At 50.4% G+C, this 143,403-nt stretch overlaps 1 pseudogene; it reads left to right on the forward strand.

Annotated features, from left to right (window-relative positions):
• Window positions 1–460: 460 nt before the first annotated feature.
• Window positions 461–100,058, forward strand: LOC129151114 (transmembrane protein 41A-like; annotated as a pseudogene).
• Window positions 100,059–143,403: the final 43,345 nt, after the last annotated feature.

Raw genomic sequence — 143,403 nt, forward strand, 5'->3', positions numbered from 1 at the left:
CCCGGCAGCCTCCGCCCAGGGCTCAGTCCTCTGATAATCTGGCCTTCAAGGTTCGCTTCCCCAACTCCGTGGGCTACGTGACCGCTGGGCTTATCCCCCAGTTAGCTCCTGAGAGCAAAGTCCTACAGCCTCCCCCCCACACGCACTCACACACATGCACATGCACATGCTCGTGTGAGCACACACACAGCTGGCCTCACACACAGGGCTCAAACCAGGCCCGTCACAGCTCCCATCTGACTGGCTGAGGCGCCTCAATTTCTAAGTGTGAAATGAAGACACAGGCTCCTGTGACTGTCCGTTTCCACAGCGAGCTACACGGCCACCCCAGGGATGGTTAGGGCTCCTGCCTGGTCGGGTCTGGGTGGGGGGAGGCTGGGCAGGCAGGGAGACGGGCAGCCCTGGACCTGCGGCTGGTGGGGAGCCTGCTCTGGGCCCATCAGCTGCTCACCTGGGAGCGATGCGGCACCTGGAGCCCTTCGAGCAGCTGTCGGTGGAGCTCCTTGTGGGACACAGTGTGAGCAGAGTGCCCAGATAGCTGCTCTCTCCCACTACGACACTTGTCGCCGCTCTCTTCACTCTGGCAGAGCTAAGGGTTTGATGGCCTGTGTGCGGCCGGGGCGGGGGGCGGGGGGGGGCTCTCCATACCAACTGGGCAGAGGAGGTAGTCAGCTTCTTAGTGACGTGGGCTGGGAGTCCCTTCCCACAGCCCAGCACCGGGCCGGGCCAGGTGGGGTGGCCACTCCCGTAGAATCGCCCCTGCCTCTCCCACCCAGGCCGCAGGACAGCGAGGACACCGCTCCTTATCCCTGAGAGCAAGGGGTGCCACCGCACTGCCGCCCAGACAGACAGACAGACAGGGGCAGTGCCTCACGGGCTCACGGAGTGCGGAGGAGGGCCGGCCTGCTCGTCCTCGGGAGGCTTGTGTCCATGGACAGGCCTCTGAGAGGGGCTGCGGCCGTCTGCGGCCTGGAGGGCCTCAGTTAGAGCAGCAAGGGCCAGGCCTCCCTCAGATCCAGAGCCTGGGCCCCACCCAGCGTGTAAGTCCCTTCTCTGGGAGCCGGCGCGGAAATCTGTGTCTTACCAATTGCACAGGGGACTTTGACACATAGCCAGCACTGGGGACTGCTGACCTAGCTTGTCCCTGTCCCCGTATTACAGATGTGGAAGTGGAGGCCAGAGCAGTCAGGTGACTTTCCTGACCTGTGGTGGAGTGGTCTGTCCCGAGTGCCAGGAGGTCCTCCAGCACAGACTCTGGGAAGGTGACAGCTGAGCAGGGTGTTGCTGACGCCCCAGAGAGCACTGGCCGGTGTGTGTGGGGTGGTCACGGGGACTCAGAAATGCGACCCAGACGCCCCCAAGCAGAAGGGCTGAGGGGCTGGTTGGGGGTGTGGAGGATGCTGGGGGCGCACAGGATGCAGGAGGATGGGAGCTGGGCGTTGGGAACACAGTCCCGGAGCAGTAACAGCTGACAAGATGCCCGTCTTGGCTTTGCTGAGAGCTCATGTGAGGCTTGCTCTGCGGGCCCAGGAGAGAGGCTCCTAAGACAGAGCAGGAACCACAGCCACAGAGGAGTTGAGGTTTTGAACAGAAGCCAGCGCAGGAGAGGAAGAAGGTGGCGGACAGGAGGGGTCCACCTGAGATGGATGGGGGTGTGGCAGAGTGAAGAGAAGGGAAAGAAGCCAGGAGCAAACGAGCAGGCACTTCTGGGTGACACAGCAAATTGATCCTGCCCCCCGAAACCCTGGGCCTCACAGTCTCTGGGGGACACTAGAGATAAGTGGGTGCTCACCCATGTCAGGGACTGTGCCCCTTGAATTGAAAGAAACACACACTCCCCCATGAGGGCCTTACAGAGCCCTCATTGCCTTATCCTAAGCCAATTCCTCTCTGTCTAACATCCTGTGTGGGGCAGGCAGTATCCTAAGAATGACCCCCCGGGCCCCCGCCCCACCCCACCCGCTCACCTGGGAGTACGATGCACTCCTGTGCTTACGATGGGCACCACTGACTTAAGATAGGGAGGTATTGAAGTGACTAATCTAATCACACAAGCCCTTTAAAAGCAGTGTTTTCTCTGGCCGGTGGCAGAGGGGAAGCATGATAAGCCTTGTGTGGGTCATGCTGGGTGGAGATGGGGGGCTGGAGGGGAGGGATGTGGGGGGCGGGGCTGGAGAGGAGGGAGGTGGGCAGCCTGTAGGAGTGAGAGCAGTTCCTGGCTGGAGGCCAGCAAGGTTGCTGGGACCTCAGTCCTACAGCCACAGGAACTGAAGTTAGCCAACAACCTGAAGGATGTTGGAAGGGAAATCTTCCCCAGACCCTTCTGAAGGGACCAGGCTAGACAACACCTTTATTTTGATTTACTGAGACTCTGTCCAGAGACCTCAACTGAGCCTGCCCAGCCTGCTGACCTACGGACTGTGAGATAATGCATGCGTGCTGTTTTAAGCCACACACTTTTTGGCAGTTAGATATATGCATCAGTAGGAAATAATACACTAAGGCTACCATTGAGCCACCTGGCCTGGCATCCATCCCCCTGATTTCTGGCCTCATGGGTTGATAGAACCTGGTTCCTGTTGGTGGGGAAGGGTCAACGGGGTGTCCATCCTTTTGTTCAAATGTTTCAACTCCCAGAGACGTCCTATGCCCAAGGGAGTTCTGCCCTGTGGGTGGAGGTCAGGCACCTCTGGTCTCATCGTAAGAGCAGCGTGACCGATGGGTCTCTAACCTCAGGAGTGACAGGCACTAGTGGGCTCTGCCTTCCCCCACTGCCAGTGAGAGCAGTAAGTGATTGTGACAAGGGCTGATGTTTGATGCAGCTTCCTACGCGCCAGACAAAGGACTAAGCGCATGTCTGTATTACCCCCTTTAATACTCGTAATAACCCTGGGATGGATATTATTATGGTTCCCATTTTGCAGACAAAGAAACTGAGGCTTAGAGAGCTCAGACTTGTTAGTGGGCGGTTGAACCAGGATTTGAGGTTGAGTGTCAGCTCCAGAGCCCTGTTCCTAATAGTCCCGTCACCGCTCCCTCCCTGCACCAGGCACCGTATTTAAAAGGATCTTGTCTACCAAACAAACTGAAGTTTTCAAGTCATAATTTGTTTTCTCATTTTTTATTAATCAAAGCTGTGTATGGCTGCCAATCAGGGGCTCAGATCCGCATGAGATTAGCAGTGTTATCACACTGAGTTGATATAACTCCAGCCAAAAGCACAGCAGTGATGTCTCAGTCAGCAGTCGGGAGCCTTATCTCTGGGTAAGCTGTTGCTTCATAGGTGCACAGAAGTATTTATCAACAGTAGCTCTGAGCCATGGTACCCCTGTGGGACCTTAGGGTCTGAGGACTGCAGGTGGGGACCTGGTCCAGTGCTTCCAGACCCGCCCATCTGCTCTGCTCAGCCTCGAGCCTCTGAGACCTGCGCAAGGACCTCGTTCACAGAGGGGGCTGCAGATGCCTGTCTGCCTCCAAACGCCACTGCCAGGGACAGAGTGAACAGTCTGATGCCCTCCCCCAATGCACACACGCACACATACATGCACATGTGCACACACGCGTGGATGCACACATGCTCACGGCAACCAGTGCATCACCACTACCGTCAGGAATGTGGGCTTTTCAAATAGTATTTTTCCCCAAGTTCATGTTCCCTACTCACTGCTGTGCATGTGCGGACACACACACACACACACACACATACACAAGTGCACACCCCACTCTTCTCTCCTCCAGCAGAAGGTAGTTCAGTCTTAGTATAAAACACGAAACTTTCCCATCTCACATTACTATGACTGACAGAGCATGAACATCTGTAAGTGAGGAGGGTCGTTCTTTCCATCTTGACTATGGAGTCTGAACTCTGTTTTTCATATCATGAATCTAGTACAGTGAGCTCCTAAGTGTCATTCATTCACTCAAAATCTTTTTCTTCCTAGCATGTGCCAGGCCAGGTAGGTAGCACTGGGGATTTATCAAATAAGAACCAGGCCAGCGCAGGCTGAAAGGCTGCCCCCAGGTAGCCCCAAAGCCAAGCTCAGTGCCGGGAGCCTTTGGCTGAGGGCAGGAGAGCATGGGGTCTCCCGGGAAAGTAGGAGGGACCACTGGCGCTCTCGGTGAGTGTCAGCGTCAGCAGAGGCAGGGGGAGAGGACCTTAGAAAAGACCTTCCAGGCTGTGGCCTGGCTTCCTTCCCTCTGTCCCTTCTGAGCCTCCCAGTTAGCCGGCATTCCAGTGGTCTCCTGGTGATAGTTCTCACCTGGGATTACAACTGACCACAGTTGTCTGTGTCCTGGGCCACGGCTCCCTGGGGCCACGGAGGAGGGCCGTGCTAGGAATTCCAACAGGAGAGCGCAGGCCAGAGGCTGGAGCCAGGGCCCGGCTTGGGTGGGAGAAGTTCTCCCCTGCTCTTCCTGGTGAGTGGGGCTCTGACCTACAGTCGTGAGGGACATGGGAACACAGTTCTTCTGTGTTGTCACAATGAAAGCAAACACTGGGGCCTGCACCCGCAGCCTGCTTTAGGGATGAAAAACTACTGCAGAGACAGGATCAAGTGCAAACCTCCCAACAAGCTTGCAAAGCATGTTGGGCAGGCATCATGGCTGTGGCTCAGCGAGGGTAAGCGATTCCCTTTGGGCAGTGGTCGGCAAACTCATTAGTCAACAGAGCCAAATATCAACAGTACAATGATTGAAATTTCTTTTGAGAGCCAAATTTTTTAAACTTAAACTTCTTCTAATGCCACTTCTTCAAAATAGACTCGCCCAGGCCGTGGTATTTTGTGGAAGAGCCACACTCAAGGGGCCAAAGAGCCGCATGTGGCTCGCGAGCCGTGGTTTGCCGACCACTGCCTTTGGGGAACAGCCAGTGAGTGCAGAGAGGAAACGGGAACCCAGCTCGGCTCTTTGTCCAGTACAACCAGTCATGTCAGCTAACTGGAGACAGAGCTGTTCCCATGGCAGAGGGGACACGAGCCAGAAAATGAGCTGGAGTCACAGGGCATGCATTCGTTCCCTAAGGCTGCTGCGACAAACACCACAAACCAGGTGGCTTCAACAACAGAAATGCATTCACTCGGCTCTGAGGCCGGCGTCGGACCTCTGGGTTTCATAGGGGGTCCTTCCGAGGCTCCGAGGAGACTGCTCCTGCCCGTCTCCACAGCTCCTGGGGCTGCGGTCGCTCCTTGTTCCTGGGCTTGTGGCAGCATCACTCCCGTCTTCACCTCCATCGACGCACAGCATTCTCCCTGCATGTCTGTGTCCACAGTGGGTGAGGGATGGTCAACTCTAACCCAGCACGACCTCATCTTAATCTGCAAAGACCCTATTTCTACATCAGGTTATAGTCATAGAGTGGGCATGAATTTTGGGGAGATATGATTTAACCCAGTAAGAAGGGGAATTTGGTCTGTTAGGAGCAGGGTGATGGGAAGCCAGAGAGCTGGGCCGCGGGGCTCCAGTTTGATTTGACCACCGGGGCTCCTGCTGCCTTGTCTCGTGAGGACAGGACAAGAGAAGTAATTGCCTCCCCTCACCCTGAACACCTCGCCCATCTGTCCTCTTACCCCTCGCTGCCCTCGCCACAATCCTGACTTCTAGCCACAAACAAGGATGTGCTAAGATGACTGGTAAAGTAATTGCTACAGAACAACTATGATTTATTGAGCACTTACCATGCACCAGGTGCTGTACAAGAGCTTTATATACATGATTTTATTTAATCCTCACAATGACTCTATGAAACAAAATTCATTTTAATTTTCATTTGACACTGGAGGAAACAAAGGCTTTGGAAGGCCGAGACGTGTCTGAGGTCACAATGTAATAGGCGGTGTGAACAGGACTCTAGCCCAGCTCACACTAGAACTCCTGACCCCCTCTAGGTACTCCTGACCCCCTCTGTCCACCCCAGTTTATTCCCTGGGGAGTAGCGTGCAACCTGGGACACCTGTGAGGATCCCAGAATGGAGGGCTGTGGGACAGGATAGTTCTCAGGGACACAGAAAGGGAATGGGCAGAGGGGGTTTCCAGTCAAACGGCTTTGAGCTATTTCCAGTGAACTGGCCTGGCCACCTCTGCTGGGGCACAGAGGGAGGAGGAAATCAGGGGTCTACCTCCCTGTTTGTACGGTGCCTGGAGGTTCCCCATCCTATTTGCAAGGCCATAAATAATCGAGACATATTACTCAGGGATTGCCATGGTAACATCTTCAGGTTACCAGGGAGGCGAGATCCAAACAAAAGTATCTGATTAAATATTTCTGGCCACTAGAGGAATCTATGCAATACTGGGATGTGGGAAGGGAGGGGCAAGGAGGCTCACTGCTTCTTTGTTCTGTCCATACAGATCTTCCTCCTCAGAGTCACAGCTCTGGGGTGGGGGGCTCCTCTCCCCTTCGCTTTTTCCTGGGCTCTTCCCAACCTGTAAGCCATTTCTCTAACATTCAAGCAGCATCCTGCAATTAGCTCGAAAAGATATGCCCTTGGCTTTCTCAATAAACACACCCTCTTCTAATTGGTTTACGATTGAGTTGGTTATCCAACTAAACATGGTCCCCACATATATCATCCTTTTAAATGGAATCAGTAAGCCTGCAAGCCGGCTTTCCCCAGATGCCAGGAGCATGGCATAGGCATGGAACAAGGCCTCGAAGGAGAAGAACCAGGGAGGGGTTAGTCTGGGCTGGGGCGCTCCTGTCCTTGGGCCATGAGAGCTGCTCATGGGGGCTCCTCCCTGGAGGCCCAGACTGGGAAAGAATCGGTCTCCATTCCCGACTTCACAACCACAACAAATATGTTTCCAACCCAAGTGGTTGTTTCACATAAGCTTGCTCTGCCCTCCACAGCAGCCAGAGATGGTGGCCAGGTTAGGGAGCTAGGAGGTGTACAGGGGTGGGCAAATGTAAGTTTACAATGGTGAGACACAGAGTTTATTCTGCATTGTTATTTAGTAACTAGAGGCCCGGTGCACAAAATTCGTGCATGGGGGAAGGGGGTCCTCTCAATTCAGCCTGAACCCTCTTCAATCTGGGACCCCTCGGGGGATGTCTAACTGCTGGTTTAGGTCGGATCCCCAAGATTGGGCCTAAACCAGCAGTCAGACATCCCTTTCAAAATCCTGGACCTCTCGCTCCTAATAATTCACCTGCCTGCCTGCCTGGTTGCCCCTAACTGCCCCCCATGCTGGCCTGGTCGCCCCCAACTGCCCCCTCCCTGCTGGCCTGGTTGCTCCTAACTGCCCCTCTGCTGGCTTGGTCACCCCTTACTGCCCCCTCTGCCAGCCTGGTCACCCCCAACTGCCCCCCTCTGCTGGCTTGGTCACCCCTTACTGCCCCCTCTGCCAGCCTGGTCACCCCCAACTGCCCCCCTCTGCTGGCCTGTTCACCCCTAACTGCCCCCCCTGCAGGCCTGGTTGCCCCATGCAGCCTGCTTGTTCAGTTGTTTGGTCATCCCTTTCTAACGCCCCTGATGGCCTGGTGGTAGGAAGCCATTTTGTGAGGGTGTGACGGTTAATTTGCATTTGCATATTACCTCTTTATTATATAAGATTATAGAATTTATTTGAATTACACCTGTAAAGCTGCTTTGTCCACTTGTACTTTCCAGTTGTAGACAGGCCCACGGGGGGAAGCAGGGAGGAGGATATCTTCATGTCTCCACTTTGATGAGGTCAGAGCTGGACCAGATTTCAGACTCTGTAGTCAACACCTTCATTTAGGGATGGGAACTGGAGGCTACTTAGTCCAGGTCCCTGGGCTAGTAAGTGGCTTCACTGTTTCTAAAACCTATTTTCTAACCCAACCCCTTATCCAGGGCCCCCAGCCCTGGTGGGGTCACTGGGTCTACACAGAGCCTGAGTATAAAGAGGGAGGTGGGGAGTAGGGACATGCAGGTGGTCTCCAGGATGCTTGGGGGTGCCCTTAGCCCACCTATATGGGGCTGCCTGAGCCTCCGCCCAGCCCAGCTGTCTTGTACACACAGCCCTCTCTCGAGGCTCCAGCCGTCAGTGTGTGTTCCTAGAGCAACCTGCGCCCAGCCGTCCCTTTCACAGAGCACCTCTCTCTCCTCGGGGGCCATGCCCCACTCAAGTACTGGCAGCTTTGCAACAGGTGGGGGGAGGGGAGGGAGGGAGGGAGGGGAGCCTGGGGCCCCAGGAAGGCCTCCCCTGCAACCACCTGCGCCCACCCAACGAGTTAGCATCTCATACATTGTTGATGAGGCCTTTCCCGGGCTTGCGCTGAGCTGGGGACTTGATGAGACAAAGAAATAAATAATACTAAGTAGCACAGAGTGCAGGGGTCAGGCGGGGGGGTCAGGAACGGTGTTAGCCTTGGGGCTTGCATATTTTATCACGGCTCACTCTCCTGCCCCTCTTCCCTCCTCTCCTCTCTCCTGATGTTGCTGTGGTGAGAGTTTATACCACCCAGCACACTGGTCTGTACATCTATTTGCAACCCAGGCATCTTTGGTTTGTGTGTGAGAGAGATGGCCCATCCCCAGATGAGTCAAACTGAAAATCCATTGGTTGTTAAATAAAAGCCCTCCCACTGTGGGACATGACAGTGATGGGTGAGAGGAGGAGGGGTGGCTTCTGGATTGAGACAGTTGAGCTGAATTGCTGGGAAAGCTTGGGTGGGAGCCTGGGAGGGTGGGGGTGGAGGACAGAGCAGGGCTGAGCAGAGATGAGTGCAAGTGGGAGTGGGTGCTGGGGTGCATCCATGGGGGGCAACTGAGGGTGGAGGACCTGAGCGCCCTCTAGAATTGTGTTTTATTTTCTGATGCCGTACAAAGCACTTGTATATATGCTATGTCTTTGACTTTACAATTTGGGACGTATTTTTGATACTTGAGAGATGTAGAAACTCTGGTGAAATGACTTGCCCATGACCATCTATAATAATAAAAGCGTAATATTCAAATCGGCCAAACGGCCGGACAGTGGAACTACCGTCCGGACGACCTTCCGGACAAAGCCAGGGCTGCGAGGGCCGAGGCAGCTGGGGCTGCGAGGGCCTACTCTTGCACAAATTTCATGCATCAGGCCTCTACTTGTAAAATAAAAACAAATGAAAAACTGACCAGACCTGGCAAGGAGAGATTTCACTCAAAGAGATTATTGTGAGGCAGAGAAAAGGGCTGTTGTAATAGAGAGGAGGATTTGCCCAGGAGAGCTGCTAGCAGCCAGGAGTTGGGCAGAAAGGGCTTTTACGTTACAGTTACAGCGTTACAATGAGGTGTGAACAAGCCAGGAAGAGCAGGTGTGTGTTTTCTGAAGTCCAGGGAAGGGCAGCTTTCTGCAGGAAGTGGGTTTCTGGGACAGAAAGCAGAGAGGTTTCTTAACCCTCACAGTCCTCCAGGCTCCCGGGCGCAGGTAAACCCAGCGCTGTCCTCACGCAGCTGCACGTGGCAGTGCTGGGACTGGAATCCGGGGCTCGGCGCTCCCAGACTGCGATGGCCCTCCTTTCTCCATCCTCTTACCTCTTTCACATCTGAGCAGTCTTTTTTTTTTTTAAATAAATCTTTATTGTTCAGATTATTACAATTGTTTCTCCTTTTTTCCCTCCATATCTCCCCATTACCCGGTTCCCTCTCCCCCGTTGTCCTTATTCATAGGTGTATGATTTTTGTCCAGTCTCTTCCCATACCCCCCACACGGACACCCCTTTCCCCCTGAGAATTATCAATCCACTCCCATTCTATGCCTCTGATTCTATTATGTTCACCAGTTTATTCTGTTCCTCAGATTTTTAATTCACTTGATTTTTAGAATCACTTGTTGATAGTTATGTATTTGTTGTTCATAATTTTTATCTTTACTTTTTTCTTCTTTTTAAAGAATACCTTTCAGCATTTCATATAATACTGGTTTGGTGGTGATGAACTCCTTTAGCTTTTTCTTATCTGTGAAGCTCTTTATCTGCCCTTCAATTCTGAATGATAACTTTGCTGGGTAGAGTAGTCTTGGTTGTAGGTTCTTGCTATTCATCACTTTGAATATTTCTTGCCATTCCCGTCTGGCCTGCATAGTTTCTGTTGATAAATCAGCTGACAGTCGTATGGGTGCTCCCTTGTAGGTAACTAACTGTTTTTCTCTTGCTGCTTGTAAGATTCTCTCTTTGTCTTTTGCCCTTGGCATTTTAATTATGATGTGTCTTGGTGTGGTCCTCTTTGGATTCCTCTTGTTTGGAGTTCTGTGCGCTTCCTGAACTTGTAAGTCCATTTCTTTCACCAGGTGGGGGAAGTTTTCTGTCATTATTTCTTCAAATAGGTTTTCAGTATCTTGCTCTCTCTCTTCTGGCACCCCAAAAATTCGGATATTGGTATGCTTAAAGCCATCCTGGAGGCTCCTTATGCTATCCTCACACTTTTGGATTCTTCTTTCTTTCTGCCTCTCTGGTTGGGTGTTTTTTTCTTCCTCATATTCCAGATCTTTGGTTTGACTCTTCGGGTGCGGTGGTCTACTCTGTATATTCTTTATTTCAGACAGTGTATGCATAATTTCTGACTGGTCCTTTTCCATTTGTTTGGTATTCTCATTAAGGTCCTTGAAGGTCTCTTCAAGTTTCTCAGCGGTTTTTAGAAGATTCTTGAGTAACCTTATAAATTTGGTTCTGAACACTGTGTCGTCCATTAGTTTGCTTTCATCTATTTCTCCTACTTGTGACATACTTCGATGTCTCCACATTTTGGCTGCCTCCCTGTGTTGATGGAGTGGCTTTGTGTGGTCGGTAACCTATAGGGGCCAGTAGCTCAGCTTCCCCAATCACCCTAGGTGGTCGCTCTTGGTACTCCCCTTTGTGGGCTGAGTGGAAAGTCTTGGTGTAGTTAAAAGCCCTGATTGCTGTTGGTACACTGGGAGGAATTGACCTCCGGTCCAATTGGCTGTGAGGGCCTGCTGTATCTATAATGGAAGAATTGCTGTGCTGGAGACACAGTAGGGCTTTGGTGCTCACTGAGTCTGCCTCTTGAATGTGTCCCTTATGAGAGTGGTTGAAATCTGGTGTCGTCCACACCGACAGAAAAGTCACTCTCACACTCCGACCGGCCGAGAGTCCCTCCCGTAGGCGTCTGGGTCCCCCGCGTGTCCCCAGAAACTGGAGTTCAGAGTGGTTGGGATTGTTGGTATCACTGGCGGGAATTGATCTCCAAGCCAGTTGGCTGTGAGGATCAGCAGTGTCTCTGCTGGGAGAGCTTCTGTGCTCAGCTTGGATGGGGCGGAGTCTCAGGGTGGCGCAGACAAGCTTTGGTTTCCCGTCTGCTCTGCCCTAAGAGGGGCAGTTTCTCTGTGCCGGAATTAATGGCTGCGCACCTCTGAGAGAAGGCAGCTTTCGAGCCTCTCCCGCTGCCTAACAGACCAGTTTCTCCCCAGCTGGGGCTTTGTTTTTCTCCCGAATGAGAAATCCAGTCACTGGGAGGGCTGTGCTCAACTTGGATGGGGTGGAGTCTCAGAATGGCGCAGACAAACTTGGTTTCAGTCCGCGCCGCCCTAAGAGGGCCTGTTCCTCCGTGCCCGAATTAATGGCTGCGCGCCTCTGAGATAAGGCCTCTCTCAAGCCTCGTCTGCTGCCAAACAGCCCAGTTTCTCCCCGACCGCAGCTGGACCTCAGTGCAGTCGGGCGGCCCTGCTTTTCTCCCAAACGAGAAAGCTAGCCACTCAGCGTCTGCTGCCCTCCCTCTCCGGGCGCGCTGCGAGCAAGCCTGCCGCGTATTCAGCTGCCCGCCCTTTCCGCGCTCACGGATCTCTGCACCTCCACAGCTCCTGAGGCTCAGCGTCTCCCTTTCTGTTTTTCTCTAGTTGTAGGTTTTACACTCTGCCAGCTTTCCGGTGGTTCTGGATGGTGTGCGCTCTGTTTTCCAGTTGTAGTTTCAAAATTGTTGTGGTAGGCAACAGTTAGGTGTTTACCTTATGCCGCCATCTTGGTTTCCTCCCTGAGCAGTCTTATATTTTTCTCTCCGTCCACCTCCTCTTAGAACCTGCTGTGAAGACTAAAGAAGCTGGTGACGGCTTAACCGGTAACCCAGGCCAGGAATGTTTGTGTTTGACGCGGGACAGAGCTCTGATTGGGCTCTCAAGAGGAGCGTCCTCTCCAGGATCAACCACCCTGCCTTCTCTTTCCTCTCATAAAAACCACTCGGATGCGGGAGGACAGCAGAGCAGAAGACAGAGATGGTTGATAACAGGCATTGAGTCAGACTCTCGGAGCTGGAAGGGACCTAGAACACCTGGCGCGATCCCCATTGTGCAGATGGGAAAAGTGAGGACCACGTAGGAGGAGGGGCAGTGGCCAGATCGATAGTGAGTGAGGATGCCCCTGACTGTTCATGTTGTGCAGAATGAGGGCACACAGCTCCTCCTGAGCTCTCTCCCATCGGGTCAGGTTCTCTTCTCCCCGACAGCCGCCTCAGTCGGCGTTAGGGGTAGACCAGTGGTTATGGCCTTCCATTTGAATAACTATCTCAGGGTGGTGCTAACTACGCAAGCCTGCAACTCCCCTCCTTCCTGGATTACTGAGGCTTGAACCCTGGGCATCTGCACTGAATCAGAGTTGGGTGGACCTGGAACCATGCCTCTGGGAAGGACTGGGAGGGCCGCGGCAGGGGTCTAGAAGGAGGTGGACAGAGCGACTGCCACGAGCCATCAGCGAGTCACGGGGGCAGTCAGGCCCTTTGGAGGAGGCGGTGGGGGGAGGGACCTTCACTCTCAGCTGTCGGTCGGAGGGTGGATGGGAAAGGCAGCCTCTCCCCTCCCCGTATTCCCTCTCCGCCTGAGAGAGATGGCGCCTGGGAGGGCGAGGTGTTCTTCAGGGGGAGTAAGATGCTTCCTTGAAAGGTAACAAATTCCTCACTAATTACACAATTATTTCATTATGCAGTCTTAATGAAAAACAATACACACGCCACTCAAAGCCTAACAAGAGGCCTGTAGCCAGGACTTATCCAATTTAATAAATCCCCTCCATCCCATAATTATTTCGCCGATTCTTTGTAATACAGTCTGCAGAGGGTGCGGGGACAGACAGTCTTCGCTTGGCTGTGGCGGAGAGCGGGGAGACAGGCCTCTCCCTGCCCACCCCGGCCCTCCCAGCTGCCCTCTCACAGTGGGTGCCAGGGCATGTACCCCAGTTGTTTAGACCCAGCTCTCATCCTCCCTCCTGTCTTATCAAAGGGGCGTGAGAGGGAGAGGTCAGGCCAGACCGGCTAGATTATGACTCCCTTAGTTGAATTTTGACTTTGGTGCTTCCCCGTGCAATGCTCCATCTCCTGCCTGAGAACCTGCCCTGCCCCAACTCCTATTCCTTTTCCTCAGCCTTCCTCTCCACCAGAAGTCATAAAACGCGGATGTGCTACCCTTCAGAACTGCAGGTTTTTAATCCAAGTTTGGCTTAACTAAGCACTAGCTTGTACTTAACCTCTCTGAGTCTCAGTTTCTCTGTCTGTAAGATGGGAATATTGATACCTTCCTCACTGGGACGTGCAGAGCAAAGGAGGTTGGGGACGTCAAGAATGTAGCACAGTGTTGATGGGCACAAGCTCATGTCCATCAGCAAGAGTTTCCGTTCATGCTCCCACCTCCCCCGCCTCCTGGGAGCCTTGCAATGAATATCGGAGGTGGCATTCACAATGCGGGGAGCATTGAGGCAGTGGCTCTCCTTCATTTCTCTCACTCTGTGCCTTCCATAGTCTTGTGATGGTGTTGCTATAAGGAAGGCTTAAATTCTGGGTGTGGGGGCGGGGAGAGTGGATTGAAGTTTGGGGGTCAGGAAGACCTGGGGAGTCTTGTTTTTTTGTCCTAGCAGAAGAGCTGGGCTAGGAGGAGCTCACTGCTTGATGCACTTCTCCATCACCATTGCCATGGCGACTGCCTGCAGCCTTCATTCCTCAGCATCCTAACTGAGGCAAAATCATGCAGGATGCTGGTCACACCTGGGTCCTTCTGTAACCTGACAATCAAGGGGTCTGGGCTGCCTGTCACTACTTGAGCCAATTAAGCAGGGACAGGGTTGAATCATTATGAGTGTTTATTCCAGTCCTGCTGGCAGGAATAGAGAGCAGCAGGTCATCCACCAAAATCTGCTCTTCCCCCACCATAAGCCAGCTGCTTCTATGGGGTAGAAGGACAAAGATTACAAGGGAAAGGGTATGCCAAATGGGCAGGTTACAGGTAATGGGGACTGGAGATCTTCAAAGGGCTTAGTGGTATGCAAAAGGGCTGGGGTCTTCAAAGGGCGATTCTGGTTTCTGCAACAAAGTTGTTAATCTTTCCATGATAATAGGCAGCTCCAAATGGGGAGGATGGGCTGCATTTCCAGGTGCACTCCTAGGTCCCACAGGCAACTGCCCAGCAGGTTAGAATGTGCCCTCTGTAATCAGAATAAAACAATGGTAGGAAATGGACCTCTGTGCCCCATCTCCAGCACGGTGGGCTTTTGATGGAATTTACTGAATTCCCCCAGGACAAACAGCATGTAGGGCAGAGGGAAGAGGAACAAAGAGCTGTGCATGTGGGCCAACATGGTGGAAACCCCCGAGGCGTCTGCCTCACTAGACAGGAGGTGGAGGCAGCTAGAAAGGCCTCAGCCCAATATTTTAAATGGCCCAAGAGGAGACAGCAAGACCTAGGTGACAGGAAGCAGGTGACCTCAGAGTGCTCAGCCAATGAGGAACCGGAGGAGGGACTAAATAAATGGGCTGTGATCAATACTCCTCGTGTGCCTGTACAATGGGATGGACGCCTGCTCTCAAGAGTGTATTAAAGGTCTCATTTTCGCCTTACTTCTGTCTCTGAGTCCGTCATCTGAAAATCGGACAGGTGAGTATTTCTCACACAATCACGGTGTGAGAAATTGTCCCCACCTCGTTGGAGCACCACCAACACCCCTGGACTGTTGCAGAAGACCAAAGAAAACCAAGGATGCTTCAAAGAAAAGGAGGGACACTGTTTAATACACCAGCGGACTCAGGGAACAGCCTTCCAAATCTAAGTGAAGGAACATGCATGGGGCCCTCCCTTATATCTCCCTGTGGTCCTTGTCCCACAAGCATGGATCATGCTTCCGGTCCTTTTCACGGGCCTTGCAAGAAGGCCCCCAGGTGTTGGGGGTCTCCAGGCCATATCTGATGGTCTGGCCTGGCGCCAGCATTAATAACCCTCCCTCCGGAGCAGTGCACTGTTCACAGTAACAGGTTCTGCAAGACCAGTATCTGGGAAGGAGAGAGGGACTTAATTATAGGTTATCAGGATTGTACACTGAGCTTGCTGGCTTGGATTCAGATCACTAGCCCCAAATATCAGGGTTACATTGGAATTAGCCCTTTTTTGCCTTCTCAGGACCTCTGGCTGCCCCCCTGTATTAATTCTTTCACTGCCCTAACCTGAGACCACACCCTAACAGGCACCACCTCCCGGGACTTCCCCAGGGGGTCCCAGCAAGGCAGCCTGGACTTTGACATCAGGTGGACCCCAAAGGCTGTTTCTAGAATTCACTGGTGTCACCTTGGGCTAGAGTTACATACACTCCCAGACCTCAGTTTCTTCACCTGTCAAATAGGCATACAAATAGAACATCTCATGGGGTTGTCCCGAGGCTCACGTAAGGTGATGCATACAAAGGAGTTTCCTTAAGGTAAAAGCACTGAACAAACATGAGTGGGGTGGGGATCAGGCCAGCACTGTTTGAGCATCTTGCCCATTAATGTGCTAAACCGTGAGCACACATTATTTCATTGAATTCAAAACGCCATAAAGTAGGGCTCAATCTCTTCATTGTGCCCATGAGGATGGAAGCTTAGAGAAGCCAAATCAGTTACCTGACCTCACAGAGCAGAAAAGACCTCATTTCCTCTCTGTAAGAATCTGTAAGAGGTCCCTGTGCTTATTGATACTGATTAATAAAGAAGGTTTCCACCATTTGTCCACCATCCAGAGCTGAGGGGTCAGTGCTGACATGTACACATAAGGAACTACTGGACATCGAAATTGGGTCTCAAAAGAACTGTTGGTCCAGGGGGAAGCTCGCTACAGATTGATTCATTTGCCTGTCAGCATAAATATTATTGCTCGTCTCACATTCAGTTCTTATTAGTATATATCTAGTGACATTTGATCTCATTCATCTAGAGGAAATGATGAACAACATAGACTGAGGAACAAGAACAGAACCAGAATCAAGGAGGCATCGATCGGACTATCGGGCCTCAGAGGGAGGATAGGGGAGGGTAGGAGAGGGTGGGGGCAGGGGGAGAGTTCAACCAAAGGACCGGTATGCATGCATATAAGCCTATCCAACGGTTAAGTTCAACAGGGGATTGGGGCATGCGTGGGGAGAGGGGTGGGATGGGAATGGGGGGATGAGGACAAATATGTGACACCTTAATCAATAAAGAAATTTAAAAAAAAAAAAAAAAAAAAAAAAAAAATAAAGAAGGTTTCATTGCTGTTTACTTACTGGGCTGTGGGGAGACCAGACCAGTACAGGACAGGGTCTTTCTGTCAATGCCAGGAGCTGTGTCTCCATTTGCCATAATAATCCATGAAGAGGGACCCAGTCTGCAGGAGGGGAGCCCACGACAGAAGCCTTGAATGGAGACAGGAAACATGAGTTAAGTCTGAGGGGGGCTCCTCCTGGGCTGGGGCCCCCCGAGAAGGCTTCACGGGGAGGGAGAGCTTGGGAGTAGGCTTTAGAGAATGGATAGAGTTTGAAGAGGCAGAGAGGGTGGGTGGGCAATCCTGGTGGGGACTGAAGCCATCTGGAGAGAGCCCTAGGAATGGGCTGAATGGTGGGGCAGGGGAGGAACTGTGAACAATCGGCTGTAGATTCTTTTACACACGGATCTGCAGACAGTAGCAGATACATATATGAACCCCAGTGGGTACTCAGGTATGTGCCTCTGTGGTCCCAGGTTTCCTCAGGGCTGCCTTCTTTTCTCCGGGAGCCTGCAGCAGAGTGGGCACTAAATGGCTCCCCATGCCTGCTTCTTCCCTTTGAAGCAGCCTATTCAAGGGTTTCCGGCCTGACCCCCTCCCTTGTTAAATGCCAGTCTCAGCCAGATCACACTGTACAGCCTTCAATGCTTGGGTCAGAGGAGGTGGCGCATGTGCTGTTGGGTCTTGGCCCAGCTATGTGGGTCCAGAGAGCTCTCAGAGCAGGCTGTAGGCCTGGCCTCTTTTCTGTTGTCCGAAGCCCATGTGGGAAGGAGCGGAGTCAGGCGTGGTTGTGGGTGCAATAAGAGTAGATTTGGATAATTTCAGGATGAGAATGGCGGTGAGGGCTGAGGTAATATGGACTCGCCGTGGGTGGTTGGGAGGGTGGTGGGTGCCTGCCTGCTGGAGAAGACTGGAGGTCGGAAAGTTGGTTCTTTCTTTGCACCCAATTCTGTGCCACTTTGGGTGTTGAGACAAGCCAAGGATCCCCACAGGGAAACTTCTGCCTCCTCATGTTGATCACTCTGCCTCCTCGCCTAGAGGGCATCCGTGATCCCTGGTGAGGCCCCTCTGTGTGTGGGAGGAAGTCCTGGGCATCGAATACGTACTGGTTGGCAAGTTTCGTAATCACAACCTGGGCACTCCATGTGGTGTGGCTCAGACGCCACATTAACAGGCTGGCTGACTCATTCCTCAGGCCTGGAACTTTGGGCTAGTCATGTTCCATGCCCATTTGGGCTCCTGGATAATGTCCTTTCACAGCCTGGCCTTTTCCTGGGGTTTATCCCTAAGGCCTTGGTTCCCACTTCTGTTCCAGGCTCTCTGGTCAAGTGGCCTGCTGTGGCCACTGCGCTCATACACACTGCAGTGTTACTGCCTCCACTCCCTCTCCCACTCCTGCACTGGGAGCCTCTGTCTTGGGTAAGGGTTTCCCTCTTTCCCTTCCCTTAACCACCTTCTTGAGCTCATCGCCATTTCTTTTCTCCCACTGGCCCTTTGTCTAGGCTGTCTCCTTCCTCATTGTGGAGGTCTAGCTGGGCCTACCTCCCTCCTCTAGATTCTTAAACTTCTAGGTTAGCTCACCCCCCATTTCATTAAGTTTTCTTTATCTGGAGTCTTCTTCCATCAAGGTACTCCTCTTGGAGATAGTGATAGTGATAAGCCAGAAAGTGAATACCTTATGCCAATGGTAACGTACTTGTAATTTGATGTGGCTCTTTTGAAGTTGTGTCTTAAGCCCATGAAATGGTGAGGATTCCAGGCAAAACTTTAAAGCCATCGACTGAGATTCTTGGGTAGGACATCTGAAACGCCTCATATTTCAGGTGGTTTTCATCTCCCAGAGGGTCCCAGGTTAGGGCTCTCATCTGGTCACTCTCTGTCTCTTTTTTGATCTGCTTTTGCCTCCCATTTGCCCTTGAGCTTTGGACCAGCATCTAGGAAGGGGCTTGGGACAACAGGAACAACAAGGGGTGTGGCCCACACTGCTCACGCCTGCTTCCCACAGGGCAGCATGATGGGAGCAGTGAGCACTCCTGTTCTACTTCCTTTGTCTTTAACAATCACTTTCTTGGATGGTCCTAGCAGAGAGGAGAAGGGCTGTTTACTCTTTGGATCATCCAGCCATCTAGGGTTGGATTCACATGGATTCCCTCTGGACCTCCATGGTTACAGTGGTTCTCAACCTTTCCTGTCTATTTTCTCATCCACCTGTCATTCTGTGGGCCCCACCGTGATAGAAGCCAAGCCCCCCTTTTTCTGAGAAGGCCATTTGTATGTTTACAGGCATTCTGCTATTTTAGTTAAGTAACTTCCCGTAAAATGTCAAGACAAAAACAGCAAGAATATTGGTAGGGGCCTATTTTATTGCTATGGCTTTAAAATAAACAAAAATAGTAATCCCATTAGCAGTTGAAAATCATAGGAGTACTGTATTGTTGAGTATAAATTTTGCTGCTACAGTGGCTATGTGCCACAGAGATAATTCACACACAATTGAAGAGTGGTTCTTGGCAGGCCGGGTAGACAGCAGACAGCATGTCACATCTGCGGGGCCACTGGGAATTGAGATGGAGGATGGTGCAGTGTTCTGAGAACTGCATGTGCCTCCTTGGGCCTGAGAGGAGGTGGGAGGTGGAGAGCGCACGGAGGGCAGACAGATGTGGGAAGAAAGCCCTGCTCCGTCCACTTCCCTCAGGTCACACAGCCTCACCAATAAAATGGGAATAGGTTCTGCAGGTTACAAAGGTGAAGTGTGTCACCAAACGTAAAGGTTCTTGTAAATTGCTCAACTGTAAATTTCATAAAGGCAGGCCCTGTCCAGCTGTTTTCTCCACTTTATCCCTCATGCTACTTCTGTGCCAACTTGTAATGGGTTTATTAATGTTGCTAAAATAGTGTTTTAATATTTTTGTTGTTGTTATAATTCTTTAAAAATTATTTTTTTTGCATCACCAGTAGGTAATTAAAACCCTTTGGTCTGGTAATCCTCCTGTCTCCTCTCCTACGTCAACCAACAGTCCGTCCCTCCCAACCTAGTACCTTAGGTCTGCAGGGTAACCAGTTGCAAAATTGAAAGAAGGCTTGAGTAAGAGAGAAAATCCCAAAGGCCTTTTCCACCAACACATGAGATTGACGAGCTACGAGAATGTATATTTTAACCTTTTGGCAAAACATTTCTGAAGCAAATTACAATACCTGATTTAATAGCGAGACTCTAAGACACAAGCGTGTCTCCGCTAGGCCAGGGATTTGTGGCTTGATTTATAGGAAATAGTTTTGGCGTAAATGTTTATTGCAGGCAAGTTCACTTTAAAGGTGATATATGACATTACTACATTAGCATGAAAAGTGGTGACTTCGGATCTCCCAGAGTGCACCAGGGCAGAGCTTCACCTCTCCCATGGCCAGGACGATTGCTTTCCACATCTCACCCAGCAGCACTTACGGTTCTTTATCAACTTTATGTCTCAAGTGTCACACTTGCACAGCTCCTGCCAAGCATGAAAAGTTCTGTTTGGACCTTTTGGCATGTAGATGATCTTCGGCTTTTGGGAATGTTAATTCCATTTCTTGGAGAGAGCTGAGCAGATGGAGCGGCCGGGAACCTCAGTCTCCCCACCTGTAAAATGAGGAGTGAAGACAGCACGCTCCCCACCAGTGCTTGGCCTCCCTGTTCTACTTCCCCTTCTGCCTCCAGCGCTCCACATAACACCTGACCAGCAATGCTCACTCACCAGCTTGTCTGGAATGAGTGAGTGAAGGATACCATCTACGGGAGATCTGGGGTAATGAGACCCACAGAACTTGTTTTCTAGACATTCAGAGAAGAGGACCCTATCAAATCTCAGCGACACGTCCTTCTCCCTCTTCCCCGTACTTAATCCTTTGCCTTCGGATATGCCCAACTGATTTATCTTCCAAACCCGGATGCTGCTGTGAGTTTCAAGCTCCCGCCGCACATCTCCTCAGGCTGCACCTCATTGTCTGCCTTTGAACCCCGTCTCCTGTGGACGGAGCTGGCGAACATTATATAATTACATTGGAAATCACAGGTTCCAGACACTGAGGAATAATTATGCTTAATAGGATTAAATGAATTCCCAGTTGCCCTCTTTGGGGTGGATGACAGTCCGACCCTATATTTACCTTGTAATGATATGGCAATTACTATCTAATCATTAGCCTACTGGCTGGCACCTGCACAGCCATTAATTGGTTAATGGCCATCATGCCATGTGGGGAATTGAGGAATATGCATGCTCCTTAATTTCCATAACTTAAAAATCTTCAGCGGATTGGGGGAGGCTCTTAGGAGACAGTCATGTGAGCAGCTGGAAGGAATAGTGCCACCTGCAAAAGGATTGGGGTTCTTGGCCAAGGTCTGTTCCCTAGTAAGGCAAATCTAGCCCTCCTGGGAGTGGCAGCAGGTGGAGAATACACAGGGAGGAGTCCACTGAGGTTAGAATGACTCTCCTCATTCCCATCTTTATAGCATTGAAGGGACTACATATGTTGGGCGAGTCATAATTAAAGACCAAATTAAATTCCACCCCTCCCCTTCAACAGTAATGAAATCATGTGTTCACCCAGTGTGTCTGCTGAGCACACACACGGTACGGTGCATTCCCGCCTCCACAGTGCACAGTGATCTCGCTCTCCTATGAACCTGCCTGCCCGCCGCCCCCCCCCCCCCCCCACCTTGAGACTTGACTACCTGTGTGGCTCCCTCATGCTTCCCAGCATCTTATTCTTGCCTTGAAAAGGGGTTCGGGAGCTTTCTGAGGGCAACGTTTGTATAACAAACCTTTATCTTCTCTTTATGACAAGTCCAGAGAAGGCGGTTATGATAATGTTAAATGAATCATATTTAGCAAGACAGCAGTGTGGAGAAAGAGTTCATGAGCATTGGGGTCAGCTACACCTGAGTTCCTATTTCAGCTTTGTTACTAATTAGTTATGGGAACTTGAATGAATCCTTTTCCTTTTTTAAAAAACAAGGTATTTTTATTGATTCCAGAGAGGAAGGGAGAGGGAGAAATAGAAACATCAACGATGAGAGAGAATCATTGATCCACTGCCTCCTTTACATCCCAGAGAGGGGATCGAGCCTGCAAGCCAGGCATGTGCCCTGACTGGGAATCAAACGGTAACCTCCTGGTACACAGAGCAATACTCAACCACTGAGCCAGGCTGGCTAGGCATCCTCTCCCTCCTTTAAGACTGTTTCTTCACACCAACAATGGGAATAATAATAATTACTACATGTATCATAGTATTAATAACATATGTATATAGTATTATTAGTATATAGCATATACTAATTAAATAGTATTATTATTATACTATAGGCCCAATGCATGAAATTTATGCAAGAGTAGGCCTTCCTTCCCCCAGCTACCGGCAACGGCTTCCCTCTGGCACCCAGGACCCAGGCTTCCCTTGCGGCCCCTTCTTCATCTGGAAGGTCGTCCAGACGGACGTCCAGAGGACATCTGGTCTAATTAGCATATTATGCTTTTATCATTATAGATAGTATACTAATACATATGTGATGTTATTGCATAATAAAAATTAATCATGCAATACATAGTTGTCACAAAATTGTTCCTAATATTATAATATGTACTATGTATTATATTTGCATATTAATTCATATTATTGTACATACATGGAAAATAAATATGTGGAAATATATATACGCATGGGTATATACATATAGACATATATGGAAATAACACAAACAAGGTAGGCATTTTTCTTCCCACTTTTCTTGGGATCAGAGGTACTGGGGAGGTTGGAGCTCTGAGTAACTGTGATTATTTTGTGGTTACATTTTCTCGGACCAATATTCTGGCTCAATCTAGATAATCATTGGAGATTATTCAAGTCTCACTGGGGATAAATTACATTAGAGGTGGCCTGGTAGGGTAGCTAGTTGATTAGAGCATCATCCCGATACGTCAAGGTTGTGGGTTCGATCCCCAGGCAGGGCACATACAAGAATCAATCAATGAATGCACAAATAAGTGGAACAACAAATCGATCTTTCTCTCTCAAATCAATAAAACTTACATTAGAGATGCGGTGCAATACAACTTTCAAAAGTTATTCCATTTAATCCTCACATTAGCTCCACAAGGGGAAAAATATTGAGAAAGACAGGATGTACCAGGCAATTAAGGAGATGCTTTATTATGGCTCATTTGAGGAGTAAGCAGATGCTACCAAGGCAGCGTGAGTAATGGGGAGAAGGGTAGGGAAGCATCAGATCAGAAAGGAGCTTGTAGGTCCTCATGAAGGGTTTGAATTTTACTCCAAGTACAATCAAGGAAGCCACCAGCAAAACAACAGAAACCTTTAGATGGTGTTAGGAGAATGCTCAGGTTGTGAGCATTTGTGAAAGGTGTGGGGGGGTCCAGAACAAGTCACCCCAAGATGTGCCTCTGTCGTGCGCAGATTGTTTTGAGCTAAAGGCAACTTCAGCCGCAGGCTCAAGAGAAACTTCTGCATCTCTCCCTCTTAGCTACCTTGAAGACTTTGAATTAGAGGCCTGCCCATAGAGACTGTCAGAGATTACTGCTTCTGACCGATCTACAGGCAGGACAAACTTCTCTTCATTAAGAACCTGCTCTTCTCATCATCTGCAGTGATCTTTTGAAGCACCTTTGACATCCCTAGCTCAGGGTGTCTTGTACACCCCTGCTATATCTCTGAGAGGAAGGACTTGGACTTGTTGTGGAGCGGATGCGAGTGAACAACCACTGGAGCCCAGACCAAATTAAAATTTAGGGAGCCTTTATTAGTCGGGCGGCCGGACAACCCTGCGACTGCTCTGCCATTCTCCACGCAGGGAGACCAGAGAGCAGCAGCGACCCTTTGTGTAGGACCGCTTTTAAGCACATTAACCACATCCGGTTTTTACAGAACAAGTAACCCAAGACAAAACAGTTTTTCCCAAGCAACGTCAAGATCATGCCAATGACGACCATGTTATTCACAGGGTCATCCTGTTCTTCAGAAAGCTGACAGTGTTCTGTGAAAGAAGGCCTACGTGCTGGGAAGGGGTCATGAGACCATATCTCAAGGCTTGGCCTGGTGTCAGCACTGACAACTCTATCTGGGGCATAGTCCACGGCCTCAGTAGTGCTCAAAAATTCCCACTCTCCAACAGACTTCATGAAAGTTACAGTTGAACAACTGTCACTGTCCATCTCTGAGCCTCTCCTGCATGTGGGGTCTCTGGGCTCTCTCAGGCATGCGGAGTTCCCATACATATGTATGAATTAAATTAGGTTCTTGTCTTCTGTCTCTCTTGTCTCAGGGCCATTTGGTTATGAGACCAGCTAGTAGAACTTGGAGGCAGGAAAAAGCCCAGGACAGAGGACCTCTGGCTACCTGCGGCTTGGCTGCCTGCCCACCACGTGTTGTCTGTGTCCCTGACATGCAACCTATTGACTGTGAGGATAGAAGACACAGGTATTCTATTGCCCACACACTGGACCTCCTGCAGCTGGGCCTTCGCCAGCTTTGCTGACCGTCCTCTGACTTCCGCATCACTGAAATGCCAAAGTGCTTACCTCTGTCATTCATCCTCACTTTGACCTCTGCAAGTGAAGAGAGCAGGAACGTGACCCATCTCCTCCCCGAGCGAGGAGGAATCATAGCAGTTGTGTGGTGGGCCCAACATCCTGAAGCTAATGAAGGAGCTTAAACTGGAAACCAGGTTTTGTGACGACTGGGCTGACTAGTCCCCATCCCAGCCCGACCCCTCCTGGGGTTACAGAGACTTCAGGACAGGCTTACACAAAGGTGTCCAGGTGATCCCTACAGCCATTTCGAATAACAGGTGGAACTAGGAGATGCTCGGTATTTAGGGGTCTTTCAGGCCGCCACCTGTGAGCTACCAGCTGTGATCTACAGCCAGCCACCCTTATCTGCCAGTAGCACTCCCTCTGTTAGCAACTTTATCCCTTACCAATTACTAGCACCATTAGCTGCTATTAGCACCTCGCTCCTATTATCCATTATTAGCTACTCTTATCTACTATTATTTACTATCAGCTTCTATTATAGTCAACCATTATCCAGTATCTTCCCTGTGTTATCAGTGATCTACTATCAGCTACTATCTATTATCTGCCAAGTGCTGCGCTCTATCAGCTACTTTTTATTCTCTACTATTTATAGTTACCTACCATCTACCACTACTATCTATTACTTCACATCTATCCACTGTCATCAGCTGTCATCCTCTGTCCGCCCTCTCTACCTGAATTCACATGCAGCAATTAACAGCCATTACAAATCTTAAGCCAGAACTTTGCCCCCCAATGTCCTTGGGGTGAGATGTCCTACAGGGTTTCAGTGGCACTATCCATGGCGGTTCCTGTGTTTCAGCAGCCAGGAGGCCACAGCCCACCCTGTCCTTCCAGCATCACTAGCCCCTGCGCCCGGGAGACGCCTGGCTACTGCATCCCAGGTCCTGGGGGTCTTTCACAGGAGGAGGCAAGCTTCACCCGGGGCCCTGGAAGAGGGCTGGCTTTAAGGACACACATTTGGTCAGACCAAGTACAGCCGGCGAATGTCTGCTCCTGTGGGACCAGGGATTCAGAAAGACAGATCAACATGGACGGACTTACCTGCCCCATCCCCAGACACATACATGACCCAGGTGTACCCAATCCATCTGTGCAAGGAGCATGCGCAGACATGCAGCACAGAGGCAGGAGTGCTAGATGCCGAAAGGCAAGGACAGCTCTGCTCTGTCAGGGTGGCCAATGGCCTGCGGGCAGGTGGGTGGAGCTGCCCACAGGCCATCGGCCTGAGCACAGGGTGCCCGTCTCAGGAGGCAGAGGGGCAGGGACCCTGGGCGTGCAGTCCTGTTCCAGCTGCCATGGGGCGTACTGCAGTGAGTCCTCTCTCCTGGGGACTTCACGAAGGTGACCCGCACACACAGGAAACATTCCCGGGATGGGAAGGCCAGAGGAGGGCGGGGCAGCAGGAGCGCAGGCTCCGAAGGACCCCCTGAAGGAGGAACAGGCTGGTAAAGACACATCAAGTCGGTCACAGCCGGGGTGCTCATTACAGAGCAGCTAGAAGGGAATCTTCCAAATTGTGGGTCATGACCCATTAGGGGAGTGAAATCAAGTCGATTAATGGGCTGTGACCAGCATTAAAAAAGAAGAAGGAAGAGGATAAAACAGATAAATAGCAGAGTACATCACATACTGGTAGAGCATGGATAAGCTTTGTTTTTTGGAAAAAGAGATTTACATGTGAACTGGATTGTAAGAAAATATACTTCTTACTGAGTAGTGGTGAAATAAGTTTGAAAATCATCAAACTGTTCCAATTTTCCAATTTGGAGATCAAGGCTCAGAGAGGTTAAGTGCTGCGTCAGGGCAAGAATATGCCATCTCTCAAAAATGATGGTGGCTAACCCAGGGACAGGAGCCCCTCCCCTCCTCTCCAGGGGGAGGGGCCATTGGAGAGGGTGGAGTCAGGAAGCCCTCTCTGAAAGGGGAAGAAGAAGTGAAGGGATGTATAAGCCATCATGTCAATCAGAGGTGCTGGGGCGCCTTGGGGAGACAGGAGGTGTTCCTGCGAGGTGCTTTCCCTGTGACTTGGCTCAGGATTCCCAGTGCCCTGGCCCTGGGGGACTCCCAGTCTAGCAGCGTCATGGCCAGCCTTTGGGACCAGCTGTGGATTTTAAGTCAGGCCGACCTGGAGTTCAAATCCCGCACCGACACTTACAGACTGGGTCAGACAGGACACATAAAATGTGCCAGCCTCAGCTTCTCCACATGAAGTGGAAATGGCCTCATGAGTTTTTTAAGGAAGTGGACCCAGGGACTGAAAGTGCTTGCCACTGAATGGATGAGTCAATGCCTGCCCCCGCCACCTGCCCCTCACTAACACCGCCCCCCGCCCCCCTACACCCCGTTCTCCTCACTTCCACAGCCTTCACGTTCATTATCTCACTGTTCAGCTGGCAGAGTTCCTACACAGATAGGTCAGTAATGTAAACACTCCGTACTGCAAGCATTCGGTTGGCAGGTTGGACAACGTTTAGTATTTACATTGATGCAGGCACAGAGGCACGGGCCCTCATCCGACAGCAATGACGTAGCGATCCCAGCAGGCGCAGGCTCAGAAGCCACGCGTCTTCCTAAGTGGCGTGGGCCTGAGGTGGCGGCAGTGTATGTCCCTGGGCCACCCTCCCGAGCCAGGAGGCGGGGTCACATGGAAGCTGGAGGTGTCCCTCTTCCCTCTCCCCAGCTTGGCTTAGAGTCAAGCCACTGCGCAGGCAGACAGGCTTCCTTTCGGGTCCCGGGCCCTAAGCTGGATCTGCCCGGGGGCCCATCAGTGGGAAGCACCACCTACACCTGGAAGGGCCTGAGTGCTCTGGGGAAAAATATTGTTTTTTTCCACATTTAAAAAAAGTGCTTCTATTATCTCCCTCAAGATGGATTCCAGCCATTTACTCCCAGTTTCCTCTATGAAAAAAGCATCTCCATCCCCTGGGGGCGTCTTTGCCGCTTGATAACCTCATAACCAGGTCGTAGGCGCGCATACATCACCGTGCGGTGCTGCGCCTTGTCTCTCTTGGGGTGAGGATGGATGGATGGGGGAGCTGCACGTGTTTAGAAGGCAGCAGCCCATCCTGGCTTTCCAACAGGCTGATTCCGCACGCGCTCCCTGCCTGTGTGCACCGTGACGGCAGCCCCGCCTCGGCCCTGGAGGAGCCCTTCAGGACCAGGCGGCCGCAGCCCGGGGTGGCCCTCCCTCAAACAGGGGCAGACGCGGGCAGAGGCTGACAGGCTGTACCAGAGGCTGGGGCCGTCTGTCTGGGTGGGCCTGGCTTTGTACAATTGGCCTTGTGGCCTCTGAATCAGCATGCGCCCTGTTTTCTGATTGGAAGTCGTGGGCACTACAGCCATCCTTTCCTCTTTCCAGTCTCACTCCTCCATCTCACCCGTCTCAGAGAGCTCCCCAACAGAGCCCCCCTCGCTCTCTGGGACGCTCTGACAGAGCTTGTCCAATGCTATAAGCTACCGACGTAAATCAGACTCGATATTTAATCAGCACAACGGGGAGCCCAGCTGGTTTTCTTCGGGTGTGAGTTCTCAGAGCGCAGGCTCCGAGGTTGAGGACCCACCCGCCTGCAGGACGGCTGCTCTGGCAGGGCTGCCAGCTCCACGGCAGCTCTGCTCCTTCCAATCCTCCTCCTTTGCTTTATTGAGGTATAAGTCACATGCCATTAAATTCACTCGTTTTGAGTGTACAAGTCAATGGTTTTTAGTATATTTACAGAGTTGTGCTATCATCACAATTTAATTTCAGAACATTTTTATTGCCCCATAAAAGACACCCTCTACTCTGATTAGCCATCTCACTCCCAACCAACCCCCTCCCAGCTCTAAGCAACCACTGATGTACTTTCTGTTGTTATGGGTCTGCCTCCTCTGAACATGGCGTTAAACAGAATCATACACTTACTAGAGGCCCGGTGCACGAATCGTGCACAGGTGAGGTCCCTCTGCCTGGCTGGCAATCAGGGCAATGGGGGGTGGGGGGGAGGAGGCCGACCAGCTGGCCAGCTGGATGGCTGGCGGGGGGTGGGGGGGTAGGCATTGCGGGAGGTTGGCTGTGAGAGTGCACTGACCACCAAGGGGCAAGGGGGAAGCTCCTGCGTTGAGCGTCTGTGCCCTGGTGGTCAGTGTGTGTCACAGCAACCAGCTGTTTGGTCGCTTATGCTTTTATATACTAGTACAGTGGTCGGCAAACTGCAGCTCGCGAGCCACATGCGGCTCTTTGGCCCCTTGAGTGTGGCTCTTCCACAAAATACCACGGCCTGGGTGAGTCTATTTTAAAGAAGTGGCATTAGAAGAAGTTTAAGTTTAAAAAAATTTGGCTCTCAAAAGAAATTTCAATCGTACTGTTGATATTTGGCTCTGTTGACTAATGAGTTTGCCAACCACTGTACTAGTATACACACTGAGTGGCCAGATTATTATGATCTCTGAATGCACAATAATCTGGCCACTCAGTGTAGATAACCTATGGTGACAGACTCCTTTGACAGTATACTTTTGAGGTCTATCCATGTTGTAGCAGATATTAGTATTTTATTCCTTATTATTTATTATTATTTTCCTTATTTATGTTGTTTATCAATCACCAGTTGATAAAAAACATGGGTTATTTCCACTTTTTGGCTATTAAATGAATACTACTGTAAATACTCAGAAAAATCTTTTTGTGGGCAGACACGTTCATTTTTCAGGGGAGAAATGGAATTCCCCAGAGTGAAATAACTGGGTTATATGCTTATATACTCTATATTTATACTTATTCTATATTCTATATTAAATAATTCCAGAAAGTGTCAAGTATTTCGAAAGTGGCTGCACTGATTTTCATTCCCACCAGCAACGGGTGAGCTCCCACTTTCCCCCATCCTCGCCAACACTTGTTACCATGTGTCCTTTTGACATTATCCTTTGTGGTGGGTATAAAGTAGTCGGCCATTAGGCTATTAACTGGCATTTCCATAATTGCGTTGAGCATCTTTTCCCATCCTTATTGATTATTTTTGCATCTTCTTTGGTGAAATGTCTATCCCACCCCCCCTTTTTTATATTGGATATTTGTCTTACTGAGTTGAAATAGTTCTTATACACTGAGTGGCCAGATTATTATGATCTCTGAATGCATAATAATCTGGCCACTCAGTATATATATTAGAGGCCTGGTGCATGAATTTGTGCATGAGTGGGGTCCGGCCAGCCTGGCCAGGGGGAGGGGACATGGGCGGTTGGCCAGCCTGCCTGCTGGTTGAACTCCTGGTTGAGGGGACAATTTGCATATTAGCCTTTTATTATATAGGATATACACCAAGTGGCCAGATTATTATGCATTCAGAGATCATAATAATCTGGCCACTCAGTGTATATTTTGGTATATTAGTTTTATATTGTGTGAACTCTGAGAAAGAAGATATATACCATGAAGGGCCCCTGGTAGCTAACTGGGCTCAAATTAAAAAAGAAAAGAAAACAGCCTAGCAGCTGTTTCTACACAGGGGCCCCCACACATGCTGCACTTCAGGGAGAAGCCAGCATCTGCACTGGCCTGCCTGCCCCGCACATCAGAGCCACGCCTCAGAAAGGAGTTCCTGAAATCCCATTTCAACCAATAGGACCAAGGCTTTTCCCATCCAATCAGAGCTGTGCAGCTATGGCCTCATCAGCATCTTCATCAACCAATCAGAGCAGCTTCACTCTAACAGATCAAGACAGTGATTTTTGGATCAAACTTAGAAAATTTGGAGTTCTCATCTGCATGAGAACAGACCAATCATGGACTCTATAAGAGCTCTCCGCTTGTTGAGTGAACTTTCCCTTTCCACTGAAGACTGTCCCTTCCTGGAAGAGGGCCACCTCACCCCAGGGCAGCCTGGGCCATCTCACAGCTGTTCTGTTCCATGAGGCGCTCTTTCACAACTGAGCTGAGCTGGATCACAGCTGTGCTGTTCTCATGGCTGTGCTGTATCACATGTGAGGTCTTTGCATTGAAGAAGCTGCTTTCTCCATTCTTCACTGCACCCCAAAATGGGGATTCCTGTTGCTGTTGAATTGGCATCAGTGACCATTACTATTGTAACAAATTACCACAAACTCAGTGGCTTAAAACAACACAAATGTATCATCTTATACTCCTGTAGGTCAAAACTTGGACTCAGGTTTCATTGAGTTTAAATCAAAGTGTTGGCAGGCTCTAGGGAAGAATCTGTTTCCTTGTCTTCCAGCTTCTAGATCTCAGCTGCCTTCCTTGGCTTGTGGCCCCGTCCCCATCTTCCAAGCCAGCAATGTGGCATCGCTCTGACCCTTCTTCCACGGTCACATCTTTTCCTGACCACAGTCTAGAAGCATTCTCTGATTTAAAGGATTAATGTAATTACATTGAGGTCACCTGGATAATGCAGGGTACTCTCCCCATCTCAGATCCTTCATCTTTTTTTTTTTTTTTTTATCTTTACCCGAGGATATTTTCCCATTGCCTTTTAGAGAAAGTGAAAGGGAGGGGGGAGGGCGAGGGAGAGGGAGAGGAAAAGGAAGAAGGAGAGGGAGAGAGAGAGAGAGAGAGAGAGAGAGGAGAGAAACATTGATGTGACAGAGACACATTGATTGGTTGCCTCCCACACACACCCTGACCAGGCTGGGGATTGAACCTGCAACCCAGAAAAGTGCCCTTGACCAGGAATAAACTCCAGACACTTTGGTGCTCTAACCACTGAGCTACCAGCCAGGGCAAGGTCCTTAATCTTAATGGCATCTACAAAGTTTCTTTTGCCATGTAAGGTAATATATACACAGGTTCTAGGGATTAGGACTTGGACATCTTTGTGGGGGGGCAGTCATAATTCTGCCTACCGTGTATAGACAAATGATTTGTCAGATACATGATTTGTGAAATTATTTATGTATTTTTTCCCAATCTGTGGCTTGTCTCTTCATTTTATTGATGTCTTTTGAAGAGAAGTTTTTAATTTTGAAGTCTGATTTATCAATTTTTTCTTTTATCAGTTGTGTTTTTGGTGTCATATCTAAGAAATCATTGCCTAACTCAAGGTCATAAAGATTACTTCTATGATTTCTTCTAAGAGTTTTATAGTTTTAGTTCTTACATTTAGATATATGATTGATTATGAGTTAATTTTTGGGTTATGGTATGAGTTAAAGGTACAGATTCATTTTTTTTCATCTGAGTATCCAGTTGTCTCAGAACCATTTGTTGAGTAGACTATTTGCCCCACTGAATTGTCTTGGCGCCTTTGCCAAAATCAATTGGCCACAAGTGTAGCGGGTGTATTTCTGGACTATCCATTCTATCCTGTAGCTTTACCTGCCTCTCTCTATGCCTCTACCACTGTCTTTATTATTAGCCATGTAGTAAGTTTTGAAATTGGTAACTGTAAATCCTCCCACTTTGTTCTTTATTTCAAGATGGGTCTGGCTATCTGGGTCCTTTGGATTTCTGTGTGAATTTGGTACATTGTGTCCCCGTTCCTTTGTGTGTCACCTACAGTGAACAATTTTGAATATATACATCTCTTTTCTCTCACCCAACACACTGAAATTCCCAGGGAACGGGGCTCTATTCTGGTCTTCATTGTGGACCCCAGGGAAGCCCCTGCAAAGCCCCAGCAGCGGTGTTTGTTGCCTGGCAACGTAGGGATCCATCTGAGAAACAAAGAGGCAGCTCAGGTCTCAGGGGCTAAGGCTCAAATCTCTCACCCTGGGCCCCTCTTCCCCCACCCAAACTGAGCCACTGATCTCACCCTCTGTCACTGCGCTTTGTTTTGAGCTGTGAATCCTGCATTTCATCGGTCGTGCTTTCAGATGTTTGCTCAATGTCTGGGATGTATCTTTAAAAAGTAAAACCATATTTTGGTGAAGCCAATACAGTCAGTCTGCTGTAGAGGTAACCAAACTCAACCCTAATCATCCCAATGGCTCATGAGTCTATTTGCTTCAGGCCACAGACTATTAAACAAGGATAGAGAAGTTGTCTTTGAGGCGAGAGTGGGGTCTGTAAACCGTCTCCAAGCAGCTGGCCCTGGCCTCAATGCTCTATTTTTCCGTAGTACTCCGTGGGCTACACCGTAGGGCAATTGGAAATCTCAGACTGCACCTCTCAGAAATCTCCGAAAGCAGCTCTGTCTTCGGGCTTACAGCTGCATGTTAGCCAGGGGAGTGATAAATCCCTTTCTAGGCAGACAATACTTAACAGGTGTACTTGAAAGACACCTGGGGGATTAGGCTGCTCCTGGGTCCTAATCTGTCTTTTGCCGCATTTCTTACTTCCTGTCTCCACTCGCAGGAAATTGAGTGTGAGGTACAGATGTGGTTTTTCCACCTCTTCAGGGCTAATTATTAATTTCGAGACCCCAGGGAGTGTAATTGCAGACCACAAGCTAAAAAGAGCCTCTCTTAGCAAATCCATATTTTCTTCGCAAGCCATTTTCAGGTGGGCCTGCGTTAAACCTTAACTGAAGGGTTCAGAAAGTGGTCTGTGCCCTATAATATCTTAAACTGTTGCTAACAAATTCTGGGGTGCTGAAACCTTGGGAAACACATGACTTGAGTCTTAAGATAAAAGGAGGCTATAGTTTAATCAACTGGTTTGCTACTTCAGAACAAAGATTATTAACCTCCTGGCTCTTCTCCTCCTCCTCCTCCTCCTCCTCCTCCTCCTCCTCCTCCTTCTCCTTCCCTTCTCCTTCTCCTTCCCTTCCCTTCTCCTTCTCCTTCTCCTTCCCTTCTCCTTCCCTTCTCCTCCTCCTCCTTTTTCTCCTCCTCCTCCTCCTCCTCCTCCTCTTCCTCCTCCTCCTCCTCCTCCTCCTCCTCCTCCTCCTCCTCCTCCTCCTCCTCCTCCTCTTCCTCCTCTTTTTGTTATTAATCCTCACCCAAAAATATTTTTCCATTGATTTTTACAGAGAGTGGAAGGGAGGGGGAGAGACAAAGAGAAACATCGATGTGAGAGAGACCCATCAATGATTGGTTGCCTCCTGCATGCACCTTGACCAAGGCTGGGGAACCTGCAACCAAGGTAAGTGCCATTGACCAGAATCAAACCTGGGATCCTTCAGTCCTCGGGCTGACGCTCTATCCACTGAGCCAAACCTGCTAAGGCTGGCCCTTCTTTTTGATGATCCCTCATTGTCCTCCCTTTTACCTCCTCAGCTCAGTCAATTGTGTATTACACAGCTCTACTGGTACCTCATTCTGTGTGTGTTGAGAGTAACAAAGAACGCAAATCGAGCCTGCCGAAACAATTCAGAAGATTGAATGTTTACAAAACAGTGAAGTCCAGAGGCAGTGAGTTTCAGGCACGGCTGAATCCAGGAGCTCAGCGCTATCTATTCCTAAAACCTTTCTACTTCGATGACCCACAGCCATGCGGTTGGCCTCCCCACAGCCTGCATTCCTATAGGGTTAACCCCAGGTGTCATAGGCCTGGTGCCAGAGAGCATGAAGAGTCAATGATGCCTAAATCCTGTCCCCAGAGATCCCGTTTCAGTTGGTCTGGGGTGTGCAGCCAAAGTTGAGAATGAAGACTAATCTGAGAAGTGGGCATTACCTGTAAAATAACTGTACTGAAAGGTAAACTCACAACACTGGGAGAATCCCTGTATTTCTCGAATTCAAGATGCCATTGTTGGAAGGATGCACCGTTGTTCTATGTACCACTTAGAAAGAACAAATTCTGCATTTACACTATGACCCCCACCCATGTCATCTGTACCCTGAGGTCCGAGTGAACACGTGGGAGTGTCTCTGAAAGTGTGGCACATGCGTGGGTGCCCATGAGAACTGCCCTTTGAGTCGTCACCAGGAAAAGGTAGTTTTATGCAGATTCCTTTGAGTTACTTTATTCCAAACACCTGTGGAATATTTTTCTTTGCTTTCAGAATCCATTTTCTATTTATACAAGAAAATCATAGCATGTTGGAGCTGGAGGCAATATTAGAAGCCATTCATATCAGCCCCTAGATCAATTTAATTATAGTTACACCTCGCCTTAGACTAAAAGCGGTGTTTCCCAGCCTAATCTCTCATTCGTTCGCCGTTCTTGGCTTTGAATAGCTCTGGGCTGTTTCCAACAGGCGAACCCACCCTCCTAGGATGAAGATTTGCCACCCATGAGCCATTCAAAGTCACATGCAACAGGTTCCTGTGGCGACTCCCAGAATGGGAGCTGAGGAATGGAGGGAGTAACGGAATCACGTTTGGAACGGCCCCTGCTCGCCCTTTGATGCTTCTGTTATGTTATGTCCAGATGGGTCACATGGCCTAGCTTCCTTCCACAGACTGAAGACGCTGGACATGAGATCCCAGACATGATGTCCCCCATAATCACGGTCTTCTTCAAATAGAGAAAAGCCAGTTGTGACTGGAGGGGAGCATCCCAAACAAAGGGCAACCTAGTGTAAGCGAGATGCTTGCAACCTCATCTGAGGGAAGCCAGCAAGGATTCCTTTTCCTATTTTGCAGAGAGAGAGAAATTAAGGCCCCAAGAGGGTAGGAGGCTGGGCCAGTGTCACAGTAATTTGATGTTGAGCCCAAGCAGCACCAGGTCTGCTGCCTCCCAGGCCAGGAACTCCCAACTGGCCGGGCTACCTCCTCTCTCCTCGATGACTCACTGCAGGTGTGCAGCTCAGGGCCTGCGGAGCTGTGGCTACAGACCAGGCAGCAGGAAGGGCTGAGCGTCCAGCCTGTCCGTGCTTATGGGGACAGCGCTGGCGTAGAGCAGACCCAGAATCAAAGGTGAATTATGCCTTGCCCGTGGTCTCCAGGTAGCCATTCAAGTCCCATGTTCTTTTCCATTGGTAACACAGGTGAGGCGATGACATTGAACATGATGGCTATGCGGGCTGAGCCAGTGATGAATACAAATCTCCCACCTGTGGAAAGTGGGCAGGGGGGCTCCACGGAACCTTTCCACGTGGAAGTCGAGGGAGGAGAGGGGGCCCAGAGGGCAGCAGTGCTTGGGCTTGACGCCTCCTCCTCGCCTCTCTCCACCCAACACCGGCCACTCCCTCCTGCCAGCATCCCTGCTCCCTCCGCCCTCCTCCTCACTGCCCTGCAGTTCCTCTCTCAGCACATGGTCCTTTCTCCATCATCTATGGGCACATTATGCTAATGTTTGAAAGAAGGCACCTTCTTTTGAATTTTCAGAGGCTTCCTGGTGATGCTGGTGCTGCCACTCTGGGGACCCCGCTTTGAGTGGCTCTGGTCCAGGGCACTGTTTCTCTAAGTGTGGTCCCCAGGGCAGCAGCAGCAGCAGCAGCATCCTCTGGGAACTAGTTAGAAATGCAATCTCTCAGGCCCCCTAACCGACCGAATGAGGCACTCTCCAGGCCAGGCCCCGGAAGCTGTGTTTAATAAGCCCTCTGGCAGGTCCGATACAAGCTAAGTGGTGCTAGTTTTCTCAGGCCTGGCTAAACCAGAATCACCTGGAGTTTTAAAAACTACTGGCAACTCCCCTCCCCAATTAATCCCAGATCTCTGGGCTTGCTTTGGCAAATATATTTTTAAAATGTTTTCCAAGTGATTTTAATGCGCAATGAAGGTCGAAGCTCAGGGAACTAGACTGACAGCTTACAGATTAGAGACAGAATCAGAGAGGAAAAGGGGCTGGTCAGGTCACACAGTGGTGCAAACCGCCCCCCCCTGCCCCGCTCCCTCCCCTTGAAGTCCTCCTTGTCTCCAGGCCTGTGTGGGGCCAGCAGCTCCTAGAACGCACTCTCCCCTGTGTTTACACCCTGTGAGCCGGGGCCAATGGGACGTTCCCCTGGAGCCGGGAGGCACCTCTGTGTCCTGTCAGGACCTGCCCTTGCTACCCTCACGGACCTGCTTTCTCCGGACTATGTGCTCTTCGGCCTGCCTGCTGGGTGTGGCAAACACCTTGAAGAGGGGCTGTTGCTGGAGGGACTCACTGCTTCCTGGTGTCCCCGAGCTGCCAGGACATGTGTCAGCAGTTCATTTCTAAGCTCCCAGTCTTCCTCTTTGGGTCAAGCGGAGTATCCTCCCCGTCTCTCCGCTGGCGGCTTGGAGGCTGGGAGAGGCCACGCTGCCTGCACGGCTCTCCTGCCCTCACCTGCCCCTGGATGCCCCATGACTCAGAGCTTTGCTCTTGCCCAGGGCCACCTGTCGCAGCAGACAGCCCGAGTGACTGAACCAGGACGGCAGAGAGCAGGGGCACAGTCAGGCGGGACATCTGGATTCCTGGAGAACACTCTCAGTGAGCTGACATTAGTCCCCGAAGCCCAGGGCTCCCAAATTGCCTCTGTTCAGATTTAAAATGAGTTATGGTGTTGCTCACTTTACCCCCAAACAATAGCTGATTACACTTCTTAATTATGTTGAATTTAGTAATATTAAAATGGGTTCCCTGAGCGTATGCAGGGAACAGAGGTGGTGGCTTGGGGGCCTGGAGAGTGACAGGAAGAAGCCAACACAGGACTCAACGTTTGCCATGCGTCATGCAGCAAATGAGGTACTTACGGCCACCCGGTCAATTCTGGGTGTGCGGATGTGTGTGTGCATGTGTGTGCCTGTGTGTGCCTGTATGTGTGCATGTGTGTCTATGTGTGCATGTGCATGTGTGTGTGCCTGTGTGCCTGTATGTGTGCCTGTGTGCCTGTGCATGTGCATGTGTGTGCCTGTATGTGTGTGCATGTGTGTGTCCCTGTGTACCTGTGTGCATGTAGCAGGCTGGGCACCAGGGGGCAGTTACTTGGTCTGTCCATCTGCCCCTCACTAATGATTGGTGCCCGTGCTACGAAGACAGCTGGTTTCCTGGCACCTGCTGCCTGGCAGATGGGCCTTGACCTTTGAGCAACTAGCACAGTGTTAGGTAAACAAGGCCCCCTGCCCCTTCCACTCTCCTGCTCCTGCTGCCAGTGCGTCCTATTTTTGACAGGCTTGGGCCGGGGGGACCGGGAGAGTAGATGGCAGGCGCAGAAGAGAGGGCACCGCTGACTGGGGGCGGGAGGCAGATGGTGGCTGAACATGGCCTCGCCCAGCCGGGTTTGGTCCGTCCACAGGAAGCAAGGCGCCCCCTCTGCACCCCCAGCCAAGCAGCTCTGAGGATGCGGTGGGCTGGCTGAGGCGAGCAGGAGAAGGGCAGACAGGCAGTCAGTTCTGCAGCCACATCCTTGATCTTTTGACTGAGAAGTGGGAGCCAGACGTCTCCTGAGAGCAGGGCCCGCTCGTGCCGGGTGGCCAGGCCCCACCCCAGGCCCCTATTCGTCTGATAAATGGCTCCAGGGCTGCTAATGTGGTCGGGGCAGGAGGGGCCTGGGGCTGGGCTCTGTGGCCGGCCAATACAGGCCCTGCTGTAACCGCATTTGCCTGGACACGAGAGGCCCAGATCACCCACCTCGAGCCCAGAGGACATTACGTCATTTGGAAATACTGTTTGTACCAGCTCTCTCACTTTGTTATTGTGATTTTAAACAGCCAGCTTACTGCCCAGGGCACACCGAGGAGCAGCTCTAAGAATGGACTGCAGAAGAATGGCCAAGGCAGGCTTACTCCCCGGAGCGAGGGTGGGCTCAGCTCTACGGGGGGAGGGGTGGCACCCTAGGCTTTCTGGCCTCTTTCTTCCATTTCCCAGGCCTGAATGGTCACTCTTTTTTTAAAAAAATAAGCTTTTTACTTTATATAGTTTTAGTCATTATACAAATGATGAAGGTAGCACAGTTTCCATGTAACCCCACACCCAAGTTCCCCTATTATTAACCCTCTTTGTTAGTAAGGAACACCATCACAGTTAGTGAGCCAATGTTAATACATTGCTATAATGAAAGTTCGTATTTTGTTGTGATTTCCTTAATTTTTACCCAGTGTCCCTTTTCTGCCCAGGCTCTTCCTCCTCCGGCCCCGGCAAGCACTAATCTACTATGGACTCGCCTAATCTGGACATTTCAGATAAAAGGGACTGGCACGACGTGATGTCTGTGTCTGGCTGAGCTGGCTACTCTGACACATGCTTAAATCTTCATTCTCATCCTGAGACCGAACACAGGATTCTAGACAAACAAATGCAAGGAACGTGGGCGAGGCTTAACGTGGAATTCTGAGCCTGAAATCCAGTTGTTTTGACTCCCAAAACATTTTCTGACTCCCATCTATGTAAGCTGCCCTCATTCAGCACTGACTCAGCACCTCCAGGTGCCGGGCGCAGGCTCAGAGGAGCAGAACCCCTGGGCCAGCCTGCCATCACAGTCTCATATTGTTGTCACATCCTTCTAACTGATCTGCGCCTGCCCCTGGCGGCCCCCAGTCTAACCCCTGCTCCGCTCAAAATGAGCCGATTGTTTTTATTTTACTCAGAGAACCAAGGTCCTCAAATGGCTGCATGTCTCCCTGTGCCCCCTCTGATTTCACCTCCACTGTCCTCTTTCTTGTTCATTTTGATGTAGGCACTCTGGCCTCCACACCTCTCCATGGCCTGTCCACACGCTCTCCACTCAGGACCCCCACCCACTCCTCTCTGCCCAGCTCTTCTCACTGCAAACACCTGCGCAGCTCCCTCCCTCCCCAGCTTCAGACCTTTGTGCAAATAGCTTCTCAAAAAGGCCTTCCCTGACCATCCCATTTAAGGCAGCGGCCTTCTTTATTCTCCATTCCCTGCGTTACTTCCTCCATTGCATTTATCACCGTCTGACACACTTGGTGCTGTACTCGTTTATTTGTTTATTATCTCTCTCCTCCCATTAGAGAATAAACAATATGAGGGAAGGGATTTATTTTGGTCTCTTATTCTTACTGTTGTATCCCCAATACCCACAAATGAGTCTGACATATAACATATACTCAATAAATGTGTTATATGAGTTATAAATTCTTCACTCTCCATCCTTTGTCTCCTAATCAGAAATCTCTCAGGAGTCAGCTCTCAACTCCTGTGAAGTGTGAGCGGCTGATACAGAAAGGAGGCTTGTTCTGTTGGACCCTCAAGTGATAGAATTAATACCAGTTGGCAGCAAGGATGTTCCAGAAGATGCACCATCCTCTGTTCATTTATTCACTCATTTATTCATTCATTATTGAGGCAATCTCCATTAAGTAACTATTATAAGAGATTGTTAAATAATATTAAAAACAATTTGTTCGTTTATTTAGTCTGGATGCCTATGAATTTACTGTTATCATGCTAGGTACTAAAGAGTTGGAAGGGCAGTGTGGGAGACAGACATTGAACATTATCACACAAACAGCTTTTATGTTGTGCTCTGCAATACAAGCCCTGAAAGGAAACTGTGGATGCCGTGAGAAGCTTATAACTAGGAAACTGTCCTCATCTGGGGGTTAGGGGAGATAGGGAACAGCTTTCTTACAATCAGAGCTGTCTAAAGTGGAGATAGTGCCCCTGGTGGGGGGTTGGTGGAGGCTGGAGACTGATGGGTGTGTGGCAAAGTGCATTCAGCATTGGATATGCTAGGGTAGAATCAGAGCTTCTGATTCCCAAAATTGAGGAATTCAGTTGAATTTTCTGGTCAAACATGAAGGAGACAGTTCTAAGTTCCAGCTTGGAAGATAATTTTACCAGTACTTTTGTGGACCAAATACTCACTCTTAGCTCTCTGGTGTCCCATTTCAACTGAGTACATAGGACTAGAGACGGTGGGTGTACAGGGTGTTGGAGGATTATGGATACCAGCCCCTAATAATCATTCTCCTTTATCTCTGTGCTGCTGGCTAACTCACTGCTGTGGTCTCCTACCCTTATGCCAGTTGAAACTAACCACGACCTTTGTGAGATATAGAAGGTAGCCAGACATTTTTATCTAGACCAGTGATGGGCAACCTTTTGAGCTTGATGTGTCAAACTTCGCCAAAAAACTGAGCATAACTCGGGTAGTGTGTCACTTTGAGGAAAAAACATTATTTCGCAATTGTTTCATCCTCAGGAGCAGCAAATGTTTCATCCTCGGCATGCGGCCGCCTCAGCAGCCGTGTGTCATCAGAAATGGCTACGCGTGTCAGTGCTGACACGCGTGTCATAGGTTCGCCATCACTGATCTAGACTTTATAGAAGAGGACTTAAGGCTCAGAGGAGGTGAGATGCTGAACTTCATAAACCATGAAGATGATAAAAAATATCCATTGTGTGTTTTCCTCAATGTGTTGGTGAGCTATTGTCCACATAATGCCATGTAACAAATCCACTCTCAGGCTTAGTGGCTTAAAACAATAATTACCTATTATCACTCATGCTCCTCAGGTTAGCTGGGGTGTGGCTCCTCTAGAAAGGGCTCGGCTGCCGGTGTCACTGCTGCTCTTCAGATCTGTGGGGCCTCTGCTGCAGGTTGTGGCAGCTCTGGTGGCCCTGCTCCCCGTGGCTTTGACACTTCTCACATGGCTGTCCAGGGCATGCTCTTTTAAATAATAAAAATCAGAAGTGCAAGGCCTCTTAGGCTCAGGCTTAGAACTGGCTCACTGTCACTTCTGCTTCATTATGTGCCCCCACAAGCCTCAAGTGTGCAAACCCAAAGTTAAGTTATCCCTCCTTCAATTATGAAGTCACCCCTTTTCCAATGATGAAGAATTGGAAAAACCAATGTGGATGCAGAGAGGGTGAAAGATTGGAACAAAAAAAAAATGAATCCACCACATTCCATTTGTTCTTTTGATTATTTGTTTATTAATTTATTTCGTTGTTTGGACCTGAAAAATGGGGCTGGCATGCTGCAAGATGGGGATGCAAAGGGGTACAGCATTATTGTCTTCATAAGCAGACAGTTTCAGCAGATTGCGGGCTGTGCTCAGAGAGGCAAGCACAGAGATTCTTGGGAACCCAAACGTCCAAGTTAAAAAAAAAAAGGCTCATGGGTTTGGTTCTTGTTCCCTAACGAGGAGCCAAGAGATGAATTAATGAAGGGATATAATCAAAGCGGAAAAATTCCGGAGTGAGCTCTGCTCATATTTCAACCAGTGAAACCAGTTAGTTGTTTTGTTAACTCCTCTTTCTCTTTCACTGTCAGAGCAAAACATGTTGGAAAACTTGTGTTCATGCTACAGGGAAGTGTGGGAAGGATGATGAGGGTGGCATCACTTACCCAAATACTGTTTAGCAATGGATTTGGGGTGGAAGAATATGTCTGGGAAGTGGCAGTGAATAGATAGGAGGTGTGGGCCTGGAGAATAGCAGCATAATTATTATAAACTAGAGGCCCAGTGCATGAATTCATGCACAGGTGAGGTCCGGCCAGCTCGACCCCAATCAGGGTGGATTAGGGCCGGACCTGTCAGGAGGAGGAGACCGCAGGAGGTTGGCTGGCTGGCCCCACCCCCATCAGGGCCGGGTGGCTGTGGTGAGGGGCTGTGGATAGTGGGCCACTGGCCCTGCCCCTGGATGGTGTGTGGGGGGCTGATTGGGGTTGGAGCTGGCTGGGGGAGGGGCCGTGGGCCGATCGGGGTAGTGGGGGCTAATTGGGAGTGGGATGGCTGGGGGAAGGGACTGTGGGCTGATCCGGGTGGTGGAGGCCCATCGGGGGCTGGGTCAACTGGGGGGAGGGGCCGTGGGTGGTTGGCTGGCTGGCCCTCCCCGCCCCCCATCAGGCCAGTTCGCTGGCCACAGTGGGCGTCATAGCGACTGGTCGTTCCAGTCGTTATGGCGTTCCAGTAGTTGGCTATATATATATATATCTTACCTTATAATAGACAAATATGCAAATTGACCGCACCTTCGCTACGCCCAAGCCACGCCCACCAACCAAGCCACGCCCATCAACCACGCCCACCAGGAAACCGTTACAGGGACGCTGGGGCCGGTGGCTTTCCGGGCGCCTGCTCCGATCGCAGGGACCCGGCTGGGGTGCGGTGCGGCGGAGCCCAAGGACCGGAAAGCCGCCCGGGGCTTTCCGGGCCTTGGGCGCCAGCCGGGTGCCTGCTGCGATTGGAGCAGGGACCCGGCTGGGGTGCGGTGCGGCCGAGCCCAAGGACCGGAAAGCCGCCCGGGGCTTTCGGGGCCTTGGGCGCCAGCCGGGTGCCTGCTGGGACCCGGCTGGGGTGCGGTGCGGCCGAGCCCATGGACCGGAAAGCCGCCCGGGGCTTTCCGGGCCTTGGGCGCCAGCCGGGTGCGTGCTGCGATCGGAGCAGGGACCCGGCTGGGGTGCGGTGCGGCGGAGCCCAAGGACCGGAAAGCCTCCCGGGGCTTTCCGGGGCCTTGGGCGCCAGCCGGGTGCCTGCTGCGATGGGAGCAGGGACCCGGCTGGGGTGTGGTGCGGTCGAGCCCAAGGACCGGAAAGCCGCCCGGGGCTTTCCGGGCCTTGGGCGCCAGCCGGGTGGCTGCTGCGATCGGAGCAGGGACCCGGCTGGGGTGCGGTGCGGCCGAGCCCTGGGGGTCTGCTCCTGCAATCGGGTCGCAGGGACGCTGGGTGCAGCTGAGCCCAAGGCCACCGCCCAGGGCCAAGCCCGGACCCTGAAAGAAGGTAGAGGGCAGTGGCCACAGCCAAGGCCTGGGTCCCCGGTGCCGGCAGAAAACTGGTGCAGGCAGCCAGGTGAATGAAGGTCTATTGCACGAATCTTCGTGCAAACGGGCTACTAGTATATATATATATATATATATATATATATATATATATATTATCATTTACTGAACTCTTTGTGCCAGGGAAGTACCATTAATAATTCCTTTTTGTTGATGAGTGGCAGGAGGCTCAGAGCAGAGTACGGTGATCATTTCCCTGGCTGAATGGTGAGTAGAAAAAGGATGACCAGCCCCAGCCTCCCAGGTCAGCACCACGGACAGCAGACTCGCTTGCAGGCAAGGCCGGGATTAGATGCTGTTTGGAAGCGCAGAAGCAGGCTGTGAGACACGCTTTGGGGTGGGTGCTTGTAGCACACCCATCCCTCTAGCGGGCAGGCTGGTAGCGCCCCCGGGGGCACTTTCTGCTAAGGACCTGTGTGTGCGTTGGGAGGAAGGGGGCTTCTGGAATGTAAACGTTTGAAGACAGGATCTGGGAAAGTGCCGTGTTCTTTGTGATAAAAAAGCAGCAGTGAGGGACTTGGGAACTAAATTGGATTAAGGAGTGAGGAAGTATGTGGGCAGTCAAAGAGGAGAGGTCACAGGAGGGGCAGGGAGGAGAGGGATTTGGGGTAGAGAGAGAACTGGGGAGTGTGAGCCCCTATTCCCAGGGCAAAACTGCTTTTCTATCCGGACTCAGAGTCCTTGGGGAGCAGCCGAGAGAACTCCCACACTGGCAGAGGCGGTTCTTAGCTCAGGCCTGGAGGACAGCAGACCTGTGGGTGTGTGATGGTGAGAGGGTGTGGTCTCAGAGTCAGTTTTGGAGCTTCCATCCTTGCTCCACAGAAACTGCTGTGGACAATGGCTGAGGGCGGTTGAAAAATGCATGGGGTATTTTGTTGATAAAGTAGATTTTTTGTGTGGCTGGACTAGGAACCTGACCATCAATTGTAGTGGGCAGCATGGAAAATTCCTGACTTTAAAGTCTGACATACCTCACTTTGAATCTTGGCGTCATGGGCATGTGACATGGGCATGTAACACTTCTTCTGAGCATCGATTTCTCCCCTGGAAAGGGAACTGTTGACATGTAATGGTATGTACTGAACTAGTTAGGGTGGGTGAGCTTCAGTAACAAAACCCACCACATATCATGGCTTAACACAATGACGTTTTATTTTCCACTCATGCCATGTTTCAACAGAGGCCAGTAGTGGGGTTTGGCTCCAGGCAGTCATTCAGGGACCCTGGATCCTCCCATTTAGTGGATGTCATTCCCTAGAGCTTGGGAGACTTCCACTGGACCTCGCAGACAGGTCAAGGAAGAGAGAACCCACAAAGGACTGGGCAGGAGGCATGTTACGGGCCATTTAGGAGGGGGTGCACATGATTTCCCCTCCATTCCGTGGTCACGTGGCTACACCTAAACAAGGAAGGCTGCGCAGGGACTATGTGCCTGAGAAGAAAGAGTTACTGAGCTGGTGACCAACAGCCAGCGTCTGCCACTCCCATCTGGTCAGGTTATAATCAGTTGATGATGTAATGAAAATAATTCGAATGGAATGCCTTGAATCCATCAGCACATAGTAGGTAGGGCTCAATGAATGCTAGTTCTATAACACTGTTTACAGGAAAGTGACTTTTGAATTCCAAACAAGCAACTTAGGGCTTTCAAGTCTCTGTTCCTTTCTTAGACGCAGGCTGCCTTGTCTGTTGTCCTTGGCTCCAGGAATTCTGATTGCTAGACTCCCGGGGGTTAAACTACCGCCTCCACGGCAGCTGGGCACCTTTGCCAGGGCGTTCCGCACTCTCTCAGTGCAGTAAGTACGTCTGGCATCCCCTATTCTGGAAATACAAGCGACTAGTCAATTGGAAGAGGCGTCTGCTGATGGGAGCATGACAAGCAATATCCATAACTGTTATAATCTCCTTCCGACGGCCGCTCACTCCCACCCAGCCCCACGAGCACGAGGGGCCCTGGGCTCTCAGCAGCCTTCTGTCGCCAAAGCAGATGAGCCCTGACCCCATATTCCACTCCACATGCCCCTGAGCGCAGGGCCTTCTTAGGCGTTTACCCTGCAGAGCAGCGGGGAGAGGGCCGGGGGCTCACAGGCGGCAGGCGGCAGCGGGAGCACAGGCTTGCGTTTGGGAACCAGAAGCCTCAGACCTGCAGCTCACCGGCTCCATGGCCTGCAGAAGTCATGCCACCTTCTTGCCTCCATTTTCTCCTTGGTGTCACGGGGATAAATGCAGTGCTCGCTTTATCTATGGGGCAGGAGCTGCTGGGGCTCAAATGGTGTATCCGACAGGTGCCTACACCCTCATTCCTGGTCAAAAATCACTGATGGGAACACTGTCGTCTGTCAGGGTCTGTGGCGTGGTCCACGCAGGTGGGATGGGGCTCAGAGATGAAGACAGCCACTCTGTGCTGGTCTGAGAGCATGTAGCTGCCCCATCTACGGGCGAGTGGACAGAAAAGACTCCCTCTCTAAGTCTCTATCCTGGGCCAGCAAGCGGGACGGGGGTGGGGAGCATGAAGGCAAGAATGCAAGGGTCACGGGCTGACAGGGACTAGGGACCCTTCCTGTCCCTGAACAGGCTCCACGAGGGGAGAAAGGTGACGGTCACCCACCCAAGGCCAGGAGCACGCAGGCGCACGTCACGGCTGCGATGATGACAGTCCTTCAGTGGAACCACGCTTCTTCACTTAGAAAGCCTCCCGGGCTTGATCACCGCTCCTCACAGGACTTGCACGCCAGACACGAGGCTGAGGCTCATGGGTGCCAAGTGATTCGCCTCAGGCTCTGAAACCCCACCTGTCTGCTTCCAAGGTGCCATTCCCCCCTCACTCCATGCTGCCTTCTGCTCCAGACGCCCGGAGCCCATCTTTAACTCCTACAGGCTGGCCCGGACCAGCGCGTGCTCTCCAATCCTTTCTGGATTAGAAAATGGGTCCTAAAGGTGCCCGGGACACGGCAACGAGTCCTCTGAGGGGCTAGAAGGGTGGTTGAGAGAGTGAATTGGCAGGAAGCAGGGAAAGCCGGGGGTGTTGACCAGAGTTGGTGCCCCGGTGAGGTCTTGTGTGCTGATGGAGAGGTCATGAAGGGGCAGACGAGTGAGCCGCATGGCCGAGGCTTTCTCACATTCTGTTTATCAGGAGGAAAGAGCCAGTGTCCATGGGGCTCCTTTCCAGGGGGTCGAGGACCCCACACCACAGGGAGACTCGGAGGTGCTCCTGCAATGGTCTCTTCCAGGCTGGGATGAAACTCTGCCCAATGGATGGGGCAGCTGGGCTGAGGAGAGAGGCCGCACTGGTCCTGCCCTTTGCAGGTAGACGGCTGATGAGCCTGTGGCCCCCGCTGGGGTACAAGGTGAACCCGCAGTCTTCTGTTGCAGCAGGGGGTAGGCGGAGAGAAGCAGGGCGGTGGGTTGGAGAAAAAGCTCAAATCTGCCTCTCCTGGGACGGAGAAGTCAGCCTCTGAGCCCACCAGCAGGGGCAGAGCCAGAGGAGCCCGGGGTCATTGGTGAGCGTGGCTGCAGCTGCAGCGCCAGCCTCTACCCTGGCACAGCAGGGTATGGAGTCACTGCGGGCGGCTCAGCCCGTGAGGCTGCGCCGAGGGCAAAGGGGGTAGCTGGATGGGAAGACATCTGCAGGCAGGAGTGTGTGTGTGTGTGTGTGTGTGTGTGTGTGTGAGAGAGTGAGAGGGAGAGAGAGAGAGAGAGAGAGAGAGAGAGCTGGGACTTTGCCCCTGAGCCCAGTGCAGGACTGGGGCTTTTAGGGTGCCCCAACCGAGTGGGGTGACCTGCCTGCCGGGGAAATGAAGTGGAAGGGCTGTGACTCTTTTCCTAGTGAGAGCACAGGGCGAGGCTCCATGCAGTTTCCCTGCCTCCTCTCCCCGTGCCCTCCTGGAGGGGGTGGGGCTGCAGGCAGCGGCCCTGCCCAGCATCTGGCCTGGCCTGCAGGATCCGCAGCCCGAGCCTGCCCTCCCTGATGAAAGTGACCCACCAGATCCCATCAGCGCCGGGCAGAGGGGTCAGGCCAGCGGCTCAGACAATGGCCTATCGGCGGCTATGAGCGAGGACATAGCAGGGGATTGGGTGGTATCATTCTAATTTACACGGGATTTTGTTTCTTTCCAGGTACTTAGCATGTGGATCTAGGTGATATCAAAGGCAGAGCATTATACAATAAGTAGGCTTAACCTCCATCTCACCCTCTCATCCTTCTGTCTCTTCATTGAGGCCGAGAGGAGCTGAAGCTGGGTTGCCATAGTGACCAATTAGGATTACTGAGATGTTCTTGCAGAGAAAAAAGGGAGTATCGATTTAGCTTTGACAGCGGGGCACCAGGGGACCAGGGGAGCCCAAGGGTGTTCAGCATTAAAAGGGACAGAGTGTGTCTGTCGCCCTCGAGAGGTATTTCTTTAGGGCTGGATGCCTAGGCGGTGGAGGTCATTGGCAGGCCCGGCCTGCTCAGAACTCAGCATCTGCATGACTGCCGAGGGGCGTGTGAGGGGTGAGGGTCGAGGGGTGAGGTGGGACCCATGCCATCCCCAGCCGTTGGAGTGACTCTCAAGAGATGTAGCATTGTTTGGCTCAGTCAGCAGGAGGCGAAGGTGCCCAGACAGGTTCACCGGGCCATGAGCTTCCTGTTGCCACTTCACAGTGTACCCAGGTGGTCTGGCAGCCCGGCATGGGAGCCGCCACGCGGACATGGACTTAAGATCTCTGAATAGGGCAAGCACTTGGTGTCATTGCGCACAGCCTGCCCCCTGTAGGTATTCCATGGGGGCAGGAAGCCTGCGGGTGGGGTGGGCTGGAGGCGGTACAATGCAGCTGTGGGCACGCGCTGTAACATAACCTAGCTGCAGCTTACCCCTCTGTAAATGGAGGGTGACGGCAATCCCCGGCATAGGAGGCTTGCACAGAGCAGACCTGCGTGGTGACAGGCTGAGCCACTGTCGGTGTAAGAGGCTGAAGGAGAGGAACTAGGGACAGAGAGCTGGCACCGAGGAGGAGGAGACAGAGGTGGAGGATGGACATTTGGAGACACAAGGGAGGAATTTGGGGCTTCGGGATCGAGGAGGAGAAAGGACCAAGAGCCCAGGGCAGAGTGAGAGGAGAGGCAAGGCTGAAGGGCAGCAGAGGCCACCGAGGAGACTGTGCCAAGGAGGCAGCAGAGGCAGCGAGACATGCTACAGCGTGGGGGGTGGGGTTGGGGGGTGGGCGAAGGAGCCCCATTTCACTGGAGGAGACCTTTCCCTCTCTCCTTCCCATGTTCAGAGAAGTGGGTTCTTTTGAAGTTCCTGGGAAGTAAAAAAGAGAGAAATTCACCAGCAGGCGTCTCATTCCCAGGAAAAAGGAGTCCATGTCCTGGGGCTGAGCAAGTGTGTCTGGCGCTGGAGTCAACTGTGGCCTGGCTGATGGGGAGCCTCCGGAATAGGCTGTACCCAGCCTTGGCCTTGCAAGGCAGCAGGGCTCAGCTAACTGACTTCCTGCCCCTCAGGGGCCATTCCCCCACACCCAGCCACAGCCTGTCCCTGCGGCCACCTGTTCCATCAGGGGCCCGGCCTGTAATTAGAGACCAGCCGGGAGGAGGGACTAGGAGAGGCAGCTTCTTCATCCCCCTCTGCAGGGCTTACACCCGCCCTCCCTGCAGACCAGGACACATGATTAATTCCGGCGCGAGGATTATGAAAATGCTTCCACCGAGCATCTGGCATTAAAAGTTTTAAATCAATTAATCTGTTGTTTGGGGGAGAGCATTCTCGTTAGCACAGCTGCGAGGCCACGCATGTGGCTGCTGGGCGGGGACATCGTCTGGGAGGAGGGCCCCGCCTGCCCGGGAGCCTGTGAGGCACTCCAAAGCTCCCCTGGCCCCAAGCCTGGGCTCTCACCAGTCACTTCGGTTTGCAAGTCGTTCTCGCTCCCGCCCCACAGGCTGCCAGATAGACTACAGGAGGCCCCTCCACTGAACTTCAGGCGAAGTGGGTGACTGCTGGGGGCGTGGCTCACGCCGAGTCCTGCTCTCACCTCAGTCCCGGGGCGGTCAAGGCCACGCACCATAACGCTTGGGCTTAGAGTCCAGGGAGGCTTGTGGCCTGGTGACCACTGGCCCCGCTACTGGTGTCTTTTTGGGTTTCAGGAACCTCTCTGCAAAGGGGGTCCAGGCGTTGGCGCTCTTGTCCCCTAAGAAGGAGGGGAGAGGGAAGAGACCCCACCCTTCCTGACTCCAAGTCTGCTTGGACCCTCGGCCACCTCAGCTATTGCTTTGCAGCCTCTTCAGCCAGCCCCGCGTGCCCGCCTCCCGTCTCATGTAAAATGCATCTCCCGACACTTTGCCAGGTTAAATGATTTAGCAGCCGAGGCAGAGAGAATTAGGGGTCTGGGAGCAGGAGGCAATGCCTGCTTTTCAGATGAGATTGGAAAGGAGATGGAGATTGGTGGTGATGATAACCTCTTATTTTAATAATATAAAATAACTGTCCCATTGAATCAGAGTGAGCGATGAATTCTGTGGCCTAGGGTTAGAGACAGCCAGCCGGGGAGGAGAGCCCGGGGTGCGGGGGATGCAGGGCGCCTCCTTTCCTCTCTGCCGCTCCCTCGCTCCTCTCTCTTTTGAAGAAGATTCGTGCCAGCACCATCCTGTAACCCCTGATCTGGCATCAATAAGAATGTGGGTAACCAAGGAGACTGGAAGGGAGAGTGGTGGATTTGGGGGGAGAGAGAGAGAGAGAAGGAGCAGGGGAGGGAGAGAGGGAGGGAGAATGAGTAAATGAAAGAAAGAAAGAAAAATAAATCTGTGAGACTGATGACCACTTTTCCTTTATGACCTGTGGATAGGAGACTCCCTGACCTGTGACCCTGGCTAGGGCAGGGCCTGGACTGGACGGCCTGGAGATATGGGGACTGCTAACTGGGGCACCGAATCCTAGGTGGCAGCATGGCTCTGCCAGGGAAAGAGGTGTTAGCTCTGAAGGCTGCCTGGAAGCCGATGAGAGCGAGGTGGGGAGGAACGACAAGGCAGAAGCCCAGCGGAAGCAAAGGGAGATCTGTCGGCTTGGGGAGGCCCAGGCTGGGCAGGGCCGAGAGCACATCCCAATGAAATGGGCCTGTGGGACAGAACGAGGGTGTCAGAGTAGCAGCTCTGACCCAATGGGAGTAACTAGGGACCCAAGTCAGAGACAAGGTGGGTTCGGGACATCACTGAGGACTCCCAGGACCTGAGGCAGGGCCAGCCTAACCTGTTTGGAGAGAAATGCAAGCATCTCCTAGCACTCAGCTAAGAAAAGGTGAAATGACCAGAAGAATCCAGGGCCCGGGGGTCCTCAGGGGCTGTGGCTGCCAAGTCAATATTTGGCTAAACGTTTAATTTGCAATGAGAAGCTAACACTCTGCAAACATGTTTCTTTTTATAGTCCTTGGCATTTTTCTTTTGTTTTCAGGAAAAGGTTCCCCCCACCACAATCCCACTGTGGGTGTGTTTGCAGACCTAAGCGGGGGAGATATCCTTCAGTGGCTACGTGGGGGATAAGCAGGCATGGAGCACGCAGAGATGGAAGAGCAGGCAGCTGTTCCTTCACAGATTGGGGGGTGGGGTGGGGACTAAAGTTCAGATGGGGATGGTCACATTGGCCAAATAAATGGAGACCTAGCATGCTTTCCAGGCCAGTTTTTGAGGACCAGTTGTAGCTATTTAGCCAGGGCTGTTCTCCAAAGCTCTTTGAATCACCTTGACCCTATATCACAGTGGTTCCTGTACATGGCTCACCCTCTGTACTGGGTTGCAAGCTTCCTGAAGGCTGTGAACTTTTTGCACCCAATTCCGCACCCTCTCCAGCACCCAGCACGGTATGTTGCCTGTGGTGGGCAGTAGGTTGCACAGCCCTGGGAGTGAACTTGAGACCAGGGAAAGCTGCCATCATACTACTGTTTTCATGGCGAGTTACATCGAGGGGTGGGTGGGTCCCCGGGGCAGGGGTCCAGTTCCCAGGAAGTCAAGAGTTCAGAAGTATCCCAAGCCCAAGGTTAGAACTGTGTCACAAGTCAGGCTGTTTGAATGGGGATCCTGGAATGGGGCCCCTGTAGAGACCCAGTAATGCTGCCCAGGGAACTCAGGGTGAGAAGGGAGGGTCCCTGGGACTGGGATAAGGCAGGCCATCTTGCTAGGGTCCAACAAGATGCAAGCAATTAGTTTACATCTCCATCACCCTGGCCACTGCGGGAACCTCCCGAGCTGTCTACTCTCCAGTCTCCTGCTTCCATCATTAGTCAATGGACTGCCACCATCCTTCACCCCGTTCCAGTTCAACACCTTCAGTGACTCCCTGGGGCCTCAGAAAGAAGTCCAGACTCCAAAGCCCCAATCTGCCTTACTTTCTACTCTCTGCTGCCTCTACCCACGCAACATCTACTGCTCAAGACCGAGCTTAATTATCACCTCCCACACCCCACCTCCGAAGGACTTTGCAATTTCCTGCCTGGACACTTTTTCATAGGCCTCCTTCTGTCTTCCACAGACCCACACTACAGCCACGCCCTGAGCCCAGTTCTATTGTTACCTCTCCCAGGAAGATGGTGTTGGCTTCCCGGGTGCCTGTTCCTCTCCAGTCTAACATCCGAGGTGTACCAGGTGCCCTGCCCTCGGTGTGTGACCTCCTTCGGTCCTCCCAGGAGCTTCGTGAGCGGGCCCCGCTGTCAGTTCCCAAGGTGGAGCATGTTGCTGCAACTTCAACACCGGTGCTGACCCGGGTACTCTAAAAGCCCACGCACTGCTCTTCATCCTGTAACATACAAATAATATGTAGGTCCTTTCACTCGTTCCTCGGGGAATAAACAGCCCCCCGTCCGCTCTGTGACACTGAGGGCTATGAGTACTAGATGAAACCCGGGGCTGTAGGGTTTACATTTGGCGGCAGCTTGCTATGTTATAAGGGTACTGAAGTGGGATTAAGAGGACCTGTTTCTTCACTCTCCTATGGGGATGTCATTCAAGTTTTTTGAGCCTGTTGTTTACTTTGTTAAAAGCAAAATATAACCCCCATGACCTGAGCTTTGGTGAAGGTCAAATTAAAACCGTTCTGCCCCCACGCTGTAAATTATAATAGTGAGGCGGAATTATTATTGTTACATTTTTATTATTTGTCTCCAAAGATGAATTATGCCTTGAATAGAATGATAGGTAGTGCACAGAAAGGATGGTGTCCTGAATCGTAAAGGACACAGACGAAGGCACACAGTGGACTTTTAGAAAATTCTTTTGGGGTTGGTTAGGGTTAGCCAAGGCCAGAAAACGGATCAAGATGCCTCCGCTAGGAAGTCCCAGACAGGCTGGGGCAGGCTTCAAGGCACGGATGCAGCTTCTAATGTTGGGCAGTTCTGGGAAGAGGACCCATTGGTTTCATTAGTTTCTGGGACCAAGTCCCTGGTCTCCAGAGGATGAAGAAGCAGTGGTCTAAGGAAAGGGACTTGGCCATGGAATCAGGAACCAGTAGCTGGAAAGAGGGTCTTTGACTCAGAAATGCAAGTCAGGGAGGGAGGGAGCTGGGGATTACTGGAGTGGAGCTCCCAGTCCAGCTCATCGGAAGCCCACCCCGCAGGTTCTTGGACAAGGTCATCTCTGGGCACTGAAGAGCCTGACAAGCAGGCAGCCTTATGTCTACATCGGAAGTCGGATCTGTCCAGAGAGGAGGTGGGCTTCCAGGGAGTAGCGAGTTCCCTGTCCTGAGACGGGACCAAGCACTGAATGAACCTGCCCCAAGTTCTGTGGACGGGATTCTAGCATTAGGAGAGCTGTGGGCTGACATGTCCCTCGCTTCCTTACACCTGGGATTGTTCCTCTGATGCACGTGTTAGGCAATGCCAAGCAAGCATGATCACTTTGCTGGGGACCTGTGCTGTGTCTACCGTGGGCCCTGATTCCTCAGCCTGTTGTGAATCCAGCTTTGTATTTCTGAGCTGCTGTGCATGTGAGTGTTTCACACGCATATGAAGAGATGGCGGGGGTGGGGGGTTGGGGGGGCGGGGCGAGAGGGGGGAGACAAAAGAAGGTTTGGGCGGGGTCTCCGAGGCCATGTCCAAGGAGAAGAAAGTGGTCCTGGTGGAGCAGTGCATGGACTCCATAGTAGGTGTTTTGACGAAAATGAAACAAAATTAAAACAATTTTTATTTACTTGTTGGCTTGTTTTATTTCTTCAAACCTTATGGCTTTCTGAGAGGGAGCATGATACGCAGCACTTCCCTATTTTTTCTAATTACTCCTTTCCCCTAAGGAGCAATTCTCCAGGCTGATGTTCCAAAGAATGCCCTCTCATTGCTCAAGACACCCCTGCCAGATGTCCTCTGTCCTCCCCTCCCGCGGTCTCCCTTCCATGTGTCCCACCTTCTCTGCGGCGGACTCTGTAGGGAGAGATCTGGCGCCTCCAGAAGACCCGCCTCAGCCCGGTGGGATTCCTGCAAGTGGTATAGGTTTAGGCATGTAATGAGTTTAGATTTAATTTGCAAGTGAAAAAGCTAGCTTTCTTCTGTAGCTTACACCAAAGCTCAACCCGTCTAAGCTTCCAGGGTTTAAGTCTAATTAACTGTATTTCACAGCTTATTTAAAGAAAAGAATGGAGGCATTAAAATTGTAAAATCTAATTTTTGAGTAAATCTTTCAGTGCAAAATTAATGTTGCAGTATTAGAGCTGCCTTGGCAATATATCTCTTGTCTTCAAATTTCAAAATGAGCTTTTGCAAACATGAAATTATTCATTAGACTGGCTGGTAAAGAGATAAATAAGTGTCTCTTCAGATCCTCCATCCTTCCTTCTCTATTTAGCCAAAGACAGAGTTATTTGGTTTGAGAGCAAGTGGGTTGATCAGACTTGAGCATTTTGACAGGTAAGGGGCGCAGCAAAGGAAGCAGGAGCGGTGTGTGTCCAGCGAGTCAGGGCCTGCCGGAGACATTGGCCCTGAGGGACGATGACATGTCTCAGTAACCACACTGGGGCGGGGGAGGGTGAAGGGGGAGGGTCTGTTGGGCGGCTGCTCTGGCTGAAACCCCCAGATCCTCAGTACTTCAGGTGGACAGTGGTGCATTCATTCTCATAATCAAATGGTCAGCATCCTGTCTGGCCCATCGCTGAGGCATCTTCAGCCTCTTTGTCCCTTCTCTTTGTCTCTCATCATTGATGTTTCTATCTCTCCCTCTCACTTCTTCTCTGAAATCAGTAAAAATATATTTTACAAAAAGGAATACCTCTGTCCCCTTTTCTTTGTCCCATTACTATTGCCCTAATTCAGGTGCTCATCCAGCCACCTTTCCATTCTCATCTGCCACATCCCCTCCCAGGTCTCACTCCCTAGTCTCACTACATGTGCCCAACACATTGACCACTCTGAGCCTTGCACACACTCTTGCACAACCTGGGGTCCTCCTTCAACCTCTCTCCTCCTCACTAGATGGTGAGTTCCCCTAGGACAGGCAACATATCCACTTCTTTGTATCCCTATTGTCTAGCACAGTTGTTGATATGTAGTATGTGCTCACTAAATGTTTGTTGGCGATGATGCAGATAACTAGTGGGCTATTGAACTAAATAAATGTTCAGCAACTTGAGCATAATGTTTTCCAAACTTTCACTTTATTAGCAGTTGTATCCTTTTACCCACAATAATACAAAGTTGGGGGGATAGAAAGGGGGAAGTGGGCATTGGGTCACTTCACCCTGGAAGGGGTCCCTAGAAAGCACCTAATATTGTAATCTAGCACATAGTAGGCCTTGAGAAATTGGTAGCCACTTTTTTGAACAGTGTGCAATGGAGGGATGAGGTTCAAGCAAGCTAACATTTACCTACCACTATCTGCTTATTTACTTGTTTATTAGGCCTTTTGTTCATGTATCCATTCACTCAACACATATTCATTGCATTTATATGAGTACAGGAAGTGTGCTGAGTGCCTGGGACTCGGCACTGAATTAGATGCTTACTCTGTTTCCCATCTCCTCCAGGTGATTAGGATCAAGCACCGTTTCCCACTTCCTTGGCAGGACCCCAGCCCAAACTGCCATGCCATGGCTCCTGCCCGATCTATTCCAGTCACGTCCTAGTCTGCCTGCCTTCACTTTGCTTCACTCCAATCCATTTCCCACAGAACAGTGTTTAAAATGCAAACTGACCTCATCACTGCCCTGATTAAAGCCCCAGTGGCTCCTGATTGCCCACTGGACATGGTCCAGGAGCTGTCCTGCAGCTCAGAAGGCCTGGCAGGGTCCCCGTCCACCCTTCAGCCGCATCTGTCCTCCGGGCCCTACCACAGGCCAACTGAGCTGCGTGTGGATCCTGGGTCTGCCCCAGGCCTCCCAAAGCTGTGGCTGCTGCCTGGAAGCTCCCGGCCTTTCCTTCTCTCACATCTCTCCCTGTGATGGCTTAGCATCCACTCACCCACGGTTTAGTTGAAAGGATTTCTCCCGGGGCCTACCTTGACTCCCAGATGGGAGGGGCGCCACCCTGAGCCCCGACTTCCCTGCCCGCAGTGTTACATTCAAGAGGAGCAAAGACAGACTTCCAGAAGCTTGGAAACATCACCTCAATCTGTTATGAAGCCACTTGAGGAATGCCAACGGGACCTTCATGCCTAAGACACAGCAACACCTTAAACACCCCTGTCCGTGCTCGCTCTCTCACAGTCCCGCAGTATGGGGCCCACACCCCCTCCTCCATGAACCTTTCCCCAAGCCACCCCTTCCTTCACCTTCTAGATCTTCCCTCACAAGAACTCTCTGCACGTTCATTCCGTTTTTAAACTAGAAAAGAGAAAAAGTTCAAATATTCACACAAACAGAACATATGGCCAACATTCTCGCCCCACGACTGCTGAGCATGTTTGCTTAGTTTCCGCCTTTCTAGTCAGCTGGTCCGCTGGAGGCCCAAACCCAGTGACCAGGAAAAATCATCAGTGAATGGTGTGTCTGGGAATCGTGGCGACTGAAAGCTGGAGTGGACACGCCCTGCAAGGCCTGCTCCCCCTGCTGGGCTGGAGTGGACACGCCCTGCAAGGCCCACCCCCTGCTGGGCTGGAGTGGACACGCCCTGCAAGGCCTCCCCCCCTGCTGGGCTGGAGTGGACACTCCCTGCAAGGCCTCCCCCCCGCCTGCTGGGCTGGAGTGGACACGCCCTGCAAGACCCACCCCCTGCTGGGCTGGAGTGGACACGCCCTGCAAGGCCCCACCCCCTGCTGGGCTGGAGTGGACACGCCCTGCAAGGCTGCTCCCGCCGCTACTGGGCCCTCGGGCAGACTCTCCTCCAGGGTCGTGGCCACCGCCCTGTTGGCCTCAGCATCCCGCACTCGGGACGGGGCCAGCCTGTGGTTGAACGGGGGAATGCAGGAACGCAGGCCCAGTTTGCCAGGTCTCCCGAGTTTATCAAGAGAAGCCAGGGCCCTGAAGTTGATGAGAAATCTGAGTTTTGACTACTGGATACTGTTTCAAAGTTTAATAAAAATTCCCTCTGGGCCAGGCACCCACGCTGGGTCGTGACTTGTGACCAGGCTTGCTGTGGTGGCGACGTTAGCCCAGGGCTGCCCAATGCGTGTCCTGTTTGAGGGCTGGGGAGAAGGCTGCAGTGCCCCGAAGGGAACATGCTTGGCACCCCCGCAGCGTCAGCCTCGGGGGGCGGGGCCGCCTCCTGCTCCCCGGGACCCCAGGCCTGGCACTTGTGTTCAGCACACGTGTGCTGAGGGGACACTGTGCCCGAGGGTGGGCACCAGCCTCCCCAGCTCTCTAGTTGGCTCCCTGCTGCCCACAGAGCATCACAACGCCCGTCCTCCGCCGGGGGCAGGGCTTTCTGCTTGGCGCAGGGCCCGCGCTGTGGAGAGAAAGGGAGTGTGGGCAGCCGGGTGGTGCGGGCCAGGCATGAGGCTAGCCCTAGCTGGGCTGTGAGACCCCCAGGAGGGCACATCCCTGCCTGGTCCTACTTGTAAGGGCAGGTGGTCTCCACTGCTCAGTGCCATCAGGCTGAAAAGCCTTAGCCTCCAGGTGGGGCCAGAGCAGAGGGGGTGAGGGGGCGGGGGTGTGAGGAGGAAGCCCGCCTGGCAGGGCGCTGCTCCTGCTGCCCTGTGTCTCCACAGCGCCACCTACAGGCAGACAGAAAACCACCTCGGGCCTGCCTGCTCCCCAGGCTGTTTGTTTATTCTGAGAAATCTGCGTCCCATGGGAGCTTCTTTGAAGTAATCACTTCCCATAGCAGTTAGTGCCTGGCTGCACTCTGGACGCTCCGGGAGGCGGTGGGCTGGATGTCTGGCTGTGGCAAAGATGCTGTGGGGAGTGTGTCTGGATGCCCTGGGAAGGGGGGCTCAGTGGGGTGCAGGGTTAACAGCGGGGCTCACACATATCCAGGCTCAGCCTTCCTGCCCGACCTCACTGTTTCTTGGGCCTGAGTGTGAGCCAGGAGCAGCCTGACCCAGGCCTCCTGGCCTGGAGCGGGGAGGGCATCGGAGGCAGGGCAGTGGGGGAGGGGGGCCCAAGCCCCAGCTGCTCCCATTAGCTGTGACCTTGTGGAGTTGCTTCACCTTTCTAGGCCTCCATCTCCTTGTGCTAAAATGGGACAATCTGACTGTCTACCCGCGGCCTGTTGGGAGGATGAGACGGGCTGAGGTCGTGAAGGCACAGGGGGGCAAGTGAATCTTCTGAGGCCGCAGCGTCCTCTCCCTGAGGAAGGGCGTGGGCAGGAGAGCGCATCTACAGCACCTGCCGTGCGTGAGCTCAGGTAGCAGTTGGCAGCTGTGGGTGGGACACGGGTGGGGATTCAGGCCCCTGGCAGCAGGTTGTGTGTTTCCATAATGAGGGGACACACCTCACGGTGCCACAGTGAGGTTCCCAGCCAGATGGGAGCTCTGGGTTGGGTGTGCTGACAGCTGAGAGGGAGCGAGGCCTTGCAGAATGGGGCTTCGGGTGAGCTGAAGAGGAGAGGGTGAGCGGAGCCCCCTGCCTGGAGAGCCATGGAGTCAGGCAGGGTCCAGAGGCCTCAGCGTTGGCTCAGAGAGGAAGAGCCTAGCACCAAGCAAGCGAGGGCCAGACCCAGGCCCAGGTCCACACCCTGGACTCCGGACTCTGGGGCGAGGACTCTGCTCTTGACCCCCCCACAGAGGGGGTTCCCCTAGGAGCTCCACTGGCTGCATCTCACAGCCCCTCAGACCTGCGACTCCCCCTTTACCTGGAGCTCCCCCACCTCCTCTGTGTACCCCCAAGGGAGGGCTCAAGCCTGGACTCCTGCTCTTCCCTCGCCTCCCCCTGCTCCAGCAGGAGCGCTCCAGGGCCCTGGAGTGTGTACCTTTGGAGGCAGGTGCCTCTGGCCTGCAGGAGCCGGGTCTGGGCTCTGAGAAACAAGTAGGACCATTTGATACCGTCAAGCTTGTCACCAGAGCTTCTGAGAAGCAGGATAAACAAACCTGGGCCCAAGAGAAAACTCATTCTTCTTTCTTCCCTCTGCCTTTCACACTCATCAAAGGCCATTCTCCAGCCGCTGCCTCACTGTGCCTTCCAGGGGCCTCGTTTTATTTATTGTGCTTAGCACGAGTGCAGGCAGCCCGGAGCCTGCAGGCCAGTGGAGGCCTCTTTCACGGAGTGTTGACATTTCCGGGGATCTGAGTGGTCCTTGGGGTCTTTCTTTCCCCGGGAGGGCCAGACGCAGAGAGGAGGTGCTAGCGGGGTTTTCCAGGTGGGCCATTTCCGCAGGGTTTTCCGTGCCCAACAGGCCTGGGCACACTCCTCCATCCTGCTCCACTGCCCGGTCCACCCAGGAACTGCCAGGGCTCTGTGGCCCTGTCCTGCTGTGGAGGGCACAGTACTATGAGACTTTCTAATGAAACAACATTATGAGCCAAGTGCTCACTGTGTGTGTGTGTGTGTGTGTGTGTGTGTGTGTGTGTGTGTGTGTTGAGGAGTGGGGAGATGACAAAATAAAGGAGGCCTGTCCTTTATTTGGGGGATTTCTTTCCCTCCTTGTTGGGTTAGGCCAGTGGTCGGCAAACTCGTTAGTCAACAGAGCCAGATATCAACAGTACTACGATTGAAATTTGAGAGCCAAATTTTTTAAACTTAAACTTCTTCTAGCACCACTTCTTCAAAATAGACTCGCCCAGGCCGTGGTATTTTGTGGAAGAGCCACACTCAAGGGACCAAAGAGCCACATGTGGCTTGCGAGCTGCAGTTTGCTGACCACGGGGTTAGGCTCTTTGAGGGAAGGAACCATGTCTTCTGGGCCTGGATCCCTTTGTCAACATTCCTCGTGCCTGCACGGCCCACAGTCCCTTGGAGAGAGATAGAAGTTCATCAATGACCCCGCCACGCAGTGGGCTGGGCAAGTGCCCACTGAGGTGGAAAGGCAGAGGGAGAGATGGGTTCTCATATGAATGGAGGAGGAGAAAGACCCAAGTGAAGGCAGCAGGGAGGCCAGGGGGATGCATTAGGTGGAGGGACTGAAGAGCAGAGGTACAGAGGTGGGGAGTGCAGGTGAGTTTGGGGGATGAATGGCCAGCCTCCTAGTGTTGCAGAGGAAGAAGACGGTCAGGGCTGGGAGTGGGAGGTTGGGGGAAGCCAGACCATAGGAGGCTCGGTGTTGCTCTGTAGGCAGCTGAGGTCGCCTGCCAGTGTTTGAGGAGCAGCCGGTGGGCACATTGACACAGTGCGAGGGCCACGTTCTCTGGAGTTCCTGAAGGTTTGCTGACGGCGGGTATGGAGCTCCAACCAGAAGTAAACTCAGCATCGGGCCTTGGCCACAGCTCTGCTGGACATCCCTCCATCCTTCTGGGCACCTGGTAGAAAGGCACCTGTAGGAGGTTACTCCTCAGGGCGTCCGCCTGCTTCCTCTTCAGTGGCTCCAAGTGGGTCCACCGTGTCCTTCCTGGCACGGTGTGGCAGCAGAGCCAGGGCCGGCTGCGTGTCCTTAGCTACCCGCCCTGCACCTCTCGGGCCTGGTCATTATCTTGCAGTGCCGTCCATAGTACCTTCTTCTGCCAACATAAGATTATGTATATAACAGTGCTTTGGAGGCCATATTACACAGATTCAAAGTATTATCTTTTTTCTTTTCTTTTATTATCTTCTCATCCATTCTCATCCTGCCTGTAACTGAGCCAGAACCAAAGACCCCTCCCTGCCCTCTCCGGTGGCTGTCTCATGATGTCACCTCTGGCTTAGTGATTCCAGGAAGTGAGGCTGGGCAGGCAGAGGTGGGCTGAGCCAGGCAGTAAGGAGGCTGGGCAGGCAGAGGTGGGCTGAGCCAGGCAGTAAGGAGGCTGGGCAGGCAGAGCTGGGCTGAGCCAGGCAGTAAGGAGCGAAGTCTGGGCTCCAGAGGAGATGCCGGGCAAGGTTTTGGTTGTCACCATTGGTGTTGCTGGCCTCCTCCTGTCCCTCCTCCTCCTTTGCTTCCTCTTCATGCTGTGCTGGGCCCAGTGGCCTTGCACCATCTCCTCCCTTTGGAGCCCTCGTTTCGGTTCTGTGTGTTGTCCATGTGTCTGTCCCGGAAGCATGTCTGAGTCCCCAGGAGGCAGTGGTCTCTCACCGCCCAGGGAACCTGCAGGCCTGTCTCTCATGACAGCTTTTCACGGCCCTCTTTTAGGAGTCATTTGTGGGGATTTCTTTTCCTCCGTGTTGGGTTAGGCCCCTCGAGGGAAGGACCCATGTCTTCTGGACCTTGTGTCCCCCTGTCAACATTCCTTGTGCCTGAGTCCTGGAGGGTCAGAGCCATCTGGGTTGGGGAAGCATTGGAGAGACAGGAGCTGCTGGGTGCCGCGGCGGGTCCCCCAGAAGCCCGTTGTCTGCGGCAGCTCCATGCCTGCTCAGGCCTGCAGATCATGTGTCCTGCCGAGAACGGGGGCAGAGGACCAGCAAACCCAGCTCTTCCTGTCAGCCATTCCCGTGCCCTTGCCCGGAGCCATGGGCCGGGCTGGGCTCCTCAGGGCCAATCTACTTCATGCCCTTTGCACGGCCGGCCAGACACTCAGGGGCAAGGGAGAGAAAGCGGGCAGGAGGGGATGGAGGGTAGGAGTGAAAGTGGGGGAGGAGATCGAAGGCCCGCTCTTCTCTGAGGGGCTCCAAACTCTGCCTGGTCCAGAGGTATAGGGAACAATCCCCCTCCCTGTTCCTGCCCTGTACCGCCCTCCCCTCCCCGCGTCCCCCCCCCCCCTCCAGCCCCCCAGCTCCTTCCTTGTTCTGGTGAAGTAATGGCTTGTCAGGGAGACACAATTAGTTCTAATTGCTAAATTGCTGTGTGCCTGCTGTTCTCAACAGGCAAGGCGGCCTGTCTGGGAGGGGTCCTGGGAGGAGTCCTGGGAGAAGCTGGCAGGAGAGTGAAGGAACTGTGCAAGAGAGAGGCAGGAGTCCTCTGGTCTCTCTTGGATAGAGCGGTGCCCTCTTGGGATGCTGGGTGGAGAGTTCAGGCCTGGGCTACGATTCACATTCACACAAGATGGCCCATAAGATCGTCCACACCCACACACCCCCACAAAGAAACGCCCATCTGTGCAGGCCTCGCACGCTCAGCGGTCCACACGTGTACTAGTACATGCAGGTCCTCAGCGAGCAGTGGACACACCAGAGGCCGCAGGTGGGCAGGCCCCGGCCCAGCTGTCATGGCTGTGTAGGCACAGGTGCCCGTGTGCAGGTACGTACAAGTGTCTGGAGACCCGAGGGTGATAATTAACTGCGTCCCTCTTCCCCCCAATTTCTGAACCAAGTGAAAATAGACACAAGAGGAAGGTAGTGACCAGAATACTTCTGCCTTACACCTCTTCTTAAAGAGGCACATTTTCACATTTCTGAAGTTGGGGTGTGTTTTACAACTGACAGCATATTAGGTTTGTTGAAATACTAGCTTTATTGCCAGCAAAGTCAATTTAAAGAAACGAGGCCCATTTGTGCTTTCTTCCCTCCCCTCCTGTGTTGAGTTTGCCCGGAGTCAAGCCAAGAACCAGACAGCTGAGGTCCTGCTCTGGGCAGAGCCTGGCTCACCCTGCGGAAAGGGGAGGAGGCGAGCTTCCTACTCTGCCCGCGCCCACGCAGGCACCATGCTGTCTTCTCTGAGTCTCACCAGTGACGTGAGGAGAGGAGTGGATCAAGGAGGGGAGGCAGGTGGGGAGGACAGCAGGAGGTTTCTCCCCACTACTCTCCCCTGTGTCAGGGCAGAAAGCAGAAATGGTTTCCCCTTTAAGATGGACACTTTGGGTAACCAAGAATGGGGCACATGGGGAAAAGCATATAAAAGCATACTTACCCACAGATGATTTGCATATTCAATGTGCATTACGCAAGCAGATCCAGGTGGGTGAGGACGGACTTGTGAACAGTCAGACCTTGTGGGATAGATGGAGTTAGGCACATGCGCAGAGATGCAGGAAACAAACAACCCAGCCTTATGCATACCTGCTCACGTGGGTGAACACCTGCTCATGTGAATGCACACGGGTCCTCACATGGATGCACACCCAGCTCACAGGGGTGCACACCTGCTCAGGTGGGTGCACTTAGGTCCTCACGCAGGTGCACACCAGCTCATGCAGGTGCACACCTGATCACATGGGTGCACATTCGTATGCAGCACCCACCTATGGAGCCCTCGCCCCGGTCTTGGCCAGTGTTGCCCTGCAGGGGCATGAGCTTTGGACAGTGGAAGGCAAAGTGCACAATCTCCTCAGAGGCACTCTCTGAGGCTGCTGAAGCCAGAGGGCTGCTGCGGGCTGCGTGGGGCAGCGCCCGGGGCCAGCGCACGGCAGGTTGCTGGGCTGGGCCTCTGGTGCGGGCTCTGTCTTCTGGAGACTCCTGGGCAGACTCGTCCCCAGGGGTCTTAGGCCAGGAGAAAGCCCCCACAGCCCTCTTCTCCCCGAATGCTCCTGAAGCCTGCCCTCTGCAGGCCACCCCCACATGCCCTCTACAAGGCTGGAGGCCAGGGTTGGCCTCCGCGCCATCCAGCTGAGGCCAAGTCCTCTCTAAGGGAAGTGCTGGTGCCACATTTATCTCCTCGAACCCTGTCTGCATAGATGCCATCACTAGTCACACACCAGCCGCTCTCTGTGCCTCCCTGTCCTTTCTGGACTGTGCTTGCCCACTTCTCATTAGACTGGGAGCACCATGGACAGGGGCCATGCTCCCCATGGGATTATGAATGTCCCCTCAGGCAGTTTAGAAGTGGCATCCAGAGATCTGGCCCAGGCCCATATCCCAGGGAGGAGGCTACTGAAGCCAGAGAGGAAGTGACTCGTCCAGGGCCAACACAGCCGACCAGGCTGAAGACACTCCCAGCCCCTGTGCAGCTCCGAGGTCAGGTGGTGATCTGTGAGGCGCTCCTCCTGTGGACCCGAGTGCATGTGTGTATGCACCGTGGTGTCAGTCACGTGGGCAGCTGCGTTGTGTGCTCCTGTGGATGTGACTCTGGGTGCGTGTCCCTCTGTGGGAAGCTATGCAGATGGCCATGGGAATGCTCTGAACGCGCTGATGAGAGTTCTGTGCAGAGATGAGCTTCCACGTCCATCTACATGCACCGATGATGCGTCGCATGGTCCTGCTGTAATGTCCAAATGGAACTCTGTGTCTGAGTGTGTGCACCATTCATGGCTGGCTGGCAATGTGTGTACAGGTCCAGCCCCATCTGGCCTGAGTGTATCCATCCACGTGCAGCTGTGTGTGGGTACACACCCATGTTTGTGTGTTTGTTTCCATGTACCTGCAGCAGCTCCCACCTTCACAATGAGTGCTCACATTGGTGACTCAGGCAGCCCTTCTGCTCAGTCCTGTGGTCCCAGGAGACAGCCTGCGTCTTCCCGCTCAGGAGAGGTCACTTGGACCCCGATGCAGACTCAAATCATGTGACCTCTACTATTTCCTCTGCTGCGGGTGCTGTTCACGTTCCAGCCTCTCCGGGGTCCCATTTGTGCGGTGTCAGATTGAGTGGAACGGCCTGGTCTAGTCTTCCTAGAGCACTGTGACCCCAGGCCCCGTAGGCTGCCTTGCCAGGCAGGGCACCCCTTCTTTCCCATGCACAGCCTCAACGTGGTCAAAGCCTGCTGGGGAGCATTGAGCCCAGCCCTCCCATTGTAGGGAATGACGACGTTGAGGCCAAGGGAAGAAAAGGGACGCATTGTAGGTCACACATTTACGTCTGGACACCTGGTCCAGTGCTTTCCCCTGTGTACACCAGGCTTCCCAGGGCAGGCGGTTAGTGGTCCACCAAGGTCCGTGCTTCCCTTCCGCAGCGTGGAGCTGTCACCGAGAGTCTTTGCGCAGATGGGGATCACATTTCCATTGCCCCTGGCATCTGCGTTCTGAGAAGGAATATGAGTGGAAGTGATTGACACATGCCCGTTCCAGGCCTCATTCATAATCACCTTTCAGGCATATGTTCTCTCAGGCTCCCCCAGCTGCTGGCTGGCCGTGAGTCCCAGGGTGGCCATGGGGTAGACACACATTAATGGTGGCAGAGCTTTTATCAGTCTGGGTCCTTGAATGACTCCCGGAAGCAGAGCGCTTCCCCATAAGAGGAAGAAATAAAACCTGTTTTGCGTTAAACCACTGAGATTTTGTGTTTATTCGTCACAGCAGCTAGAATTACCTTAATTAATACACTACCTCTTCTTTTCCAGGAAATGACCATCGAGAAAAGCCTCCCAAATCCCTTCTCACTGCAATTGTCTCTAAATCACAGGATACCATAAATTGGGGTCCCTTTTGATCACCTGGAGCAGCCCAGCCGCGGAAGGAAAGCCCGATCACCATGGCGACTGTTCCTGTGCAGTAATAACATTAATGGATGTGCTCATCACAGCACTTCTGGCTCTCCTTTAAGCAAACCTCACTCTTCAGAAGGATCACTGGCTTTTACTCAGGATGCCTGAGAATCAGCTCTCCTCACACATCTCGGGGCCAATTGCTTTGCTCTTTGGAGGACTGATCAATATGACATTTGGTGGCTATTCCCTCCTCAAACCGTCTCCCAGCTCAGGACCCCTTCCTCTTCCTAAATGGTTCTGATAAGAGTTCTCCCCAGCTCAGCCCCCCTGGCTGCAGGCTTGGGTTCCATTGCTGCCAGCTGGGTCGGTGCTTCTGAGGATTTCCCCCGAGCTAAGCCCTCTGAATGGGCATCTATGCCACCCTTGGAATTTCAGCTCTTCCAGAGGCAGGGGCAGGAGCAGAGCCTAGAAAACAGAGTGAGAAGACAAGAGATCAGGAATCTCTGAGATCTGCTCATTTAGCAGAAGTCCTAGCCCAGTGGTCGGCAAACTCATTAGTCAACAGAGCCAAATATCAACAGTACAATGATTGAAATTTCTTTTGAGAACCAAATTTTTTTAAACTCAAACTTCTTCTAACGCCACTTCTTCAAAATAGACTCGCCCAGGTCATGGTCTTCTGTGGAAGAGCCACACTCAAGGGGCCAAAGAGCCACATGTGGCCCCTCTGGTTCCATGGCTTCCAGGGACCAGCTCTTGAGCACGGAGATGGCTGAGGGGACGGAGCAGGACTGCTTCCCCCTCTGTTTTCAGCCAACAGCTAGAGGGAGTCAGGAATTGCAGAATGAGACCTGAGGGCTTAGTTGGTTCAGCCCCAGAGGACCAGCTGAGGAACATTGAATCCGTGATGGAGGACAAAAGGTGGAGTCAACAGGTGACGTTTTATGTTTCATCAATTCTACACTTGTTCACATTATAGCGTCTTTCAAATCAGAATAGATCTTACCATGCATGGCTAGCATATAAATAGGAAATAGATTTGATGAGTATAGGTCAGGGCTGAGACAGGGATGGATGAATAAAGTCAACACTGGAGTCAGATTTGCATGTTAGAGGCAGAGCCAGGGTTAGGGTGATACAAGTGAGGCATTTAATGAGGAAGCAGGAAGCAGAGGTGCAGTTTGATATCAAACTGCAGCTGTGTTGCTTTTAGAAGGAGGAGAAGCACTCACCTGCCACTTGGTGACCTCAGAAGTGAACTCCCAGGGGTCAACTCCCATCCCTCAGGCCTCTTGTCAGTCTCCCAAGTTCTAGGACTCTTTGTCCCTCTTACAGTTCTCCTTCTACAGGCCCACCTTGTGCAGGGGAGCCAAGAAAGGAGGGGGGCCAGAAAGTAGGTGGAGGAGAGGAGTTTAGACCAGGGACAGGTGGGTGACGGCTCTGTAGAAAGTAGAGTCAAGTACAAAGCATTGGCTGTCCTTGCAAATTTCCATCACCTGGGAGCTTTTCAATACTGCTTTGCCTGCGTCTTAACCCAGACCAATGAAACCACTACTTTTCATCTAGAGTCGAGAATCACTGGCAAAAAGTATCTCTTAAATATTTAATGTGAATCATGGAGAATTGCCTTCAAAATGCAAATTGTGTTCATTGTGAACTCCTGAATTGGAGAAACAAAACAATTTACATTTAAGCAGCCCTTTCAGTTTGCAAAGCACTGGCACAGTGAGTGATTGTAGTTGCTCCTCTGAGATAGGTGGGTACGTTGTTATTATTACACTCATTTTCCAGATGAGAATTAGGGTAGGAGGTCATGAAATCCTGCAGAGGGAGAGAGTGTTCAAGCTGAGTGACGGAGAAGATCCTGCAGTTGGCCAGTTGGCCAGAGAATTACAGGAGCACAGCCGAGAAGAGCTAGAGGGTGGTGTTTGGTCAGAGAAGAGAGGAAACAAAGAACGCCGGGTGCAAATAGGTAAGAGCAGAGGCGGAGGCAGGAGGATGGGAGAGGGCAGAACTGATGTGCAGAAATGGAGGCAGAGCCTGCTAGAACAAATAGCCCAATGAACAAAATAGGACGTGTCCAAGCGGTTTTAGTGGATGAAATGCTCTCTTTAGAATCGGTGGAGGAGCCGGCTTCTGTTGGGGGCTGGAAAGGCAGGACAGAGACAAGTCAAGATTTCCCAGAGAATCTATGTTCTTGAAAGGTGAAATCAAGATCAGAATCTAAAGGACTATTCAAGGATCCCAGACAGAAAGAACCCAAACAGGGATCTTTCCAGGGATCTAAAGGCGTGAGAAGGAGGCTGCAGAATGAGTCAGTAGAGGGAGGGGCTTCAGGACCTCAGGCAGATGTACAGTAGGAGGGGCCTAGGAGGACTTAGCGAAGCTCTCCGAGCAATGGGAAGCTGGACCAGGGTGGCCTATGGCTGGGCACTCTCGGTACCATGAGTCCCTACTCTTACCAGGCCCCATACTGTGTAACCTCCCTGCAGGGGACAAGAGAGAAAGGGAGGGACAGTAAAGAAATGTCCGGGCTGGAGTGTGGTCTCCCTTAACTGGGAGGTGCAGTCACAGGACATTGTTCCATTGAGCCCATGAGAGAGGTCATGTCCCACACGTCTGTGCCCCTCTGCAGAGCACACAGACTGTGGCCTGGGGAGTGAGGAACAAAGCACCAGGTGCCCATCACACCGTGAACGTGGTCCTCTGTGGGGAGCTCACAGGTCAGGCGTGAGCTTCTGACAACAGACGCTGTGACAGCGTGCCCTTGCTCCACTGCCTTCCTGTCTTATCTTCTTTTGTAACAAATTCTGAATCATAATGAAAATTTTCTTTGGATGTACTGTAGGCCTGACAATCAAATCACTGCTAAGTCAATTCTTTGCAATCAATGCTTTTCTAATGAACTTTGCATTTCTAATGGCAGGACCTGACACTATGTCTTTATTTTCTCTCTTGCCCTTGGCTCCATCCCCTGCTTCCTTGTTTTAAATGAGCCACAGAAGCAGCAGCAGGAGCCAATGCCCAGTTGCTGTTTCTCTTTCTTAGCCCCTCCTCAATCTCTCCTTGCTTTTCCCCTCAGCACCCCTCACTGGGAAATTTAATGGGTTTCTGGAGTAATTAGAATGATTCAAATAGCCCTGCTAACAGAGTTTGTCAGGAAAAACCCCACCACCCACTCCATATACCTATTCCATTCTGGAAAGGAAGGAGTAAACAGGTGCTGGGGAAATGGGGTCTCTCCCTTCCTCACTCTCCCTATATTGACCCCACATTCTTCCAGAGCAGCAGTAGTATCAGACTAGATGCAGAATAATTACAGACTTCCTGCAGGGTTTCTGGGCAAAAGAACAAATCTATTACTAAAATAAACATTGCAGGGGAGGCAGGAGAACAACTCCCAGGCCAGATTCCTAAAGCCAGATTCCCAAGTGAATGAATAAATGAATGAGTGAATGAAGACAGTTAGCGTTCCTGAGATGTGGCTTGTGCTGACTTTGAGCTAGGAATTGAGACACATTGTGGTAGACACAATAATAACCCCGCCCCATGTTCACGTTCTAATCCTTACAATGGGAAGGATGAAAGGTGAAATCAAGACCAAAATCTAAAGGACTATTCAAGGATCCCAGACAGAAGTGACTATGACAAAGGGAAATTACGTTACAGGTAGAATGAATCAACTGACCTTAAACTAGGGAGTGAGCCTGCACTATCCAGACAGTGCAGGGGGAGGGGGAGGCAGAAGAGCCAGTTAGAGCAGTGGTCAGCAAACTCATTAGTCAACAGAGCCAAATATCAACAGTACAACGATTGAAATTTCTTTTGAGAGCCAAATTTTTTAAACTTAAACTTCTTCTAATGCCACTTCTTCAAAATAGACTCACCCAGGCCGTGGTATTTTGTGGAAGAGCCACACTCAAGGGGCCAAAGAGCCGCATGTGGCTTGCGAGCCGCAGTTTGCCGACCACGGAGTTAGAGTAATTGTGAAAATAACAGCCTCCATTGCCAAGAAATGCAGGTGGCCTCTAGTACCTGGAAAATGCAAGAAAAAGGAATTCTTCCCTGAAGTCCCCAAAGAGAACCCAGCCCTGCCAACACCTTGATCTTAGCCAGTGAGACCAGTTTTGGATTTATGACGTCTAGAACTGTAAGATAATAAATATATGCGGTTTCAAGCTACCGCGTTTTTAGAAATTTGTTACAGCAGCAATAGGAAACTAATACCTGTGTTTCTCAGATGACCTGCAGCTGGCTGATGGAATGGAGGGGAAACCTGAGGTACATTATAGTGGAGTTTAATAGGCCATGAAAAGTGTTGTCTTTAATAAATATATGTGATAATATTACATGTCAACTACACTGACCACTCACTTAACGTTGCAATCCCTCCCTGCACCTGCGGTCCCCACTACCTTCAGGTCTATTGATTTGTTTACTTTAAATTATGTCTATTGTTTTGTTTGCCTCTCTTTTCTATGTAAGTCCTATGGAAGGAGAATCATGGTTCGTCTTCTGATGATGCCCAGCATCTAGAACAACACGCAAGTGCATAGAGTCACTTTGACCTGTTGAGTAGATTTGCCAGAATGACTCTGAAAATGTTCTAAACCCGACACCTTGTTGTGTTGTTTCTTGCCAGGGTAGGGAACAGTGAGTGCTCACACGCAGTGCTCCCGATGTTTTCTTCCACTGGCTGTCCTCAGTGAATCGGCAGATCGGCAGATATGCCTGATTCAGTTCTTTGTCTCCATTCAGGTTGTTGTTCCTGTAACTGAGTGGCCACTGCCTCAGAAGTAGGGGGCAGCCTTGGCAATAGAACTCCTTGAAAATCCTATAACTTGGCATCTGATGGCTACAGCAATGAAATATAATAGTCATCGTCTCTCCTTTGATGCTCACAGCCAAATAGATCTATGGAATTGCAATTCCAGGCAAGGTCCCTGATCGAAATCTTATTGTCACTACTTGTTTGTACCCATAACATACTGGGAACTCTTTAAGTGCAAGGATGCTGTCTTTTCCCCAGCACCTACCACAGACTCATTACATGGTTGGTACGCAATACGTGCTTGTTATTGAATGAATGCGTGTTTGGCTGACTGTCAATGAACTGACTATTGACCTGGTTAATGGTGATTAGAAACTTGCTTGGTAGGATCTTCTCACCTGCAGGTGGTCAAATCTAATAATCCATTCTTGAGAGGTTTCTTCCCTTACATGGTGGCTTAAGGCTTGATCCCTCTCAGCCCACCTTAATACCAAGGGACAGTCCTGAAAAAAAAGTAAGAAAAGACAAGCAAAAAAGTGGAAGTGAGGCTCTGGCCTCCTTATTCTAGAACGCTGCTCACAGGCCCACCCAAGACAACCTCCCTGTTGGTTAATTCAGAGTCAACTGGTTAGTCACCTAATAGCATGAGTGAGACCCCCCCCCACCCCACCACTCTAGGGGAGGGGATTGCACAGGGTGTGGGCACCTGCCCCGGACTCAGGAGCTATCTTAGAATTCTGCAGCCACACCGAGGCTCAGAGGGCTTTTGTGACTTGTCTAAGGCCGCATAGTTGTCAGCAGCAGAGAGAGAACTGAAACCTGACTCATGAAAGCCCATGGCTGTGTGGCTACTGTAGAAACAGTGGATAGAAGTGTCGAGAGTCAGGAGTGCAGACCTGGAACCCCTTCTCCTTTCGGCAGGTAACTGCAAAGGAGGAAACTTCAGTTACCCGCAACAGAGCGTGAGAGACGTTGGAGACATGGAGAGACCCCGAGCGGCTGTCCACGACTTTGGTCACATTAAATGAGACTGTTGAGGTTTAGAATCACAAACTGTCAGGACTTCTAAGGCACTTGGGGAATCAGCTAGTCCACAGTGTCCAGAATTGTGTTCCATGGAACCCCAGTTCCCAATGTCAATAATCATTCCAAGGAGAAAGCAATCCATAGTTTAAAAGTTTGGAGAACCTTGGGTTAAACACAGCAGATCTTGCTTTACTGCAGGACTTTGGGTGCCCTTCGGATTCTAGGAGAGGACAGGATGTTTGGTCCCAGAAGCTTCCTTTTAGTGTGTAAGTGGCACTCGGGTGCATGTGCCTGGGTTGGGAGAGGATGTCTAGCCAGCTCGTGGTGGCAGCTGGACTGGGTGTTCTCCTGGGCTCTCTCCAAGCCCCAGGGAGAGCTCAGCGCTTTGGGATAGGATGGGGTTCAGTGGCTGAAAGCATGCTGTTTCCTACTGAGAAAAAGCAGGTAGCCACGTGCTGGCAGACTCCTTTAGTGCACAGAACCTGGGGAGGGCTTGCTGCCCTGGGGTGGGAGGTGGGGGTGGGGGAAGAAGCTCGTAGCTGCTCTGTTAGTGCGTAAGGAAAGAGAGCTGGGCCTTTGGTCTAACGGGAAGGCACCTGCTTGGAGTTTACCCAGAGATGAGCCGCTCTGGGAGGCCTGGAGGAGCAGAAGCCCCAGACACCCCGCGTAGGGCTGGCCTTCTCTTGGTTTGTTTTGTTTCATTTGTTTTGTCTTATTCTCCTAACCAGTCTCCCAGGTGTCAGGGGAGTACATGGATGAGGGTTGGGAGGGATCCGAGGCTCTGGGCCTTGGCCCCTGGTATTACAGGGGACTTTCGGAGGAACTTGCGGGGGACAGGGAGACCTGGCTGTTGTCTGCCTGCGGGAGGAGGGGAGGACCGGCTTCCCACCCGGGAGGGGTGGGGTATTTGTTTGTTTCTTCCCAGAAGAGCCCTGGGAAGGGAAAAGAGAATCAGTCTGAACATTCAGCTCTATAAACAATGCCATAAAGATCACATCCGCTCGCAGAGGGAGGCTCAGTGCTGAGGTGCCAAAGCAATGATGTGCGCTTTGAGCATAAAACCCTGATCAGTTTCACTGCCGGCCAGGAAGCTCTCCCTCGGGAGGATCAATCCAGCTTCTGTCTGGGTCCGGTTGGCCTTGACCGTCAGCAGCCTCTGTCCCCTTTCTTGCCCCCACCCAGCTCACGGTGCAACCCTCTCACCCCTTATCAGGGAGAAGGCCCTGCAGGACTTGCGGCAGGAACGCGCTGGTGGTGCTGCATGCGGAGTAAGAAAGACAATGGGCGGAGAAAGAAAAATACACCACCTTTGGGGGTTCAACAGTCATGGGTAGGTCTCATTTCTCCTGCTTCCTGGCTCTGTGACTGTGGGAAGTCACCCCTCTAAAGGTTTCCTCTTTTGTAAGCTACAGGATGTGGCCTACCTACCTCGGTGGGTTGTGGGGAGAATCAAGTACCCCAAGATTGTGAGGTTTCTTGGCAAACCGTGTTTGCATGGGAAAGGGCTTTTGAGGTCAAGCAGCACAGCCCCTCATTTTGTAAATAGGGAAACTGAGGCTCCAAGAGATGAACCAGCTTGGCTCAAGGCCCCGGGGGAGAGAGCAGTATTCATTCAGGCCAAGGCCCAAAGCAGAGGGGTCTGAGCTTTTCTGTGCCTTCTCGAAGCACCTCGCTGCAGCCCCGGGACATCACCACTCCCGCCTGTGCCCCCTTCCGGGCCAGTGATCCAACCAGTGCCTCCTGCTGGCGCGTCCTCACTGGGGCCAGGCCAGGCTCAGGCTGCCTTTCTGCGGAAGCGATGCTGGCGGCTGTCTGAGAGGTGGAGGCACAAGGCAAAAGCGAGCCCTTTCTGGGGCCCTCCTGAAATGTCACCCTCAGACCTGGCTGCGACGCCTCTGCTCGCAGGGGAACTTGAGACTCATAATTAAATCTCATTTTTCTCTCTCCTTTGGAGTCCCTCAGGCACCAGCCTTTTCTGGTGCTCATTTTCAGCTTGGGGGCCAAGGCCTACCTGCCTCCTTTGCAGTTCCCCTCCTTGGGGAGCACTCAGAGCTCAGCAAGCCCCCAACCTGTACTCTGCTGGGGAGGCAGAGTCTGTCTGTCCCAGTGGGGCCGGAGGGGCTCCAGGCTCTGCAGTGAGCCACGGAGGGTCTGGAGCCCTCCCCGCAGAGTGGACTCCCCCTGGTGCTCCCCATATAAAGGAAACATTCCTCAGCTCCCCGAAGGAGGAAGGGAGGGAGGGGACTTCTGGTAGACTCCAAGAATCTTAAGAGCTGGAAGGGACCTTAAAGGAAATCGTGTGCTATCCTTTACCTGGTTCAGAGGGCCCACCACAGAGTGCAGCTTATCTGACCTTCCAATGACCAGGAACTCTTCACCTCACAGGCCTCCCATTCAATGTGGGCAGCATTCATTTCTGGTTGTTAGAAATTCTCACACCATTGAAATGAGCCTTCTGGTAATGTCTGCACTTCGTCCTGGTCCGTCCTGTGAAGTCATAGCATAATTATAGCTATCATCCATTCAGAGCTTACTTTGTGCATTTTCTGAAGATCTTTACACACATTAACTCATTTAACTCAGAAGCTAAGAACCAACATACCTGTTTTATACATGAAGAAACTGGGGTATGGAGAAGCCGGAAACTCACCCTAGGTTACCACCTGGCAAATGGCAGAGCTGGGATTTGAGCCCAGGTGGTTCTGGCTATCGTGCCTGCCTTTTAACTCCTCTGCCAGGTAAGCCTTGACTTCTCCCTCCTCCAAGGAGCAGTCTGTCTCATGTTTGCGTCTAGCTGTCATTTCTCCCGGACACTCCCTGAGTCTTTGTCACTGTTTCTAGACTCCTTGGTATCCTAGTTGCTCCTCTGCTTTTTTTAAAACGAGTAAGAGCATAGCTCAGTGGTCCAGATGGTCTCCACAGGGTGGACTACAGAGGGACAATTATTTCTCTTCTAACTTCTCCTCCTGGAAGCTGTACCGCCATATTGAGTTTGTGGTGAGCTCAAACACCAAGATTTTTTTTCATGGATCTCTGCCAAGACAGCTCCTTTCTCTTGTCCTTGTCCAATTGATTCTTTGAACCTAAATGTAAAACACTGTACATAACGCTCCTAGATTTCACCTGTGTGGTTCTGGCTTATGTCCTAGCCTTCTCAGACAGTCAGATTCTGGGTCTGCCATGCAATTAATTTCTTCAATTTTTGTCATATGCAAATTAGGTAATCATCCTTCCTCAAATTTCATCCACTCCATTGATAAAATACTTTGAGACAGAAGATGGGTCTTGTGTCTCTTCTCTAGAGAGAGGTCTCCTACTGGGTGGCAGGAATCTATTGTCTTAAAATAGAGACATTGCAATTTTTAACTTCATAATTCCATGTTAATCCTGCATTGAATGCTAACTACATTTCCTGCAAAGTACTAGGCACTAAAAAAACAAGGATGGTCAAGACCAAATCATTGCTTTCACAAAGTGCCTTGTGGAGTTGGGGAGACAGGCATGTAGACAAAAAATGATAATATCTAAGTAGTGCATCTGATGCACATGGGTGGGTGCCAGACAAGGGTCACCTCAGTCAGCTTGGTGATACTTGAGTTAGGATTTTAAAAAAGAGATGGGTTTATCAGGGTTGGAGTGCTAAGAGCAGGTGGAGAGGAGCCTGAAGGCAGGTATTATTTTTATTCCATCATCTTGCCTATTGGGTATCATCATCATTTTATTATTTTATTTTTTAATATATCTTTATTAATTTTAGAGAGGAAGGGAGAGGGAGGGAGAGAAACATCAATGATGAGAGAGAATCATTGATCTGCTGCCTCCTGCATGCCCCCCTTCTGGGGATTGAGCCCACAACCCATGCATGTGCCCTGACCGGGAATCAAACCGTGACCTCCTGGTTCATAAGTTGATGCTCAACCACTGAGCCACACTGGCTGGGTGCCATTATCATTTTCACTCAATCACCTTCTCTACTCTGTGACTTATCTTCCAACTCCATTTCCTCTAAATTTAGAATGATAGGCCCAAATCCAACAGTACCCAGGTGGGTACGTGTGTGTAGGCGAAGGTGTGGGGAGTGATGGAGAGTAGAGGTGGAGGAGAGGAGGAGAAAAGGAAGGAGGGTTGAGCTTCCCTCTTTGAAATCGAGAGAAGAGATGAGTCAAATGCAGCGCATGTTAGAGAGAGGGCAATGTGTCTGGGCCTGTACTTGGGAGGGGTTTGCTGGGTGACTCTGCTGATCCCCCAAAATGGGAGAGTTAGGAAACTGAGCTGGGAAGAGGGCAGATGGAACATGGGAGAGGCGGAATAGTTCATGCTCAGTCCAAGTGAGATCTTATTCACGGCTTCCTTCCTTAATTTGAGTCAAGTCCCAAGTCATCAGACACACTCCCATTTCTAAATATACAGCAAGTTACTCCAAAGACAACTGAAGATGATTTTGGATTCCGGGACCGTGGCCCCTTGGACTTCCGGCACTGTGCCGTTTCATGTGGGCGACCGTGATTCCAGGCCACCACAGACCACATCTGGACCGAGAAGGTGGGAAAGCTTGGCAGCAGTTTTTGTCCCCCGGCTTTGACACCTCAGCGGGATGTTAGAGCTCTGTAATTCATGCCAAAGGTTGCTCCTTGCAATTCCTCTCCCCCCCTTCCCCTTCTCCCCTCCCCCAGTGGGAGAGGAAAAGCAGCTATGCTTATAGAAAGATTGATTAGTTAAGCAAGTCAATTATATCTCTTGCCGAGAGCAACTGTATATTAAGTAATGCAGCAAAAATGATTGTCTGCACAGATCCATTTTGTCAAACAGCTGTTCCAGAGGCCCGGAAAGAGAAGACGAAGGTTAAAATCCCGTAATAGTCTCCGCTCCCCATCTCACCCCACCTCACCATGCCGGGCCCTCCAGGGGCTCCATTTATTATGAAATGGAATAAGGTTGGGTAATGAGTATGCTGGCAGCCTGCTCCATTTTGCGGGAAAGCTCTCCCAGCATGCCGTGGGCTGCTGGGCCTCCACGGCGCGGGCCCCACTGCCCTCCTGCCGCGGACGTATGCCTGCTCAACAGCTTGACTCGCTCCTCCCAGCCTAGGCAGCAGCTCTGACACGGTGGAAAGAGTTCCAGATGTAGATGTTGGAGGCCTGGGTTCGAGTCCAATTATTGACGGTCTGATCTTGACTATGTGTTTTAACCTCTCTGAGCCCTAGTTTTCTCATTAGTAAAATGCACCACAATTTAAATGAGATCATGGTATGGATGGAATTTGGGGTCTATAATGATATTATAAAAATAATTCATTACCACTGGATATTGTTGTACCAGGCAAGGGGGGGGGAGGGGAGGGGAGTCTGTGTCCTGGGTAGCGGTGGCTGAGCAGGCCACAGGTAGTTCAGCCAGAAGCACCCCTGTGTGCCTCGTGTAATCAGTTTGTACTTATTTTTAAATCACTGACACAGGCAGGTAGGTTTTGTTTCCACCTGGTTATGCCACCATCCCCCCCCCCCCGCCACCCCGTGGTGGCAGGCACTGCTTTTAACCCTCATATACAAAGTGTTCCCAGTACCCCCTCCCCACCCTCTGCCCAGGCCAGGCACTGGCAGGAAGCCACCTGCCCTTTGCCCCAGTGCGCACTCGCACTCGACAACAAAGCTCGTGCTGGGCGAGCAGCGGGACAGCGTGGGGCACTTGCTTCGCTCATTCCTGGGCTCGTCCACAGGAGGGTCAGGGTCCAAGCTGATGACCCTCTCCTTCTTCCTGCCTGTGTTTGGTGGAGACAAATAGTGAGGTTCAAGTTCCTACGCTCGCCCAAACCTTTCATTCTTGTCAGAGGACATCTTTCCACACCCATTTTCTCTGTCTCAAGAGGGCCCGCCAGCTGGCTTGTTCTCCTGCAGTTGCCTCATTGTCTCCTCATCCTGCTGACAGGTCTTTCTCCTTGTTAGGAGACGGCTCAGTTAGGCGGGGAAGAACTCCAGCCATATCATTACCACACACCTCACCATAAATGCGCCTGCCAGTCCCCCCAGGAGGGACTCGGGTTGGAAGAGACTTCCGGGTCATATAGACTAGCACCCAATGGGAAACTGAGGCCCAGAGAGGGGACAACCTGGGACAAAGCTCCTAGCTGGCCGAGCTCAGTCTCCTGATCGTGATCATGCTTCTTCCATTGGCCATTCTTGCCTCCTTTCGGAGAGCTGGTTTGGGGAAGGAGGGACAAGGGCAGGCTGGCTGTGTGAGCCCCGCCTGCACTAAAGGGGTCACGTGCTTTCCATTTGTGGGCACAGCAGTGTTGGAGTCACACTGGTCTCTGATTTCCAGCGCCAGCAGCCCCCCTCGCAGCATGATGAGCCCTCACTGTCCAAGACTGGGCCTCAAGTTCCAGGTCAGACCCAGGTCGCCAGGGCTCGGCTCAGCCTTCAGGGGTGAGGACGCCAGTTCCCCTGATTTCTGGGCAGTTTTGCAGTTCCATTTTCCATCCCTTAGGCCACACATGGGCAGTTAGCATAGAAATGGCTGTTTCCCTGCCTGCTTGCCTCTCCCAAGGCCATAAGTAAGCATCTGTGAGTGTGGGCAACAGGGGTGGGCGGTGATACTGATGGTGACCCACATGGGCATCCAGCCTTGGAAACTGGGCCCTCGGCTGGCAGGGGTTGTGAACAGGAACAGGCAAGGCGGCCTCACAGCGATTCCAGGGGCCCTGACTGTCCAGCCGATGCACATTTTCACAGTCCACAGTGAAAACCATACTTCAGGGAGCATCAGGGACAGAAACCAGAAGGATTTTGCGTGAGTAGTGGTAAAATTGACCCCAGATTGAATGCTGTTCTGGTCTTACCTAATAAAGCCTAATAAAGCCAACTTCCAAAAGGGTAGTCTGTTTTTAGATAGTGTAACTGGATCCCAAAACAAAGCTAGAGAATATTTATAGGAACATAAAAATATCCAACACAATGAGATAAAATTTATAATGCTTGGCATCCAATTAGAAACCATCAGATACACTCTTTAAAAGGCAGGAGAATTATACCTATAATGAGAAGAATTTTCAACAGTCAATACTAATCCCAATTGTAGAATTAGTAGCTAAGAGCATGAGAACCATTATTGAAACTGTATTGCATATGCTCAAAATGCTAGAGGAAAGATTTAACTGTACTATGCATAAGTAGAGACATGAAAAATATAAAAAAGACCCAATTTGGATTTCTAGAGATGAAAAAGACATCTATATCTGAGATAAATATATATATATATATATATATATATATATACACACACATATATATACACACACATATATTATATATATATATACAAATATATATGTATATATAAATATATATATATTTGATGGGATTATGGTGGTTTAGACACTGTATGAGAAAAGGTTAGTGAATTTGAAGACATTGCAGTGGACACTATTCAAAATGAAACAGAGAAATTAAAAAGGCTAAAGTCTGAATGAGCGAACTAGTGAGCTGTGTTATGCGTGAACCCTGTTGGCCTTGCTCTCCCCTGACTTGGATCTATCTCCTAAATTCAGGGAGATTAGTGAATATTCCACCTGGGTTTCCCCTTCTTGTACCATAGCCTGCAGAAATCTAGGGCTAATCATAGGGCTCAGTCACCTCCTTTGTTTCCCATCTTTCAGGAATCACTATTCTTTGTTGCCTGATATTCAAAGTCTTGAGAACCATTGTCTTAATACATTTTGTTCAATTTTTTAGTTGTTTTAGGGGAGAGGGTACATCTGGTACCTGTTACTCCGGGTAATTATTGAGTGTATTGTTTTTATATATTTTAAACCAGAGGCCCGGTGCATGACATTTGTACACTGGAGGGGGGGAGGGGGGGAGTGGAGAGGGAGGTCCCTCAACCCGGCCTACACCCTCTCACAGTCTGGGACCCCTCGGGGGATATCTGCCTGCTTGCTTAGGCCTGCTCCCCTCCTTCCACCCCCCACCCAGGGATCCTTAGCGCTGCCGCAAAGAGGCAGGAGAGGCTCCTGACACTGCCGCTGTGCTCGCCAGCCATGAGCCTGGCTTCTGGCTGAGCGGCGCTCTCCCTGTGGGAGCACACTGACCACCAGGGGGCAGCTCTTGCGTTGAGCATCTGGCTCCTGGTGGTCAGTGCGTGTCATAGTGACTGGTCATTCAGCGATTCAGTCGATTTGCATATTAGCCTTTTATTATATAGGATTAGTTTAATAGTTTTAATTTGATTAGGCTTAAGTGTATATTTCAAATCTTCTATGTCCTTTTTATGATACTTTTGCATGTTCATTCTACCAGTTACTGAAAACAAAAGTAAGATGTTCTTTATTTTTCATTGCTCGAAATTTTTTATATTTTGAAGTCTTGTTATGAAGTGCACACAAATTTATAATTTCTATATCTTCCTGGTGAATTAATCTTTTTGTCATTAGAAAATGTCTTTTTTAAAATCTCTGATAATTCTTGGTGCCTTAAACTCTACTTTATTTGGTATAAGTATAGCTATACTAGTTTTCTTTTGGTTAGTGTTTGCATGATATATATATTTTTTCTATTCTTTTACTTTTACCCTTTCTGTGGTTTTATATTTAAGATGCATCCCTTGTAAACAGAATAAAGTTGGTGTTTTTTTTTTTTTTTATCATAGTTGTTGGAAAGCCATATGAATATTTTCAAGTTTCTGCATAGCTAAATTTTTCTAAGTCTTTCTAAGCAAAGAAAATTGACATGCTCTAATAATGGAGCATTTCTTTTCCCAGACACATTTGCTCCTCAAATTCTCAGATGATAGACCTGAAGCCACTTTTATCCTTTATATGGAGCATTTACTCCCTTTCAAAGCGAAGGGAGCCTTATCTACCCCAGCACCAAACACCTGCAATCCAGAGTAGAGACCTTGTCATTCTCTTCCCTGAGGATATGTGTTTGGATTAGAAAGCCCAGGCCCCCCTCCCTCTCCCAGGAGGGCAGGAAGGCAGCTGTGTGACTGTTTCTACTTAATACTTAGTCTCAGGGTTTGGGAATCTGCCCAGTGGTGCCAGACCCTCTTTCTTGCATGTACAGGCCTGATCATGTGCTTCATTACATCAACCCTGAGGGGAGCACTGGGCACAAGGACTCAATGCAGGTACAGCCTTAAGTCACGAGTCTGTCCCAATCCAGAAATCTTATATTTGTTTTCAGAATAATATAAATGCTAATAGGTATTAAAAACTTATCTGTCAAATTAGAAGCTTGAAGACAATTTCTGTTTTTAATAGAATTTAATATATTTAACCTTTTATGTAATTACTGATATATTTGGGTTTAAACATACTGTTTTTTATTTGTATATTTTACTAAATACTCCTTTTGTTCTTTTCTTCTCTTGAGTAAAACAAGTATATTTTATGATTTCTATTACTGTGTTAGTTGGATAATCTTCTGCTATTCTTTTAGTGGCTACTCCTAGTATTACAACATGCATCTTTGATTTTTTAAAAAATTCTTTATTGTTGAAGATATTGCATATGTCTCCCTTTTCCCCCATTAATCTCTCCTTGCCCACTCCCACCCCCCAGCACAAGCCCTCATCCCCCCACTGTCTGTGTCCATTGGTTGTGCTTATATGCATGCATACAAGTCCTTTGATTTTTTCACAATAAATGGAAAACCATTACCTTTACCACTTTCATTATTTCTATTAAGAAGTTATCCATGCTTTATTGTTACTCATTTGAAAGTGATGTGGGTTTATTCTCCGGCTGCTTTACGTGTCTCTCTTGGTTCTGAGTTTCCCCAGCTTAGCTGGTGTGCACACTGACCTTGTTCGAGGTTCTCTGAGTGGCTTGATGTCTTTCTTAGGCTTAAGGAATTCTCAGCCATTATTCTTCAAATATTGTTTATGCCACATTTTTTCTCTCCTTTTCTTCTGTGAGTTCAGTTCACGTATCTGAGACATCCCCCATGTCCCAGATGCCTTATAGTTTTTCCTACGTTTCCATCTTTGAAAGATCTTCCTCCTGCTCCCAGTCTGGCTGCCCCTCCCTCCGGCCGTGTCCAACCTCTTGTTAAACCCAAATGATCGATTTTAGTTACTATATATTTTAGTCCTCAAGTTGTATTTTACAAAAAGATTATAAAGTGGGTATTTTTTTCTAATATTTACCTTTTGATCTATTTCCCTGAAGATAGTTATTTTAAAGTCTGTGTCTGCAAACACTAATATTTTGTTCAGCTGTGAGTCTGTTTCTAATATCTGTTCTTTATTGTGGTTCTCAGCTATTTCACTCTGTGTCCTAGAATGCCTAGTCATTTATTTATCAAATGCCAGCATTCTTTTTTTAAAAAAAAATGTATTTTTATTGATTTAAGAGAGGAAGAGCACCACCCTGGTGCTTCCCAGCCATTTCAAGGTGCTCGAAAATATGTGGCATACCAACCATGGCAATGCCATCCACTGAGTGAACAAGTGCCTATGTTCAAATATATGTGGTTGATGCTCTGATAAAGAAAATGCCCAGCCATTTGAAAAAAAAAAAAAAAAGAGCGAGAGGAATGGAGAGGGAGAGAGAGATAGAAACATCAATGATGAGAGAGAATCATTGATTGGCTGCCTCCTACTGGGGACTGAGCCTGCAACCCAGGTATATGCCCTGATCAGGAATCAAACCTTGACCTCATGGTTTATAGGTCGATGCACAACTACTGAGCCATGCTGGCCGGGCAAATGTCAGCATTCTTATGACAAACTGTAGTCTCTGAATGTTATGTGTTTCCAGTTAAGGTTTGCTTAGACAGTTAGGGGAGGGGAGACCCCTGCACTTGAAGCTGTGTTCCTCTCTCTGCTGCTCGGTTCCAGCCTCTACTCACTTCTCCTCTTTGAGTCAGCACTTCATGGGACCCGAACAAAATCCTGGAGCCAAGCCTTCTCCTGCTGGTCTCTCATTCGTGTCTCCCTAGCTTGGAAGGCTACTAAAATCTCTTCTTGAAGTACAGCTTTCATTTAATGTTTTTCCAGAGGGTAGTTTTTCTTCAGCCCATAGGACTCAGCTGCTTCCATGGCTTTGGCAGAGGTCATGGGGCAGCACTGTTGCAGAAGACCAAGAAGACCAAGGACGCTTCTGAGGAAGTTGGAGGGACACTGTTTAATACGCCGGCGGACTCAGGGAATAGCCTTCCAAATCTGAGTGAAGGAACACGCATGGGGCCCTCCCTTATATCTCCCTCCCTGTGCTCTTTGTCCCACAAGCATGGGTCATGCTTCCGGTCCTTTTCTCGGGCCTTACAAGAAGGCCCCCAGGTGTTGGGGGTCTCCAGGCCATATCTGGTGGTCTGGCCTGGCGTCAGAGTTAGGAGCCCTCCCTCTGGGCAGTGCACTGTCCACATTCCAATGGCCTCTGTAACTGGTTCTGCAAGACCAGTATCTGGGAAAGAGGTAGTGACTTAATCTTAGGTCATCAGGAATATACACTGAGCTTACTGGCCTGGACTCACATCACTAGCCCCAAATATCAGGGTTACATTGGAATTAGCCCTTTTTACCTCCTCAGCACCGCAGCTCCACATTGGAGCGGGGAAGTCCATCCTTCCAGGCATCACAGGAGCGCTATCTGGCCCCCTTGCTGAGAGGGGCCCCTTGCTGTGTGTGGCCAACTTGCTGCGAGGGGCCCAGTTGCTGTGAGTGGCACACACAGTCATAGATCTCTGCTTACAGCTTGGGAAGGCCTACGAGCTGAAGACACTCGCTTTGGAAAAGTCTCCCACGGCTGGGCCGCTGCTGTATTTGAATAATGTATTTCTTGAAGGCCTTGTTCTTGGGCACGTTGAGTGCAGGTAGTAGAGGGAATAGGTTGCATGCGGCCACGGCCCTTTCGGACACGACCACTGTGCCTTCATTTCTTGGTCTGTTTCGGGATGCAGATCCTGTTAGGAAGGGGCACAGTCTACCAGCCTCGTCCCCTCATGGCATCTCAGAAGTGAGAACCGGCAGCTCAAAGCTCTTTCTAGTCTCCTGGCCTCACAGTCTCTTCGTGGCTGGGCCTCAGCCGCTGGGCTGCCGCTTCTGGAGCACAGCGCCCGCAGGAAGCGCCCTGGCTCCTGGGCTCTCTCCAGGGCCTCGGCTTTGATCTGGAGGCCTGGGCGGTGCCGGTGCCGAGCTTCAGTTTATGTCTCCTCAGCCTCATGGGCCCCAAATAACAAAGCTCGGCTTCACTTCCTGGTGTCTCGCTCCTCCTTTATGCCCGTCCCCTGGGCCTCCGCCCATCCTCTGGGTCTCTGAGCGACTTCATGTGAAGCAGTGAATCGCCTCAAAAGCAATACTGAATGCAGGGTGCTCCCCAATTCATCACCCTTCCCTCTAGCCTTTTGGCTCTTAAGTCCTGGCTGCCTGGGTAGCTCTCTGATAATTGTTAGAGTTTTTCTTTTGTGTGTTTTTTTTTTTTTAAGTTTTTATTAGCAGGAGAATTCGTTACAAACCAGGCTATCCTAGATAAGAACAGGAATTTTGTAAGCTGCTTTTTTCTTTTTTCTTTTTTAATTGAATTTATTGGGGTGGCATTGGTTAAACAAATTAAATAGGTTTTAGGTATATAATTCTATATACATCATCTGTACTCTGCATTGTGTGTTCACTACCCCAAATCAAGTCTCCATCCATCACCATTATCCCCCCTTTATCCTCTCTGTCCCCCCTCCACTTTCTCTGGTAATTACCTTGCTATTGTCTGTGCCTATGAGTTTGTTTTGCTTAATAACTTCACCTTTCCCACCCAGCCTCCGGATAGCTGTCATTCTGTTCACTGTAGCTATGAGTCTGTTTCTATTTTTGTTTGTTAGTTTATTTTGTTCATTAGATTCCACATGTAACTGAAATCATATGGTACTTGTTTTTCTCTGACTGGCTTATTTCACTTAATAAAATACCCTCTAGGACCTAACCTTTCTAATGCCGCGACCCTTTAATACAGTTCCTCATGTTGTGGTGACCCCCAACCATAAAATTATCTTCGTTGCTACTTCATAACTGTAACTTTGCTACTGTTATGAATCGTAATGTAAATATCTGTGTGTTCCGATGGTCTTAGGCTCTACAGTCGCGAGCCACAGGTTGAGAACCACTAGCAGGGTCACCTAAGACCATCGGAACACACAGATATTTACATTACGATTCATAACAGTAGCAAAGTTATAGTTATGAAGTAGCAACGAAAATAATTTTATGGTTGGGGGTCACCACAACATGAGGAACTGTATTAAAGGGTCGCGGCATTAGAAAGGTTGAGAACCACTGCTCTACGTCCATCCATGCTGTTGAAAAAGGTAAGATTTCCCTCTTTTTTATGACTGAGTAGTATTCCATTGTGTAAATGTACCACAATATTTTCCCCACTCATCTACTGATGGGCACTTGGGCTGCTTCCAAATATTGGCTATTGTAGATAGGGGTGCATATAGTCTTTCAAGTTAGCATTTCAGGTTTCTTCAGATATATTCCCAGAAGTGGAATCTCTGGGTTATAAAGCAGCTCCATTTTTAATTATTGGAAGTAACTCCATACTGCTCTCCATGGTGGCTGCACCAGTCTGCTTTCCCACCAGCAGTGCACGAGGGTTCCCTTTTCTCCACATCCTGGACACTTGTTGTTTGTTGATTTATTGACAAAAGCCATTCTGACAGGTGTGAGGTGATATGTCATTGTGGTTTTAATTTGCATTTCTCTGATGATTAGTGACATTGAGCATCTTCTCCTGTCTCTGTTGGCCATCTGTATGTCATTTTTGGAGAAGTGTGCATTGAGGTCCTTTGCCCATTTTTAAATTGGATTGTTTGTTTTTCAGTTTTGAGTTTTATAAGTTCTTTATAAATTTTGGATATTAACCCCAAAAATTTATATGGAATCAAAGAAGACCCTGAATAGTCACAGCAATCTTGAGAAAGATGAACAAAGTTGGAGGAATCATGTTACCTGTATCAAACTATACTTCATAATAATCAAAACAGTATGGTACTGGCATAAAAACAGACACATAGATCAATGGAACAGAATAGAGAGCCCAGAAATAAACCCACACCTTTATGGTCAATTAATCTATGACAAAAGAGGCAAAAACATGCAATGGGGTAAAGACAGTCTATGCAATAAATGATGTTGAGAATATTGGACAGATATGTGAAAAAATGAAATTAGACCACTTTCTTATACTGGATACAAGAATAAACTCAAAATGGAGTAAATGCTTAAATGTTAGATTTTAAACCATAAAAATCCTAGAGAAAATGTAGGCAGTAAAATCTCGGGCATTTCTCTCAGCAATATTTTTTCCTGATATAACTCCTTGGGCAAGGGAAACAAAAGAAAAATAAACAAGTGGGACTACATCAAACTAAAACGTTTTTGCACAACAAAGGAAACCATCAAGAAAATGAAACCACAACCCACTGAATGAGGGAATGTATTTGCCAATGATACATCTGGTAAGGGGTCAATATATAAAGTCTGTAACCTGCTTTTTTCAACAGTTTCATGACTGCTACCTGGAGATTCAGCGGAAAAGGAATCAAATAAATGTGAGGGAGAAGAGTTTGATATCCAAAAGGCTTAGGATTGCCACAGTCCACCTTGATCCTCAGATTGTAACTCGATTTTGGTCATGCTCCTGGTGTGGCAGGAACCTGGAGGCTGTTTTCAGATATCTGAAGGGCTCTATTGTGATGTTGGTAATAACTGGGGGTCGGGGATAGGGAGTGAGTGGAGGTGACAAGGGCCAAGGGTATAAATAGAAGCTGAATGGAAACATTCTGACCTAATTAAAAGGAATTATTTCTAACAAGGGTTGTTTGGAATGCGGAACAATAGGCAATGCATTCTCCATCTGTGGAGGCATTCCATGTTGGCCAGTTGGGGAAGGGGCTCTATACCTGTGGGGTGGGCTATACCTGATCACAGGAGGTGAGGAGCTCAATGAACGTTGAGTGAACACCTGCCCTACAAAGTCCCATCTACTGCCGAGTGGCATGACTTCAGAAGCGAGGACGTCAGTATGATGTGGTATAATGTGCACAGGACTAGAACGCTCTGTCCTCAGAGTGATCTGGGAGGGAAGAAAAGGGAGAATGGCACCTTTTCTATTCTTCCACTCAGAGCCCCCAGCTTCAATTCGCCCCATAAGTCCTTGTCACATTTCCCATAATAATCTGAGCATCAGGACCTCGAAGAGGTGTGGATGGATGAGGCAATGAGATCTTTCTTCCTGGGGGTGGACACCCCAATTTCATGTCCTTTAAGGGGCTCCAGTGCAGGCTTTGCAAAGCCTGGCATCCTACCCTCCGGAGGCAGTCCCAGCCTACCCTGGGGAGGGTGCCAACCAGGAGGTCACGCCCTGGCTGGTACCCTCCTCCCTCCTCTCTGCGGCATTTTTTCTGCCTGTGCTGGAGTTGCTGCTGCTGCTGCCCTCCCTGCAGGCTGGAAGGGCTAATCAGTGCCCCTGGCTCTGGGAGCTCCAGTGGGCACCCTCCCCCACCCCCATCCCCAAAGCAGTGCTGCTCAGACCAGCCGAATCCTGCAAATGGTGCTACTAAATATTTCATTTGGGTGTAATAGCTCAATCTGCCTGCCATTATCCTGAGGGCCACCCCAACCTCCAGCCCCATTTCTGATTAACAAAGTAGCCGGCAGGGCTGCTCTGCCCAAATGGTCATTGAGGCTGCCTTTGAGCTGCTGGGGCGGGCGGGGCACAGCATTAAGCAAGGAGCATGGACTGCAGCATTAGCTAGCTTTTTACATTCCCAAGCAGACAATGCAAGTACCTTCAATTATCTTCAAAGCAACGGAAGGAAAGGAAATTGGTCTTGGATGTGGTAAATAAACTATACAAAGTCCCTGGAAGCACTCAGAGATGTGCTCTGCACCCCCCGCCCCCCCCCTCCCCCCCCCCCCCCCCCCAGACCCAGAGGCCTGGCCACCAAGCCTGCCCCTGGCTGTTCCGGATTCAGACAGTCATTGCTTCCATTTCTCTGACTGCCCCTCTCCCCCCATGCCAGGGAGAACAGGAGGAATCTCTCTAAGCTGGACTCTCAATGTCAACGCACTAACTGCTGGCCGGTGGGGAGCAAGCCAGCACTTGAACTTGGAATCAGAGACTTAGATTTCAAATGTAGCTCGACCGATGCGTGTGACCTTGGTCAAGTAGCCTGACCGCCCTGAGCCTCGTTTTCCTTGTTAGTTAATGAGGATGAGTAATGTCCGCTCTACAAGGGAGTGATCCTGATTTCAGGGCTCTGTGCTCTGCAGGCTGGACCCTTTTCTATGCCTGCAAACCCTCTCGTGCTCATGCTGGTCCCAGAGCTTGTCGCTGGTGACTGCTGTCTTCGTGTATCCTGTAGACTGGCAGTCATTACCGTTACTTTAGGGAGGGTCAGGATCCACGGAGAAGCTGGTGAAAGGCAGGGGTCCGCGCCCCATGGGAAAGCACACAGAATAGAATTGCCTACAATGTCAAGGAACTCACAGGAGCTGGGCTGCACCCCAGCAGTGTCCACACAGTGCCGGCAGGAAGCGCAGGCAGGGTGTCTGCTGGCTGCTCGAGTCAGTGAGAAGAGGCTTTCTCATCAGTTCTCCCAAGGAGTGTTCATTCGGTGAGCGCCTGTCTTGTTGACGTCCCCGGACTGGGTTTCGTGGAGAAGGCCTGCCTACAGATGGGGACCTAGACTTGGAGCATTGTCAGTGCTCAAGGGCGTAAGATTAGCCCATTGCAAAGCTCCCGTGCCCACCCTCAGCTCAAACAACCTCTGGGAAGGGGCTTTGTTCCCTACCCCTCAGCCCTGAGCTTGGAGGTCCTGCAGGGCAGGCTGGTAGGGACAGCTTGCGGGAGAAGAGGCAAGAGTGTGCATGTGAAAGAGGCCTGGTGGCAGGTGGAGGGTAGTGTAGGGAGGCATCAGCAGCCTGGTCTAGAAGCACTGTCATTGGTGTTGGGACAGAGAGCGAAGGGCCTGGCAGCCAGCACCTGCTCGCTCCTGCCCGGTTTCCCCGCTGGGCTAATCTAGTCAGCAAGGACAGCTTCACACCTGGCAGTTTGCATGACTCTGCCAAGCCTCTGACTGCAGGGCGCTCAGTGCCTCTTGGGAAGGGGGGCCTGGCAAGAGAGCACCCCTTTGTCCTTTTCAGACCCTGGGGTGGTTGCAGCCTGGGAGGCCGGGCCCCAGGCCCAGGGGAGCCAGATCCCACACTGCATCTAAGCAAGTGAATTGGGGCCTCCCACGGGCTTGTTTCAGGGGGTTAGCCCAGTCCCAGCCCACAGCCTTGCGCATCTTCTCTGCTCCCAATGACTTAATTTTAAAAGAGTAAAACCCCTGTGGATGTTTTTAAAGAGTGAAGTAAGTGCCAGCAATGGCTCCTGTTGGGGCTGTTTGGATTTGAAAAGAAAATACTGAGATGTAAAGATAGCATTTAATTGTCTCCTGAAGCGGGGTTTTCAAGTCAGTGGCAGGGAGCCAAGCATTTCCTCTAAATGTGTATGTGTGCATGCATGTGCACATGCACGCACACATGTGTACATGTGTCACATGTGCATACGTACATGTGTGTGTGCATGTGTGTACACATATGGACATATGCATCTCTGTGTGTACATGCATGCGTGTCTGTGTGCATGTGTATGCATGCGTATGCACATATGTGGCTGTGTGTCTGCTTGCCTGTGTGCATTTGAGTGTGTGTGCGCAGTTAGTAGAGGAGAATTCTTCAGCAGCGTTTTGCATGCTCACTGTCTATTCCTTTTTACTTTTTCTCTTTACCACCTAAAGGGATAATAAACAACTCTGTTTTAATTCAATTTAATTCAACAAACAAATGCAGAACATTGTCTGGACCCCTTTCGCCCTTATGGCATTTGCGGTCTAATGGGGGGTATGTCCTTTACCCAAATCACGGTCTTACCCTGTAGACCAACTTGAATAAATGCCACACAGACAGCTGAACATTGTGGAACTGCCTTGACATGGCAGCTCGGTCCTCAGAGGCTGGCCTGTGGAGGGCTCGCTCAGCCCAAGTCCGTCTCTCTGTGTGCCCGCATGGTTCCTGGAACATGGCAGATGCTCAATAAATGTGTGCTGAGTCGTTGTTGGACTCCTTAAATATTCCCTGTAGCTCATGGTCATTTCTGCCCACACTGCCTCCTCCAAATGCTTGACAATTCCGCAGAAAAAGGTACATACAAGCCAGGGGAAGGGAAGGGACCTGGAATAGTTCATGGGGCCCTGACTCTGCAGAAGGTTGGAGCGAAAGGGACTGATTCTAGATGGAGAATCATCCGTCCTGCTTTACACGGAACCAAGGTCCACCCCAGGGCCCCTTCAGAGAGCAGGGTAATGGGGCTTTTAGCAGCGGGGCAAGGACAGGTGACCTCTTTACTACCTCCCGTGTGGGGCCATCCCCCTCCTGTTCTTACCTTGTAGGGGCACTGGGAAAGACTGGCAGAGGCCTCCAGAGTTCCCATGTACATCAGTGGGGAATAAATTGACACGAGCAATAAAAACAGAAAACAACACCACTTAGCCAGCTATGCCCTCACTGAGTGTGGCCCGATGACTTTTCCCCTGGAGGCCCCCAGAGGCCCCAGGGAGACGCCGGACAGGCCTGTGTTAGCCGAAGGGAGTGTGGACTACCCTGGGCCTGAGTCTGGGTTCTAAACAAGAGATAACGCAAGGTAAAGTGCAATCTAGCTGCTCGCCTCCCTCCCCCAGCCACGCTCGCCCAGGTGCTCAGAGAAGGAAGCAGCTGGAGTTTCAGAAAGGGCGGAGGAGAGCAGGAGGCGGCCACAGACTGCGCCTCCTCTAGGGTGAGGGTGAGGTTGCAGGGGGAAGGTGGTGGGTAAGGCCCCTCTTCACTCACCTCCAGGGGCAGCACCTGTGTGTGAAGAGCAAGCCCCGTGTTGTGCTCCAAGGGCTCTCGCCATACGGTCACGCGGAGCTGACCGAGCTCCTGGAGTTGGGGGACATGGAAGGCTGCGTGCCTGCCGTTCCATCTGCTTCAGGCAAGGCGGCACCCAGGCCATTTTTTGGCTGACCACCAGGATTTCACAGCTTCCTTCAGCGGCTCTACGGCTTCACCTCGCTGTGGCTCCTCTTACGTAGGCCTCTCCTGCTGTGGTGTACACACGTCGCTGGTCCCTGCACAGCGGTGGGGAGCAACTGCTCAGTATCCTTGTATGAGGGGTTCTCAATTTTTAATCTCTCTTGTCACAGACTTCTTGGAGGATCTTTACAAAACCATGGGCCCTCTTTCCCCTCAAAATGCGTATACATATATCGATAGACAATTGTATCTGGCATATAATTCCAGGACACGTATGGACCTCAGGGAGCCCCTTGGCAGATCCCGTTAACAACATACCCATCTCAGAAGAACATCTTGAGTTTCAGGACAATATAAAAATGTTTTTGAATAGCAGTTTGCAAAGCACTTCCACCATGCATTATGCTAATCAATCTTTGTAGTAACCTGTTGAGGTTGGAGTTATTATATTACGGTCCTTTTTCTGCAGATAAAGAATCCGAGCCTCAAAGAGATTATGCCATCTTCCCACAGCTCATGGAGGTGCAGCCAGAACTGGCGGCCAGCCCCTTTGTGCCTGCAAACCACCCCCACCCCCCAACCCCAGGCCTGCCTGCACCTTCCCTTTGAGAGTTCTCCAGTTTTCACAGCTGCATGAGCCCAAAGCTGCCTGTGAATCTGCTCTTGTTTTGTGAGATGTTGGGTAGAGAGTGGGGGTCTGGCTATGAAAATGAACAGAGACTCTTGGGACCAGGAGAGGGGACAGGAGGGGGTCTGGTCCTCAGGAGCCAAGCTGTTGTTGAAGTAATGACGACATGTGACATTCCTGAAGCACATCTGTGGCTCCTTGGTGTCAGGGAGGAGGAATTGGGAGTCACAGGGTTCCCAGACTGGAGGTGGCTCACGAGTTCATTCAGTCCATTCTGCTTCCTGGATCTCTGAATCCACGCGGAGGAAAAGGTCCTGGGTCTCCATGCCCTCTGCATCTGAGTGGCCAGCACAGCGCTGCCCCTACAGGACCTTTCAGATTTCCTTTGAAAATTAATAGGAACAGCCCTTGATCAGTTTCTTAAACCTGTAGCTTGGCAGACAGTGGTGACATTAGAATAACTTTCTCTTTAATTCCCTTCCATGGATTTCCAGGGAGTTTTTATAATATCATTTGCTCAATTCAATTCTAATGAATATGGATTAATTTTCTGCATTATAGCTATTGATCTTTGGCCATTGATCTAAGGAAGGGAGTGCTACTGCTCATAAATCCCTCTATTCTGATTGAGGGTTCCCTGGGGGCAGTGATGGGGAGGTGGAAGTAGCAAGAGATGGAAAAGTTAGAGGGTAGGGTAACTCCAGAGGGCGAGGCTGGGGAAATGATGGTGGGGGTTGGAGTGGGAAGGTGAAGCCCCTCCTGGCCGCCTTATGCTCCACCCACACAGTCCTACTTGCTCTTCTTTACCTACACCCCAAGGTTTCCATCTCTAGGCCTCTGCCATGCTTTCTGCCTGTAGTGCCTATCCCTCTTCCTCTCCTACCTGCTCAGAGTCTACCTACATTTCCAAACCCAGGTCCAATGCCATATTTTTCATGAAGCTTTTCCTGGTTCTCTCTCCACCCACTGCTAATTGGAGTTTCTTGGTCTTTTATATTCCCACACTGATGATCTCTTAGGGCACTTAACACTGCGTTATTTACATCTTGGTACCTGGACTGTACACCCAATGAAGGCAGGCCCACCACCCGTTTCACTTAACACTGTGAGGGCAGCACCTGGCACAGTGTAGACTCATTTAAGTACTCGCTGAAGGGATGAGAAGTTGGGTATCAGGGGTTGGGGAGGGAGCTTATTTAAAAGCTCTTGCTCTATTCTTTGTGGTTCTTACAGAAGGGCGTAAGCTATATCTATGCTCTCCTCATAACTAGCCTTTTTTCCAGTTTCATCACTCACAGTTTTATAAACAATGGACTAGATCACAGAGAGGTTGTTGTCTTCGCCCACTCAGGCCGCTGTCACAGGATGCCATAGCTGGGTGCTCAGGAACAACAGGCATTTATTTCTCACTGGTGGAGGCTGGAAGTCCAAGGCCAGGTGCCAGCATGACTGTTCGGCGAGGGCCTCCTCCGGGCCGCACACTGCCAGCCTCGCTCTGTGCCCCCACATGGTGAGAAGGCAAGGGAGCTCTCTTGGGGCTTTTAAAAATAAGGGCACTTATCCTATTCCTGAGGGCTCTACCCTCACAACCTAGACACCTCCCAAAGACCCCACCTCCTAATACCAGCACCTTGAGGGGTGAGGTTTCAACATATGAATTTGGAGGGGGACACATTCAGTACACAGCAGCTATCCTATGAGGCTTCTCACTCCCAGTAGAGTCTCAGCATCAAGCTGCCGATTAAGCTATTCTCAAATAGCTCTGTGGTTATTGAATGGATTAATTATGTCCATGTATTGATGAAATACCCTATTCTCAATTGAGGCCCTCTCTCATTTCTCCTTTTATTAACTTCTCTTTTTTCCTACCAATCTTTCTCTTTCAGACTCTTCTCCCATCAGCCTCTACCTTCCCTTTTCTCAACCTTCCCCTGTCCTCTGTTAACCTGTAGACGATAATGGCGGTCGTAGTGCCAGTCACAGTGAGGGTAGTTGACCTACAGAGTACAATGGCGGTAGTTGTGCTAGTGATAATGAGAGTGGGGGATGCCTGGCAGGGTAGGGAGAGGAAGGAAGAGCTCCATAGATTTTCCTCAGCAAGAATGCTAAGATGGGGAGGGGAAATTTTGGTCTGGAAGAACATTCCAGATGTAGCTCCTGAAATACTGCTGTTTCCATTTCCTTCCTCAGCTTACAATCTTTCTGAGTCCATCTTCTCAACAGTATTACATAGAATTCCTTGTGGTTCATTCAGAACCTGGCCTAATCCATGTCTCTAGGTCCACCCCTCATTACTCACCGTTGGTCCTAAGAGATGGTCTTGTCCTGCTTCCTAGAACAGGTAGATGACATGGAAGCACAGACCACGTGATGAGAAGGGAAAGAGCACAGGCAGTTCTGATGTTGCTGGAGCATCGGGTGTGGCAGAGGCCAGGTTCAAAGGCAGGGCTTCCACCTTGGTCTGCCATCTCACTGTGGAGACCCCCATTGAGAGACGTGTTAGCCAGGTCTGCTCAGGAGACAGAAGCCATACCAAGTATTTTGAAAAGTTTAAACATAAAAAATTAATATAAGGAACTGTTATCTGGCTCAGAAAAATGTATCACTAACTGGAAAGACAAAAGGGAAAATTAGGGTCTCATGGAAGTAGCAACTGCAGGAAGCAGCTACCCCCCCCCCCCCCCCCCCCCGCAGAACTGGGGGAACAAAAGGAACAGCTTGGAGTTATTAAAACCTAGACTTTTGCAGGAGGTTCACAGAGCTGAAGGTAAAACCTCTGAGGAAAGAAAATTGCTTGGCTGGGGCCCCTGAGTTTGGAGGAGGGGGTGCCATGGGCTGCAACCAGTCCTAAGGAGAGGGGTCCCGCCAGCTGGCGTGGCGTCTCCGAGGGCCCAGCGAGGCTGTATTGGACAGTATTCAACTGCTGCCTTTAAACACGTAGCAACGGCTGGGTGAGCCGGGAATGGTAGCCAACAGGCGGAACAGAGAGGACCACACTCCTTATTCCCTCTCCAGCCCTCAGCCTTCCTCCAGGACCACCCACAGCCTTGGCAGGGAGCCAGGGGCACAGCGCGGGCCCCAGTGTCACAAAGCGGAGGGTAAAAATAGGTTCAAATTGGAAAGACACTTGTTTGGCTGTTCCAGGTACTTTTTTGGGTAGTCATCATCTATTCACTCCTGTCCACGCAGATCTGAACCCCTGCAGCCATAACAAATGGTTGCAACACGAATGAGAGGCAGGATCTTTTGTAGAAAGACACCCTCGTTCTCTCCTGGGGATGAGGAGATGCCAGGGCCAGCAGTCACGTGTCCCCTCCAGGAGACAGCCGTGCCGCTCATCACCAGGCCACGTTGCTACCCCTCCCCCCCCCCCCCCCCCCCCGTGTTTCAGATTCTCTTTGTGGCCAGGTGGGTTTGTATGGACAGGCTTGTCCATGTGTAACTGCATCGAGGCGAGTGCTCCTCTTTGTCCTTGTGGAGCATTCACATTTTAAGTTACGTTGGGCAAGTTGCCTTATAATGAATTCAATGGTGAGGTTCAGAATAAACTATTGTAGTTTGTTTTGTCAAACAGTGCTGTTTGGTGGAATTGGGAGATATTTTTGCTTACAGAGATATTTGTGGTAATGGGATTGGATCTTTTCTTAATCTCCACTTGGTGAGTTTACGTATATTCTTGTACACGAAATAACATAATTTTATACTTTGTCATTTCTTTCTTCCTTCAAGACTAAACTTCAATGTTAAGTCCAATTATTTGTATGATGTAACAAGGGAAGGAGGACAGAAAATGAAATAATACATACACAGAAAGAACGAAAGAAGAAAATGCGCATAACAGCTTTAGTCCTTGTTTGTGTAACTTTAAAGACAAGTTTAAAGTATATGTATGTATATATAATATGTTATCTACAGAATTACACATGCACACGTATATAGGAAGGTCGTATCTATAGATGCACTACCTGTTTCACATTCCTCCTCATCCGCATCCGGAATGTCACCTGGCCAGTGTTTCACCCGGTGGCGTGATAGCGACCTAACTCTTCACTCCTGAGAGTCTGTGTGTTTCGATGCCTATGCTTTTCCATGAATGTTTACTATTGGACACAGAATTAGGAAGGGTGCCCCTGAGAAGCCCTTAGGTGCCAGACAGTCATCTCTGCGATTAAATTTCCTGTTAATCACCCCAACTAGCAGAGTAATTCCCCCTTTTTTTGCCTATAGCTTCAGTGGCACAAGGATCCCAACATAGCCAGAGGGGAGCCCTGGCCAGTGTGGCTCAGTTGGTTGAGCATCATCCCATGCACCAAAAAGTTGCAGGTTCGATTCCCAGTTCCAGGAATGTTCCTCTCTCACATTGATGTCTCTCTCTCTCTCTCTCTCTCTCTCTCTCTCTCTCTCTCTCTCTCTCTCTCTCTTTCCCTCCCTCCCCTTCCCTCTCTCTCCCTCCCTCCTTCCCTCTCCCTTCTCCAGTCTCTAAAATCAATAAAAACTTATTTTTAAAAAATAGCCAGAGGGGCAGTCTTAACTTCTAAATCAGTGGAACCTTTGGCAGAGCTTAAGTCTCAGTGAAAGGAAGCAAACATCCTGTAGGTTTATAGGTGTCATAGTGAGAGGAGCCATTCCCACGTCCATCTCCTGAGATGCCTGTATCCTGGTTATGGAAGAAACAGCACCATGTATTGGTCGCTGAGTGAAGGTTTACACTGCGTTCCATAAGACAGACCTGTTACTTTAGAGGCTGTCTCCCAGCTAGAAGCACAGTGAGGCCCCAGCGGCTCCGTCTGCCATTCATTCGGGCCAGTTGCTCCTGGGTGGTGAGGTGTATAATAAGAGTGAATGCAATAGGCTGGATCCAGTGCCACGCTGCTTCTGCTGAGAAATGAATCCCGTTATTAGAAGCAATGTTGTGAGGAAGACCACGATGGTGGAAAAGACGTTTTTGCAAGCCCACGGAGGGTGGAGCTAGCAGAAGCCTCACAAGCCAGGACGGCAAGTCCCAGCCCAGCCTGTGTCCCCCTCAGTGAGGCCAGTGCTGGGCCCTCACGATGGAAGGAGTCTAGTGCCATCAAAGTGCCGCTGGTCCCCTGGCAATCGGTGTGCGCAGGAGGCTCATCTGGGCTGTGCTTTGGGCAGGGACTCGGCAGGATGCGAAGCCAGGCAGCCTTGGTGAGAGGAGGTGCCTGCTGTCAGTCCCCAGAGTAGCCCACCTCCCTGCCACCAGGGCCACTTTGTACCTAAGACCATCGAGCCAGCGGGGGGAGGCTGGGGAAGAGGCTGACATCCAAATCGTGTAAGCGTTCACATGGCACCCAATGCCCTCCTCGCTGTGCAGCTGCCACAGGGCCACCCCAAAGGGAAGGCCGCTGCGTCGGGAGGGAGAGCCCTCAGCCAGGCTCTGCTGCTAGACCGTTGTTATTGGTGAAACCAGGTTCAAGCTCGCGGTGGGGCCTGCAGCCGGGCCTTCCTTGGAAACCTATTCTTTCCTCAGGAGCTTTGAAGCATCGTCTGACTCTAATTAATGTCTTTGGCACTCAGCGATGGCTGCTTTGTGTTCTTCTTTCCTTGAACTATGCGCTTAAAGACTAGTTTACATTAGTGCTTGAGGTAGCGACCACGGTGTGTACGTACATCTTTCCATGGGCAGAGGCTCACGCTGCAGCTCTCGCACAGCAGAAGGAACAGGATGCAGCGGACAGTCTACCCTTTAAGAGGAGATGCCCCAGATTTGTGGCCTCCTCATCTTCTCCTCCAGGTGACCTTGGGCCCTCAGCACACTCCCCAGCACATATTCTGCCAGAACAACGTGCTGCTCGATGTTCATTGCTTCATGATGTTTATGCTTCATTTATGCTGAACTCCCCCCGTTTTAATGAAAGACGATGCCTTCTTTTTTATCTGAGTGGAGATACAAGTCCAATAAGTTACAGACTTCCCTCCAAAGTGGGGGCTAGTCATAATCTCTGAAAAGACTCAAAGCAAGTGGTTAGTGCAGCAAGCTACCGTTCCTTAGTTGGTCCCAAAGTTGTGATTGATATTCATCATCTTCCTCTCCTATCACCGTTCTAGATCTTCCTGGCCCTCTGCCTGGTCTGGCTAGGAGCATCCAGCCTCATCGATGAGGTGTCTAAGGCCTTAGCAGCCTCTGTTTGACTGTGGGTTTTATAATTGCACATTAAATGTGATCTCTGGGCATAAAAGCACAAAGCGACATACCTGCGCATGCCCTGGGTACCAGACATAATCCTCCATGACCTTATCTTGTAGAGCAACTCTAACTCTTCATAAAATCTTGGCATTAGCATGCCATTAAGTCAACACTTGCCCTTCCATTAAATTAACATCTTTCTTTGCCTGTTAGTCCATTGACCCGAGGAACCCCAAGTAGCAGATGATCGCCATAGCTTTCCATTCAGGGGGACCCTAGCTGGGACCCCTGAGAAAGTATTTGACCCTGGGGACCAGGACCTCTATCCCAGCTGAGTGTAATGTTGTAGAGTTAGGAAGGACACATCCTACATGTGGGCCACTGGAAGTAAGGGTGAGAGTGACCACTCCTACGCCTGCCTGTTGACTCCCGCCTTCACAGATTCCAGCTACTGGAGTACAGTACCACGCAGATCATTATTTCAGCACATGTACTGTCATGGAGGACTGTGCCCAATGCACAGGGCACTGACCCTTAGCGGGCCCGGTAACTGGAACATTAAAGACCAGCCCACTCTTTGACTGGAATGGCTATTTCTGGGGGATAAGGTACCTGGTTAGACCAGTGTACCCTGTGATCATGTTCATGAGCCCATTGGTACAACTCCTTTGTCATAAAATAGGAGCTTTGACCCAAGGCAGTGTAGTATGGGAAACTGTGTTGATTAGTTGGGCATACCATATGCCCTTGGATGGTAGTGCCAGTGGAGGTATTGTAGGCAGAGAAGGCAAACTCACATAGAGTATTAATCATCCTAGCCAGGTTGGCTCAGTGGATAGAGCATCAGCCTGCAGACTGAAGGATCCCAGGTTCGATTCCAGTCAAGGGCACATACCCAAGTTGCGGGCTCAATCCCCAGTAGGGGCTGTGCAGGAGGCAGCTGATCAATAATTCTCTCTCATCATTGATGTTTCTATCTCTCTCCCCCTCTCCCTTCCTCTCTTAAATCAATAATATATATATATATATATATATATATATATATATATAAAGAGTATTAATCTAATAAGGATATGTGATGTCTCCTCCAGGGTGAAAGGAGTCTGACATAATAGAGGGGCTCCAAGTGGTTGGCTGGTCTCCCTGAGAAATTAATTATGCCATGTCAGGCAGCCATCAGTGGACATAGCTGTCAGTTTCGATGAGAGGGAGCCCACGCTTTGGGGCCCAGGTGCAGTTTCCATCCTTGCCACACTGTCGCTCTGCTCATGAGATCACTGCATCAGGAGTGGTGGGCTGGGGACAAGTTGGCCCACCTTGTCCTACAGGATGACCTCTGCTGAGCATGAGGGGCTATAGAGACCTGCATGCCTTGTGCCCACCCCAGAGAGCGTCTGTTTACCCAGCTCAGTTCCTTTTCCTCCACCTACAATGGATGACAAAGCATAATATTTCTTGTCTGCTAATGAGAACATTTACTACTGAGAATTTCCTTTAGTAGATTTTGAGTAGGACTTTAATGCAAATGCATGTCTTGGCTAGCACTAGCATATTATACTTTTTACAAACCAGCCTCGGGGTTTTTTCCTTTAACCTTGGTCGGTAATAGGAACTCCTGCACCCCATGAGGTAATAGATGTAGAGTCGGGTAGCAGCATCAGTGAATAGATGTAGGAGACGTGGGAGTCTGGCTCACTTATTAGTGTCATTTACTTGTACCTTCTGGACCTGCTCTGTTTCAACCCAAAAGGTACCACTTGCATGGTATGATGGATTGCTATTCGGCCCACTCCACCTTATAAAACTTGGTGGGTCTGATAGCACCCACACCACAATGGGCAGCTCTGATTACATAGCTCCTTATTCCACACGGGTTCAGTCTCCTAGGGCCTAACAGCCTGTCAAGGCCTCTCCAGCTGGAGCGTGCAAAAGATTCCATAGAAGACCTTTATGCATTATGGATGAATCTCTCCGCCCCTGGTTCGCATGGTGTGAGTGGCGTGACAACTCGCACCTACAGCCTGAATGTGCTGCTGAGGCTGTTCTGTGGAAAGTCCCCTGGTAATGGATCAAAGCAGTCCTCCAAAGTGCAGCTTATATACCAACGTGTGCCTTTCTCTTAATATGAGGAGGTGTGAGATACAAGAACTTGTCATTTATGTTAGAGAAAATGTCTCAACCTGCCCCAGACCACCAGAATCCTAAAACGTCCATTATATGTATGGCAGGAGCCTGCATCTACCTGGAATCCGTATTTGTTGCACTCATTTTTTTTTTTTAATATATTTTATTGATTTTTCACAGAGAGGAAGGGAGAGGGATAGAAAGCCAGAAACATCGATGAGAGAGAGACATCGACCAGCTGCCTCCTGCACACCCCCCACCGGGGATGTGCCCGCAACCAATGTACATGCCCTTGACCGGAATCGAACCTGGGACCTTCCAGTCCGCAGACCGACGCTCTATCCACTGAGCCAAACCGGTTTTGGCTGTTGCACTCATTTTTATTACTAGTGATCTACAGTTGCGCTACAGTGGGTTTTGTGGACTGGTGCTGGTTTGTGAATGGTATGTTACTGTTCTGCAAGGAGAAAAAGACAGAAATTGAAAGGTAAGGTTTTAGAAAACTTTACAGCAATTTGACATTGCTGTGGCTACAAAGTTCATGATTGGTGAACTTTATTTAACAGTGTTAGACCAGTATGGGTGTTATTGAACTCACGCAAGCTGTGTGTGTGCTGTATGATATTTAAGGTTAGTTTGTCAATTTTAATCCCAGTGTGTAACAAGACCATGAATATATATTTTTTATTAAAATATAATCTAAGTTTAAGTATCATTTCACAAGACAAAGAATTGGGACTTGCTGACAAAGAACTGAAGAATGACTGAAAATACAGCATCCCTTATTTTATTTTGGAGAAAGGTAAAAAATAATAACCAGAGCTTGCTTGAATGATTTTAAAATCTCTTCTTTCATTCCTGGCCATGTGCCTCTATAAGATTGGCTTCCTATTGTGAGTGTTATATAATTAAGTCATAGAAATGGTTTAGATACATTTTAAAATTTACTTTTTAATTATAGTTGACATAATATTACATTAGTTTTTGGTGTACAAAATAGTGATTAGACATTTATATACTTTAGTAAGTGATCACCATAGGTATATCTTATTCCTGGCAAGCAGGATTATCATAAATCCAACCTAATTTACATAATTTTACAAGCATGAAACAAGTATGCTTAAAGGTATTTAATATAGAGGAATCAATATTTCACTCATAACTTTTGTTTAGTTATAAATAAAGAATGACAAGAAGTTTTGAGCCTAATAGCGATTTTTATATTAAGAATCTAATGTACACTTTAAATGAGTGTGTGCACAGCATTTGTAATTCTTTCCCTGTGTTACATATTTTTCTCAGATTATATTTATTGAAATATAATTTTATATCTATTGACTCTAATAATTTAAAAATTCATTCCATATGTCTGTTTTTAATTTATTTTCTTAGTCATCCATTTTTATTGACGTTTATAAAAGTGTCAGATGGGGGCTTGGGCTGCGTGCGGCGCAGTGCAGGCACTGCCTCCAGGCTCCTGGCAGCCGGCGGGGCGGGTCCGGGTGCGGGCGCCGAGATGCGCCCCAGGTCCGCCTGCTCCTGGTCTTCATCGGCTGCACCTTCGCCTTGTGCTTGTTGTGGACACAACTGCCCCGCGCACCGACACGGGGCTCCGCCCAGGACACTGAAGGCAGAACGTTTTGGTGGGTGCTTTGTCTGGGCCTTGGCTGGGGCTTCTGCTGTGTTGTGTGTTGGCTTCGGCGGGTGCCACATGCTGCTACCTGCTTTCCAGTATATTTGGCAAACCATTGGTGGTCTCCTACTTTCCTGCTAAAGTGGCCCTGCTGCAGAGGACGGTGGAGGAGGACAGAAACAGCTTGTTTCTTTTCTTACTGTTTTTGAGACTTTTCCCCATGGCACCAAACTGGTTCTTGAACCTCTGGGCCCCGATTCTGAACATCCCCATTGGGCAGTTCTCTGTGCTTATCGGTTTGATTCCCTACAACTTCATCTGTGTGCGGACAGGCTCCATCCTGTCACCCCTCACCTCTCTGGATGCCCTTTGCTCCTGGGAAACTGTCTTTAAGCTGTTGGCCATCGCTCTGGTGGCCTTAGTTCCTGGAACCCCCATCAAAAGTTCAGTCAGAAAGACCTGCATTTGAATGAAACAAGCAATGCCAACCATCCAAACAGCAGAAAGGCCATGTGATCTGGATTGTTTTGGTTGTGTGTCCCTGGACTCTACTGCATCTGTGTGTCATGGGTGTGGTCCTCTATAGCCCCTCCTTGTTTTTTAATTACCCTCAACGGGTGGTTTGGACAGTATTCATCCGTGTGCAGTGCCTCGTCATGAAGGACACACACTGTGCTGTAGAAGGTGAATTACATCAGGTTCTCAAACCAGCCCTGGTTCAGTAGGGCACTCTGTGGACTGGATAGCTGCTCAGAGAACCCTGTTTCTATTTTATGGAGTAACAAGGAGCTCAGGGTAGTCTGTTGTATTTATTTGCCTCTTGCCAAGCCCAGACCTGCCTAGAGAGAGGGTGCCGACTGTCCTTGTCCAGGGTGCCTCTTTTGCAAAGTGATGGGCTGTAGTGACAGGTGTGTCTTCTGTTCTTTTTTGTGGATGACCTACCTCTTCCATAAACCGAGGGAAAAAAGCTGCTTAGAACGTCTGTGTACAGTTCAAGGGCACAGTGATTTCTGCGATGCTCTTTGTGTTCAGACATCCCGAGGTTACCATATATGTCAGGTTTCCTCTTGGTTGCGTGGCCTGACAATTAAGCTGATTGCAGACAGATTATTAAATATGAATGGAGCACACTCTGTATGCCACAGATACGCACTGGAGAAACTCATCCCTCTGGAAGTGCAGGGCCCTTGACTCGCCTGAACCAAATGACCATCAGTACATTTTCTAACCTGTGCTTTCTGTGTGTGAATCTCTTCTCCCTCCTGCTAGGAGAATGGACGCAGTGCCCACAGATATTGCCCTCTGGATGTTTTTCAATTTGTCATTTGCCAAGAATAACTGAGGAATAATGCTATTTTATCTTTTAATTCTAAGAGGAAAACTTGGTTTGGGTTTCTTTCTTGAGTTGTGTTTCGATTATCTGCAGCTGTTGTTGCCTCCAAGAGCAGCAGTATTGAATTGGCACTGACCTGATTTCATACTTCCAAGGACAGAAGGACCTTGGCTCCTAAACTGACCAACTCTGGGGTCCTGTACCCAGCAAGGAGTAACTCGTCATTTCTCACCAGAACTGTTTCACTTGTGCATGATCTGCTGGGTTTTTGATTTGGGTTGGCCAAGAATCTTGCCAAGGCTTTAATCTAGGCCACCTGTTCTACATGAATTCTTGAGAATGACTTCCCAAGCATTGTTTTTTTGGACTCGTATGATAAAAAAAATACACAAAACAAAAACAGAAGAACTTAATTTTTAAAGATGTGTTGCTTTAAAAGAAGCTTGGTAACAAGGGTGGGGGTGAAGAGGAGGCCACCTGGACTTGGAAACCTGTGACTCTTTGCTCCTGGAGTCGGGGGAGGGAGGGAAGAACAGGAAGCTGTCCCACTTTGTCCTTTACTAGGACCCTCAGGTTGGTCTCTCTCCCTCATCCCCATGATCTTGCAACAATGTGCCTTATCGGCTGTGAGTTTACAGGAAAAGCAAACTCCCAAATAAAGGATATAAATGATAAAAAAAAAGTGTCAGATTGTTTGAAAAGTACTCATCTAGAATACCCAGCAAGTATAATTATCATATGGTGGAGCTTGGTGAAGGTCTTCAGAATGTCAAAATTAACAAGGTTCTTAGCACTATAGTATGGCAAAGAGTTAACATAGTTTTGGGGAAATATAGTGCCTGAGTACTGCTGCCCTTACCATGTAAATGAAAACTATTCTTTAATATTTGGTACTGATGGGGATCAAGAATACATTTAACAGATAAGTAGCTATATTCCCAACTGGGTTGATTTAATCCTTTCTAGATCCTACATCTGCCACAACAGCTGCAACTGGGTTAAGTTTACAGTTGGGAACCACCATCAACCAGGTGTTCACAGGGCTAAGACAGGTCATTGAGAAGAGATATAATGTGGATTATCGCCCCCACACCCTGTAATCCTTTGATGGTGGTGGTAACTTCTGCAATGCTCCCAGTTGCTACATGATCCCTGATACTCTATCTTTCTAGAGGTGCGAGTGGGGCATGTCAGGGGCTCCCCTTGACTGTCTTTGCCTGCCACAGAGCCTTTCCACCACAAGCCAGGGAATCAACACACGGGCTTTCCCAGATGCCAAAAATAACTGCAGAATGGCGTGATAGGCTCAGTGGACTCACTGAGGATGGGCTCGGGTCCAAACTCCATTGATCATCTGCCCTCTATTAATCTCTGCTCCAGTCAGAGTAGTGCAATGGCATTTTGAGTTCCCTGGTATCAGAATCAGCTCAAATCCGATGTCTAATGGTTCTTGAAAAATCAAGGTATTTCCTTTTCTTCAGGACACAGTCACCTGGCAAATATCCTCATGCCACTTTGGGAAAGGATTTAGAGAGTACACACTGTATGTACTTGCAGTAACATTGCACGATCTTCCCGCAGTACGGCAGGGACTCCACTTCATGGGTGAGCCTGGGGTCTGCCCAGACAGTCTAAAAACTGAGTGAAGACCTGTACATCTCTACTATTGAAGCTGATGGTAACCTTCTGCTTGCCAGCCCTGGTTGTTGTTGTTTTTTAATTATACAAGCAGCACAATACCATAGGTAGCTTTCTATTTCTCCATCAGCAATTAGCCATGCAGTTTAAGCCCTGCTTATTGCCTCAGACCTTGCAAACTATTTTGGCAATGACACCCATTTTGCTATTGATGGTTAAGTGCTGCTACTTGTCTTATGCAATTTAAAACCCCCAGAACCCAATTCTATCAGTGAAGTACAATCCTAGAAGCTACACAAGTAGGAGACATACTAAGGGATTTATTACAAGGACTGTGCATACATGATTGTGGGGGCTGGCCAAGAAAGTCTGGACTCTATAGGGGAGGCTATCAGGAACTCTTGGGCATGGGCTGAAACTGCTGTCTACAGGCAGAATTTCTTTTCCTCTCAGGGAAGCCTGAGCCCGGCTTTTAAGTCCATTCAAATGATTAAATCAGGGCTGTTCAGATTATCTAGGATAATCTTTTTTACTTAAAGTCAACTGATTATGGACTTTAATCATATCCACATAATATCTTTATACCAACATCTAGATTAGTGTTCTACTGAGCAACTGGGGACTGTAGCCTAGGCAAGCTGACACATCAAAAAGACCATCTCAGATCACTCCTGGTACCCCACACATCTCCTTAAATACACTTAATATCCACATAAGGGTGCTAGCAAAGTCCTACTGTGCCTAAATGACACAACCATTCTGAGAACAACCAAAAATATACCAACACTTTCCCCGGAAGCCATTGCAAAGCCCTTACACAGTGTTCACTCTTCTTAGTCTTGAATCTTAAACTCTGAGCTAGAAAGTTAACTGTTATTAACACATGATGTTGAATGATAATGGGATATGAGAAGGAAAAATTACAAATATGCATATGATGCATTTAGAGTAATATATTTATATATTTACATATTAATATATTGATATTAAATTTTATATATTTAATTTTTTCACAAAACAAGGAAGAAATACTCATAACTGTTATACTTTCTGTTTTTAAACTGGGCACATGGACGTAGCTGGTATATGTAACTACCTTCTTCTACCCATTCTGCATTCCTTTTGTCTTCTTCAAGCACCTTAGCTTGGTCCTTTGCCTGATAGAGTGACCCAAACCTTCATTTCTGAGGGTCTGGCCATTAGTAGTCCTGCTTGAATTGAGTTGTGGTTTTCCATGGACTTTAATTACAGCAGCTGGAGGACTAAAGCAGGCCGTAAGTATTCCAGGCATACTTTTGCTTATCTCTATTGTGTAGTGGCAACGCCAATTCTCCCGATCATCAGGATCAGTCATCTCTTTAGTACAGTAACCACTGCTTTGCCTGTTGTTTCAGATACATAATGAGCCCCATGTGGCTGAGTGGCAGCCATCCAGTTCAGTGGATTTATTGTTGTGTCGTCTGGTGGAAGTATTCTTCTTTCGGAACTAAGGTCTCTGGAGAAGTAAAGCCTAAAGGCACAGAGAGGGGAAGCAAACACTTATTGGATCTAGTGGATTCATTAAACATCTTGTGGATCACTAGGAATAACAGTTAATGTTTCATTCTTTGATTCCTAGATCCATAAATCTTGGCTATGGGAGAGACAGCACCATATACTGAATGTTGGGGAACTTCGTTTCAGACCCACCGGGTATTGCCACCTAGTTAGCATCATGAGTCTTCAAAAGGACGTTCCACTGTTCTATCAAGTCAGATGCTGCAGGAGATGAAGGACATGGTGGGACCAGCAAATTCCATGAGCACAGGCCAGTTGCCACCCTTAACTTACTGTAAAGTGAGTTCTTTGATAAGGACCCCTAGACATTATACTGAGGTAGAAAACCCCTGAATTTTTGTGAGATTTATTTTTCACCTTCTGGCATGCAAATGTCTTACCAATATGTCAAGAGCAGTTGTTACTTCCTGATCACCAGGTCCAATCAGCATAATATCATCCAAATAGATGACCAGTGTACTGTTCTGTGGGAGGGAAAGGTGATCAAAATCTCTGTGGACTATGTTATAACACATGCCTGGAGAGTTGCTATACCCCTGAGGTAGGACAGGGAAGGTGTATTGCTGCCCTTGTGAGCTGCAAGCAAACTGCTTCTGGTGGTCCTTACCAACAGATATAGTGAAAAAAGCCTTTGCCAGATCAATAGCTGCTTACCAGATCCAAGGGGAAGTATTAATTTGCTCAAACCACAAAACCACCTCTGGAACAGCAGTTCCAATTGTGGCATCACCATCTGACCAAGTTTATGATAATCCACTGTCATGCTCCAAGATCCATCTGTTTCCTGATAGGTAAGCTAAATGGACATATGGTTGGAATCACCACATCTGCATATTTCAAGTCCTTAATTGGTAGCATTTGTCTCTGCATTTTTCTCTGGGAATGCTGCACTACGCATGTCTTACTAGTTCTATAGGTAGCCCAGTGCCAGTGGCTTCCACTTGGCCTTCTCCGCAATAGCCCTCTACCCACAGGACAGGAACAGTGTGTGGACTCTCCCACTTGCTGAGTATGTGGTACACTCAATGCATTCCGTGGATGGGGGACATACCACAGGGTGGGTTCAGGGTCCACTGGGCCCACTATCAGAGGGACAGAAACTAAAAATCCATTGATTATCTGGCCTCTGCCAACTCCTACTCTGACTGGCCACAGTGACATTTTGGGTCTCCAGGAATTAGTGTCAGTTCAGAGCCAGTGTCTAATTCCTGAATCATGTGATTATTTTTCTTCCCCCCAAACACAGTGACCCTGGTAAAGGGCTGTAATCTCTTTGGAGAAGGCTGAGAAAGAGTGACAGGGTAGGTTGGACTGTCGCAGGGTCTTCCTCAGTAGGCCCAGGCTCTCTTCTCTCCAAAGGGTTCCGAGCCTGTAAAGGGGCTCGTCTCGGACTGACTGTGGGACGGTGACCGTGTTTTCGCCTTTCACATCAGACCTTGTTCCTTAGAACTCCTCTGCATATGCAGACCAAGTAGAACTGGAGTAGGCTACATGTCTATTTCTTTTCTCAGGACACCAAGACCAACAAGCCAATGTCATAGGTCTCTGAGAGCCAGACAATTCTGCCTACTGCTTTGACCCTGCTGCCCATGACAGTAACCATGCCCACCTGGGCTTTGGCAATTAAGTGCCAACATTTGGGCCCTGTCACCCCATCTCCCACTATACTCTTCCCTGTAGAGATCCCAGTTCAATGGAGCAGTCCCTGCTGTGATTTCTGACTTACAGAGAAGAGTGACTAATGAACTGTTTAATGATGCTGGGGCTTCTCTCATACGTTTATTTCTCACAGTTGTGGGGGCAAATGTGTCCTGTAGACCCTCCTGGAGAGGGGAGAGTAAATATGTCTTACATGATGAACTCATTTTAATATCCAATCTCCCTAAGTCTTTGGATACCTTCCTCTACTATACACCAAGGCAGTGTTGGCATTTTAACTTAATGTAATGCAGGCCATTTGGGGTCCATATTTTAGTCAACTAAGCAAACAAACTGTTAGAGGCCTTCCCTATCCCTCAAGCTAAAACTAAGCCCAGAATCTCTGCTCAGCGGCCCATGTTAGTAAATCTGCTCTGACCCAAATTTATGTTTCTTCTCCCTGGACCCTATACCTCAATCCGTTTCCCGACAGCCCCGCCCAGGCTCCCCTCTGTGTATCCTGGAAAACGAATGCAGCTCTATTGTTGTTTAGTGAACCTCCTTGCACCTCACACTTTGGGCCTATTGAGCCTTGAGTCTAGTTTTGGGTTTAGAAGCAAAGAGGGCTGATGGTCCAGAGGGGAATTAGCGGTGCCCTAGGGAGGCCCATACAGTTCTTCAGGCAAAGGAAGCAAACCTTAGGCAGGCATGAAAGAGCTGCTTCTACAAAGAAAACTTAGCAGGATTCAGGGGTACAAAGTCCTCAGCTTCACTGGGTCCTCAGCTTCACAAGGACCTCAGCTTCTCATAGGTCCCATTCCAATGTTCAGGTCCCATGTTTGCCCTAACTTGACCAGAAGACACCCTGTGAGGTTGGGAACACAGTTGTGCGGTGAGCCACTCACAGGCACCCTCTCTGTGGGGTTTGCAGAAGTCTCAGCACTGAGGCTGCAGGAGGTAAGGGCTCTTCCAGGGAAGAGATAGATTTCAGCACTTTATTCTAAGCTCAGTGGGAACGTGGGCAGGGTAGGGTCACATATTAATTTACAAGTGAAAAAATGTCTTTAGCCCGTCTGTGAAAGATGGCTTGCAGGGGAAAGGAAGAGGTTACTTTTATAGTCCTTCCATAAGATGATAGGGTTAAACCAGAGTGGTAGTGAGGAGCAGCAGTGGCTCGGTGGAGCATACTGTGAAGGTAAAGTCAGCAGGAGTTGCTGAGAGACAAGCTGTGAGGGTAAGAGAGAGAAACAGAGCTGTCTTCTAGGTGGTTGGCTTGAGCAACTGGGAAGATGGTGCTGACATCATACAGCATTCGAAATATGAAACTTACAAGTAGGGGGACATCAAGAATTAATTATGAGAGAGCTTTCAGACATTGATGAGTGATGTCAGGTAGGCGGGATTCTGCCACGCACTCATCTACTCACTTCAAACAGGCTTCTGCTCTTATGGAGTGACACTCAATTTCTCCAGATTACCCCCTAACTGTCCTTTAGGGCAGTATTTTTTCTGATAGGGGACCCGATCCAGGAACACACGTTGCATTCAGTTGTGAGAGCTCTTCATTCAGTCTCTGATCAGGAGCATTTCTTCTGGCGTCCGTTTCCTCTAACGACCTTGACAGTCTGAAGGTGCCGGCTGGGTGCTATGTAGAATGCCCCTCAGTCTGGATATGTGTGATGGTTTATTCATGGTCATTTTAGCTGCATATTTTTGGCAGGAGTTCTACCTAAATTATGCCGTGTTCTTTCCAGCGCATCATATCGGGAGGCCCACGGTCTCACTTGGTCCTAGTCTTGGTCTTGTTTACTTTTGTCACTTTGTTAAGTGTTACCTTCCAAGTTTTTATAGTATAAGTTTATCATTTCCCCTCTTGTAATTAATAAGTAATCTGTGGGGTGATAGTTTGAGGTGGTAAATACCCTAATCCTCGCCAAATTTTCACCAGATGGTTTTGGCATCCATTGAATATCTTGCCTGAATCGATTTTGATATTTGCACAATGATGATTTTTTTAAAGTGAAAAATTCCTCCTGCATCTATTAGTTGTCATTCTACTGAAAGGAATCGTACCAGAAAACATCAAAGTGACATATATCTTTCTTATTAGACTATGAACTTGCTAAGAGCAAGCACTATTATTTTTTAACTCTAACACCAATTCTGTATGCAAAGTAGATGCTCAATAAATATGTATTAAAATGAACTGTATTAAAGCCATCCTTCAAACTAGGGGAAATATTAAAAATGCCTGCCTTTGAAGGTTTCTGTGAGGCAAATGAGAGCTTGTACACGAAGAAGCTTCGTAACCAGCAACAGGCTTTGAATATGGAGCTGCGATCCTCGTCAGGGGCCTGGCCATGTCTACCCCCAGGCTCAGGGCGTGGTCCAGCAGGAGGAGGCAGGTAGTGGGAATGACTGAAAATCTGAGGAAATGGAGGCAGCAGCAGGCTCTCCTGGAGCTTGTACCCACCTCTCTCCTCCTTGCCTTCTTCGAGAAAGGGCTGGTGGGTGCCAATGCTTTGTTGCGTCCTTCTCCTCCCTCTGCTCCCGCTCCCTCTGTCTCCTCACCCTGCCTGCCCCTCCCACGCTCTCCCTTCTAGAAAAGCAGAAACTTCCCTGCAGCTGTTGGCTTCTTTCCGAAGAATGTCTCTAATCGCCCTGCCTGATTGGGTCTCGTTAGCGGGCGGGTGGCATTGATTGTACTCAATCAGCATCCGCCTGCCCAGCTGGGAAAATGTCCCATTTATTCCTTCGATTTAGCTGCTCTTCTTTCTACAACTATTTTACAGTTTTTCTTGCGTTAAAAAAAATGCTAGTCCAAAGAGCAAAATTTCATGTTGTGCCTGCAAATGTTCCGCTTCCAGGAGGCCAGGTGGCATCATGCTCCCTGGCACGGGCAGCAGAGATCCCTCTGCCAACAGGAGAAGTGGGCAGCCTGCTGGGAGCCCTGAATCCCAGCCCCCACTGCCAACCCCGCCCTTGCTGATCTGGCCCAGCAGGGAGCGCAATCCCCATCACTTCTCAGTTGAGTGAACCAGAGAAGGCGCCCTAAGATGGGTCTGGGCAGGTCAGACCTGGATGGGGCTCAGGGAAGCCAGCAGCCAATTCACGCCTCTGGCATCTGGTACAGAAGACAGCCTTGTGATTGACAAGGCACCAGAACCGACACCTCAGACCAGGTTGGGCCTCCAGGTTTTCTGCCTGCCGGCTTACAGCACCTGCCTCGGGTAAAGCTAGTGTGGGGAGTGAGAGGGTGGAGTCCACGGTGGTCCTAACAGCCCAAAGAGAGACGCCCTGCAGAGGTGAGACGTGCAGCAGACAGGAGTGTGGTGTGTAGGCTGTGCCGTGTCAGGGTTCCGAGTGGCCCTGGTCAGGCAGACACTGCAAGGCTTCTGTCAAGATTCAGGAGAAAAATGCCAGCACTTTGCTGGGACTCCGCTCATGCTTTACTCTTGCTGCCTCTGCCCAGCTGGCGACCCGCTGGTGCTCAAACTCGGACTCGTCACCCACGTGCATTCTTCACCCACGTCCGTGCAGAACTTGGTGGCGTTGGTGTACTCCCTCCTGCTTTCCTTCGGCTCTCTCGTGTTTAATTCACAGCTGCTCACAGCGTCTTTATCGGTCACTATATTTCAAAGTAATAGCAAGACAAATCCGCTTTCCTTCCCCCAGGAAACATTTTCTTTTAACGCCACAGAAAGCGGGACTTGTTCCTACCTCCCGCCGACTGCGAGCATTTAGCCGTGCTCCTGACAACTGGCCGCAGTTTCCTCCTTGGTAAGACAGAATGATGCTATGTCTGATGAGGTTGTTATGAGGCTTTGGTGGAGCTATTGGGTGTAATAGTGTTATTTAAGAATAAAAAGCTCTATACAGATTTAAGGAGTCATTTGTACTCTATGCCCTTTCTCACATTTTTGTGTTTCATATTTGTTTGTCTCATCACTCTCACTTACCTGTAAGTAACGGGAGGGTAGGGGAGCCAGCTTATCAATATCAGTATTCTCAGTGTATTGCGTATTGTCTGCAACAGAGCAGGCGCTTAATACATATTGGGTGGGTGGATGCATGGATGGGTGGATGCATGGATGGGTGCTTGAGAATGAAAAGAAAATATTGTTGAACTGAAAAAATAACATAGGATTCATTCAATGACAAAAATTATAACCTCCTTCTTTTAATCATCACTATCATCTTGTTTACAAACCAGGAAGCTGCAGCTCAGAAAAGCTCAGGCTAGTAAGTAGCAGAGCTGGAATTCAAGCCAGATTCATTTCCAAACTTACAACCACTTTCATGAAAGCAGAGAAGGACAAAGGATTGCAGGAGAGCGGAATTGCCCATCAACACCCATATGAGCCTCTGGATACACTCAGGTCTTTCCAAATCATGTGCACCAACACATTGCTGCTTGTTCCTGTTCATCCTGTCACTTGCAGCCAAAGCACCTTGACTAACATCCTCTCCTTACCCATTTCCCCATAGCATGCTTCTTATATTTTACTAGTGGCCTGGTGCATGAAATTCATGCACATTAAAAGGAAATTAATTAGAGGAAATATTTTAATATTGCTATTTGCCCTTTCTCTAATAGAAGTGTCAGAGATGAAAGAAAATTAGTAAAATATTTATGAAAATATCTCTCCTATCAGAGTCTGGGGTGCGCTGCGGGACCTAGAGTCAGGTCCCTGCCCACCACCTGCATGCGCTTGGAAAACGCAGACCCAGACCCGGCTAGCCCCACCCCCGTTAAGTCCCTCTGTGCGGGGGGGTGAAGCCTCAGGTTCCCCAGTCTGGCTCCGGGGCAGGGGGTGCGGCCTGAGTCCTCCAGCCCAGCACTGGGGCGGGGGGGGGGGGGGGGCGGAATGCCTGAGGTCCCCATCAAGCCCCGCCGGGCAGGGGGCACGGCTTGAGGTCCCTTGCCCTGGCCAGGTGCCATGCAGCCTCAGGTCCCTGCTATTTGGTTGTGATGTTATAGCATCCTGGCTAATTTGCATATTCCTCTATTATATAGATAGATTCTAGCACCAGTGTCTCTACCTGATAGGACAACTATTTATGCACATTGTTCTCTTCATTAGATTTGGAGCCCTTGAAGGCATGGGCCATATTTTATTTATTTATTGAGCACCCTTTTTATGTGGCAGGCTCTTTCCTGGGCACCACTAGCCTGCCACATAGCTCATGCCCAATAAATGCACATGTGTGTGTGTTAACGATATACTGTACAAGTCTTTCAGACTTGGGGATTTGTCTTGATTTTCCCTGGCACTTATTAAGCACCTCCTATGTGCAAACCTGTTACTAGGGGATTTTACAGAGATATCACATTATCTCTATTTACCTCTCATAGTTCTCTCGCAACAGGTAGCATTTCATGATCTGCCACCATCACTCCTTATTGCTTCCTTTGGAGAGAATAAAAATCACCCTCAAGCCACTCAGCAAACATGTAGTCAGAATATGATGAAAATAGTTTGAATCTTTGTTTTAAAATCTTGATAAATTTTCTGTTTAAAAATGTTTTGTTCACATTGTGATAGGAGGTCTTTAGAAACCAGTTCTGAGAAGCAGCCTTCCTAAGGCCGTCAGTATTCAAAGCTCTTTGGAGAGAGAGCTGGTTGCTAGGGGCAACACGAACTTCTGAGGGGGATCTCTCTGCAGGAGGATGAAAACCAGTTCCCCAGGGGACCTTGTAGGAGTGGGGTCTCCGCTCACAGAGGAGCAGCTGCAAATGGCTCAGAAGGCCCTGGAGGGGCTGGTTGCCTCTCAGACGGCTGACGGGCTCCTGGGGCCACTTGCCGGGGCCCGAGCCAGAACCCAAGCATGGAGCACCGCCCTGGCTCCCAGAAGGCCTCTCAGAGCCTTGGGCATCGGCCCTGGGCTCCGCTTCCCGGAGCAAAGCAGTCCTGATGGCGCGATGTGGCGGGTGCTGCCTCTCTGGCTGCTCGTTACTAAATTTATTTCCTCGCTTTGTTTCTTACAGTGCAATTAAGTTTCTCTCCTGACGTACAGTTTCCTGCATGTTCACGTATGTGTAGGTTTGTGCTACCACCACTGTGATCAGGATACATAACAGGCTCATCACCCCCCAAATTCGCTCCAGCCACCCCATTACTAGAGCCACACACCCCACCTCTGTGCCCTGGCATCCACGGAACTCTCTTTCGTCGCTTTAGTCGTGTATTTTCAAGAATGCTATAAATGATAGTGTGACCTCTCGGGACTGGCTTCTCTCACTCGCACAGAGCCTGGGATCCACCAGGTGTGCGCGCATCTGCCATTCCTCCCTTTTCATTGCCGAGTAGTGCTCCACCCTGCGCACAGCCAGTCCTCATTAGCTGTGGTTCCGTATTTGTGGACTTGCCTGCTTGCTAAGTTTGTAACCCAAATTGCTCCTGGTGGTGCTTCCATGGTTACTGCAAACGCGCAGCGTGGTGAGGGCCTGACACGCTCGGGCCCACGTGGGCACGCCGCACTCTGCCACCTGGCTCTGCGCTCAGGTGGCAAACGGTGTCCCTTTCTCAGTCGACTTAGTGCCACCTGTTTCTACAGATTTGTGCTTTTGGTTGGCGATTTTGCTCTTGAGAACGTCCCCAGGCACAGCGCTGCGAAGCTGCCTTGTGGGCCCTGTGGATGTGTTAAGGAAGCTTCAGTGGGTGGGGGTGGGGGTGGGGGATTAAGCGATGCTGGCTGGGAGCTCAGAGTGAAGGAACCCAAAAGTGCACTAAATAAGGCATCTTTAAACAGAAACACACACAAAACAAAGTTACGTAGGTATTGCTCAGTAATGGGAAAGGAGGAGAGGCTCACAAAACCTGGCCTGCCCTTGCCCTTGGGACACAGGTTCAGTTTGCCGATTGGGGTTCAAGGTGACGCTTCTGGACACAACTAGTGACATAAGGAGAACTGACTGATCAGGGTCTTCATTAAAGCACCCCAGGGCCGGTTGCAGGGGCTCCAGCCCCAGCCCCTGGGCTCAGGGCGCTTACAATGAGGTTGCAAATGAGACTTCCTTAGCTTTTGGAAGGAGGGGCTAAGATCCTGGGGGCTGGGCATTGCAGAAACCCTTCTGTTCGGGGGCCAGGGGCAAGTGGCTGATGCTCAGAGGGAGACAGAGGGAGCCAGCCAGGGCCCAGAAGGCTTGCTGTCTATAGTCTCTGTTGTGTTAAAAGAGTTTATTTCTCATTCCTGCAAAGTCCGCTGCAGGTCTGAGGACCCTGGGCACTGCAGCCTGTTTGACCCCAGGGCTCCCTCTGCGAGCTCGGCCAGGCCTGAGGCTGGAGGAGAGGGCACTAGAGGCCTCGCACCAACAAACAGATGCTTTAGCCCAGGACTGGGCCTCCCTCATGGCCACTGCCTGCAGCGGTCTCAGGACCCATCTCCCTGCAGTGAGCAAGGAGCACAGCCCTGCTCTTGACTGTTCACCAGACAGAAGCTCCATGAAGGTTTGAGTCCATCACCGCGGTACCCAGGCTAGGGCAGCGGCTGGCACGCAGTAGGCCTTCATTACACTGAACTCAGTGAGGAAGCAGTGTGCTCTCCTGGATGCCACACGTCCCAGGAACGTTTCCAGACGTGGGGAATGCTGGTGCACATGTGTCCTCGTGGGCCTCCGTGGAGGGCTGAGCTCTGTACCCAGCTGGCACGGAGCAGGATGGAGAGAGCTGGGATGGGTTCAGGGGGAACAAGGAATTAACTTGCTGTGGGGAGCCCAGAAATTACAGCCTCTGGATTAGGCTGAGAATTGATGATTTTGGTCCAAGTTTCCCTGTATGTGGGGGTTGGCGGCCTCAGCCGGCCTCTGGGCTACACGTAAAATAGTGGCCAACAGCGGGAGGACCTACACACTGGCAACTTGACCATGCAGGACACATTTGTGGTGTTGCAACATCAAAGTTCCGAACTCTGCACTGCCCTTGGATGTTCATATCTTTGTGATTTAATCGCTATGGCTAACTTACATAGGCACGGAACAGTTGTTCTTGGACACCAAGGGTCCAAAGCAGAAGAAATTTCCAGAAACTCCATCATGCTCTCCATCCCAGACAACGAAGGAGCCAGTTGCCCCAGCACCTGCACCTTACGAACCCAGGGCAATGAGCAGGGAGGGGACAGTGTCAGATGAGGCAGAGGCAGAGTCCTCTGAGGCTGAGTGGCCCTGTGAGGAGGCTGGGGCGGCCCCATGAGGAGGCTGAGTGGACCCGTGATGAGGCTGAGTGGCCCCGTGATGAGGCTGACTGGCCCTGTGAGGAGGCTGGGGCGGCCCCATGAGGAGGCGGGTGGACTGGTCAGGGCTGTAGCCCAGGCCCCTGGGTTGCAGAGATGCTTCCTTCTCAGCCACTCCTTCCACGTGGAGGGAGCTCACTTGGTGTCTTCCTTGGCGTCTCTGCTTTCCTCTCTGCTCTTGGGAGGGGTGCAGATGGGTCCAGTGGGTGCTTGGGGAGAATGCATGGGGCAGCTCAGCTTCCATTGGTTTTTCATCTGTTAAAGACCAGACTGAGTGCAGAGCCCCAGCTACCCCCGGCCTGTCTGTGACACCCACATCCTCACAGGTCCCCCAAGGCCACCTCCGTGTGCAGAGCCTGCCACTCCATGTGATGGTGGGGAAGCCCACCTGGCTCTTGATTGGGGGTGGGGTGGTCCACGGAGCCATATCCAACAACTCAGCCTTTACTAGCAACCAAGACAGCATTTCTACCTCCCACCGCCACCACTGTCTTTGTTTCTCAGTTTTATTAGAAGGTGGGGTAGAAGAGGGGGTGCCTGTCTGGTGGCAGAGCGGGAAAGAATCCTGAGCTCTGTCTGCCCTCCTCTCAGCCCTGGTTCCAGCCTTATTCTAGGCCAGTGGTCGGCAAACTCGTTAGTCAACAGAGCCAAATATCAACAGCACAATGATTGAAATTTCTTTTGAGAGCCAAAATTTTTAAACAAACTTCTTCTAACGCCACTTCTACAAAATAGACTCGCCCAGGCCATGGTATTTTGTGGAAGAGCCACACTCAAGGGGCCAAAGAGCCGCATGAGGCTCGTGAGCCGCAGTTTGCCGACCACGGTTCTAGGCCATCTCTCTGGATTAATTACACATTTCTTTTATTTTTTTTTTAATCTTTATTGTTGAAAATATTACATATGCCCCCTTTTTTTCTCCCATTGACCCCTTCCAGCCCACCTCCGCCATAGGCCTTCACCACCCTATTGTCTGTGTCCATGGGTTATGCATATATGCATACAAGTTCTTTGGATGATCTCTTCCCACCCACCCCACCTTCTCTCTAAGATTCAACAGTCTGTTCCATGCTTCTATGTCTTTTCATCTATTTTGTTCATCAGTTTATTTTGTTCATTACATTCCACATATGAGTGAGATCATGTGATACTTGTCTTTCTCTGACTGACTTATTTCGCTTAGCATAATGCTCTCCAGGTCCCTCCATACTGTCTCAAGGGTAAGAGATCCTTCTTTTTTACTGCTGCAGAGTATTCCAGGGTAAAAATGTACCACAACTTTTTTATCCACTTGTCTACTGATGGGCACTTGGGCTGATTCCAGATCTTAGCTATTGTAAATTGTGCTGCTATGAACATAGGGGTGCATACATTCTTTCAGATTGGTGTTTCCAGTTTCTTAGGATATATTCCTAGAAGTGGGATCACTAGGTCAAATGGCTGTTCCATATTTAATTTTTTGAAGAAACTCCATACTGTTTTCCATAATGGCTGCACCAGCAGTGTACTAGGGTTCCCTTTTCTCCACATCCTCACCAGCTCTTGTCGTTTGTTGATTTGTTGATGGAAGCCATTCTGACATGATGGATACCTCATTGTCATTTTCATTTGCACCTCTCTGATGATCATGACTGAGCAGTTTTTCATCATATTGTCTCTTGGCCATCTGTGTGTCTGCTTTAGAGAAGTGTCTCTTTAGGTCCTTTGTCCATTTTTTAATTGGATTATTTATTTTCCTTTTGTTAAGTTGTATGAGTTCCTTATATATTTTGGATATTAACCCTTTATCAGATGTATTATTGCCAAATATGTTCTCCCCTGCAGAGGGCTCCCTTTTTGTTTTGTTGATGGTTTCCTTTGCTGTGCAGAAGCTTTTTATTTTGATGTAGTCCCATTTGTTTATTTTTCTCCTTAGTTTCCTTTGCCTTAAGAGATGTATCCACAAACATATTGCTATGAGAGATGTCTGAGATTAGCTGCCTATGGTTTCTTCTAGGATTTTTATGGTTTCATGTCTTACATTTAAGTTTGAGTTTATTGTTGTGTATGGTGTAAGTTGGTGGTCCAGTTTCATTTTTTCACATATATCTGTCCAATTTTCCCAACACTATTTATTGAAGAGACTGTCTTGACTCCACTGTATGCTCTTGCCTCCTTTGTCAAATATTAATTGAGCGCAATGGCTTGGGTCAATTTCTGGGGTCTCTGTTCCATTCCATTGATCTATATGTCTCTTCTTGTGCCAGAACCAGGCTGTTTTGAGTACAATGACTTTGTAGTATAACTTAATATCTAGTAGTGTGATCCCTCCAACTTTGTTCTTCTTTCTAAAGATTGCTATGGCTATTCGGGTTCATTTTTTGTCCCATATAAATGTTTGGAGTGTTTGTTCTAGATCTGTGAAATATGACATTGGTATTTTAATAGGTTATGCATTGAATTTATAGATTGCTTTGGGTAGTATGGACATTTTAATGATGTTGATTCTACCAACCCATGAACACCGTATATTCTTCTACTTGTTTATATCTTTCTCTATCTCTTTTTTCAATGTCATGTAGCTTTCTGAGTACAAGTCTTTTACCTCCTTGGTTAAGTTTATTCCTAGGTGTCTTAATTTTTTTGTTGTTGTTGCTATGGTAAATGGGATTGTTTATTTAGTTTCTCTTTCTGAGAACTCATTATTGGTGTTTATAAAAATGCCATCAATTTTAGGGAGTTAATTTTGTATTGTGCTGCATTGTTGAATTCCTTTAACCCTTTGCACTCGCTTGCTTTTTTCTCGATTCCTTTATTCTACTCGGGATTTAATTTTTTAAATACCCCAGATTTTACAAAGCGCGGCAGCAGAATAAAAAACTGGAGTTTCTTTTCATACAAACTTATTTATTTGGATTTTTTTATATTTCAAATTATTGATACATTCAAAGAGTATAAAAAGAGCTGCTAACGATGCTAACCGTGTCGAGTCACACTCAACATCCGAGTGCAAAAGGTCAAGTCTAGTATTTTTTTGGTGGAGTCTTTAGGGTTTTCTATGTACAATATCATGTCATCTGCAAATAATGAGAGTTTGGGGGAGTCTTTATGGTTTTTTATGTATAATAGGTGATCTGCAAAAAACTTCCTCCTTTCCAATTTGGATGACTTTTATGTTTTCTTCTTGTCTGATTTTTGTGGCTAGGACTTCCAGTACTATGTTGAATAAGAGTGGTGAAAATGGACATCCTTGTCTTGTTCCTATTTTAGGGGAAATGGTTTTAGTTTTTTCCCACTGAGTATGATGTTGGCTGTAGGTTTGTCACATATGACCTTTATTATGTTGAGGTATGATCTCTCTTTTTCTACTTTGTTAAGTTTTTATCAAAAATGGGTATTAGGCCCAGCTGGCATGGCTCAGTAGTTGAGTGTTGAACTATGAACCAGGAGGTCACCATTCGATTCCCGGTCAGGGCACATGCCCAGGTTGCAGGCTCGATCTCCAGTGTGGGCCGTGCAGGAGGCAGCTGATCAATGATTCTCTCTCATTGCTGTTTTTATCTCTCTCTCTCTTTTCCTCTCTGAAATCTATAAAAAAATATTTTTTAAAAAATGGGTGTTGAATTTTGTCAAATGCTTTTTCTGTGTCTATTGATATGATCATGTGATTTTTGTTTCTAAGTTTGTGTGATGTATCACATTTATTGATATGCCATTATTGTACCAGCCTTGCATCCCTGGAATAAATCCCACTTGGTCATGGTATATGATATATGACTTGCTAATCTTTTGTTGAGGATTTTAGCATCTATGTTCATCAAGATTAACATGTTGCCCTATAATTCTCTTTCTTGGTAGTGTCCTTATCTGGTTTTGAAATTAGGATAATGCTGGCCTCATAAAAAGATGTTGGAAATGTTTCTTCCTCTTGGATTTTTTGGAATAGTTTGAGGAGGATAGGTGTTTTTGGAAAATTTGGTAAAACTCCCCTGTGAAGCTGTCTGGACCAGGGCTTTTGTTTGCTGGGAGCTTTTTTTTTTTTAAATTATTGCTTCAGTTTCCTCAAATGTTATTCGCCTATTTAGGTTTTCTGAGTCTTCTTGATTTGGAAGATTGTGTTTTTCTAGGAATTTTTCCATTTCATCCACAGTGCCCAGCTTGTTGACATATAGTTGCTCATAGCATTCTCTTACAGTCCTTTGTATTTCTATAATGTCAATTATCACTTCACCACTTTTGTTTCTTTATTATTTCTTTCCTTCTACTTACACTGGCCTTTTCTTGTTGTTCTCTTTATAATTCTTTAAGTTGTATGGTTAAATAGTTTATTATTAATTTTTCTTGTTTTTTTGAGGTAGGCTTGTATTACTATGAACTTTCCTCTCAGGACTGCTTTTGCTGTGTCCTAGAGATTTTGGGTTGGTGTGCATTTATTTTCATTTGTCTCCAGGAAGTTTTTTTATTTCTCTTTTGATCTCATCAATAACACATTCATCCTACCTAATAAGTAATATGCAAATTGACTGCACCTTCACTATGCCCAAGCCACGCCCACCAGCCAAGACATGCCCACCAGCCAATCAGAGCAAGTATGCAAATAAACCCGACCAAGATGGCGGTTAATTTGCATAAATAGGTGCCCTGAGCTGACCCCCTGCATCAGATTGCAGGGAGCTGGGGTCCGCTCTGGCACCAGACCGAAAGCCTCCGCCAGAGGCTTTTGGCCTGGAGCCGGAGCGGACACCCAGCTCCTGGCTTTGGATGGATGGTGGGCGTGGCAGACACCCAGCTCCTCACTCTGATTGGATGGTGGGCGTGGCGAGCGGACACCCTGCCATCAAAAGCGGGGAGCTGGGTGTCCGCTCCGGCTCCAGGCCAAAAGCCTCCGCCAGAGGCTTTTTGCCTGGTGCATGAGCGGACATCAAGCTCCCCTGCCATCGAAAGCGGGGAGCTGGGTGTCCACTCTGCTGGAGGCTTTTGGCCTGGTGCACGAGCGGACTCTCTGCCATCGATTGCAGGGAGCTGGGGGTCTGCTCCTGCCCAAGAGGCTTTCGGTCTGGGCAGGCCTAGGCAGGGGCTGAGCCGGTGATCAGAGGGAGCTGGAGAGGCCTGCCCAGGCCTAAAGCTTCAGCCAGAGGCTTTAGGCCTGGGCAGGGCTCAGCCCTCCATTGGTGTGAACTATAGAGGAAACACCTTTTCTGACTGTACATTGGCTAAGCTTCCTGTATGCCACTGGTAATATTCTTAGTAACTCGGGTAATAGGAATCCAAAGAGGTGATCTAGGGTTCTTCCACCACACTTCTGGAGAAAAAAAAATGAAGGTCCGCTGCTGGAAGGCTAAGAAATGTCATATATTGCTCTAGCCGGTTTGACTCAGTGGATAATGCCTCAGCCTGCAGACAGCAGGGTCTGGGTTTGATTCTGATCAAAGGCATGTACCTAGGTTGCAGGCTCCTCCCTGGCCGGGGCCCAGATCAGGGCTCATACAGGAGGCAATCAAAGTGTTTCTCTCTGTCTTTCCCTTTCTCTTCCACATTCTCTAAAAGTCAATGGAAACATACCCTCAGGTGAGGATAAAAAATAAATAAAGAAATCCATATCCTATGAAAGACACATCTTGAAAATGCCTAAAGAAAGTTGTCATTTTTTCTTGGTGAAGGGATTGGAGTCCATGTTGATGAAAACACCTTGGTGGCTGCGGTGACTGACAGTGGCTGCAGCAGTGGGCTGATGGGGCTGGTGCCTTCCCCTGACCAGCCCGGTTGCCTCCCACAAAGGGAGACCAGACTGCAGCTTAAGTATGCTCCCTGTGGGATGCGGGCCTAAGCCATCAGTAGGACATCCCCTGAGGGCTCCCAGTATGTGAGAAGGGGCAGGTTGGGCTGAGGGACCCCCGACCCCCAGTGCACAAATTTCGTGCACCGGGCCCCTAGTTGTTTAATAACATGCTATTTATCCTCAATGTGTTTAAATGTTCTTGAGTGTTTTTACTGTAGTTGGTTTCTAATTTCATTCCATTATGACCTGAGAAAATGCTTGATATGACTTCAGTCTTCTTGAGTTTGTAGAGTCTTGTTTTGTGTCCTAATATGTGGTCTATTTTTAAGAATGACCCATGTGCACTTGAGAAGAATGTATATTCTGCAGCTTTGGAGTGAAATGTTCTATAAATGTCAAAAATCCATTTGATACAGTGTGTCCTTTAGAGTCACTGTTTTATTGTTATTTATTTACTTTTTTTGCCTAGAAAATCTATCCAGTGAAGTCAGTGGGGTGTTAAAGTCCCCTACTATGCATGTATTGCTGTAGATGTCTCCCTTAAAGTCCTCTAGAAGATTTTTTATATATATTTAGGTGCTCCTATATTGGGTACATATACATTTACCAGGGTTATGTCTTCTTGTTAGATCAATCTCTTTAGTATTATGTAGTGACCTTTATTGTTTCTTTTTATAGCCTTTATTTTGAAGTCTATTTTGTCAGATGTGAATATTTCCACCCCAGCTTTTATTTTGTTTCCATTTGCATGAAAAATATTTTTTTCCATACCTTAACTCTCATCCTGTAAGAGTCTTTTATTCTGAAGTGGGTCTCTTATAGACAGCATATATTTGGGTCATCTTTTCATATCCATTCAGCTACCCTATGGCTTTTATTGGAGCATTTAAACCATTTACATTTAAGGTTATTATTGATAAGCACTTATTTATTACCATTTTAATTCTTTATGTCTATGTTTCGCTCTCTCTCTATTTCTTCTCATTTCAGGAGTTCCTTTAGTATTTCTTGCAGTGCTTGTCTGGTGGTAACAAACATCTTTAGTCTTTTTTTTTTTTTAATCTAGGAAACTCTTTATTTCACCATCTATTTTGAATGATAGCCTTGCTGGATATAGTAATCTTGGTCTCAGATCCTTGCTTTCCATTACCTTGAATATTTCATGCCATTCCTTCTGGCCTGTAGAGTTTCTATGAAAAATCAGCTGACAGCCTTATGGAGCTCCTTTGTAGGTAACAAATTGCTTTTCTCTTGCTGCCTTGAAGATTCTCTCTTTGTCTTTAATTTTTGACATTTTAATTATGATGTTTCTGGAAGTGGGCTAGTTTGGTTTTTTCTTTCTTGGGACTCTCTGTGCCTTTTGAACTCATGTGACTTTTTCCTTCACCAGATTAGGGAAGTTTTCTGCCATTATTTCTTCAAACACTTTCTCTATCCCTTGCTCACTTTCTTCACCTTCTGGGACTCCTATTATGCGAATATTGTTATATCTCATGTTATTCCAGAGCTCCGTTACGCTGTCCTCCTATTTTTAAATTGTTTTATTTTTCTTTTTGGTTGTTTGATTAAGTGATTTTTTTCTACCCTGAATTCAAATTCATTGATTCAATCCTCGGCTTTCCCTAATCTGCTGTGTATTCCTTCCACTGTGTTCTTTATTAGTGTTATGTCATTCTTCATAGTTACTATATCTTTTCTCATGCTGTTGAGCATCTTTGCCATCATTATTCTGAATTCTATATCTGATAAATGTCTTATCTCCATTTCATTTAGCTGTTCTACTGGAGAATTCTCATGTTCTTTTGTTTGGGGCTTGTTTTTTGTCTTCCCATTTTGGCTGCCTGTTTGGGTTTGTGTCTATGTATTAGGTAGATCTGATACACCTACCAATCTCTAGTGTAGGACAATGTCAGACACTGTTTCTGACTGGCCTTGAGTATCCTGTTTGGAGCTATCAGCAAACCACAGCTTGTGGCTTCCTCTGCAAGGTCTGGGTGCCTTTAGAAAGGACCAAGATGTGCACCAAGATCTGCTTTTCCTAGCCCTACACCCCAAATTAGATCAGGCAAAGACTCAAAGCCCCCAGAAACCTGCCTCTGCCTGCAGTTTGATTGTATTCAGCCTTGATTTGCTTCAGGTTATCAACCACAGGTGGGGTGAGAGGTTTTTCAACAGGGTGGGGCAATTGCTTCTGCCTGCAGGCTGATTGTTATTCTCAGTCTTTAATGAGCCTCAGAAACTCCACAGGGTGGGGCAAGGGGTTTTCCAATATATTTTTGCCTTCTCCATGGCAAAAACCGCCTGGATAGCCAAAGTCCTCAGGAGAAAGATGTCCTCTGCAGTGTGAGGGAATGACTCTGCACAAGAAATTGGGGTGTCTCTCTTCCAAGGTCTAACCCCAGAGCCCCCAACCCTGGCTTCTGCTCACACAGCTCCATTCCACTCTGATCTCCCTCTGCCAGAGCCAAAGGTGAGTGGATGCACATGAAATTTTGTGTGTTTACCCTTTAAAAGGGTGCCTCATTTCCAGCCATCTCTCCCTGGCAGACAGCAACCCTGCTGCTTCTCAGAAGTTATGTGGGCACCTTTCTTAGTTCTGGTGTTCTGGGCTGGGGAACCCAGCTTGGCATTTAGACACCAGACTTCTCAGTGGGAACCCCCCACAGCTGAGATGTCCCTTTGGAACTTCAGCTGCTGTTTGTGGGAGCCCAGCCAGCCCTTTTGGGCCTCCACACTTCCTACCATTCTCTATGTGGTTTCTACTTTCCATCCTTGATTTTCAGGGTTCTCTCTAGCTAGTCTTCAGTTGATTATTCTGGATGTTTTTTTCTGTATTTTAGTTGTAATTCCAATTTGGTCCTGGAAGTGTGTCAGTGTAGCTTCCACTTACTCCATTGCCATTTTTAAAAATATATTTTATTGACTTTTTACAGAGAGTAAGGGAGAGGGATAGAGAGTTAGAAACATCGATGAAGGAGAAACATCAATCAGCTGCCTCCTGCACACCCCCTACTGGGGATGTGCCCACAACCAAGGTACATGCCCTTGACCAGAATCAAACCTGGGACCCTTCAGTCCGCAGGCTGATGCTCTATCCACTGAGCTAAACCAGTTAGGGCTCCATCGCCATTTTGGAATCTAGTTACTCATTTCTGAGTCATGGCTTCAGAAAATGGTAGGATACTAATGCCACAAGGAACATTAGGCATATCCAGTCTGACTTCTTGCCACAAGCCATGTGCTCAGGTAGAGGAGAATAGTGGGCTTCCTTTTAGGAGCCCTGGTGTGGTTGGGGAAGTTCTTGACCTTTCCAAGAGTCAGTTTCCCCACAGGAAAAACTGAGCTCAATCCTTTCTGCCTCTCAGTGTGATAAGAATTGAATTGGATGGTGCAGGATGATCCATTTAAAAGCCCATGCAAGTGGAATGGGTTGTTAGTTGTGGCAGGGCAGGGCAAAGAATCCAGGTTTTCTTGGTATGGGGGTTATAGGGATCCTTAGCTTGGGGGGGCTAGGTCTTTCCAGGGCCTAGAGAAGGGGAAGTAGATAGCAGAAAGTCATAACAAAAGCACTTAGAACAGAGTGTTTCACCTGCCAAAGCTGTGGTGTCCACACAGGGACCTCTCCCAGCCACTGTTCGGTGCGTGGCAGAGGTGTCTCCCAGCCCAGAGTAAGGAAGGCCTGGACAGGAGGTCAGGGAATGCTGTGTTTACTGAGGCAGCAGCAATACTTGGACCCCACAACCTTGGACTTAGGGAAGTCCTAGGGGAAGAGACCTCACCCTGGCAGAAATTAGGATAAGTTTAAAGTCGTAGGTAGCATCCTGTCTACTCCCTCATTACATGTCTCACTCCCACCCCACTCCTGAACCTATAAGAACTTGTGTGAAACCCAGTACTCTCTGACATCAACCCCTGCACCCAAACAAACACCCTCCCTTTTTTTCCCCACTTCTCCACCATCTATTGTGACTCTGAAGTTCTTACAGGATTTGAAAATGATCTTCTGTGGGTCACTGTAAAGATGGGAGCAGCAATGAAACCATTACTCTCTTCTGGGCCTCAGTTTCCCATTTTCTTAAATGGAAACAATACTCTTTCACAATCCTTGGTGTTGCGGTTCACCAGTGTCACTATCAGAAAATTTTCAAGACTGATTTGCTCCTGGCACTATACCAGGCAAGTTGACTTTCTCTACCCAGGAGCGTGTGTGTGTGTGTGTGTGTGTGTGTGTGTGTGTGTGTATGCAGGTTTTGCTCACATCAAACTTGTTATATGAATACCTGGGTTTGAACTAATGCTGAATGAGGGGATAGTTATTCACTATCTAAAAGGGTCCATAGTAGGAGTCCCCAAGTGTGTTCATATGTAATTCGATTTCCATCATATTCAGTGGCTGTGTAGGAGGCCTATCTGCATAAACAAGAGTGTGCGTAGGCAGCCTTTTGAGCATGACAGAAGGAGAGAGTTAAAGCTACTAAAGAGGCTCTTATTGTCGATAACAATGAGTAATACTTGTGTCTGGGAACAAAGGTGACTGTGGCTCACAATTTTGTGGCCTCAGGAGCATCGTGAGGCCTCAGGGGCTGGGAAGAAGGACAACTCCCTGCTCACAGGTCTGATGCAGGTCCAAGAGGGATTCAAGTGGGAACTTGGAGTGGTCAGGGGGCCGGCAGCCAGAGGCTCTGGCTTTAGTATCATGTGTAACAAAGAAGAGATGACGAGGATGTGTTTTTTATGGTTTATCTTTCTTGAGATTATTGGGCTTGGGGAGCCTGAGCTGAGGCCAGGGGGGAGATTCTTAAGAAGGAGGGGTCCCCAGGATGGCTCAGGCTCTAGCCCATGTTTAGTGCTTTACCAGTAGCTATCCTTTCTCTGCCCACCTTGCCTTCCCTGAAGCCTCTTTCCCAGTATCATGGACTAGGACCCAATTCTGAGTTTTTCCTTTTCATTTCTGTGTCTCTTTCAGGATCTTGCTGAGCAACCCGACTAACAAGACACTCCTGTTTGAAGCCCACCTGAAGAACTGCGGCCCCCTCGGTTGTCTCCTGCACTCCTGGTTTTCATTAGCACCAGAGGAAGACACTGGGTTCTCTGATGGGGGAGGGGTGGACTATGTGTGGGGGGGCAGCACCACTGGGGGATCACCTCATGGATGAGGTACTGGGGATGAAGCGATGGTGTATGGTGGGGTGTGAGGCTCAGTCAAACACATCTGGCAGGTGAGTAGAGTAAAGGCAGGGATGGGACTTCAGATGCTTTGTGTTCAAGAAAAGCATCTCTGGTCCCTTTGCCTGACTGCAAAGGTAACCAGCATCTTCTTCACTTTTGGGCATGCTCTGACCCATGGGCTTCCAAGTCATGTCTAGGAAAGGGTTACATTTGCCACCATTAGATTGTGACTCCCACTGATAGGCTGAGACCTGGAGTAGAAACTGCCCCAGTCCACCCTGGCGTCTCCCATGGCAAAACAGGGGTCCCGGGGTCTCTGCCTCTCCACCCTTGTCACAGCTTCTGCCTGGCACCAAGGGTCCCAAGGAGGGCTGGATAGGTGGCTCAACCCTGGGGATACTTCCCACTCCCCACATCAGGCATCTTCAAAGGAGAGGCACCGTTCCTTAACTTCATGTTGCCCACCAAGTAGGTGGGGCTGGGAGGAAGCCCAGAGCTTTATTAACTAACTAGAGGCCCAGTGCATGAAATTTGTGCATGCAGGTGCGGGGGGGGGGGGTTGTCCCTCAGCCCAGCCTGCACCCTCTCCAACCTGGAACCCCTTGGGGGATGTCTGACTGCCAGTTTAGGCTTGATCCCTGTGGGATTGGACATCACAATCTGAGACTGCTGGCTCCTAACTGCTCGCCTGCCTGCCAGCCTGATCGCCCTCTAACCACTCTCCTGCCAGCCTGATCACCCCCAACTGCCCTCCCCTGCTGGCCTGATCTCGCCCACAACTGCCCTCCCCTGCCGGCCATTTTATGGTGACCATCTTGTGGTGGCCATCTTGTGATGACATTGTGGTGGCCATCTTGTGATAATGTCATGTGACACCACCTAGGCTTTTATTATATAGGATCTCTGGTACTTGAATCATTTATTATGTTTAAGCTGGTGCCATCCAGCCTCCCAGCAGTGCCCGTGTGCACTGGGAAATAAATGAAAGGCTGTCCAGAGACATGTGGGTCATCTTTGTGATTGTTGGGCTCATGAGATGGACATTTGAAGCTCTCTCTTTTTGCAAATTGGAAATTAGGAATTAATAAGATAGCAGTCCAAAGAACTGCGGTGGTGGTGGCAACTTGGCTGCAGGGCCAGGATTGGTGGTGGTGGTGGGGGGTTTGTAAAAGACACTGCTGGAGGGCCAGGAGGAGTGGGTGGCACCCAGCCTTGGGCTTCCCTATGGTGGGAACCCTAAGGGGCCTCATAGATGGGTGGGTGGGCCCTTCTTTGAACTGTGGTGTAGGTGGCAGGAATTTTCTGCTTCCAGAAAAAGGTAAAGTGGGTGATGGAGAGAGCCCTGGTCCAGGCTGACCACCAGCTTGCTGTGTGACATGTGCAGGCCCCTCCTCTCCTGGGCTTCAGTCTCTTATCTGCAAGATGAGGAGGTTGTACTCAGGGTTGATGTACCCATTAGGCCAGTGATGGCAAACCTATGACCCGCGTGTCAGCACTGACACGTGTAGCCATTTCTGATGACACACGGCCGCTGAGGCGGCCGCATGCCGAGGATGAAACATTTGCGAAATAATGTTTTTTCCTCAAAGTGACACACTACCCGAGTTATGCTCAGTTTTTTGGCGAAGTTTGACACACCAAGCTCAAAAGGTTGCCCATCACTGCATTAGGCACACAAAAGTGGTTTAATTTCTTTTAAAGACAGAAGAAAAATAATGACCTTTTAAGTTGAAGACAATGTTATAATCCTATATAATAAAAGCCTAATATACAAATCGACTGAACGGTAGAATGATCAGTTGGCGTGGGGCGGGCCAATGAGCAGGAGGTGCCAGGCCAGCCAAGGCAGGTGCCAGCCAGCAGATGAGGGGTGATTGGGGGGGTGGTAACCAGTGGCAGCAGAGGGCCAATTGGGGGCGGGGCCAGCACCGTCCCTGATTGGCCCACCACTGGTCGCCTCCCACAGAGGGAGGCCAGACTTGGCTTAGGCCCGCCTCTCAGGGGGAGTGGGCCTAAGCTGTCAGTCAGACATCCCCAGAGGGCTCCTGGACAGCGAGAGGGCATAGGCCGGGCTGAGGGACCCCCCCAACCCCCATTGCATGAATTTTCGTGCACTGGGACTCTAGTACATAGTTAAATATATTTCTCTTTACACGAAAGTAGTCATAAAATGTGATTTTTAATGTGAACATTTTTGTGTGTGGAGGAAGCGGCCATGAAACTCATCCAGCGGCCTCTGAGGGACTAGCCAACCCCAAGGGCTCTCCTGCTCCAACAACAGCTGCCTTTGGAGCCACGGGTCAGCTCCTGGTTCCAGGTCACTCTTGCTGCTAACCCATGAGCTCCTTGAGAGCAGGGTCTGCATCTTGCCATGTCTATCCTGCTTCTGCTGCAGGAGCTCCAATCGATGGAGGTGGTGGTGGACATGGTACCAGGCTTAGCCCTCCCCCTGCCCCATGCTGCCACTTTCTCACTGACATCTGGGGAGGATCATCCAGGGGAAGGACATCCAGGGGAGGGCCATCCGGGGGAGGACCATCCAGGGGAAGGACATCCAGGGGAGGACCATCCAGGGGAGGACCATACAGGGGAGGGCCATCCAGGGGAAGGACAACCAGGGGAGGACCATCCAGGGGAAGGACATCCAGGGGAGGACCATCCAGGGGAAGGACATCCAGGGGAGGACCATCCAGGAGAGGGCCATCCAGGGGAAGGACATCCAGGGGAAGGACATCCAGGGGAGGACCATCCAGGGGAAGGACATCCAGGGGAGGACCATCCAGGGGAAGGACATCCAGGGGAGGACCATCCAGGGGAGGACCATCCAGGGGAGGGCCATCCAGGGGAAGGACATCCAGGGGAGGTCCATCTAGGGGAGGACCATCCAGAGGAAGGACATCCAGGGGAGGACCATCCAGGGGAGGACCATCCAGGGGAGGGCCATCCAGGGGAGGACCATCCAGGGGAGGTCTATCCAGGGGAGGTCCATCCAGGGGAGGTCCATCTAGGGGAGGACCATCCAGGGGAGGACCATCCAGGGGAGGACCATCCAGGAGAGGGCCATCCAGGGGAAGGACATCCAGGGGAGGTCCATCTAGGGGAGGACCATCCAGGGGAGGTCCATCTAGGGGAGGACCATCCAGGGGAGGACCATCCAGGGGAGGGCCATCCAGGGGAGGACCATCCAGGGGAGGGCCATCCAGGGGAGGTCCATCCAGAGTAGGACCATCCAGGGGAGGACCATCCAGAGTAGGACCATCCAAGGGAGGATCATCTGGGGGAGGGCCATCTGGGGGAGAACTCCAGGAGCCTCAAGCCTTCTTCCACCAGTCCCTCCAGTCAGGCCTCTCCCACGGGTCCCCTGCCTCATCCCTCTAACCCAACCCCACACCTGCTTATTGCTTTTTTGTCCCTTGAACTCTTTCAGAAGGGTCTAGAGGACCCTGAACATGGCAGCGCTGCCCCCAGGCACCCAGGCCTTGGGGTGCAAAGACCGAACCCCCTCAAGAGCCCTGGCCTGTAGTTGGGTTGCCTCACCACCAGGTGGCAGGCTTGCTCTACACAGATGCCTTGGCTGGAGCATTTGCCTGGCAATGGCTAGGGATGTGGGAGGATGCCAAGTCAGCCTGCAGCCAGGGGACTGTGGAAGCCCCTGTGGGCGGCTTCAGAAGCAGGACTGAGACCTCTCAACTTGGTACCGGGTTTCTGCTGAGAGTTGGGCTCCAAGGGCACCTTGGTCTCCTGGAGGTGCCTCCAGGCTGATGTCAGATGTTGGACCGGAGAGCACCCCTGGAGTAGGGAGGGTGGCGTTGTCTCCCTTTGGATCCATGCATGTGTGAGCGAGGGTAGGTGGTTGGTGGGACAGAAGTGAACCAAGTGTCTTTGGAGGCCTTCCAAGGGCCCTGGAGAGAAAGGTAGCTCCCACCCTCCCACTCAGACTGTTCTTGTTCTGGGCGTGGCAGCCTGAGTGGTCTCCGCCTCTGCCCACCCCTCTCATCAGCCTGGTGGCAGCCCAGTCCCTCTGGGCTCACTGGGGACAAGGCCACGCCCAAGTCCAGGCCCTTTCTTTACAAGGTGGGGGACCAGAGAAGATCCAAGTCCTAGTTGATCACGTTCCAGGGAGAGGAGATAAGAGCAGGAGACTAAAGGATGAGGTTCTGGCAGCAGGAGAGAGTGAGGCCAGCCAAGATGCTGGAGAAAAGGAATGGGGCCCCCAGGTCCGTGAGGCAGAGGGAGGGCACAGCCTCGGCCCGCTTTGTCTCAGGCCCACACGTTTCCCAGGGCCTGGTGTCCTCCCGGATTGCCGAATGGCTTCCCCAGTGCTCTGTTTATCACCAGCCAGGCCCAAGTCCACTCCGCTGTGGCTCACACCCTTCCCTCAGGGGATCTTCAGGGTTAAGCCAGATGGCCAGACATCGACCCTGGACCCTTCTTCTCCGAATCCCTCATTGTGCCCCGCCCCCTTTCTTGTGCTGGTCCCTGGTCCTGCCTCAGGTCCTTACCCCTCAATCTTGGTCGCTGCTCCAGCTTCAGCAACAATGGGACTTGTATGTGACAGGGACTTGTTCCCCACCCCAGTAGCCTCAAGTCTGAGAGCTTAGCCACGCGTGAGCATGGCCCGGACCCTCCCTTGCGGGTGTCCTGCCCCCTGGGGACAGAGGAATCAGCCAGGCCTGGACCAGGAGTCACGGGACATGCCCAGGTGTCCCCAGACCTCTCGCCTTACATCTCACAGGGGTAAGTCTGAGCAGAGTCTGCAGGAGACACAGAGAGTGCAGGGGCCAGAGGTGGGGCAGGATGAGCTATGACAGCAGAGAAAAACGATGGGGGTACACGGAAAGACAGGAAGACAGAGAAGCAGAGGAGAGAGACTGAGAGACAGAAAGAGGAAGGAAGAAGGGTCAGAATAAAAGAACAAGAAAGGAGAGATGGAAACGAGGAAAATTGCAACCTGAGGAAGGAGAAAAACAAAAGGAATAAAAGAGAAAACATCCTAAAGATAGAAAAAGATAAGTACATAGACACACAAACGTGGGCGCCGGCGGCTTTGTGCACAAGAGTGTGCACACACATACACAGCTGGTTCTGGTCTCTATCCTGGCTTTGTTAGCTCCTCCCTCTGTGACTGTCCCTTGACCAGCCTGGGCCACGGACTCCCCGCCCCCTCCCGCCCCAGAAGGTACTGCCCTCAGGCCATGCCTCTCCCAGGCCTGCCCTGCCCATCCCTCCAGGCTCCTTCACTTAGGCGAGGTGCACGGAGGGGGCCAAATCTTTATGCCTCACACTTGTCACCCAAAACTGGCTCTAACCGCCTCGCTCCCTTTCTCTCTCCCTCCTAGTTTCCGTAGTAACGGACAGCTCCCCAGTGAATTCAGACCCTGGGACAGACTGCTGTCACTGCCACAGGAACTCCCAGCCTCTCTCTCTTCACCGCCCCTTCCATAGAGCCAGGGACTTGGGTGGGGCCAGAGGATGCCTGGGCAGGCTCCGGGGTAATTAACACGTGTACCATGTGTTCCACAACAGGGAGCAGAACTGTAATTCTCAGTCTGAGGGGAGGGGGTGAGTGGGGTGGCTCCAGGGACTGGAATGGGGGTTGGGGAGGGGATTTTGGGAAGGGTGACTGGAGAGGGGGCTGGGGAGGGGTCTGGAGAGGGGGCTGGCGGGGGGCTGGGGAGGTGGGTTGGGGAGGGGGGCTGGGGAGGGCACTGGGACACATCTGCTTTTCTTCTTTTTTTCCCTGTTTGCCTGACTAGGATTGCATAGGTGGGGGTGGGTCTGGGAAAGCAAGGGGTGCCAAGTGTGTGTAGGAGAAGCAGAGGGTGAAACCTGATTGTGTTCATTAAGGCAACACAAAACTGGGAGCCGTAATAATAATTAAATTAATTATAAAAGCAATTTGCTTTTGAAAATTTGATTTGACAGCTTACTAGTGGCTGCAATGATCTAGCAGCTCTGACTTAAAAATAGTCAGAACAAAAAACAACTAGAAGAACCATCAGCTAATTTTAATTAGATGCCAGGATTGGTAAACAAGACCCACAGCACCCTTTCATTGTGGTGGTTCGATTTAAAGAGATGTCGGGGTTGATTTGGGGAAAGGCCGGGGAAGGGAAGGTGACTTTCAGAGAGGGATGCAGGCTCTGGGGGTCCCAGCGAAGGCAGCTCCCGGGGGCTGGTTCCTCCTCCACACGCCTGGGCCGAGCTGATCAAAGGCATCTTGCTGCTCCTCAGGACTCAGAGGGGGACGTGCTGTGTGACCTTGGCCAAAATCAGAAGTGGAGAACTGGCTCTGCTAAGCGGCTGTGTGTGTGTGTGTGTGTGTGTGTGTGTGTGTGTGTGTGGTATGTGTGTGGAGTGTGGTGTGTGTTGTGTGTTTGTGTGGGTGTTTGTGTGTGTGTGTGTGTGGTGTTAGTGTGTGTGTGTGTGTGTGTGTGTGTGTGTGGTGGTGTGTGGTGTGTGTGTGTGTGTGTGGTGTGTAGTGTGTGTGGGGTGTGTATGTGTGTGGTGTGTGTGTGGCTGTGTGTATGAGTGTGTGTGTATGGCTGTGCGTATGTGTGTGTGGCTGTGTGTATGTGTGGTGTGTGTGGTGTGTTATGTATGTGTATGGTGTGTATGGTGTGTATGTGTGTGTGTGGTATGGTGTGTGTGTGTGGTATGTGTGGTGTGTGTGGTATGTGGTGTGTCTGTTATGTGTGTCTGTGTGTATGGTGTGTATGTGTGGTGTGTGGTGTGTGTGTGTGGTGTGTGTGTATGGCTGTGTGTGTGTATGGCTGTGTGTACGGTGTGTGTGTATGGTGTATGTGTGTGTGTGGTGTGTGTGTGTGTGCGGTGTGTGTGCAGCTGTGTGTATGGTGTGTGTGTGTGTGTGTGTGAGGCTGTGTGTATGGTGTGTGTGTGTGAGGCTGTGTGTATGGTGTGTGTGTGTTGGAGGGACCTCTGGCTGGAAGCATTCACTGACACAGGAGACACTGCCCAGAAGGAAAGAGGCCTGGGGTTGTGTGTGTGACTATGTGTGGTCACAGGCTCAGGCCCAGGTCCCTCAAGACCGCAGGCGCTGCCCCTCATGGTCCAGAAGGTTTGGTGAAGACGAAGGAGGGCTGGGCTCTTACAGGAGAGGCTGTGCCCTGAGGGCTCCGGGCCCACTCCAACCCTGACCTCCCTGGGCCTGTGCTGCCATCGCTGGTCCTTCCTCTCCCCCAGATGTGCACGCACCCCTCTCAAGGCATGTGCTCCTCCTGCATCTCGGCACCGCCCTTCCTGTCTGTCCCTGCTTAGGCCACTGCTCCTCCCTGCGTCTCGGGAAGCCCTCCCCCTCCTGACAGGGCAGGACCTTGCTTCATCCCCAGAATGCCCGCCCAGCCCAGTGCCCAGCACATCATGGCATCCGGCGTGTGATGGTGAGAACAAAGGCCTGTCTTGACCTGGCAAACATCTGACTGCCCTTCTTAGGCTCTGCGCTGAGCCCAGCACTGCCTTTCCCGCCCTCCTGCTGGTCCCCGCAGGCCGAGGTCCTCCCACGCCACCTCTGAAACTGCTCTCTCCAAGTCACCGAGTTTCCTCCCTTCTTCGTTCCTGGTGCCCCCTGTAGCACTGGCATCATCGGCCGCCCAGGGCACTGCCTGAGGGACCAGCCCACACCCTGACCACCTGGTTCTCGTTGAGACACATGGACAGAGGAGGAGCCTGTGGTGCAGGTAAAGCTGCGGGAGGGCAGATTCGGTCCTGCCTCGTGCAGCTTAGAGTTTAGTCCACAAGAAGTTCTCACATCCTCGACTCTGCATCGTTCCTGCTGCTCTGGTCCCATTTTTCTAACCAACCAACAGGCATTTCCTCTTGCAAATCCTTCTTATTTCAGGACTAGTTTTGGAAACAAGATTTTTTACCCTCTGCTTCTTTCTTTCTCTCTCTCTCTCTCTCTCTCTCTCACACACACACACACACACAAACACACACACACACTGCACCTATCCTGGTCTCCAGGGTATAATTAAACTTTTTCCGTGCAGATGCCCCTCCTCTCCATCCTCTGGTGTAGTCCCTTCCCTCTCTCTTCTTAGCTTGGAAAGGGTCCAACCTGCCCTTTTCCAAGCTAAGCATAGTCCTTGACCTCTAGTCATCCTTGACCTCTAGGCCTCTTCCCACCACCCTTGGGACATCATAAGCCCCTTCCCGGAGCCCACCTGGGAGCTCTGCTCCCTTTCCCTGTGGTGATCACACAGCGGTGGTGTGTGAGCGAACAGGTGCCACGCAGCCCCTCACTAAGCCACCGGCGCCTAGCCTGGGTGGGCCGTGCTTGAGAATATGCAGAGGAAGTGGGCGCCTCCACAGCAGTGAGTGAGGCTGGACACGGCAGCTCATCGAAGCTGAGCTCAAGGTCAAGGAAAGACGAAGGGGAAGGATTGAAAAGCACAGGTGTAGGGAGAAGCGAGGACTTGGTATGCTGGAAAGGGGAGAGGCTGCAGGGCTGGGGGAGTGATGGACAGGAACCTCACTTTGGGGTGAGAAAGCAGGGAGGGAATGGAGGAAGGGAGGAAGCCACCATCTCTGGAGCAAACTTGGGACTGGAGGTCTTCCAGGGACTCCGGCCTGGAGAGGGGAGCTCACTGCGCTGACATCAGACATGGCGTCCAGCTCATCATGAGGCCAGCTCGGGGGCAGAGCCGCCCCTGGAGCCACACTTGGCCCTGGGAGTGTGGGAGTAGGAGTGCTTGTGCCAGTGAGTGTGTGTGCGAGTGTGTGAGTATGTGTAAGAATGAGTGTGTATGTGAGTGTGGGAGTGTGTGAGAGTGAGTGTGTATGTATGTGAGTGTGTATGTGTGAGTGTGTGAGTGTGTACGAGTGTGTGCAAGTGTGTGTGTTATAAGACTGAGAGTGTATGTCAGTGTGTGTATAAGTGTGTGTAAGTGAGTGTGTATGTCTGTATGTGTGTGTGTGAGAGAGAGTGTGTGTTTGTGAGTGTGTGTGTGTAAGTGTGAGTGAGTGTGTGTGTGAGAGTGTGTGAGAAAGTGTGTGTGTGAGAGTGTGTGTGAGTGTGTATGTGTATGTGTGTGTGTGTGTAAGAGAGTGTATGTCTGTATGTGAGTATGTGTGAGAGTGTGTCTGAGTGTGTATGTGAGCGTGTGTGAGTGTGTAAGAGTGTGTGAGAGTGTGTGTGTGAGAGTGTGTGTGTGAGAGAGTGTGTGTGAGAGTGTGTGAGAGTGTGTGTTTGTGAGAGTGTGTGTGTGTGTGTGTGTGAGAGTGTGTGTGAGAGAGTGTGTGTGAGTGTGTGTGTGAGTGTGTGTGTGTGTAGTGCGTAGGTAGGAAGGTGAGAGAGAGAAGCCAGACAGTTCCCATCTCACTGATTACAAGCGGGATGACCTCAGACAATTACTTACTCTCTCTGAGCCTCAGTTCCGTCATTTCTAAAATGGAGATAATTATAATATCTTAAAGATTGTTGTGAGGATCAAAAGAAAGAATATGTGTGAAGTCCTAGCTGGGTTCTTAGAACGCAGTCCAATTTTAGGGATGTTATGTTATCACTGTTATTCAACTCAATCTCTTCCCGACTTCTAAATTTCACTCCACGTTCGTTCCTTCTTCCTAAATGGCGGTGAGGCACGCGGAGCTGGTGGGGTCTCACCAATGAAGCGGCCCAATGTCCTCACCGCACGGATGGGCCACAACACCCAGAGCATGCAGGGGGCGGGGGGGAGGGGAGGTTGCCAAGGCTCCAGGAGCTGGGCCAAAGCTGGGGCTGCCCGGCCGCTGGACCCCCATTCCAGTGCTCGGCTCACGCTATCTGAGTTTTACAGGTAAGAACCACTGAAACAGGCTGCATTGGGGACCCCGATTTCAGTCCTGCCTGTGGGGAGTCGAGCTTGTGGAGCAGAAGTCACAGTGTCTCTCCCCCGCCCACTCCCCGCCGTACCCATCCCCTCGTTCTGGCATTGTCTGGACAGGCTCTGCCTGGAGGGGTCGAGGTTCACCAGTCCCTTCCCTGATGGGATTTTCTTTGTTTGTGTGGTTTCAAATATAGGACTATACCAAGCACACTATGGGTGGCTGGGCGATCCTTCATGGCACTGTCTGTCGCCACTTTTATCTATGTAAGGGACAGGCAGTTCCACACTGTCCGGACCATGCTGTATCTCATGAGTCTTCATTCATAGGCATGCATGAGCTTGCATTTTTAAATGAATATAAACAAGGCTGAACTGAACATTCACACACATTTGTGCAGAGTGTGTGAGGATCTACGGGACAATTCCTTGAATGACACTTTGGACCGAAAAGCCTGTGCATGTCTCAGCCTGTGAGGTTCTTGCACACTTGCCCTGAGCTTAGATGTTGATGTATTCTTTGTCTGGGGGTCTAGTTCTGCCTGAACTGGGAGAAGTCGAGATTGGCTGAGCTCTGGCCCCTTTTCCCTGCCCTCGGAGTAGATGACCCATACATGCAGAGCAACAGGGGAGAGCAAACGGGGCCGCTCCTACCACCAGAACAGGCAAGGGTGCCCCCTCATGGTACCTAGAGGAGGCACTGGGCACCCAAGTCCTCAAAACACTACTGACCAAGGCCTAGGGGTTCGTTGGCAGCCCCTTTGCTGGGGGGATTTCCATAGCTGCATCTGGAGGGGTTATTTATATCCCCTGGGTCCACTCCTGAAGCAGTGCCCACACTGTGCTGGGGAGGGTATGGGAAGGGTGTAGTGCAGATGAAACCAAGGGGACTCATGCAGGGAGCCCTGAGGGTAGAGATTTACTTTTTGGCATTGTTTGCTGCATCTCTGGTGCCTGGAACAGAGCCTGGTGCCCACACTGGGTGCTCATTACCTATTCAGGGAATGGACACTAAGCCTTTGGGGGTAAAATAGAGTAACTGAGAATCCAGACTCTGAGTTCAGACACAAACCCCAGAGACAAGTTGAGTGAACCTGAACAGTTTAGAGTTTTTTTCTAGTCTTTGCCTCATCTGTAACATGGGCAAGTAATATTCCCGAAAAGTACCAACCTCACAGGGTTGTTGTGAAATCCTATATAATAAAAGCCCAGCGACCATAACAACCAGAATGACCACAGACCAGAACCACCACGGTCCCTTGCCAGGCTGGCCCTGCCCCCTAGCAAGCAGTTAGGGGCAATCAGGTAGGCAGGCGAGCAGCTGAGGGCGATCAGGTAGGCAGGCAAGTGGTTGGGGGCGATGAAGCAGGCAGGCAGAGCCCTGCAATCAATTGCCTCTAAGAGGAAGACCCAGGCCACAGCCTGTGGGAGGGACACTGGATGGCTGCGATGGGAGGCACTGGCAGTGGTAGATGCTGCGGAGGGATGGGGTGGCTGGCGCCATGGTGGCTCCTGAGCGGGCATGGCACCTGCAGCATGGCCCAGGCCCCAGGGTTGTAGCCTCTGCCCGTAACTTCTGCAGGGCTGGACTGCCACTCCTCCTGCTATGATGCCTGGGCAGATCCTGGACCCTTCTGTGACTGCGGACTCTCTGCCAGGGCTCTGCCCCCTGACCGGACTCCCCAGCTCGGCCCTGACTGCAGAGGAGCTGAAATACGTTGACATCCACAATATTGGGGTCATGATCACCCCTTTGCCATTCCTGTAGGTAAAACTGGGCAAGAGGCTTCAACCTGTGAAAAGTGAGCTAGACAAGGAAGAGGAGTGGAGGAAAAGGCACCGGGAAAAGAACAAAGTGGTGGCAGCCCAATGCCGGAACAAGAAGAAGGAGTGGAAGGAGTTTCTGCAGGGGAATCTGAGTGGCTGGAGCTCATGAATGCAGAGCTGAAAACCCAGATGGAGGAGCTGAAGCAGGAGTGGAAGCAGCTCATCCTGATGCTCAATCGGCATCACCCCACCTGCATCATCAGGACCAACAGCGTTAAGACCCCAACTCAGAAGGCAACCCACTGCTGGAGCAGCTGGAGAAGAAGTGACCATGGGCTGGGAGGAGAAAGAGGAGGAGCAGGAGATGAGGAGGGGGAGGAGGAGGAGGGTCCCAGAGGGCTCTTTCTTGCTGCATGAAAAACTCTTCAGTGAGGCTCAGCACAGCCAACATTGGCCAGTTTTTTTTTTGGTTTTGTTTTTTTTGTGACACTCAGGTCAGCTACACCAGGGGAAGAAACCCAAGCTGATGAAACGCAGGACCAAGTGCTGAGACCAAAGTAGTCCTGAAGGGGGCCTGTTCTGCCTGAGGCCAGGCTTGCAGGAGGCAGGACAGAGGCTCTGGTCCAGAGAGATGCCCAACCAGGCAGCCGTGGGCACTTCTCCAGCCTCTCCACCAGGGAACCCAACCAGAGGACCTCCGAGCACCCAGGAAAAGCCATGAGTTGCAACCAAAATTAGGCTGAGTATGGAACTCAGAGTGAAACTGAAATCTGCCTGCCCCCAGCCCTGACCCTGACCCTGATCCTGATGCAAGGATGGAGAGGGCACAGTGCCAGGCCCTGCTGTACCCACCCATCATGGCCCAGCTCAGTCCTGCCTGGAGTGGCAGTCAGGGCACACCCTCACCAGCCCTGCTGGAGTTGCTGTGGGCACGAGGCATGGGTACCCTTCCAAAGCACATACTCACTGAATGTTTATAGACTGGCTGTCCTGGCAGGGCTTTCAACTGCACATGTTTTTTATACTTTCTTTTTTTAAAAATTTTTACAAAAAAAAAGACTTTATACAAGCAATATATAAATGGATTTCTATAATCACTTGATTTGATACAGTATACTAGTAAATATGCTATGGTTTGTTTGTTATGAATAGATATTCAGCAGTTATGGCCGTTGCATGTAACTTCTAAGTACTGTAGTCTCTGGGTGTTGGGGGTGGCAGGGTGAGTGTGGTGCATTTCCATCCTGGTAAACCCTTCAAAGTACCTAGTTCTGTATTGCTCAGTAAACATTACTCTTACTTTAAAAAAAAGAGGAATGATGGAGGCCCAGGCCACTGGCTGGCAATGCTGTGGCAGGTGTGCAGCTGGCTAGTGATTGCCCCGCAGAGGGAGACTCAGGTCAGCCAAGCCATCACACCCCACACCTGTCTCCTGAAGAGGGAGATGACCAGTGGCGGGGGGCGGGGGGAAGCGCTGCACAGATGGCAAGCCATGGCAGCAGTGGGGGTGGAGCCAGCTGCCCTACAGACAGGGGAAGGAAAGCCCCAATAGGCCCTGATCTCAGGCCAGGTCTAGGGACCCTACCTGAGGGGTCCTGGATTGTAAGAGGGTGTAGGCCAGGCTGAGGGACGCCCCCTGAGTGCACAAATTTCCATGCACCGGGCCTCTAGTCCTATCTAATAAAAGAGCAATATGGTAATTGACTGTCACTCTGCAATGCCCACAGCCAATCAGGAGGGAATATGCAAATTAGTGGGACAAAGATGGCGGTGGCCATGGAGCCAGCCAGAGCAGGTGGGAGCCTTGGGTCATCCCCGGCGAAGGAGGAAGCCAAGCTTCCCACCTGCCTGGGCTGGCCACTGAAGGAGGGGCCTTTGGGCAGCAACCATGGAGCAGGCCAGAGTGAGCAGAAGGCTTGGGTCGCCCCCAGTGACAAAGGAAGTTTGGCTTCCTCTGTTGCCAGGGGCGACCCAAGCTTCCCACCTGCCCTGGCCTGCCGCTGAAGGAGGGGCCTGTGGGCAGTGGCCATGGAGTTGGCATGGGTGCATGGGAGGTTTGGGTCAGCCGGGCCCGCCTCCAAGGGAGGGGCCTGCAAACAGCCCTCATCCCCTCACCTAGGCTGGCCACACACTCCCAGCAGGGACCCTCACCCCATGGGGGCATGGCTGGCCTGCAAACTGCCCCAGCCCCTCGCCCAGGCCAGCACCATCCCCAGTGGGGACCCCCACCCCAATGGGGGCATGGCTGGCCTGCAAACCACCACAGGCCCCTCACACAGACCGCCTACCCCCCAAGGGAACCCCCACCCTGATCCGGGACACCCTTCAGGGCAAACCAGCCGGCCCCCACCCGTGCACTAGGCCTCTATCTATACTAATAAAAGGGTTATATGCTAATTAGACTGGGAGACCTTCCAGGAGACCTTCCGGAAGTTCTTCTGGACAAAGCCATGGTGGCAGGGCTGAGGTAGAGGCAGTTAGGGGCCCAGAGGGGAGGGCAGTTGTGGGTGATCAGGCCAGGATGGGGGGGTGTTGGGAGTTATCAGGCCGGTGGGGGGGCCAGTTGGGGGTGAGTAGGCCATCAGTGGGGGTCAGTTGAGGGAGATCAGGCTGGTGGGGAGGGCAGTTGGGGGCAAGCAGTCTGGCAGGGGGGCAGTTGGGGGCTAGCAGGCTGGCAGGGGGGCAGTTGGGGGCTAGCAGGTTAGCATGGGGGGCAGTTGGGGGTGATCAGGCTGGCGGGGGGGGGGCAGTTGAGGGTGAGCAGGCTGGCGGGAGGGTGGCAGTTGGGGACAATCAGGCAGGCAGGCAGGTGAGCAGTTAGGAGACAGCAGTCCCGGATTGCGAGAGGGATGTCCGACTGCCGGTTTAGGCCCGATTCCGGTAGGGGTCCCAGATTGGAGAGGGTGCAGGCTGGGCTGAGGGATACCCCCCCACCCCCCATGCACTAATTTCGTGCACTGGGCAACTAGTTATATAATAAAAAAGTATTAATACAATTAATTATTTTAATGACAATAAGGACTTAAACCCAACTTCCCATGAGATTTTCCTTCTCAAATACCTCTTATACTCTTTCCCAGCTCACCTCATTTTTCTTGAACATCCTCACTGTCCGAGGGTGTCCTGGGGCAGGTGGTGGGTGAGGGTGTCTGTCCGGCACCCTCACACCTGCTCTCTGCAGCACACCCCTGTTCCTCCACCCGTGTGTCCTTGTGCCTGGTCCTGCCCCTTCATGAGTCCCCTTAGCTCTGATTCAGAAGGTCTGGGTCCCCTTCAGGGTGGGCACCTGCATCGATGGAGGTGACCCTCCCTCGGGGGGCCCCGGCTCTGCTTATGTTCTAATCACTGGGTGCCAGGCATACCAGTTGGCATCGAGGGGCCCAAGGAATCTGTGAGTAGGATGGGATGACATTTTGTGACTTATTTAGTGAACAGAAAGGGGAGAGTCCCCTATGCTGTGCCGAGCACGGGACCTGGAGTTCACTTGTGGCTGCTCCCAGATTCTTCATCTGCACTGGAAACATGAGGGAAAAGTGGGCGCCTGGGAGCCTAGGTCACACTGAGGTTACACAGCAGGGGGAGCCCCTTTGGGGGCAGGTGCCTGGAGGCAGAGGCGTGCCCCCTGCGTGTCAGCCCTTCCTTCAGCCCTGGCTGCAGTGCTGGGGGCCCGCATCTCAGAGCTGGAAGAAGAGAGGCTGAAATCTCATACAGTTACCCAAAGCACGGCTCCATAATGGCCCTGATTGCAGCACCGAGGCCCCGTCCAGTGTGGGCTCTCCTGAGCGGAGCGCGGCCACTTCGTGAGGCATTTTTTTTTCTTCTTTTAAAGCAAAGGAGATGACTTATCCGCATGTAAAGTAGGTCAGGACCTTCGCGAGATCTTTTCAAACACTTGGACTTTTTGAAGTCCTGCTATGAAACTTCTTTTGTTTCTCCTGCCTTTGCCTCTTCCCTCCACTTCCTCCTTTTTCCAAAGGCTCAGTGACATCAAATGGCCGTCATGGACAGTGACAGGGAGAGCTGCACGCGATAACGCCCTTCTAGCCCCTCTGGGCCAACAGCACCCACTGCGCCAGGCTGCCTCCGTCCAGCGCCTGCCAGCCCACCTGCATCGCATCATGGCATCTGGCTAGTCTGCCCTTGCCCTGGGTCCCACCAGGTCAGCAGAGGGTGGATGGACTGGGATTACACCCATGGCTGGACAGGTTAGTAATTCAAGCTTGCAAAAGGCCAGAGATCCCATGGGAAATCAACCAAGCTGGACGGGTCCGGTGCTTTGCCTAATGGCCCGCTATCTCGGGGTTATTTCCTTCCCATTTGCTCTAACTTTTTCAGTCCCCAGCCCCACCCTCACCAACTGGAGGTAGAAATCAGCAGGATGGTGTGGGCATTAAGGGGGCCTCTCAGTAGGATGGTATTCACAAAGGTGCCACACTCAAGACCACCTGAGACCCTCGCCCACTCCGATGAGCCTGCCTTTCTGCCCCATTTAGCAGCATAGGGAACCAGGACACCACTGAGGGGGTGTCTGCTGACACTGCAGCCTGCAGGGCCTGAGCAAGGCAGCTCACACCTGGAGCCCATGCCTGCTGACTCGGGGTTTTTTTCCCTCAAACCTCAGTGACTGGGGAGAAAACCAAGGAGTGTGCATGTGTGTGAGTGTGAGTGTATGAGTGTGTGTGGGCGGTAGTGAGAATGTGTGAGTGTGTGTGTGTGTGTGTGTGCATGTGAATGCTAGTGTGTGAGTGAGAGTGCAAGTGTGTAAGTGTGAGTGCGAGTGAGCGTGTGAGTGTGAGGGCATCAGTGCGTGAGTGTGTGAGTGTGCATGAGTGTGTGAGTGTGCGTGAATGTGTGGGTGTGAGTGTGTGTGTGAGTGTGCACATGAATGCTAGTGTGTGAATGAGAGTGCAAGTGTGTAAGTGTGAGTGCGAGTGAGCGTGTGAGTGTGAGGGCATCAGTGCGTGAGTGTGTGAGTGTGCATGAGTGTGTGAGTGTGTAAGTGAGAGGGCAGGTGAGTGTGTGAGTGTGTGAGTGTGCGTGAATGTGTGCGTGAGTGTGTATGAGTGTGTGAGTGTGAGTGTGCAAGTGCATGCAAGTATGTGAGAGTGCAAGTGTATAAGTGTGAAAGTGCGTGAATGTGTGTGAATGTGTGAGCGTGAGTGTGTCCCTACTGGAGAGACTAGTGATCGGGATGAATTGGCTTTTGCAGGTGGTGATGGTCTTACCATGGAGCTCAGTGGGATTCCAGGGCAGAAGGACCTCCCTTGCCCACATTCTGGTGGAAGAAAACCCCATTTATCACCCCTGCTATCTTGCTCTTGTCAGCCTCAGTCTGAGTGCAAAGGGCAGGACATTGTCCAGAAAGGCTGGCGTCCTCCGAGGCATCTGGAAGGACCATTGCTATGGACACTTCAGGGGAGATGGTGAATAGGCTTAGGGAGGTTTCTCTCTCCGGCGAGGAGTTCCGGAGGCCCTGCCATCTGCCCGATGCTCCCAGGTGCTGAGTATACAACAGAGAACAAGACAGTCCCGCACCCTGCCTTCATGGAGCGCACTCCCTGAGGCAAACAGACAGGAACCTGGACAAGTAAATAGTGATAATGATAAAAGTGAAGAAAAAGAAGAACTGGGGTTCGGGGTGGCTGCAGTTCCAGGCAGGGTAGCCGAGCAGGCTCGCTGGGAAAGCAATGCTGAAATGCAGGCCGGAGGGCGTGAGTGTGAGTAACACTGAGGAAAGTGTGCGCACATAGGTAAGAGCCAGTGCAAAGGCCGAGGCCCCAGACATGCCATGTGTCTGAGGAGGAAAAGGAGGGACTGACCAGATCAGAGCAGCTGAGAGGCAGAGCATCGAGGGAATTAGGGAGGGAATAGGTTGGAAGGGACAGCATTTGCCATGAGTGAGATGGGAGGACTGTCGGGGTCTGACCCACACTTTTAGTAGCAAGTGGCTGTTCCTGGGACCACATGCCCCTCCTCTAGCTCCCAGTTTGCAGCTCTTTGCTTGGAAGCTGGAATGAGCTGGACCCGACCGGAGGGTAAGTGGAGCTTCCTCTTGCTTCAGAAGAAGGCAGAGCAAGAGAACAGTTCAGATCAGACACAGGGACCTTGCCTGTTGGGTGTTTCTGGGGCTTTTGCAGTGAAAACAGTGCTGGTTCACCTGCCACCCCAAGGATCTGGAAATGTGGGGGCTGGGACCACTCCAAGCTGGAGCCCGGCCCTCCCCACACCAGGCGCAAGTGCTTCTGTGCACATCCTTCTCTCCACCTCCCTGCCCTTCGGGGGTCCGGCTCCCGTCCCTCCTGTGGGCTCTCTAATGACTGTGAGATGAGGTATTGCACACAGCAGGGAAGCCACAGTGTGGGCAGGTCTGAAGATGCTGGATTTCTCACCTCTCCTGTCTGCTCTCTCCCGCCCCTCTTCTCACCCCTTTGCAGAGAGAACGACAATACATGTGTGAAGATTGCTTGCTGCTTCCTAGTCTCCTTTTCCAACTCAGAAGAAACAGTGTTCCTTTTCCCTTCCTGCCCCAGCCTGTCTCTGCATCTCCTGGCACCTCTGTTCTTCCCTCCTCTCCCCCTCCACCACATAGAGGCCTTCCTGGCCCTTATTCAGCCAGGATTCCCAGGGCTGATAAAGGGGGGCTGGCTGCATTGGGAGGCTGAATCCAGGGTGCAGCTGCTGACTGAGGCTGCTGCTAAAAGCATTCCCTGGTGCCCAGTTTGCATTCTTTACCCCAATATAAAGGATGCATGTCCAGTAGGAATTACAGAGTTGCCTACATAGCAGAACTACTCCGAAGTGAGTGAGTCTGAAGATACCACTTTCCATTTATAGACATGGCTCTGCACGTCCCGCCCCCCCTTGCCCCCTGCCCGTTTGGGTAGGAGAAAAGGTGAACAGCCCTAGGTTTCTTGTTGGTCCCTCCATCCCCGCTTTCTCTCCGAT

This window comes from Eptesicus fuscus, chromosome 13 (assembly GCF_027574615.1).
Source record: "Eptesicus fuscus isolate TK198812 chromosome 13, DD_ASM_mEF_20220401, whole genome shotgun sequence".
NCBI lineage: Eukaryota > Metazoa > Chordata > Mammalia > Chiroptera > Vespertilionidae > Eptesicus > Eptesicus fuscus.